Below are 144179 nucleotides of genomic sequence, written 5' to 3'. Positions count from 1 at the left end.
AAGCAGTGGAAACTAGTTCATGTATCGGGAAATATATATTTATTATTATTATTATTTATTGTTATAGCGCCATTTATTCCATGGCGCTTTACATGTAAGAAGCGGTATACATAATAAAAACAAGTACAATAATCTTAAACAATACAAGTCATAACTGGTACAGGAGGAGAGAGGACCCTGCCCGCGAGGGCTCACAATCTACAAGATCTACATTTCTTTACTTCTCCACATGCACCTTTCTTGGGTGATAATCTACTATATAATTGCCTAAGGGTCACTTCCGTCTGTCTGTCTTTCTGTCACGGATATTCATTGGCCGTGGCCTCTGTCTGTCATGGAAATCCAAGTCGCTGATTGGTCGCGGCAAAACAGCCACGACCAATCAGCGACGGGCACAGTCCGGAAGAAAATGGCTGCTCCTTCCTCCCCGAAGTCAGTGCCCGGAGCCCGCATACTCCCCTCCGGTCAGCGTTCACACAGGGTTAATGGCAGCGTTGACCGCGGTGTATCGCACTCAGTTAACGCTGCTATTAACCCTGTGTGACCAACTTTTTACTATTCATGCTGCCTATGCAGCATGAATAGTAAAAAGATCTAATGTTAAAAATAAAAAAAAAAAAAAATAGTTATATACTCACCCTCCGTTGGCCCCCGGATCGAAGCGGTTACCGACGCTCCTCGCGATGCCCCATGGATTGCGGTCTCGCGAGATGATGACGTGCAGTCTCACGAGATATACAACGTGGGCTGCACAATATACTACATGGGCTGCGCAATATACTGCGCGGGGTGCACAATATGCAACGTGGGCTGCGCAATATGCAACGTGGGCTGCGCAATATACTATGTGGGCTTGGAAATATACTACGTGGCTGGGCAATATACTACGTAGCTTAGCAATATACTATGTGAGCTGCGCAATATACAACGTGGGCTGCGCAATATACAGTGTGGGCTGCGCAATATACAACGTTGCCTGCGCAATATACTACACGGGCTGAGCAATATACTATGTGAGCTGCGCAATATACATCGTGGGCTGCGCAATATACAACGTGGGCTGCGCAATATACTACGCGGGCTGGGCAATATACTATGTGAGCTGCGCAATATACAACGTGGGCTGCGCAATATACAACGCGGGCTGCGCAATATACAACATGGGCTGCGCAATATACTACGTGGGCTGCGCAATATGCAACGTGGGCTGCACAATATACTACGTGGACTGCGCAATATACAACGTGGGCTGCGCAATATACTACGTGGGCTGCGCAATATACTACGTGGGCTGTGCAATGTACTGCATAGGCTGTGCAATGTACTGCGTGGGCTGCCCAATGTACTGCGTGGGCTGCGCAATATACAACGTGGGCTGTGCTATACACTACGCATACATATTCTAGAATACCCGATGCGTTAGAATCGGGCTACCATCTAGTCTACTATATAATTGTCTAAGGGTCACTTCCGTCTTTCTGTCTGTCCTTCTGTCTATCACGGATATTCATTGGTCGCGGCCTCTGTCTGTCATGGAATCCAAGTTGCTGATTGGTCGTGGCAAAACGCCCACGACCATTGCCATGACCAGCGACGGCCACAGTCCGGCGGCAATATGGCCGCTCTTTCATCCCCGCAGTCAGTGCTCGCTCCATACTCCCTTCCAGTCATCCAGTCAGCCCTCACACAGGGTTAATGCCAGCGTTACCGAAGCACGGTGTAACGCACTCCGGTTACGCAGTTATTAACCGTGTGTGACCAACTTTTTACTATTGATGATGCGTATGCAGCATTAATAGTAAAAAGATCTAATGTTACAAATAATAATTAAAAAAAACGTTATTCTCACCCTCCGACATGGAGGAGTCCTGTGCTCAGCAGTGCAAGCGGCAGCTTCCGGTGCTAAGGATGCTATGCGAGAAGGACCTGCCATGACGTCACGGTCATGTGACTGCGACGTCATCACAGGTCCTGCGCTCATACCAACCCTGGGACTGGAAGCTGCCACGTGCACCGCACACAGGCGACAGGACTACAAGGGGCCCTTGGATGGTGAGTTAATGTTTATTTCTTATTTTTTAACCTGTTACATACGTGGCTGGGCAATATACTATGTAGCTGGGCAATATACTACGTGACTGGCCAATATACTACGTGACTGGGCAGTATACTACGTGTCTGTGCTGTATACTACGTGGCTCTGTGCTATATACTATGTCGCTGTGCAATATACTATGTGGCTGGGCAATATACAACGTCACTGGGCAATATACTACGTGACTGGGCAATATACTACGTGACTGGGCAATATACCACGTAGCTGGTTAATATACTACGTGGCTGGGCAATATACTATGTGGCAGGGCAATATACTATGTGGCTGGGCAATATACTACATGGCTGTGCAATATACTACGTGACTGGGCAATATACTATGTGGCTGGGCAATATATTATGAACTGGGCAATATACTACGTGACTGGGCAATATACTACGTCACTGGGCAATATACTATGTAGCTGGGCAATATACTACGTAGCTGGGCAATATACTATGTAGCTGGGCAATATGCCATGTGGCTGGGCAATATACTACATGGCTGGGCAATATACTACGTGGCTGGGCAATATACTATATGGCTGGGCAATATACTACATGGCTGGGCAATATACTACGTCACTGGGCAATATACTACGTAGCTGGGCAATATACTACGCAGCTGGGCAATATACTACGTAGCTGGGCAATATACTATGTAGCTGGGCAATATACTATGTGGCTGGGCAATATACTACGTGGCTGGGCAATATACTACGTGGCTGGGCAATATACTATGTGGCTGGGCAATATACTACGTGGCTGGGCAATATACTACGTCACTGGGCAATATACTACGTAGCTGGGCAATATACTACGTAGCTGGGCAATATACTACGTAGCTGGGCAATATACTACGTAGCTGGGCAATATACTACATGGCTGGGCAATATACTACGTGGCTGGGCAATATACTACGTGGACATGCATATTCTAGAATTCCCGATGCGTTAGAATCGGGCCACCACCTAGTAAAATATAATCTTGCTTTGATCTTCATATTCATCACTGACAAACTGTCACTATTTTCAAATTAAAGTACTTTTTATCAGACTGCTAATTATAGTAAAAGGTAAATGGTATAAAAAAAATTCAGACTGGTAGCAGGAATTGATTTGTTTCTCACCACCATCAATGATTTTCACATTAAGATGTCAGGCTGGCCGCCTAATGTCAGTCTGTAATCTATGACTGTTATAAAGGAATCATTCACATCCTCTGTAATAAAAAAAAAAATCACTACTTGAAAACACTGCTAATGTTTCCTTACATGTCAATCACAAAAAGTAAGTAAAAAGAGAAGAAAACACCCCCCCCCCTCAAAAATCTTTATTTGAAAAAAAAAAAACCTCCCCAACAATTTGCCTCTGTCCCCATGTATTAAAAAATAATAATAAAAAAGAGTCCACCGTAATCCAGATTGTGAGCCCCATCGGGGACAGTGATGATGATGTGTGCAAAACTGTAAAGCGCTGCGGAATATGTTAGCGCTATATAAAAATAAAGATTATTATTATTATTAATCCATAATATGGAGGTCCCATGACTATCCCAGTCTTCTTCATCCAAATATTCATGGCCCTTCCCTCAACTGTCTGCTTTACCTTGGCTGGTTATCAAAAATGGTGGGAGAGAAACAACAATGTTTTTCTATTATATATTTCAGTAATTAAAAAATGAACGGAGTGGTGGGGCCCTCTATTTTTCATAACGAGCCAAGATAAAGCAGACAACTGAGGGCTGCAGCCCGCAGCTGCGCTTGTTATTTTTATTTCTAACATGGTGCGCTAACCAATCACAGCCACGCCAATACTTGGCATGGCTGTGATGGCGCCGAAAGTGCCTCAATGGAAAAATATGTTGATTGGCTGTTAATAAGCTGTTGGCAGACACCTCTCTCACTTACAAGCACTTCCTCCCAGGACAGTAAAAGATTTGAGCATGCTGAAATCCAGCAGTCCTAATTCTTCTTTCTTTTACTGTTTGGCTGACACAATAGACAGTAGTTTAATGGACCTTATACACTTTATATGCCACCAAAAGCATCAGGTTTGGGCTAGGGCACATTCAAAGGTTTGTGCTTAGTTCACATATCTGATAGGGGTAGATCTAGTTGAGAAGAGGAAGTGTTTCCAGAAGTGTATGAAAGGAGTAAACATCATGGAATAATTTGACATTCACTTATAATGGGTTCTCCAATATGATTCTAGAAACCTCAAATGCAGAGGTGAATAAAGTCTAGAATTTAAGTCTATGGATGTTATTGAGTCAACTTTTATTCTCATTCTGCAGCCAGCAATGTGCTGTGATACATAGAAACTTTAGCAGTCAAATGATCCAAAATATTTAATGAAACCATATTTCAAAAATGACACCCAAAAATACTGTATGAACCTTTAAGTTAAAAAACATTCTCCAAAAGAATAATTTAAACAGCATCTGTATATAGAATATATATGTGAAAGTGAAAACAGAAACATATTTTATCTGTATCCTAACTGGATTCTTACCTGTGATGGTGCACTTGCATCATGACTAGTGTTGAGCGATACCTTCCGATATCGGAAAGTATCGGTATCGGATAGGATCGGCCGATATTCAAAAAATATCGGATATCGCCGATACCGATACCCGATCCCAATGCAAGTCAATGGGACCAAAATATCGGAATTAAAATAAACCCTTTCTTGCCTTGTAGGTTCATTCTACATGAAGGAAAACAACTAAGAATAATGCCGGATGTATTTGGGGAGGTGGCGGAGACATTAAAGGCAATGAGGTTTAGCCCAATCAAATAGAATAGCATTTTTTTTTGTTTTTTTTAAGATGTTCGGAGTGACAAAGATATTGACTATGTAAATTTTTTTTTTTATTTTGTCAGATATTGATGTTTCACTATTCCACGCCCTTCCCCTTCTTTTTTTTCTTTTTTTTTTTCTTTTTCCACACTTTAATCTTCATCATCATCAGCATCTTTGACATCAACTTCTTCTTCACCTTATTCATCTTCTTCTTCATCCTTTACCTTTTTTTTTTTTTTAATTACATTCTTCATATTCATTTTATTCAACTATTATTATTCTTCCTATTCTACATATTCTTTTTATTCCACTGTTATTATTCTTCCTATTCTACTTCTTCATCATATTCTCATTTGTGACAGGCATTCCCGTAGTTGTTATCTATAAAAGTTGGAAGATTACACCTTCCGTTCTGCCAGTCACAAAAGTTACATTTGTCCGCGTTCAGTTTGGCCTGCAGCATCAGGCTTTATCCAGGGGCACCACGAGGAGGAACGGACTCACCCCCATACACTGCTTAGTCTTCTTCTGCATATAATTTAGATCAGGGGTCCCCAACTCCAGTCCTCAAGGCCCACCAACATGTCATGTTTTCAGGATTTCCTTAGTCTTGCCCAGGTAATAATTGCATCACCTGTGCAATGCAAAGGAAATCCTGAAAACATGACCTGTTGGTGGGCCTTGAGGACTGGAGTTGGGGACCTCTGATTTAGATAATATCTTTTGCTCTGATATTAAGTCTTATGCTTAATGTTCTTCTGCTCTTTCTTCTGCAGCCTCTTGTTCTTCTGCTTCTCTGTCTTCCATGTCGTCGTCTCCAGGATCGTCGTCTCCAGTGTCGTCATCTCCGCCGTCGTCGTCTCAGCCGTCGTCGTCTCCGCCGTCGTCATCTCCGTCGTCGTCGTCATCGGGGTGGTCTTCTGGGTCGTCGTCATCGGGGTGGTCTTCCGGGTCGTCGACTTTAGGGTCTTCAACTTGGAAATGTAGCAGAAGGTACAAGAAGGCTGAGAAAATGCCAAGAACCAGCTGATGGAACTGGAACTCGGATGGCTACCCGAAGGTTCAAGAGCCTATGGAACTACCGAGGACCAGCTGACGTTACTGGAACCCGGTTACTAAGCAGGAGGTACCCGTGCTAAAAAGCACTACCAAGGACCGCCTGACGTTGGCGGAACTCGGATACCCAGAAGGAGGCACCTAAGCCAAAGGCTCTGCCCGGAACCAGTTGACGGTACTGGAACCAGGATGGGGAGCATAAGGTACAAGAGCAAAAGACACTGCCGAGAACCAGCTGACGGTACTTGAACCCGGATGGGTAGCCGAAGGTCCAAGAGCCAATGGAACTACCGAGGACCAGCTGACGTTACTGGAACCCGGTTACTAAGCAGGAGGTACCCGTGCCTGAAAGCACTACCAAGGACCACCTGACGTTGGTGGAACTTGGATACCCAGAAGGAGGCACCTAAGCCAAAGGGTCTGCCCGGAACCAGCTGACGGTACTGGAACCAGGATGGGGAGCAGAAGGTACAAGAGCAAAAGACACTGCCGAGAACCAGCTGACGGTGCTGGAACCAGGTGGTGGACCTGAAGGCCCACAGGAGAGGAGAGAACAGCTAGGCCGCGAGGCAGCCGCAGTTACCGAACCCCAACAGTCCTACAGGGGGAGCTGGGCCTACTGGCACTACAGAACCAGCCTTGACTACCAGTTCACGTAGCCCACATAGGAAGCTCCTAAACTGGAGGCACCCTGGAGTTGGCTAACCCGACCGCACCACGACGGGGCAAGCATAGGCATCTCAGTGAACTTGACACAACCCGGAAACAGCTGACGGTGCTGAAACCAGGCTTGGCACGAGGGAGTACCTGTGACAAGAACACTGCCGAGAACCAGCTGGTGGTGCTGGAACCCAGATGCGTTGCCCCAGTGTGCAAGAGCCAATGGCACCGAGGACCAGCTGGCGGTGCTGGAACCCGGTTACTAAGCTGTAGGTGCCCGCTCTTAAAAGCACTACCAAGGACCGCCTGGCGTTGGCGGAACTCGGATACCCAGGAGGAGGCACCTAAGCCAAAGGCTCGGCCTGGAACCAGCTGACGGTGCTGGAACCAGGAGGTGGAGCCGAAGGCCCACAGGAGAGGAGAGAACAGCTAGGCCGCGAGGCAGCCGCAGTTACCGAACCCCAACAGTCCTACAGGGGGAGCTGGGCCTACTGGCACTACAGAACCAGCCTTGACTACCAGTTCACGCAGCCCACATAGGAAGCTCCTAAACTGGAGGCACCCTGGAGTTGGCTAACCCGACCGCACCACGACGGGGCAAGCATAGGCGTCTCAGTGAACTTGACACAACCCGGAAACAGCTGACGGTGCTGAAACCAGGCTTGGCATGAGGGAGTACCTGTGACAAGAACACTGCCGAGAACCAGCTGGCGTTGCTGGAACCCAGATGCGTTGCCCCAGTGTGCAAGAGCCAATGGCACGACCGAGGACCAGCTGACGGTGCTGGAACCCGGTTACTAAGCTGTAGGTGCCCGCGCCTAAAAGCACTACCAAGGACCGCCTGACGTTGGCGGAACTCGGATACCCAGGAGGAGGCACCTAAGCCAAAGGCTCGGCCCGGAACCAGCTGACGGTGCTGGAACCAGGAGGTGGACCCGAAGGCCCACAGGAGAGGAGAGAACAGCTAGGCCGCGAGGCAGCCACAGTTACCGAACCCCAACAGTCCTACAGGGGGAGCTGGGCCTACTGGCACTACAGAACCAGCCTTGACTACCAGTTCACGCAGCCCACATAGGAAGCTCCTAAACTGGAGGCACCCTGGAGTTGGCTAACCCGACCGCACCACGACGGGGCAACCATAGGCGTCTCAGTGAACTTGACACAACCCGGAAACAGCTGACGGTGCTGAAACCAGGTTTGGCACGAGGGAGTACCTGTGACAAAAACACTGCCGAGAACCAGCTGGCGGTGCTGGAACCCGGATGCGTTGCCTATCAAACATTGTCTTCCTACAGCCCCAACTAGCGGTGTTGGACCAAAGGGTAAGCAGGGGGAGCAGAGTGTAGGCCGAAGCCTGCACTGGAGTCAGCTTTGTGTCTGCGTTGCGTTTGCAGGACACTTTGCTGGCTACACAGTGGGGGAACAGCAGGCGGTGCTGAACCCCACTAACACATTGGCTGGTGTTTTTCTCTGTGCAGCTAGCACTTCCGGGCAAAAACTAGCGTTGTTACAGCCCAGGGTCAGCAGGAGGAAGAGAGGAGCAGAGTGTAGGCCGAAGCCTAGTTGAACCAATTTCAAAGGTAACCTTTAACCCCCCCTCAGGTGTTACAAAGTACAAGAGCCACACCTTGTGCAGCATTAATGCTGCACAAGAAAAGGTTGCTCTATTAATTTGTCTACTTGCACACGCTGAATGCAACACGTACACAATTTAGCCCATTCTACAGTCAAACTGTAGTTGAGGCGTGACTTGTATTTTTAAGGAGACGCAGCATAGGTGTCCCAAATAACGCCTTTGTGCTAGGCGCTGCTTCCTGAGCGTTGTTTTTTGCTGTACAGGAGTCTGCGCTCTTGTGTTATCCCTTGGCAATGCCCTGTTAGCGCTGCCCGTCTTATGACCTCATTTCATGTTGGCCGCTGCGGTTAACGATGGCCATAAATCCCAGACCCACACTGCCTTTTCATAAAGTCACACTGTGGTGCTGGGATTCGTGGCCTTGAGCAGTAAATATTTTCGACGCTCACACACGTCCTTACACCTGCTTCAGACTGGGCGGCCTCTGCTGATCCCTTTTCGCATGCCGCGGCCAGGAGGCCGCACAGTCTGAAGAAGGCGGAAGGAGATGAGTGACGACAGGCGAACATATGCACTGCTCGTGCCCATAAACCACACCCTCGCTGACAAAATAAATAAGACAACGAGGGGCGTTGTTTCACGCAGGGCGGATGCACAGGCGCAGCCAGCTAACCATGATGTCAAAAGACGGGAAGCGCTACCAAGGGGGGTGCTGCGTATCATTAGAAAGGAAAGTCACACCTCAGGGACAGTGGAATGGTCTCAATGAGACACATTTTGTAAGTGTTGAGTTCCACGTGGGCAAGGAGAAAAAGTCAGCCACCTTGTAAAAATGCAGCAGTACTGCTGAACAAGGTGGCTGTTATACATAGAAACACCTGGGGGTGGGGGGCAGGCTCCCTTCAATTTCAGTTCATGTGCCTGCATGGCGTTTGCAGGTCACATTGCCGGCTACACAGCTGGGGAACAGCTGGCGGTGCTGAACCCCACTGACACATTGGCTGGTGTTTTTCTCTGTGCAGCTAGCAATTCCGGGCAAAAACTAGCGTTGTTAGAGCCCAGGGTCAGCAGGAGGAGGAAAGGAGCAGAGTGTAGGCCGAAGCCTGCACTGGTGGCAGCTTTTGATCAGTTGTGCCAGCGTGGCTTGTGCTGGACACGATGCCGGCTACACAGCAGGGGAACAGCTGGCGGTGCTGAACCCCACTAACACATTGGCTGGTGTTTTTCTCTGTGCAGCTCGCATGTCCGGGCAAAAACTGGCGGTGTTAGAGCCCAGGGTCAGCAGGAGGAGGAGAGGAGCAGAGTGTAGGCCGAAGCCTAGTTGAACCAATTTCAAAGGTAACCTTTAACCCCCCTCAGGTGTTGCAAGGTACAAGAGCCACACCTCGTGCAGCATTAATGCTGCACAAGTAAAAGGTTGCTCTCTTAATTTTTCTCCTTGCACACGCTGAATAAAACACGTACACTATTTAGCCCATTATACTGTCAAACAGTAGTGGAGGCGTGACTTGTCTTTTTAAAGAGATGCAGCACAGGTGTCAAAATTTACACCTAGGTGCTGGGCGCAGATTCCTGAGCGTTGTTATTTGCTGTACAGGAGTCTGCGCTCTTGTTATTCCTTGGCCATGCGCTGTGAGCGATGCCTGTCTTCTCACCTCATTTCATGTTGGCCGGTGCGGTTAGCGATGGCCATGAAACCCAGACCCGCAGTGTCTTTTAATAAAGTCACACTGCAGAGCTGGGATTCGTGACCTTGCGCAGTAAATTTTGTCGCCTGTCCCTCATTTCCTTACACCTGCATCAGACTGGGCGGCCTCATCTGATCCCTTCTCGCATGCCGCGGCCATGAGGCCGCACATTCTGAAGAAGGCGGAAGGAGATGAGTAAAGACAGGCGAAGATATCCACTGCTCGTGCCCATCAATCACACCCTCGCAGTCAAAATAAGTAAGACAACGAGGAGCGTGGTTTCAGGCAGGGCGGACGCACAGCCGCAGCCAGCCAACCAAAGATGTCAGAAGACGGGCAGCGCTAACAAGGGGGGTGCTGCGTGTCATTAAAAAGGAAAGTCACACCTCAGGGACATTGTAATGGTCTGTAATGAGACACATTTTTTACGTGTTTAATTAAACGTGGGCAAGTAGACAAAGTCAGCCACCTTGTACAAATGCAGCAGTACTGCTGTACAAGGTGGCTGTTATACATAGAAACACCTTGGGGTGGGTGGCAGGGTCCCTTTAATTTCAGTTCATGTGCCTGCGTGGCGTTTGCAGGTCACGTTGCCGGCTACACAGCAGGGGAACAGCTGGCGTTGCTGAACCCCACTAACACATTGGCTGGTGTTTTTCTAAAACTGGCGGTGTTATGAGCCCAGGGTCAGCAGGAGGAGGAGAGGAGCAGAGTGTAGGCCGAAGCCTGCACTGGTGGCAGCTTTTGTTCTGTTGTGCCTGCGTGGCGTTTGCAGGTCACGTTGCCGGCTACACAGCTGGGGAACAGCTGGCGGTGCTGAACCCCACTAACACATTGGCTGGTGTTTTTCTCTGTGCAGCTAGCACTTCCGGGCAAAAACTAGCGGTGTTTAAGCCCAGGGTCAGCAGGAGTAGGAGAGGAGCAGAGTGTAGGCCGAAGCCTAGTTGAACCAATTTCAAAGGTAACCTTTAACCCCCCTCAGGTGTTGCAAGGTACAAGAGCCACACCTCGTGCAGCATTAATGCTGCACAAGTAAAAGGTTGCTCTCTTAATTTTTCTCCTTGCACACGCTGAATAAAACACGTACACTATTTAGCCCATTCTACTGTAAAACAGTAGTGGAGGCGTGACTTGTCTTTTTAAAGAAAAGCAGCCCAGGTGTCGAAAATAACACCTTGGTGCATGGGCGCAGCTTCCTGAGCGTTGTTATTTGCTGTACAGGAGTCTGCGCTCTTGTTATCCCTTGGCCATGCGCTGTGAGCGCTTCCTGTCTTCTGACGTCATTTCATGTCGGCCGTTGCGGTTAGCGATGGAAATGAATCCCAGACCCACAGTGTGTTTTCAAAAAATCACACTGCGTGGCTGGGATTCGTGGCCTTGTGCAGTAAATATGTTTGCCGCTCACACATGTCCTTACACCTGCTTCAGACTGGGCGGCCTCATCTGATCCCTTATCGCATGCCGCGGCCATGAGGCCGCATAGTCTGAAGAAGGCGGAAGGAGATGAGTTAAGACAGGCGAACATATGCACTGCACATGCCCATCAATAACACCCTCGCAGCCAAAATATATGAGACAACGAGGGGCGTTGTGTTGGGTAGGGCGGACGCACAGGCACAGGCAGCCAACCAATGATGTCAGAAGACGGGCAGCGCTACCAAGGGTGGTGCTGCGTATCATTAGAAAGGAAAGTCACACCTCAGGGACAGTTGAATGGTCTCAATGAGACACATTTTGTACGTGTTGAGTTCCACGTGGGCAAGGAGAAAAAGTCAGCCACCTTGTACAAATGCAGCAGTACTGCTGTACAAGGTGGCTATTATACATAGAAACACCTGGGGGTGGGGGGCAAGCTCCCTTCAATTTCAGTTCATGTGCCTGCGTGGCGTTTGCAGGTCACGTTGCAAGCTACACAGCAGGGGAACAGCTGGCGGTGCTGAACCCCACTAACACATTGGCTGGTGTTTTTCTCTGTGCAGCTAGCAATTCCGGGCAAAAACTAGCGGTGTTAGAGCCCAGGGTCAGCAGGAGGAGGAGATGAGCAGAGTGTAGGCCGAAGCCTCCACTGGTGGCAGCTTTTGGTCGGTTGTGCCAGCGTGGCTTGTGCTGGATACGATGCCGGCTACACAGCAGGGGAACAGCTGGCGGTGCTGAACCCCACTAACACATTGGCTGGTGTTTTTCTCTGTGCAGCTAGCACTTCAGGGCAAAAACTAGCGGTGTTAGAGCCCAGGGTCAGCAGGAGGAGGAGAGGAGCAAAGTGTAGGCCGAAGCCTAGTTGAACCAATTTCAAAGGTAACCTTTAACCCCCCCTCAGGTGTTGCAAGGTACAAGAGCCACACCTTGTGCAGCATTAATGCTGCACAAGTAAAAGGTTGCTCTATTTAGTTTGCTCCTTGCACACGCTGAATAAAACACGTACACTATTTAGCCCATTATACTGTCAAACAGTAGTGGAAGCGTGACTTGTCTTTTTAAGGAGACGCAGCACAGGTGTCAAAATTTACACCTAGGTGGTGGGCGCAGATTCCTGAGTGTTGTATTAGCTGTACAGGAGTCTGCGCTATTGTGATCCCTTGGCCATGCGCTCTGAGCGCTGCCTTTCTTCTCACCTCATTTCATGTTGGCCGTTGCGGTTAGCAATGGATATGAATCCCAGGCCCACAGTGTGTTTTCAAAAAATCACACTGCGTGGCTGGGATTCGTGGCCTTGTGCAGTAAATATGTTTGCCGCTCACACATGTCCTTACACCTGCTTCAGACTGGGCGGCCTCAGCTGATCCCTTATCGCCTACCACGGCCAGGAGGCCGCACAGTCTGAAGAAGGCGGAAGGAGATAAGTTAAGACAGGCGAACATATGCACTGCACATGCCCATCAATCACACCCTCGCAGCCAAAATATATGAAACGAGGGGGGTTGTGTTGGGCAGGGCGGACGCACAGGCACAGGCAGCCAACCAATGATGTCAGAAGACGGGCAGCGCTACCAAGGGGGGTGGTGCGTGTCATTAAAAAGTAAAGTCACACCTCAGGGACATTGTAATGGTCTGTAATGAGACACATATTTTACGTGTTTAATTCTACGTGGGCAAGGATAAAAAAACAGCCACCTTGTACAAATGCAGCAGTACTGCTGTACTAGGTGGCTGTTATACATAGAAACACCTGGGGGGGTGGGGCCAGGTTCCCTTTAATTTCAGTTCATGTGCCTGCGTGGCGTTTGCAGGTCATGTTGCCGGCTACACAGCAGGGGAACAGCTGGCGGTGCTGAACCCCACTAACACATTGGCTGGTGTTTTTCTCTGTGCAGCTAGCACTTCCGGGCAAAAACTAGCGGTGTTTGAGCCCAGGGTCAGCAGGAGGAGGAGAGGAGCAGAGTCTAGGCCGAAGCCTGCACTGGTGGCAGCTTTTGTTCTGTTGTGCCAGCGTGGCTTGTGCTGGACACGTTGCCGACTACACAGCAGGGGAACAGCTGGCGGTGCTGAACCCCACTGACACATCACCTAGTGTTTTTTCTGTGTAGACAACACTTCCAGGTGGCAACTGACAGTGTTGAAACCCAGGGAATCAAAGAGGAGCAGAGTGTAGGCCGAAGCCTGCAGTGGAGCAAGTTGAAAGGGAACCTTTAACCCCCCCCCAGGCATTTGTTGCTGAAAGAGCCATCTTGTACAGCAGTAATACTGCACATGGAAAATGGTGGCTCCGAAAATTATGCTCCTTGCAAACGCTGAAGTACACACTCATATAATGTGTCCCCTCACACCGTCAAACCATCCCGGAAGTGGGACTTTCCTTTGTAATGTGACACAGCACAGCCGTCATTCCAACCCCCTTGGTGCCGGGCGCCACCTCCTCAACGTTGTTTGGTTCTGTCACGGAGCCCGCGCTGTAATGTTATCCCTTGGCCATGCACAGTTAGCGGTGCCCGTCTTCTGACATCATGTAGGTGTCAGGCTGGCAGTGCCTGTGCGTCCAAGCTGCCCGAGATCCAACCTTGCAGTGTAATCTAATGTAGTCCCACTGCGGGCCAGGGATCCATGGGCATGCGCAGTGCATATCATCGCCTCTCACTCACCTCCTTCCTGCTTCTTCAGACTGTGCGGCGTCACGGCCGTGGCATGCTATTAGGGATCAGCTGACGCCGCCTAGTCTGAAGAAGCGTGAAGAAGGGGAGTGAGAGGCTAGTATATGCACTGCGCATGGCCATGGATACCAGGCCCACTGTGGGATCACATTAGACGACACTGCGAGGTGTGATTTCGGGCAGCGTGGACGCACAGGCGCAGCCAGGACGACAACAAATGATGTCAGAGGACGGGCAGCGCAAACTGTGCATGGCCAAGGGATAACATAACAGCGCAGGGTCCATGACGGAATCAAACAACGCTAAGGAGGCAGCGCACGGTGCCAAGGGGGTAGCAATGACGGCTGTGCTGCGTCACATTACAAAGGAAAGTCCCACCTCCGGGACGGTTGGACGGTGTGAGGGGACACATTACATGAGTGTGTAGTTCAGCGTTTGCAAGGAGCATAATTTCAAGAGCGACCTTTCCCTTGTGCAGTATTAGTGCTGCACATGGTGGCTCTTTCAGTAACAAACGCCTGGGGGGGGGGGGGGGACAGGTCCCCTTACATCTTAGTTGTGCCAGCGTGGCGGTCGCATGACACATTGCCGGATACACAGCTGGGGATCAGCTGACGTTACTGAACCCCAATAACAGAGGAGCGACTGTTGACTGTGCACACAGCACTTCCAGGCACCAACTGGCGGTGTTAGAGCCCAGGGACAGCAGGAGGAGGAGATTGGAGGTATTGCCGCACACACAGCTGGGGATCAGCTGACGTTACTGAACCCCAATAACAGAGGAGCGACTGTTGACTGTGCACACAGCACTTCCAGGCACCAACTGGCGGTGTTAGAGCCCAGGGACAGCAGGAGGAGCAGATTGGAGGTATTGCCGCACACACAGCTGGGGATCAGCTGACGTTACTGAACCCCAATAACAGAGGAGCGACTGTTGACTGTGCACACAGCACTTCCAGGCACCAACTGGCGGTATTAGAGCCCAGGGACGGCAGGAGGAGCAGAGGAACAGAGTGTAGGCCGAAGCCTGATTGGAGCAAGTTGAAAGGGAACCTTTAACCCCCCCCAAGACGTTTGTAGCTGAAAGAGCCATCTTGTGCAGCACTAAGGATGCAAAAGGAAAAGGTGGTTCTTTTAATTATGCTCCTTGCAAACACCGAAGTAAACACTAAAAATGTGTCCCCTTATACCGTTAAACCGTCCCGGAGGTGCGAATTTCCTTCGTAATGGGACACAGCACAGCTGTCATTCCTATCCCCCTTGGTACCGTGCGCTGCCTCCTCAGCGTTGTTTTAAGCTGTCACGGAGCCTGCGCTGTTCTGTTAGCCCTTGGCCATGCCCAATTAGCGCTGCCTGTCTTCTGACATAATTTGGTGTCAGGCTGTCAGTGCCTGTGCGTCCACGCTGCTCCAGATCCCACCTCGCAGTCTCGTCTAACGTAATCCCACTGCGGGCCTTGGAACCATGGGCATGCACAGTGCATATCCTCGACTCTCACTCCCCTCCTTCCCTCTTCTTCAGACTGTGCGGTGTCACGGCCGTGGCATGCTATTAGGGATCAGCTGACGGCGCACAGTCTAAAGAAGGCGGAGGGAAATGAGCGAGACCCCGAGGGGAAGATATGCACTGCGCATGCCCATGGATCCCAGGCCCGCAGTGTGACTCAATCAGAAGACACTGCGAGGCGGGATCTCGGGCAGCGCGGCCGCACAGGTGCAGCCAGCCTGACACCAAATTATGTCAGAAGACAGGCAGCGCAAATAGGGCATGCCCAAGGGATAACAGAACAGCGCAGGCTCCGTGACAGCTTAAAACAATGCTGAGGAGGCAGCGCATGGCACCAAGGGGGTAGGAATGACGGCTGTGCTGCGTCACATTACGAAGGAAAGTCCCAGCTCCGGGACAGTATAACGGTATCAGTGAACACATTTTATAAGTGTTAAGTTCTGCCTGTGCAAGGAGCTAAAAAAAAAGAGCTACCTTTTCCTTGTGCAGCATTACTGCTGCACAAGATGGCTCTTTCAGTAACAAACGACGGGGTGGGGGGGGACAGGTTCCCTTACATTTAGGTTGTTGTGCCAGCGTGGCGGTCGCAGGACACATTGCCGGCTACACAGCTGGGGATCAGCTGACGTTACTGAAACCCAATAACACTGGGTCGTATGTTTTTACTGTGCAGCCTGCACTTCTGAGCCGCAACTGGCGGTGTTGGAGCCCAGGAATAGCAGTTCAGGTGGTAGAAAGATGAACACAGCAGGAAACCTGGATGACACCCAATTACTTAATCAGGCAGAGGAGTGGCAAATTCCTGCGAGATCCAGGCCTGGTTCATTTTCAGGAAAGTAAGCCGGTCAACGTTATCGGAGGATAGTCGCATGCGACGGTCTGTTAGTACACCACCTGCGGCACTAAAGACACGTTCCGATAAGACACTAGCCGCAGGGCAAGCCAGCACCTCCAATGCATACTGGCTTAGCTCTGGCCATGTATCCAGCTTAGAGACCCAAAACGTGAACGGGGAAGAGCCGTCAGGGAGTACAGTAAGAGGGCAAGCCATGTAGTCTGTCACCATCTGACGGAACCGTTGCCTCCTGCTGAATGGAGCCGCCGGTGATGGTGTAGACATTTGGGGCGGGCACACAAAAGTGTGCCAGAGTTGTGCCATACTGGGCTTGCCTTGGGCAGAGGCACTGCTTCTGCTCCCTCTTTGGGCAGAGCCTCCCCCACTGCCTCGACGCACTGAGCTGCTTTGTAAAGCACTAGCAGCACTCCTCTCAGTTGGACAGGAGAAGATGATGGGATTCACCAGTGTGTCGTGGTACTCCCGCAATTTACGCTCCCGGGTCAACGCAGGGATGAGGTTTTGGACGTTGTCCCGGTAGCGAGGATCGAGGAGGGTGAACACCCAATAATCAGGCATGTTGAGAATGTGGTCGATGCGGCGGTCGTTTCTCAGGCACTGCAGCATGAAATCCACCATGTGCTGCAGAGTGCCAACTGGCCCACAAACGCTGTCCCCTGCTTGAGACATGATCTCTGCCCGCTCGTCATCACCCCACCCTCGCTGTACACACTGACCACTGGACAATTGTGTCGCTCCCTCCTCTGGACGGAGCTCTGCCTCCTCCATTGACTCCTCCTCATCCTCCTCACAAATTGGCCCCTGCGTACCCCTTTGTGAGGAACCACGTGGCGCTGACTCTCCAGAAGCTGATGGAAAAGGTGACTCCTCATCCTCCACCTCTTCCACAACATCATCCCTTAACCCTTGCAAAGTTTGCTGAAGCAGGCAGATAAGGGGGACAGTCATGCTGACTAGTGCATCATCTGCACTTGCCATCCGCGTAGAATAATCAAAAGGACGCAAAACCTGGCAGACGTCCTTCATAGTGGCCCACTCTGTGGTTGTGAAGTCTGATCGGCGCTGACTGCGACTTCTTTGCGCCTGATGCAGCTGGTACTCCATAACTGCTTGCTGCTGCTCACACAACCGCTCCAACATATGTAACGTGGAATTCCACCGGGTAGGTAGGTCACATATGATGCGGTGTTCCGGAAGGCGGAATCGGCGCTGCAGAGCAGCAATGCGGGATCTGGCCAAGCTGGAACGCCGCAAGTGAGCACACTCTAGGCGGACCTTGTGCAGCAGGGCATCAAGATCCGGATAGTCCCTCAGAAAACTCTGCACAACCAAATTGAGCACATGTGCCAGACATGGGATGTGAGTGAGGTTGCCAAGGGCCAAAGCTGCCACCAGATTTCGGCCATTGTCACACACTACCATGCCTGGCTGGAGATTCGCTGGCAGTAACCACACATCGCTCTCCTGCTTGATGGCATTCCAGAGCTCCTGCGCTGTGTGGCTTCGATGCCCCAATGAAACTAGTTTCAAGACAGCCTGCTGACGTTTGGCCACGGCTGTGCTCATGTCGGTCATAGGTAAACGTTCACGGGTCCATGTGGAGGTGGACTGTGACGGATCCTGCAGAGAGGAATCTGAGGAACTGGTGTAAGAGGAGGAGTCAATGCGTACAGACTGGATTCCTGCAATCCTTGGAGTGGGCAGGACACGTCCTGCGCCACTCGCACGATCTGTACCTGGCTCAACAACATTAACCCAATGGGCAGTGAGGGAAACATATCGCCCCTGTCCATGCTGACTGGTCCACGCATCGGTGGTGAGGTGGACCTTGCTACTGACGGCGTTCAGTAGCGCATGTTTTATGTTTGCCTCAACGTGCCTGTGCAGGGCAGGGACAGCCTGCCTGCTGAAGTAAAAGCGGCTGGGCACCTTGTACTGTGGGACTGCCAATGCCATCAAGTCACGGAAGCTGTCAGTCTCCACCAGCCTGAACGAGAGCATTTCCAGGGACAACAGTTTGGCAATGCCTGCATTCAGAGCCTGTGCTCGGGGGTGGTTGGCCGAGAATGCCCGCCTTTTCTCCCATGCCTGTACTACCGATGGCTGTAGAGTAGACTGGGAGTGTGAGGATGACTGGGAAGGTGGTGCTGTGGGTGGAATTACACTAGGTCTCTGGACAACAGTGGAGGAAGAGGCAACACGAGATGAAGAGGTGGTAGCTGCCGCTGTTGGTTGGCCTACGTCTTCACTGTGTTTCTGTAACTCCACCGCGTGCCTGGTCCGCACATGTTTCCACATATTTGTGGTATTGAGGTTGCTGACATTTTTCCCTCTTTTTACTTTCTGATGACACAGCTTGCATTTGACAAAACAAATGTCATCTGCAACTGTGTCAAAAAAGGACCAGGCACTGCAAGTCTTGGGAGCGCCCTTTTTGGCTTTGGAAAGAGACAGGCTCCTAACGGGTGCCAAAGTGGAGGCTACAGGCTCCGCAGTCTTCCCCCTCCCTCTCCCTCTTTGGCCCGTAAGGGGAAGCTCTTCCTCAGAGCTGCTCCCACCACCTTCCTGTTCCTCACGCCACGATGGGTCAAGGACCTCATCATCTCCACTACCCTCTGCCACCAACTGCTCCTCCTGGGTAGTCTCGGCAGCACAGTATGCATCAGAAAGCGGCACCTGAGTTTCATCATCAGATGCGTACTGCGCTGTGGTCACCGGAGGCACTGGCCCACCTGCCTCTTCAGAGTCAGAGAGAAAAAGCTGTTGGGCATCACTGCACACTGCCTCTTCTTCCATTTCTCCAATGCTGCTTGGCTGGCCCCCTGTTTCCAAGCCAAGAGATTCAGAGAACAGAAGTAGAGACGGCTCCTGTCCTGGGCTCTCTGACTGCCTGGCCAATTTGGCAGGTGGTGAAGAGACAGATGGCTGCTCTCCAGTGCTCTGTGCCTGAGAGGATGTGGCACTAACTGAAGTCGATGCCGAGGCGTTAGCTGCCATCCACCCGACAACGGCTTCAATTTGGTCTTCACGCAGCAGCGGTGCACGGCGCTCTCCGACAAAGCTGCGCATGAAGGACTGTTCCCTGCTGAAACTGAGTGACGACGAGTCACTGGCGCCCGCAGCAGGCACAGAATCACCACGTCCTCTCCCTGCTCCTCTCCCTGCTCCGCGCCCACGCCCACGTGCCTTACTCCCTGCCCTCTTCATCTTGGTTGACAGATAAAGATAAGCAGAAAAGTACTAAGGCCTTAGTGTGCTTATTCCTGAAATGCTCCTCCTAACAGGTGTAAGAAACACTAATGTTGTAAAGTGTGGACTAAACTTTATTATTTTTCAAATGTGGCCTACACAAGTGTTAAGTTGTGTTTGGTGAACTTTACTTTTTTTTTGTGCAGATCGGGCTACAGAGCTAGTTTAAATCACACGGAGACCGTGCAGACAGCCGTAAACGGCGCTGCAAGGCCAAAAAACCCTCCTCTAGGTTATCCTATGTAGTGTTTTTCCACTATTTAGCTGGAGACGGGTGGAAAGACACTAATAGGAATTTTTTTTTTTAAATTTTAAACAGGCTGCACTATTTGAAAAAAAGGAAATTGTTTTTCAAGGTATGAGGCAGTAACGTACCCTGAGCTGAATCCAACCGGCTATGGCTGCACACAGACTACAGGGCGAGCTGCGCTCACACAGAGACCGTGCAGACAGCCGTAAACGGCGCTGCAAGGCCCAATAAACCCCCTCTAGGTTATCCTATGTAGTGTTTTTCCACTATTTAGCTGGAGACGGGTGGAAAAACACTAATAGGGAATTTTTTTTAAAATTTTAAACAGGCTGCACTATTTGAAAAAAAGGAAAATTTTTCTCAAGGTATGAGGCAGTAACGAACCCTGAGCTGAATCCAACCGGCTATGGCTGCACACAGACTACAGGGCGAGCTGGGCTCACACGGAGACCGTGCAGACAGCCGTAAACGGCGCTGCAAGGCCCAAAAACCCCCCTCTAGGTTATCCTATGTAGTGTTTTTCCACAATTTAGCTGGAGACGGGTGGAAAAACACTAATAGGGAATTTTTTTAAAAATTTTTAAACAGACTGCACTATTTGAAAAAAAGGAAAATTTTTCTCAAGGTATGAGCCAGTAACGAACCCTGAGCTGAATCCAACCGGCTATGGCTGCACACAGACTACAGGGCGAGCTGGGCTCACACGGAGACCGTGCAGACAGCCGTAAACGGCGCTGCAAGGCCCAAAAAACCCCCTTTAGGTTATCCTATGTAGTGTTTTTCCACAATTTAGCTGGAGACGGGTGGAAAAACACTAATAGGAAATTTGAGAAAAAATGTGCAGCAGGCTGCACTATGAGCAAAAAAGGACAACTGTGTGAGGCAGTGTGAACCCCCCCTGAGCTGAATACAACCGGGTATATGGCTGCACACAGACTACAGAGTGAGCTGCCCACACACACACACACAGAGACCTTGCAGAACGCTGTTAAAACAGCGCTGCAAGGCAAGAGCAAGGTGAACAGTGAAGAACACACAGCGTTTTGCTAAATTAGCCTTTGGAAAGGAAAATAAAGCAATTAGCTAGCTCAACTGGCCCTCAGTTAGAACACAGCGTCCTGTCCCTAACTGAAATCACAGCAGAGTGAGCGCAAAATGGCGGCAGCGTTTTTTATAGTGCAGAGTGACATCATTTCAGCAGCCAATCACAGCCTTGCCAGTACTTACATGCCCACCATGCTAAACAGGATGTGCCCACACTTCCAATCATTCCTTATTGGCTGCTGCGTTCAGTTTGAATTCTGGGAACTTCCGATTCCGGTATCCGATACGCGGGAAGTATCGGAATTCGGTATCGGAATTCCGATACCGCAAATATCGGCCGATACCCGATACTTGCGGTATCGGAATGCTCAACACTAATCATGACCATACTTGCTCAACATTAATGGGAACCTGATATCTGAAAATCATGTATTGTTTAAATCAAGTGTTTGTGTTAAGTGTATTTTGTTTTGTATTTTGCAATGTTTTATTTTCTATATCACAATCTGTATTGAAAAACAGCAAATTAAAAATCTTGCAAATTTCTCACTGACCACTAGGGCTTTTTAAAAAATTGTTACTTTCTGAAACTTCAGGAAACAAAACGCACGGTAGCAGCAATGAGCAGACCGTGACCCTATCTTTTGTATCAAACTGTCTAATAAGCGTGTGCAATGGTTACCAAAAAGGTAAGGAGTGGGGTCAGCTATGACATTCCCTTTTGTGATTGGTGAATCCTATGTTATCAGATATGCATAGAGGTGCTACTTGTCATTGTAAGGTAACGTTCACATTTGCGTTGTTGGGCGCAGCATCGGCGACGCAACCAACAACGCATGTACACAACGCAGCGTTTTGCGACGCATGCGTTGTCGTAAGATCATACAGAGAAGGAATTTCGGCGCAGGGAACACGCTACAAGTAGCGTCCTCTGCGCCCTGTCTGTGCGTCAATATGACCCATGCGACGTAAAACGCAATACAACGCATACCGGCGCATGTCCATGCGCCCCCCATGTTAAAGATAGGGGCGCATGACGCATGCGTCGGTATGCGTCGACGACGCTGCGCCCAACACCGCAAATGTGAACGTAGCCTCACTCTGCCTCTGCTGATATGGAGCCTGCTGAAAACTCTTCCTGATAGGATGCGAAGTAATAGTCTCAAAAAGCCCAGTGGTCAGCTTGAAAATTGCAAGATTACTTTTAAAAAAAATAAAGATACTGATATGTAAAAAAAAATCCTTTGCAAAAAATATTTAAAAACTACATGAAACACAAAAAAGCTGTATTAAACTATAGGTCATTTTCTGCTTAAACTGCTGCAGAAAGATATTTAACCTAATTTTCCTTTCAGCATGGATTGCTATAAATACAATTTTACAAATGGTTACATGAAATTAGGCTTTATTATGAGGATTTGAATAAAGTAACAAACGTATTAAAGAAATAATTACAACTATTCTTTGTCCACGAGAAAAGTCTTCTATTCTGTTGGGACACAACATTTCCGTAGTGAACTTTGATTTTGGATTGACAGAATATATATATATATATATAGATATATATATATATCTATATATATATATATATATATACACATACACTGTATGTATATATATATATATATATATATACATATATATACATATACACACAGTATACACAGTATATATACATTTTGGAGGGTTGCAACTTTTTTTTTTTTTTTAGGACTTTTGCCATTTTCATGCCAGTTATAGCCTGCTCTGGCAAACTGGGAGGAGCAAGGGAGGAGCCGAGAAGGAAAGGCATACCTATACCGGCCCATCAAATTCTTCAAAAGTGGAGGCGTTTCTTAAGGTACCGTCCCACTAAGCGATGCTGCAGCGATACCGACAACGATGTCGATCGCTGCAGCTTCGCTGTTTGGTCGCTGGAGAGCTGTCACACAGACAGCTCTCCAGCGACCAACGATGCCGAGGTCCCCAGTAACCAGGGTAAACATTGGGTTACTAAGCGCAGGGCTGTGCTTAGTAACCCGATGTTTACCCTGGTTACCGTTGTAAATGTAAAAAAACAAACACTACATACTTACATTCCCGGTGTCTGGTCATGTCCCTCGCCTTCAGCTTCCAGCACTGACTGAGCGTCGGGCATAAAGTACAGCGGTGACGTCACCGCTGTGCTTTGCTTTACGGCTGGCCGGCGCTCACCAGTCAGTGCGGGAAGCTGAAGGCGAGGGACATGACCAGACACCGGGAATGTAAGTATGTAGTGTTTGTTTTTTTACATTTACAACGGTAACCAGGGTAAACATCGGGTTACTAAGCGCAGCCCTGCGCTTAGTAACCCGATGTTTACCCTGGTTACCAGTGAAGACATCGCTGGATCGGTGTCACACACGCCGATTCAGCGATGTCAGCGGGAGAGCCAGCGACAAAATAAAGTCCTGGACTTTCCCCAGCGACCAACGATCTCCCAGCAGGGGCCTGATCGTTGGTCGCTGTCACACATAACGATTTCGTTAACGATATCATTGCTACGTCACAAAAAGCAACGATATCGTTAACGATATCGTTATGTGTGACGGTACCCTAATACCAGGAATGTTATTCCAGTCTATGAGGTGCACACCACTGATAAGATGTGCTAAATTCATTAAATGACAAGTGATGGAATTTGGCTCATCTTATGCCTGCACGGCCATCCTTAAAAGGTAATTTGAGCAATCGCCGGATGAACAATCAAAACGCTTATTGATTGGGTGAATTGATCTTTTGTGCAGCAAAACGATGCATCCTTCTGTGTAAACAGGATTCACACTCCTGAGAATTATGGCAGCCTATGTGCACTGAGCAATCATCGTTTACTTTTGTCTGCCTGTGTAAACAGGCATTTCAATGACTGACGATCTATAAAAGTTTACAGATTGGTGGTCTTATTGTGTAGCTGATAGGTCCTTGGAAACTGAAAAAAAAAAATTAGAATAAGGAAAATGAAAGTCTCCATTTCACCAGACTAGTAGGAATGCCAGATAGGTCACAGTGCACTGATAGAACCAGGCCGGTTCCTGGGTTGAATATGAAGGAAAAAGACATATTCCTCCAGCAGCTGCTATATCAAGAGTAGGGATGAGTGAACCTGTGAATGTTCTTGTTCGTCGAGTTCGACTGAATTTTAGTCCAAAGTTTGGTTCGGGTACCAGAACTCTACCCAAACTTCAACACAAACCCCATAGAAGTCAATGGGGACCAAAACGTTGGTGCTGTAAAATGGTAAGGGCTAGGTGACTGCCAATCAGAGCTGAGTACCCGCACAGAGTCTCTCTCTCCTCCCGAAACTCTGAAAACTAAAATGCACTTTCAGGAGAAGTTCGTGTTTGGAGTTCAGCACCAAACTCTATGTCTAATACGAACCCCGAACTTTGCAGTTCAGATTCACTCATCACTAGTCAAGAGGAACAATTTAAAACTTCATATTTAATCAGTCTTGCATTAATGTCATGAGTGTGTCACATCCTCCTGGAGATCAGGGGGTAGAAGATCACTAAGTATTGTGAATTGCAGATCTTCCATTTAGCCTGTGTGTCAGATTTGTCAGGGCCTGTCTGAGAGATTTAAAGATGCACCAGTGCTTTACAAAACTCCTGAGTCGTTAGAGGTCGCAATGGCTCTGTCCATAGGCATAGATAGACGCCTCAGGGATAGACCTGTTGTGACTCCGCCCCCCCATGGTACTGCCTAACACCGAGGTTCTCTTTGTGTGCTCTGAAGAACCGGTGCAGTTAGGAGGGGCCTCCATTCGGTGTATGTCTCTTGTGGTTCGCCGCAAAATGGGATTGTGTTTTTTCTGTGGTCAAACGGAGCATATCATTGGGGTCTGTCCTTCTTTTCCTAGGTCTATATATCTCCTCCACATGTGTAGCTCAGTTTTTCGTACCTGCAGAAGTGGTTATCGGTATGAAAACTGAGAAAATATCTATCTTCTTGGATAGTGGGGCAGGAGCCAATATGGTGGATGCTCGGTTCGCACGGGACCTTGGTATTCCCTGTGGTACTCTGGCGAAGCCGTCCCCATATGTGCAGTTGACTCTGCACCTCTCGATCAGGGAAATTTTATGCAAGTAGTGCATGGTGTGAACCTGTGCATGTGGGTTCTTCACAGAAAGCTCCTTTCTTGTTTTATCTTGGAAAGTCTCCCTCCTCCTATTGTGTTAGGTCTTCCTTAAGGCCCCTTCACATTTAGCGACGCTGCAGCGATACCGACAACGATCCGGATCGCTGCAGCGTCGCTGTTTGGTCGCTGGAGAGCTGTCACACAGACCGCTCTCCAGTGACCAACGATGCCGGTAACCAGGGTAAACATCGGGTAACTAAGCGCAGGGCCGCGCTTAGTTACCCGATGTTTACCCTGGTTACCATCCTAAAAGTAAAAAAAAACAAACACTAGATACTTACCTACAGCTGTCTGTCCTCCAGCGCTGCGCTCTGCTTCTCTGCTCTCCTCCTGTACTGTCTGGGAGCCGGAAAGCAGAGCGGTGACGTCACCGCTCTGCTTTCCGGCTCACAGCCAGTACAGGAGGAGTGCAGAGCACAGCGCTGGAGGACAGACAGCGTTAGGTAAGTATCTAGTGTTTGGTTTTTTTTACTTTTAGCATGGTAACCAGGGTAAACATCGGGTTACTAAGCGCGGCCCTGCGCTTAGTTACCCGATGTTTACCCTGGTTACCAGTGAAGACATCGCTGGATCGGTGTCACACACGCCGATCCAGCGATGTCTCCAGGGAGTCCAGCGACGAAATAAAGTTCTGGACTTTATTCAGCGACCAACGATCTCCCAGCAGGGGCCTGATCGTTGGTCGCTGTCACGCATAACGATTTAATTAACGATATCGTTGCTACGTCACAAATAGCAACGATATCGTTAACAATATCGTTATGTGTGAAGGTACCTTAAGTTGACTAAGCATAATCTGGTCATAGACTGGTGAGCCAGAGAGATAATGAGTTGGAGTGATTTTTACAAAAATAATTGCCTGTCTGATTTTGAGGCGGTGTTCTCTGAAAAGTGGTGTTAAGAACTGCCTCCCCATCATGTGCATGACTGTCCTGAGATTAAGAATGTCAAAGCGGATGCTTTGTCTCAGAGTTTCTCCCTGGGTGTGGCAGTACTAACGATGCTGTCCCTATTTTACAAGAAGGGGTGGTCGTGTTCTGAACTTGAGGGTAAGATATTGAAGGCTCAGGGGTAGGCCCTGCTGGTCCTTCAAGGAAATTGTTTGTACCTGTACATCTGCATCTTAACATTTTGAAGGCACATCATAACTAGGCTCTGGCTGGTCACCCAGGTAGTAAGGCAACCTTGGACTGCCTTTCTCGTTGTTTTTGTTGCCAAGGCTGCGTAAGGATGTAGTTGACTTTGTGTCTTCGTGTTGGGTCTACGTGCTTTCCAAGACCCTGCATACTCGTCCGTCTGGGCTCTTTTACCATTAATTATTTTTGACAGACCATGGACTCATTTATCTATGGATTTCATTATAGATCTTCCTTCATCCTCTGATAAAACTGTTATCTTAGTTGTGGTGGATGAGTTTAAAAAATGGCACACTTTGTGGCTTTACCTGCTCTCCCTAATGCCAAGACACTGGCTAAGGTGTTTGTCACTGAGATTGTGAAGGTTCACTGGGTTCCCTCCGTTGTGGTGTCAGATTGGGGACCCAATTTGTATCTAAATTTTGGAGGGCGTTTTGTTCTCGTTTAGGGATGCATCGATCCTTTTCCTTTGCATTCCATACTTAAACTAATGGCCAGACTGAACTCCTAAACCAAAGTTTGGAGACCTACCACAGAGGTTTTGTGTCAGCTAACCAGAAGGATTGATCTTCTTTTCTACCAGTGGCTGAGTCCACTGGTAAGTCGGCACTTTTTGGTGCATATGGCTAGATGACTCTTCGGGGGTTACTGGAAGGATAAATTTTCTTCGCTCTCATCGGTATGGGAAGGGGTTCAGAATAATTTCAAGATCATGGGGGACAAATTTAAATGTATGCTGATAAGAAATGATTGTCAGGTCCAGACCGAGGGATGAATGATTTTGTATGGTTGTCCATCAAAAATATTAAACTGAAAGTTCCTTTTTGGAAATTAGGTCCTAGGTTTATTGGTTCTTATAAGTTGGTCACCGTAATCAACCCTGCAGCTTTTCATCTCAAGCTTCTGCCGGCTCCCAAAATCCATAATGTTTTTCACAGGTCTTTGTTCAAAAAATTTGTTGCGCCTGTGGAACGGTAACTTTTATCGCTGCCACCAGTTATTGTTGATAGCAATTTAGAACTTTACGTGCCGAAAATCATTGATTCCTGTATGGTTTGCCACTCTGTACCAGTACCAGGTACTTTGGAAGGGATAAGGTCCATAGGAGAGGATATGGGTGCCGGCATCTGAGGTTAATCCCGGTAGGTTGATACGGTTCTTTCATGTGGCCCATCCAGATAAACCCGGGCCCGAGGGTCCTGGGCCCTTCATAGAAGGAAGGTACTGTCACAAGTGTGTTACGCCCTCCTGGGAGATCTGGTGGTAGATCGCTTCATATTGTGAATCGCAGATCATCCATTTAGCTGGTGTGTTTGTGTCCCATATTATATGGATTTGGTTTCCTTTGGTGCTGAAGAGGTTAATGACCCTTTCTATGCTGGTCAGAAATGTGCAGCTCCATTTTCAGCTGCTTCTGGTGTGGTTTATTTCCCTATAAAACCTGGCCAGACCCTCTCTGTCTTGCCAGTGAAAGCTTTGCTTCCTAGCTGCTAGAGACACTGTGCTGAATAGAAGTTTGTTGTTGCTACTGGAAATTCATCTTCCTCTGCTGAACACTAAAGCTAAGCGGCTGGAGTGAAGTTGTACCTTTGATAAGTATTTGTATGTTGTTTTCTATTATCCCTGTTATGTCTTTGTGTCTTGTTTGCCTTATATTTCTCTTCCAGGCCTCATGGGGTGGGTGAGACATATCAGGAAATAACAGGAGCTCTGTAAAGTCAGAGACTCGGGCCTCTCTACCATCAAGAGTACCCCCAGGACAGGGATAGTTAGGGTCCAAGTTCCAGGGACAGTTTGATGCCCCCCTTCCTTATCGAAGACAATCACAGCGTGACAAACACTGGGAAAAAGAATTATGACAGTAGATGTCTAGACATTGGGTCTACGTGTTTCGAGTGTCTGCTGAAAACGCGTAGATCTGATGTCTAGACATGAACCTTAATTATTTTACCTTTTTTCAGTTTTTAATGCAAGACTGAATATATACGAAGTTTTACAATTTTCTTCTTTGTCTTTCTGTTTCATGTAAATGGACCTTTAGTCTGGCGTATGAAATACCTGTCTTAATAAATCGGGGCCAAGAGTTTTACATTATCTATTGAAACACATGTGCAAGACAGTTGTGACATCCAGTGTCATGTTTACAACAGTTATAATATCCAAGGTTACATGTATGAAGATGTAGTAGTCATTGGATCAGTGGATCTTTTTATGGTTAATTGAATTAGTTTATTTACAAACCAGTTCAGGAGCAAGAAAATATATATAAAGTCACTGGAGGTGGTAGTTCTGAGGGGTAAAGGGGAACACATTTTTAACAGTCAACGATTTGCTATTTGGTCAGGGAAGTCACTAGGTAAGAAGAGTGGATAAGCAGCTGATGATATGTAAAGACAATTTTCAGTGGAACCACTAATGTCTTTACCAATCCTAGGTGGTTGTGAGTGGCTGTGTATTTCCGACCCCTTTATACAGTGACTTGCTGGATTATGCTGTTAGGTTGTAAACGATTGTTCAAGTTGTGTGCAAGGTGCCGTGGTTGGTACGAAGAGCTTGACATTTCTGCATGTGGCAGAGAGTCACAAAGTGGATTAGGACTGGCTGAACTGGAATCACTTTGCAAAGAGCTTGTTCCATCAAATTGATTCATTTTCTTCTTGATGAGTTTCCTTTCCTTGGCTCTGCGATTCTGGAACCAGATTTTTATCTGCAAGAGTCATAAGAAAAATAATGTTGATTGAGCAATGAATATTCCAAAATATTGTGTTGATAACAACTATGTGTTCATACATAAAATTTCTAGTAATGGCAGTGCTGTAACTTGCGAATAGTTTTCCTGTGCCATATAAATGCTTAGTCCTTAGTACTGTATTTCAGGCTCTTGGTGCTTTTAGTATTGTTGTACAGTTAAACCAACTGTAGTCAGGAGACGGGGGAAATCCTAGAGCAGGAAAACCCCTTTAAGGTGGCCATAAACATCAGAGAGCTGTTGGCTAAATGCTTGTTCTGCTGACATTAGTCTCTCCCAACCCTCCTAATTTGCAGAGAGAACATAAGGTAAGATCCTTGTCTCCTAGAAGTTGTTAAGGGAAAAAGTTGGGTGGACCACATAGATATTACATAGTTACATAATTACAGTATATAGGTTGAAAAAAAGACACTGGTCCATCGATTTCAACGTTTCTACATTCTCTATCACTAGATTATTTATAACCCACAATATAATTTATTGTGAGAAAATCATCCAGCACTTTCTAGAAGCTGTCATATTGTCTGCCATTACTACCTCTTGTGGTCGGCATTCCACAGTCTGACTGCTCTACCTGTAAAGAACCCTTTCCTATTTAGATGTCGTAATCACTTTTCCTCTACCCATAATGAGTGCCCCCTGCTCCTTTGTAAGGTCTTTGTAACGAATAAGTCATGTGCCAGTCCTTTGCATTGACCACAGTTGTATTTATAGATACAGTCATGGCCAAAAGTATTCACACCCCTGCAATTCTGTCAGATATTACTCATTTTCTTCCTGAAAATGATTGCAAACACAAATTGTTTTGTATTATTATCTTCATTTAATTTGTCTTAAATAAAAAAAACACAAATTTGTGTAATTAACAGCACCTGTAACTTACCCGTGGCACCTAACAGGTCTTGGCAATAACTAAATCACACTTGCAGCCAGTTGACATGGATTAAAGTTGACTCAACCTCTGTCCTGTGTCCTTGTGTGTGCCACATTGAGCATGGAGAAAAGAAGACCAAAGAACTGTCTGAGGACTTGAGAAACCAAATTGTGAGGAAGCATGAGCAATCTCAAGGCTACAAGTCCATCTCCAAAGACCTGAATGTTCCTGTGTCTACTGTGCGCAGTGTCATCAAGAAGTTTAAAGCCCATGGCACTGTGGCTAACCTCCCTAGATGTGGATGGAAAAGAACAATTGACAAGAGATTTCAACGCAAGATTGTGCGGATGTTGGATAAAGAACCTCGACTAACATCCAAACAAGTTCAAGCTGTCCGAGGGTACAACAGTGTCAACCCGTACTATCCATCGGCATCTGAATGAAAAGGGACTGTATGGTAGAAGACCCAGGAAGACCCCACTTCTTACCCCGAGACATAAAAAAGCCAGGCTGGAGTTTGCCAAAACTTACCTGAAAAAGCCTAAAACGTTTTGGAAGAATGTTCTCTGGTCAGATGAGACAAAAGTAGAGCTTTTTGGGCAAAGGCATCAACATAGAGTTTACAGGAGAAAAAAAGAGGCATTCAAATAAAAGAACACGGTCCCTAAAGTCAAACATGGCGGAGGTTCCCTGATGTTTTGGGGTTGCTTTGCTGCCTCTGGCACTGGACTGCTTGACCGTGTGCATGGCATTATGAAGACTGAAGACTACCAACAAATTTTGCCGCATAATGTAGGGTCCCATGTGAGAAAGCGGGGTCTCCCTCAGAGGTCATGGGTCTTCCAGCAGGACAATGACCCAAAACACACTTCAAAAAGCACTAGAAAATGGTTTGAGAGAAAGCACTGAAGACTTCTAAGGTGGCCAGCAATGAGTCCAGACCTGAATCCCATAGAACACCTGTGGAGAGATCTAAAAATGGCAGTTTAGAGAAGGCACCCTTCAAATATCATGGACCTGGAGCAGTTTGACAAATAAGAATGGTCTAAAATTCCAACAGAGCATTTTGTAAGAAACTCATTGATGGTTACCAGAAGCGGTTGGTCGCAGTTATTTTGGCTAAAGGTTGTGCAGCCAAGTTTTGGGCTGAGGATGCCAATACTTTTGTTTGGCCCATTTTTGGAGTTTTGTGTGAAATGATCAATGTTTTGCTTTTTGCTTCATTCTCTTTTGTGTTTTCTTCATTTAAGACAAATTAAATGAAGATAATAATACCAAAGAATTTGTGTTTGCAATCATTTTCAGGAAGAAACTGAGTATTATCTGACAGAATTGCAGGGGTGTGAATACTTTTGACCATGACTGTATACATTTTATATTAGATGGTTGGCATTTCCAGCCAAAATAGTCAGGTTCAGCTTACCTAATTTTAATGTGTATAGGGATATTAAAATGCAGATTCAGTATGAAAAGCATCTTTCCAGCCTTCCATACACTTTTAGAGAAAAAACATCCAAAATTGCTGATTTCGGTGTGACTTACTGACTCCCCTGACGCTCCTGACATATGATATTTAGGAAAAAGAGTGATCCAGCATGTGGAATACTCCCAATCCTTTTCGTAAGCCATTGTTAGACTTGTCTGGCAAAGGCTCATTCCCCTCTCACCATCTCTTACCATAAGGCCTCTTTCACACTTGCGTCATGTGTCCTCCGTTGCAATGCATCGTTTTGGGAAAAAAACGCATCCTGCAAATGTGCCCGCAGGATGCGTTTTTTTTCCCAGACTTGTATTGCCGACAGATCGCGACGAATGGCCATACGTTGCGTCCGTCATGCACTGGATGCGTCGTGTTTTGGCGTACTGTCGTCACGAAAAAACGTTCAAGGGAACGGTTTTCGTATGTCGGATCCACCATTTCCTACCGCGCATGCGCGGCCGGAACTCCGCTCCCTCCTCCCCGGGACTTTACAATGGGCAGCGGATGCGTTGAAAAACTGCATCCGCTGCCCACTTTGTGCCAAATTGACACAACGTCCGTCGGTACGTCGCGCCCACGCTTTGCGACGGCCCCGTACCGACGCAAGTGTGAAAGAAGCCTTACATGGTAACCAAGCATGCATGGGGAGCCAGGGGCCAGAGAAATGGCTATCGAATGAACAAGCATGCCTCTGCAGGACTCAACAAGTCCACGCATTAAACCAACAGTCTCCACTTGAAGTGTTCATAGGAACACTTGCTGCAAGTTTCCTACCAGGTTACAGGTGATCACTTAGTCAATAGCTGATCTCTAAAGTGGTATAAACAAATCTGGAAACCTATTTAAGGCCAAGTTGACACGTTCATTATTTGTTCAGTATTTTGTAGAAACGCGTCACCACCTCTGGTTTTAGCTTACAAATACTGATGTAAAATACTGACCAAATTCTGTGTGTGTGAACGTGTCCTAATGGGTATTTACCTGTCGCTCAGAAAGACATAGGTTTGCAGCTAGTTCAGTTTTCCGTCGGATTGTGATGTATCTACTGTAATGAAACTCTTTTTCCAGTTCCAGTCTCTGATGATCGGTGTAAACAACTCGATATTTTTCCTTGGTTCTTGTCTTTCCTACAAAAATAAAATAAGTTGCAAAATGACCACATTATATTCTGATTATTATCAGGAATCTGAAAGCAACACATACACTCTACAAAACTTCTACCCAAAAGCTTGGCATTCCAAAAATGAGCAAAACCAGATTATCAACTTAATGCAGCCTAGAGTATATGCATTTCTATGAATGGTGCCAGACTACATTGGCGTAGACTCTGAAGGAAGCATTATGTCCATTATGTCTTGGATGGAACTTGCCTCCAGGTGAGTTGTACATTACTGAGACAGGATGTGAACAACTCAAGGGGGAAAAAGGCAAAGGAACAAAAGCAAAACACAACTGTGAAGATAACAAACAAATACAACACAACTTAAGTGTGCTACTGCCTTTGATCCTTCCTAATTTTCTTTGAAGTTGGCTTGGAATCATACAGAGGAACAAAGATGCTCTAAATTGGTTCTCTAAATGCTATTGAGGTGCTAATTCTAAACTGATAGCAGACAAAGAGCTACAAGGTGATCTTATCCTTTCTGACAAGCCAGGGCAGTAAACCACTGGTCAGACTCCCTTTCATGTTAGGGAAAGTACAGTGAGATTAATACTTGTTAGGAAAAAGTGAACTAAAGATATTTCCCTCAAACCTGCCAGTGGTAATAGATTCAGCCATAATCAGATAGATCGTAGCTATAATCTCTAAATAAATCTATAATCTTAAACCAAAGACAGGCAAAGATTTTAGGCTGTGATTTTTTGATCAAACGATCACGGCCATTAGATGATCACCTATCGGAGAGGTCGACTGCATTTTTATGCGCACAGAGTGATCATTACCATGATTGTTCTGTGCGAATACAGTATCGGCCTCGGCCCTTGACCTTTTTATCCAGGACATTGCTGTTTAAGCAAGCTCATTCATTGGGTGATTGGCGGCCTGTTTAGAAAGGTCATATATCGGGAAACGAGCGTTCCTAGAAATGGTTGTTTCTGATAATCACCCAGTGTAAATGCAGCCACAATCAGATCATTTCCACCCCTTCTGAAAAGACTACTTGAATTTGGATTACTATGAGAATATATATTTTTAGATGATGCAAGTGCGGTTAGCACTGACATGTCGCTATTCCATTTATGTTTTGCTGTACACATCCTGTTTATTCTAATAAGAGCAATACAGCAGGGCCCCTATATTTAAAGGGGTGGTCCGAAGCTAAAGTGATGAGCTGGCAAAAGAGCGCACTGTCAGTGTGCATTGTAAGGAGAAATCGAGTGAGCAGAGACCAGCCCTGCCCCTGTAATTGATATCACTTGCTGAGGCATCACTGATCTCTGCTTCTTGGCCTTTCTCCTTACAGTGGACACTGACAGTGCGCTCTCATGCTGGTTTATCACTTTTCATCAGAATCGGCGAGTGAGCGCATTGTCACTGTGCATATTGCACAGTGATAATCTACTGAGCATACAGTTATGGCCAGAAATATTTGGACAGTGACACAATTTTCGCGAGTTGGGCTCTGCATGCCACCACATTGGATTTGAAATGAAACCTCTACAACAGAATTCAAGTGCAGATTGTAACGTTTAATTTGAAGGGTTGAACAAAAATATCTGATAGAAAATGTAGGAATTGTACACATTTCTTTACAAACACTCCACATTTTAGGAGGTCAAAAGTAATTGGACAAATAAACATAACCCAAACAAAATATTTTTATTTTCAATATTTTGTTGCAAATCCTTTGGAGGCAATCACTGCCTTAAGTCTGGAACCCATGGACATCACCAAACGCTGGGTTTCCTCCTTTTTAATGCTTTGCCAGGCCTTTACAGCCTTCAGGTCTTGCTTGTTTGTGGGTCTTTCCGTCTTAAGTCTGGATTTGAGCAAGTGAAATGCATGCTCAATTGGGTTTAGATCTGGAGATTGACTTGGCCATTGCAGAATGTTCCACTTTTTGGCACTCATGAACTCCTGGGTAGCTTTGGCTGTATGCTTGGGGTCATTGTCCATCTGTACTATGAAGCGCCGTCCAATCAACTTTGCAGCATTTGGCTGAATCTGGGATGAAAGTATATCCCGGTACACTTCAGAATTCATCCAGCTACTCTTGTCTGCTCTTATGTCATCAATAAACACAAGTGACCCAGTGCCATTGAAAGCCATGCATGCCCATGCCATCACGTTGCCTCCACCATGTTTTACAGAGGATGTGGTGTGCCTTGGATCATGTGCCGTTCCCTTTCTTCTCCAAACTTTTTTCTTCCCATCATTCTGGTACAGGTTGATCTTTGTGTCATCTGTCCATAGAATACTTTTCCAGAACTGAGCTGGCTTCTTGAGGTGTTTTTCTGCAAATTTAACTCTGGCCTGTCTATTTTTGGTATTGATGAATGGTTTGCATCTAGATGTGAACCCTTTGTATTTACTGTCATGGAGTCTTCTCTTTACTGTTGACTTAGAGACAGATACACCTACTTCACTGAGAGTGTTCTGGACTTCAGTTGATGTTGTGAACGGGTTCTTTTTCACCAAATTAAGTATGCGGCGATCATCCACCACTGTTGTCATCCGTGGACGCCCAGGCCTTTTTGAGTTCCCAAGCTCACCAGTCAATTCCTTTTTTCTCAGAATGTACCCAACTGTTGATTTTGCTACTCCAAGCATGTCTGCTATCTCTCTGATGGATTTTTTCTTTTTTTTCAGCCTCAGGATGTTCTGCTTCACCTCAATTGAGAGTTCCTTTGACCGCATGTTGTCTGCTCACAGCAACAGCTTCCAAATGCAAAACCACACACCTGGAATCCACCCCTGACCTTTTAACTACTTCATTGATTACAGGTTAACGAGGGAGACGCCTTCAGAGTTAATTGCAGCCCTTAGAGTCCATTGTCCAATTACTTTTGGTCCCTTGAAAAAGAGGACGCTATGCATTACAGAGCTATGATTCCTAAACCCTTTCTCCGATTTGGATGTGGAAACTATCATATTGCAGCTGGGAGTGTGCACTTTCAGCACATATTATATATATAATTGTATTTCTCAACATGTTTTTGTAAACAACTAAAATAACAAAACTTGTGTCACTGTCCAAATATTTCTGGCCCTAACTGTATGTTGACATTGACAACCGACGCATGCTCAGTATAGCTGGGACTAGCCCAGACCCTGAAACAGTCGTCACTGATGACACTTTGTTTCAGGGCAGGGGCAGAGACTGTGGCAGTGAGGGAACGTAGGGACTTTTTAATTAAAGTGTATTATAAAAGAGATTAGCACATTAAATAAATGGGGATATTGGATTAAGAAGATAAATGTTCGTTTCAGACCACCCCTTTAATATAGGGAACCATACACTTTTGACCCAACATTCATTTGGCGGGCAGCTATTACTCCTGACTCCATCTTATACATTGATGCTTGGCTGAGCTGATGTGTTTCCAATGGAGAGAGAGGAATCACCTGCCATACTACACTGGCAATGGCTTACTTTATCAGAGCCCCATCTAGAAAGTTGAGGAAGTGCACGTTTGACCTGCTCTCAATTCAGTGTCTATAGGGCTGCTGTAAATGGTCAAGCACTGGACTTGGATTACTTTGACAGCGTTCTAGACAATGAATGAAGAGGAGGTCAAAATGCTCACTGCTTCTCCACTCAAGACTCCTACAGAGCCTCCTCGTCAGACTCAGTGGTCAAATCACCAACGATTAGTAAATTATCATCTATGGATAATAGATATCTTTCACTTCTGGGAATACTGATGTATTCTTTCTTAGTGCTACATATATGGATTGGAGAAGCAACATAACAATCATCTGTTACCAAAAGGAAGAGTACTAGCTGATTGTACATGACACAACATTCATTGTCTCCATTGGATTACCACGGGTTCTGCAGAGAGGCTCTGTTCTAATGGAGGATGGTCCAAACCTATAAACTATCTCCCATGGCCTCAACATGTCTCAATAACAGATATAAAAAGTGGTTGACGATACTAGAGAATCTCTTTAATGTAAAAATATGGACTCATAAGAATAAAGAATACAGGTTTATTATGCTATAGAAATAATACAAAATTCAATTCAAACCGACAGCAAGAATTACGGTAAATGTATTACCCAATGAGCATTTCTAGTTTATAGTCTAATATATGTATACTGTAAATATATATAGAATGCAGATTATTATACATTTACCTATATATAATTATGCATTACCCGATTAGCATTTCTAGTTTATAGTCTAATATATGTATACTGTATGTGTGTATACATACATATATAAATATATACTGTATATATATATATATTATATAATGCAGATTATTATATATTTACCTATACTTTGTTATGTATTACCTTATTAGCAAGTTTTGTTTAAAGTCTTATATTTAAGAAGAAGAAAAGTATGCATATCCTTTATTATTCTAAATTACCTCTTTCCTGTGGACACTATTTTTACAGAATGGCCAATTTATTCTGTTGTTTGTTTATTGCACCTTCACAAAAATTCCTTTTGTATCGTGCACAAAAAGAAGGGACTTTTGTATAGTAGTGTTCATTGTAGAGTAAAAGCCAATGTATTTATGTCCAGTTCTTCCCATGCTCAACCCCCAACTTTATGACTTTGCCAGCTGTATTTATCTATAGGTAACATCTGATGCTTGCAATGTATCCAGAGTATTCTAGAGAAATAGTTCAGCTGAAAGAACAACGAGAAGATGTAACAAAATCATATCTGTCTCTCTATCTATCTATCTATCTATCTACAATCTTTTGCCATAAAGTGTCTACACGGGTAATAAAAGCCTGTGGTCTTTTATTTTCTGTGAAAATCATCACTCTTTCCAGCAGTATAACCTTAGGAGAAAGGGGGATATGGGAAGACAAAATTGCATATCAAAGCTAAAAGGGGAAGAAGTGTGAAAAGGCTCTTGCTACCTCAATATGACAGATAGTCCTTAAACCATGGACAATGTGACCAAAAACCAGAGACCTCACAATGAGCTTACAAAACACCATCATTAGCATGTAAAGAAGAGGCAGCCTTCCGTCTGCTCTCTGGTCCAGCATATGCAGAAGTCATCATACCCCTAGAATCAGTTCTATAATATGGTAATTTGCTCATTGAGTTATCATTGCATTTATCACACGCTGTTAATCAATACTTAACACTATGTGTCATTACATATTTTACCTATTAAGAAAGAGGGCTTGAATTTCCATTAAAATCCCATTTACATGGAGCAATTATAGCTATTATACAGAGTGGTCGTCAGGATAATTAATTGTCTTCATAGCAAATAAAATGCCCGGTATCTGAATGCAGAGACACAACCAGTTTTCTGGTAGTGTTGTCTTATGCGAAACGACCATAGGTTGGTCCATTGCCAGCAAAAGATTAATACATTAAATTATGGCTTCATTCAGACATGATGGATTTGCTGCAGCTTTTTGATGTGTATTCTTCACTGCAAATCTGCAACTAAGTACAATACAATAGACATGAATTTATTTTTATATAACCTGTTCACACATCGCAGAGAAAAAAAGGAGCATATATTCATATCCACAGCCTGTCCTAGAAATTTTGGCATGGGTTTTACCCCCTTTTTTTTTTAGTATATGTAAGGAGAACAAACTTACATCCTGAAATAACTGGTGTGGTTCATGATATCATTTTAAAGGTCGGTAAAGACATTAGATTATTTCTGATTTACTATTATTATATTCTATAGGGAGACATATGACATATGCACAAATAGCAATTTAACTAATAAGATGACAATTGTTAGGAGTTTCTAAACAATCCGTTCCACTCTTTCCTTTTGCATTAATTGTATCAGATTAAATGGTTAATTTAGATTTATGCTCTGTACGCACCTCTACCAACCTACACATTATTTACTTATAATAGTCAAACAAATCATAAAATTTCATAATAACAAAAAAAAATTAAGCAATAGCCAAACCCACACTCTTCATGTTTTACTCAACCCCCTCCTCTTCATGTCTGTATAGGCACATACAATTATTGTATATTTTCTATTCTCTTTAAATGTTCTAGCTTTGTTTCAACTTTTTTTTTTTCAATGAGGGGATGATATCTTTAAAACGAGTCATAAAGTGTATAAAACCAAAAGAATTTCCCTATTGTGATAATGATGATGATAATGCAAATGATGCACCCAACAAAAGAAACAAATAGGAGTGAACGAGTATATCGCAATTAAACAGATAAAGATTATTAATAAATGTTTAGAAAAACAAAATGGGAGAGGTCAGACTAAAAGATAAACATCAGAAAGTATAGATTGTAATAATGATCCATATTTGGACCCAGAAACGGTTATGGAAGAGGCAAAAAACCCCTCTCTATGCCCTTTTGTAATAATCAAATTAATATGATGCATATAAAAACGTACAGATAAACCAAATATGGAAAAACACTATAAAAATATAGACTAGATACCCAGTAGTATGCTCAATATAAATGCATAAAGACATCAAATATTAACACAAAAAAATAAATATGGTAAGAGCAAATCCCATTGCATTATATAAGCCTAAATAATAGAGGACTCTATACTGTCTGATATTCATCTTTTATTCTGACCTGTCCCTATTACTGTGCATTTAATTTTTTGTATATATCAATAAAGTTATCTGTTTAATTGCTATATACTTGTTTGTCCCTATTTTTTTCCTTTATTGGGTACATCATTTGTATTATTGTCATTGTCCCAATTGGAAAATTCTTTTGGTTTTATATATGTAACTTTAGGGGATTAAGATAGATTGCACACGCCAACCTATATGGAATCTCCAATCGTAAAGTTTAGTCTTCTTTGTAGCCCAAACTCCTACAAGTGTAATTTTGGGGATGTTTCTATTAGAATAATGGAATAAAACGAACCTAATGTAAGCATTAAGGTTAATACTATATGTGGCCTTAAGTGAATGTGACACCTTTTCCCAAAAGTCCTTATTAAGCTTATCACAGGACCATAAACAATGGAGGAGGCCCGCTTCTTGTTCACCACATTTTGAGCATTTATTAGAAGAATTCTCCTCATTTATTCCTACAGAGTTATAAGATGAATAATGTAGTATTTTTAATAAAATGTCTCTCCATTTCCTTAACGATACACTTAATAATTATTCTACTGGAGAATCTATCTCCAGATTTTCTCTCCTTTTCACTGAGGTTTTAATGAAGATCCCCACGTTGTGGTTGAATGTTGCAGCACTATATTTTTTTCAGATGGCATGGGGTCTTACATTCCTTAGTTATTACATTTAGGTTTGAATATACTATTATCTTTTTTTATTTTGCTCGTCATTTACTGATTGACGGACGATTGCCCAGATATATGCTACCATCAAATATCTAATGTCTACTGTCTACAGGTTATAGTTCTGCAACTGTTTGATACAATCTGCCTTCAGTGATACATTTTTGCAGTGAAATATATGATTACAAGGTGTAAAATACATGTACAACTACACTTTGGATTTTTTTTTTCTTGCATGTATATGCACATAAACCCCTCGGAACTCACAAGTAGTTGCTAAGTCATATTGGTTTGACGGTTCTCATAGATTTATTACGACCGGCACGCCCTCCAATAAACACAACATTTTACTACCATTTCCCCGACTTGTGTTAATGAGTTTTTGTAGAATATTTACTTTTGTAATGTCAGTAACCCGCTGCTAAGGTGTGAATTATGGAGCTTTAAAACCGTATATTGTAACGTCAGTTCTCGTTTGCTAATATTAGCTTTACTGGTCAATAATCACGGTGTTCCATAATGTCAGGAAAATCATGTTTATCCAGATTCTGAAAACTAAATCTAGAACATCAGGACTGTAGACGTTGAAAAGTATAATTTTCGACTTCCAAGTCTTAATTCTTGCATTAATTCTTAAGCAATGGATTGAAATTTAGTTTGGGAAATTGTAGTTGTTTTGCAAATTATATTTTTTAATAAAAATATGAACTTTAAAAAAATATATATGCAAACCTATTTCTCACCTGTTGATGTAGATTGTACTGTTTTTCTCATCCAGTCATAAGAATTTTGGCTCTGGCTACCTGGAGAAATTGCGACTGTATGATTTCCCTCTGCTGAATGTAAAATCCCATGTCCTGAAGGATGCGGAGAATTGTAACCAGGAGAATTGTAAGGAAATTGGTTTGGTGATAAGTCAGATGGCTGTATGGAACTGGTGTTGGATGGTGATGCAGAATACGTATTCCAATCTTCCCGTGGCGATCCATATTGAGATCCCCATACTCCACAAGATTGTGCTTGGTTATCCATTGTCGGCCCGTGGTGATATGCCATGTAGTTAAAGTATGGTTGGTTGGCTCCATAATTTTGTCCTGTGTGGTTGTTAATACTATTTGCTGATCTTACAGAAAGTGGATACATGCTACCGTCTTTACACCCAGGATGATGACCACATGTGATGTTCAGAAGTGGACCAGTCCTAGCATTGTCATCATTAGCTGAAGTACTCCTGGAATGACCCTTGCTTCTCTCACTCTTTTGCTCTATCTATAAATGACCCCTGCAAGCCCTGGAGTCCCTTTCCTACACATGACTAACAATGGTGTGACCAGGTGCTGGCCCTAACAGTTTACTAAGGCCCTGTCTGATGTCAGAGATAACTGCCTGCCCCCAAAAACATTTGCATTCAAATGAAAGGCTGGATGTCCCAGTCTCATCACCTTGTTGCTACTTTCAGTGCTTCCTTTTTAACTGGAGCCTTAATATAAACTTTCCCATGTGTCCTGACCCCTGTCCATTCACTTTACAATTTTGCTTCACCCCATAATGGTCTAAGCAGTTTTGCATTGTCATTACTATTGCCTAATCTTCCATCCTGGCTCATAATTTCACGTTAGACATCACTACTTCATGGAACCTAAGTTCTCAAAAAAACAGTATTGGAATTGTTGTGACCATGGAAAATAATAGAAAATGCCAATAGTAGTAATTTCAGACTCCTAAGTACTGCATGACATGCCACAGATACTTAGGTGGAAAAAAAGCCATCCTCAGGCCTTCCCATTTTTTTCAGGGGTAAGCAAACATGAGGGTTTCGCTATTTCAGAATTGGAAAGTATATAGATGATGGCCCCGATTCATTAAGACCGTCAATGTTCACACCAGTCTTGATGAGGAGGTGGGTGGAGTGTGAGGCTCTCAATTCATGAGGCATAATCCTCTAAATGAACCAGGAGCATCTGATGAGTGGTGTGCACCTCTGTGTGTGCCTCGCCGCAAATCTTACTCCTGCACCTACTGGAGTAAGATCTGTGGTTTAGTAGACACCGCCACTCGTCATGAATTTGATGAGCAGTGGTTGATACAACCCTGTCTTGCCCCAACTATGCCCAATTTGTAGGAGCATGGAAAAAGTAATGTGAAAACTCCAAAAGAGTTACACCGAAAATTTGTCACTTTTCCAAACTTTTTTCAAGTCAGAATCCTCGCATAAAATCTGTGATGAATTGGACCCAATGTTTTTGTGTTTATTGTTACTTATTATAAAATTATGATCATAAAGTATCTCGTTATTCTTTAATAATATGTGACTTGGAAAGAACATTGGCATGGAAAGGGCACAATGAAGCATGTGGAACTGTTTTATAATTTGTGAGATGCATTCTCCACTTTTACATGGGAGCATGGTTCCAACAAACTTTATGGTGCCATTTGGTGGGGCTTGTGTAGCTGCGATGCATAGACATATCACACTGTACCAAAACAGCATAGACAAGATGTTCTCAAAACTTTCTTGCTTCCTATGCAATTACAAACATGACTTCATTGGATTCTCTGGGGGATCGGCGAGGAGCTGTAACACTTACAAAAACACCTCTTTATACCACTCTATAGGTGGCACTGGCAACCATTTGTGGTCATGTTCAGGCTTGATGACAGGCCACATGACTACATCCAGAAAATACATACACAGAAACACGATGATGTATTGTCTAAGCTGGTGACATTTCATGTAACTGAAGTCACTAATTGTCACCCACAGCTGGGATGTTGCCATAGGCTTCACACCACCACTGTCCTTCTGACACTGGCTCCAGACACTGATGCGGGAACCATCACGAATTATGATGTTGAGTATAACATAGGTTTTCACTTTATTACTTGTGGAACAAAGCAAACCCCCCAAAACTTAAATGGCTATAAACTTTACAAAATCAGAGTTTAGTATATTAACTCTTCATGAACTTTTTTATTCATTCATTTATCTATTTTCTTATTTTAATTATTATTTTTCTCAAGACATGTTTATAATATTGTATCATTACTGTGGCTTTCTTGGTTTGATAGGAAAAACATTAGGATGAATTTTGAGTAATGCTGTAAGATATATTAATTAATTAATTTTGCGTGCAAAAAAATGGTTCAATGTGTGGCAAATTTACTAAAATGCTGCCCAGAGAATTCTTGTTTTTGACACCTCATGGCCAGTATACTTTTTACTTTTCACCAACATTTTATGTCAAATACGGGCACATGCCAATAGGAAATAGATTGATACTTACTATTCCTGTCAGCCATGCCTTTTCTCTAATCACTTTAAACATAGTTGAGTACGATGTTAAACGAGTTCCTAAGGTTAAGTGCACACACTGTTTCTGCTGTTGTTTTACAGGATACATTATGTCAGTGTTAGGCTTGGTTCCCATTGCGTTAATGGGAAAGCGCTAACGGACAGCGTTGCACGGTGAAATTAACGCCGTGCAACGCGTCCGTTAGCGCGCCCATTCACGGCAATGGGAACGCGCAGCACTAGCGCGTGCCATGTTCGGCACGCGCTAGCGACGCGCCGGTGTTTCCTGGCGAGCCGCGGACGCTGCTCGCAGCGTCCGAGGCGCACCCACGGTCCGTTCCCCGCTCTCGCAGATCGGGGATCTGCGAGAGCGGGGACGTTACCGCGACCCCGGGACGCGGCCACATTAAAAACATTGCGTTAGCGCAACCCGCTAGTGCTAAACGGGTTGCACTAACGCAATGTGACCCTAGCCTTACGCCCAATGGTGGTGTAGTAACCAAAAAACAATACATACAGGGTATAATTTGAAGGTATAACCAGAGAACTGAAAAAACCCTTTAAAATATAACTTTTAATAAATGCTGAGTAAAAAATACCCATAAAACCAGGTCAGGAGACAGTAACACCTTAATCTATCTTACCACAGACAATGAAAGGATAGAGACTAAACGGTGGGGGGGGGGGGGGGGGCGTGATCTTTCCCTCACTCACCCTACCTCACGCGGAGGTTGGCACCCTAAAATCGATGTGGCGCCCCCACTCGTTGACGGCTCTCCCTTGTGACCCTACAGGGACGCAGCTCACTATAGTTGCCCCGGACTTGCTGAGCGGTTATTTCGGGACGCAGCATATGGATGAGTACATCCTTTATTTTTTGACCATTGTTTTATTATCATCAACAGAAGGGTTACAGTCTACATGACCCTCTTCTTGTGGAAACTATCCCACATTAGATCTTTAAAACTATCCTTTTACACCTTATAAGTATTTGTACACTTTATATTAAGTTATGGTGTGGTGGTGGTTTCATTTTGGATAGGATCCTGTAGGGTCACAAGGGAGAGCCGTCGACGAGTGGGGGCGCCACATCGATTTTAGGGTGCCAACCTCCGCGTGAGGTAGGGTGAGTGAGGGAAAGATCACCCCCCCCCCCACCGTTTAGTCTCTATCCTTTCATTGTCTGTGGTAAGATAGATTAACGTGTTACTGTCTCCTGACCTGGTTTTATGGGTATTTTTTACTCAGCATTTATTAAAAGTTATATTTTAAAGGGTTTTTTCAGTTCTCTGGTTATACGCTCAATGGTGGTGCAAGTGGATTTGTGAACTCACTGTCCACAGGGACGGGCCTATCTAGGAAGGGGCATAGCTAAGTGTGGCACCCCAGGAGTCCAGTTGCCACAATGGCATTGCCTCCCTCACACGGGGTGATGCTATGCCTGGAAGCATTAAGGAATCCCCTTAGCATGTAACACTGGCATTCAACACTTTCCTGACTCCAGACAAGAAGGGGGAGCTCTAAACCCAGTTTCAGGGGAGCTGGTCTGGTTCTGGTCTGGAGGCGGGGTTAGTTAGTCTGAGTCCGAGGGAGGGAGAGTGAGGATGCAGACAGTGAAGGAAGAGGGAGCATGAGGGGAAAGCCTAGGAGTGGCTTTGATTGAGCTCACTCCAGGACTGAGCGCAAAAGGCCAGACACCGGAGTCCGTGGTTGTATGGGTACTGCTGGCCCCGCAACTGAATCCGGAGGACAGGAGATTGCAGGTCTCCTGGCCACAACTGAGACCTGAAGGCACAGCAGCAAACTAGAGCCCGGAGTCACCACGAGAGAGAGTGACACATGGAAAAGGCTCGAGCTGCCTGCCATGCAGGTAGTGTTCCACTTAAAGGACAGAGAGAGAGAGGGACTTGAATAGAGCTTGAATAATAATAATACATAATAATAATAGAGCATAAAGCATCAAGAACCTTTAAAACGGCACCTTAAGGAAGGCCTCCAAATCCACCTGGCTAGGGGGATTCTGAATTGTTTCCAGGCTGCCTGGACCTCCAACACCACCTGTCACCAGTGCCCCGGACAGCAACTACAATTAAAGATAAAGAAACTACAGTCCCTGTGTCTTCCGATTATTCCTGCACTTCAACAACCACAACCCCTCATAGACTGTCCTGGTAGCCCTGGGGCCTCCGCACCACCTGTGGGGAGCAAAACCATCTAAGCTGTATCACCATTGGCCCAGCGGATCCCTTTAAGCAGCGTCGGTTATCCCTGGCTGAGTACCACAGGTACAGGCGTCACGAACAATCCCCTATAACTCTTTCCCTATAGACTTTATTGTCCACTACACTTCATCCCCTTTAATTGGACGCCCAGGGCCACGGACTGGGGCACTGCTTCCGTGACCACTGCCGGACCCGGCCCGAGTACCCCACGGTCCTAGCGTGCGCCCCATTTCTGGCGTCATGAACAGGATATCGCAGCCCAGAACCACCGGGTCCTGTGTGCCATAAAACTTTATTGAGTTGTGTGACAACCACCATTGCCGCACCGTGCGACGTGTGAGGAGCAGAGGAGGTGTGCCTTTGTGGGCGGAGCCAAAGGAAAGAGTGCAAAAGGAAGCTGAGCGTGGATGAAAAAGCAGGAGGCTTCGGACTGGAGAAACAGAAGGAGCACTGTCCAGATCACCGGTGGAGCAGCCACTCACTCCGGTAACCCCTCAGACTGTCTTGGTAGCCCTGGGGCCTCTGTTCCACCTGTGGGGAGCAAAACCATCTAAGCTGCATCACCATTGGCCCCAGAAGATCCCTTTAAGCAGTGGCGGCCATCTCTGGCCGAGTACCACAGGTGGTGTCACCAACAATCCCCTATAACTATTTCCCTCATCCCTTTCATTGGACACCAAGGGCCACGGACCGGGTCACTGCTGCCATGACACATCCCCTTTAAGAACCAGCCCATCACCGAGTAAACCCACGGCCCTAGCGGGCGCTCCATAGGCATCTATCATTTGTTCAATGGAGCTTCTGATGATGGAGAAAGACTGGGTGGCAAGTAGCTGCCACGTACCACTCCTAGGCAGATCCTGGTACAACAGCTGCTGACTCCATGGGTCAGGATCACTGGCACGGACTAGAGCTATGTTTAGAGGCACTGGTGCAGGATACTGGATCTGCAACTGGCCGCACACAGACCAAGGGACAATGTTGAGGCACTGGCCGCACTGGGACCAGGGGACGAGGTTCAGGAGGCTGGCTGCAATGGAACCATGGACAACGTTCAGGCACTGGTCTCACTAACACCAGGGATTGAGGCTCAGGACAATGGCCAAACCTTGACCAGGGATTTGAGTTCAGGACACTGGCCACGCTGTGATTGTGGATTCGGGTTCAGGACTATTTGACTCACCGGGACCAGGGTGTTGTGAATTCCGCTCTTGGGCTCCCTCCGGTGGTTGTAAGTGGCACTTTTGTGAGTTCTGCTCTTGGGCTCCCTCCGGTGGTTTTAAGTGGTATGGCTGCTCCTTGGATTTAGCAGTCTGCAGCTGCTTCCACTGATTGTATTTCTGCTCGGCTATTTATGCCTGGCTCTTCCCTTCAGCCAGTGTCACTTGTCAATGGTTCCTGGTTGGATTCACATCTCTCTTGGATTTCCCTGATATCCTGTCCAGTTCAGCAAAGTTAAGTCCTTGCTTTGCTCTTTTCTGTCCACATGTTGTGTACTTATTCGTTCTGTGCATTCTATGTTTTGTCCAGCTTGTTAGTATGGATTAATTCAGTTAAGCTGGAAGCTCTGGGAAGCAGATTTACCCTCCACACCTTTAGTCAGGTGTGGAGATTTTTGTAAACTCTGTGTGGATTTTTGTAGTTTTTTATACTGACCGCACAGTATTCCATCCTGTCCTATCTATCTAGCTAGACTGGCCTCCTGTGCTACATCCTGGTTTCATTCTGTGTATGTCTTTTCCCTCTCCACTCACAGTCATTACTTGTGGGGGGCTATCTATCCTTTGGGGATTTTCTCTGAGGCAAGATAGTTTTCCTGTTTCTATCTTTAGGGGTAGTTAGTTCTCAGGCTGTGACGAGGTGCCTAGGGAGTGACAGGAGCATCCCACGGCTACTTCTAGTGTTGTGTTGAGCTTAGGGACTGCGGTCAGTACAGGTACCACCTCCTTCAGAGCTCGTCCCATGTTGCTCCTAAACCACCAGTTCATAACACCAGGGGACCTCACAACTACACTGGTAGAAAACCACACTACCTAACCCATTGCTTGGCAACTCACTAAGGGAGAGGGAGTCTTTAATACATGATGACTCTAAGCAATTGGCTGGCTGGGAGCCATCTTGCTGGTGTACTAATTTTACTAAATGCCTCTCAGTAATTGGTATACTTAGGTACCACTCCAGGGCAGCCAGCGTCCATCAGTAGCAGCTGATCCTCAAGAGGATTGGACACTGTAACGACAGGTTCAGAAAGGTACTGTAGATATACTGTCTTGCTCAGCTGATACACAGGCAGATACTGGCAGCCATGGCTGGTATGTAGGCAGGCGCTGGTGGATATGGGCAATGTACAGTAATCAGGCATGACTGATATACTGACAGGCAGGCGGGCACTGCAGACGTGATCAAGCAGGAAACTGCAGACATGGTCAAGCAGAAAACAAAAGATGCAGTCAAGCAGGAAACCAAAGACGTGGTCAGGCAGGAAACCAAAGACGCAGTCAGACAGGGAACCGCAGATGCAGACCGGCAGGGAACCGCAGATGCAGACAGGCAGGGAACCACAGACGTGGAGAGGCAAGGAACAGCAGATGTGGACAGGCAGAGAGCTGTAGATGCGGACAGAGAGACAGGACACGGTTCACATGGAATAAACAGGATCAGGAAAGCAGAGGATAATTACAAGGACAAGTTTACCCAGGTCAGACAAGAAGTTCACACAAGACCAATATAAGGACAGGTACATACAGGACAGACAGGACCAGATTCACACAGGGTTATTACAATGAAGTATCGCGTGTACACACAGATCGCTAATGTTGCACAGCGACAACAGAATAGGGAGAGGTACAGGTTCAGACACTGCAGGTTTAGAGATGGGTACAGGTACAGACACAGCAGGTTTAGCGATAGGTACTGGTTCAGACACTGCAGGTTAGCAATAGGTACTGGTTCAGACACTGCAGGTTTACGTATAGCTACAAGTACAGATGCAGCGCCCCAGAGTCCTGGTCATTGCAGTAATGTCGCTCTGCCACTAAGGGCAGTGATGTTATGTCTGATTGCACTAAAGGAGTTCACCTGACCAGGTATCACAGTCACACATTACACTTCACACTCCGGCCACCAGGGGGAGCAAAGGGCACTATGTATTAGGTCACTCCTCACACTCTGGTAAAACTGGGGGTTGGATAGGAAGTTAGGTCAGAAATCAGCCTGGGAGAGCTCCAGGGAGGACCTGTCAGGGGTGGGTTCCTGGCAGGTACCTAGCAGAAAGGACAGATCGTTACGGAGCCACGCCTGCACTACCTTGCGGCGGCATCCTAAGGAAGGACACGAAGCAAAGTATTTTGTGGAGAAGTGAGAAACGAGATCGCAGCACAAAGGAGATAGAACCAGTAGGAGTCGTGCCCCGAGATCGGCAACATCCTACGGAGGCGCGTAGCCGGTGGCCGGAACGCCGAGGAAGTAACAGACTTCAAGCATTACTTCAAACAGCGGCAGGACAGTTGATTATAGGTTGGCTGTCTACCTTAAATCACCTAATGTATGAAACACAAACAAAGGCACAAGCAGCCATATGGTACCATAAAATACACTCTTTATTAGAATACATAAAAACACCAAGCAAAAACAGGTGTACAGAAAGGGGAGATAAAGTACGCACCAATGGTAATGACAGAACAGGCCAGAAAACCGATCCGCGGGCCACACTGCTGTACTAGCAAAATGCTAAGAACCAATTCCCCATATCACATAATAGATGAACAATAGTAAGATATATATAGGGCAAGTGCCCTCACATAGGGAATTCTGACATCCATCAACAGTGTACCAACGTACTTACAGCGGAGGGTCCGAGGAATGGGCAACCAGGCCTGACCCCGACGCGCGTTTCGGAGCACGCCGCTCCTTCATCAGGATGAAGTAATATCTTAGTAATATCTTTACCAATAGTAATAGTAATGTCATTACCATTGGTGCGTACTTTATCTCCCCTTCCTGTTTTTGCTTGGTGTTTTTATGTATTCTAATAAAGAGTGTATTTTATGGGACCATATGGCTGCTTGTGCCTTTGTTTGTGTTTCATATATATTGATTGGCAGCTGGCCCCTACTATTTATCCATCTATAGCATATATTATCCTTTGGATTCCATCGTATTCTAAGTATTCTATTAATATACTGGCTTTAATATTATTATCTTAAATCACCTAAGCAGACATAGGGGGCAATTGTGGGAGAGGGGCGTCTCTAGGGTCCCAGAATAACTCCAGGCCTTCCCGTCAAACGGGTGCGTCCTAGCCAGATAAACTGGGGGACGGAGATAGAGAGAGAGAACGAACGAATACGAAAGTTGTGAGGACTATCCCGTGGTGCTCAGCAGGGAAAGACTACAACACACAGGCGCTAGTTGGTAGGCACTGATTTCCACCTGCAAAGGGAACTCTGGATGTGCCTTCGGACCGGCCGGACTCAGCCAGCCCTGTTAGCAGTGCTCTGGATTGCGGATCCTGAAGTCTTCAGTAAAAAGGTAAAGAGACTGCAACCCTGTGTCCTGGTTATTAACCACGCCTCACATCGCCACCTACACTACTGGGAAGCCCTGGGGATATACTTCACCTGTGGGAAGTTATACCATCTAGCTGCCATTCCATCACCCCAGTGGACCCCTCAGCAGCGTCGGTCACCCTGACCGAACACCACAGGTGGCGTCACGAACCCTTAACAAACTTTCATCACCTTTCATTGGATGCCCCTTAGCAGGGTCACGGACCGGGTCTAGCCACCATGACAACCCCAGGACCGAGACAGAGGACTGGTACCGAGTACCCCGCGGCCCTGCGTCTGGGGGCGCTCCACAGACACAGGAGGTTTAGGGAAAGATCCAGACTTAGATACAAACAGGTTCAGGTATTGGTCCTAATTCAGACAAGGACAGACTCAGGCACAGGTTCAGGGCTGGGTATACAGACTCAGGGAAACAGGTTCAGGCAAGATCAGAAATGGGACAGGACCTGGCAACTCAGTAGTTGCACAAACACACTGAAAAAGAATGTTGCTTCGGCATCTTCCAACAGGTGGAGGGGCATTAAGTACTAAGTGCCTCTCAGCAATAGGCTGTGGATACTTCGGAGCGCATGCAATGTCTCTTTAAGGATAAGTTCACACTGGATGTCTTTGATGCGTTTTTTTTAAATTTATGCTAATTTTCAGTTGAATTTGACAGTACCAGCTATGTCTATGAGATTTCAGAAATCTCATGCACACAGCTTGTTTTTTTTTGTCATCAGCATTTTGTGCTTTGCTTGTTTTTTTAGACATAGAGCATGTCACTTCTTTCAGCGTTTTTCGCTCATTGAATTGAATGGAAAAAACACTTGAAAAAACACAGCAAAACCGTACCAAAAAATGCCGCAAACAATGCAGCAAAACCTTTTTCTTTCCTGCCAACCACTCAGGTTTTTCTGCAGAAAAGAACGCAGCAAAACGCCCAGTGTGAATTTAGCCTAAGAATCAGGAAGTTCCAGTGCGTGCGCTGTTGTGATCTGGTGGCCTAGGAGCAGCATGAGACGTACTCTGGAGAAGGTGGTACCTGTACTGACCGCAAACCCTGAACTTAGCAGCGCAACTAGAAGTAGCCGTGGGGGGTACCTAACACTCCCTGGACCCCTCGACACAGCCTAAGAACTAACTTCCCCTAAAGACAGAAACGGGAAAACTATCTTGCCTCAGAGAAAATCCCCAAAGGATAGACAGCCCCCCACAAATATTGACTGTGAGAGGAGAGGGAAATAACATACGCAGACATGAAATCAGGATTTAGCATAGGAGGCCATTCTAGCTAAAAAGAAAGAATAGGACAGAGTACTATGCGGTCAGTATTAAAACACTAGAAAATATCCACCACAGAAAATACAAATCACCACATCTGACTAAAGACATGGAGGGTATATCTGCATCTCCAGAGACACAGCTTGGCTGCAAAAAATCCTTCACAGACAAAGCTGGACAAGACAAAACATGAAAATGCACAGAACTATAAGGTCCACAGCAGGTGGACAGCAAAAACAAAGCCAGAACTTATCTTTGTTGAAATGAACAGCAAACAGGAGAGACCAGGAATGGATGTGAATCCTCCAAAAACAATGGACAACTGGCACTGACTAAAGGATAAAGCAGGACTAAATAGCCCAGCCCAAATTGCAAAAAATGGATACACCTGATAAATGCTGCGATCCAAAGACAGCAGCACTACCACTCATAACCAGCGGAGGGAGCCCAAGAGCAGAATTCACAACAGTGCGCATCCAAATCATGCAGCCAAGAGACATGCACAGCCAGCAGAAGACACAGAGCTTACAGCACACAGCAAACAGAGGACAAAGAACTCACTGCATGGCCTGGGGTAGTGAGTATGTCGGTGTTCCTGCATGGTGGGGGATGGGAAGCCATGCAGAGATGCAGGCAGTAGTGCTGCACAATTCACACAACAAATAAGTATTTTAATAACATGATTAAGACACTGTATTATCAGGAATGAGTGCACCCTTAAAAGGACTCTGTCACCTGAATTTGGAGGGAACAATTTTCAGCCATAGGGGTGGGGTTTTCGGGTGTTTGATTCACCCTTTCCTTACCCGCTGGCTGCATGCTGGCTGCAATATTGGATTGAAGTTCATTCTGTGTCCTCCGTAGTACATGCCTGCACAAGGCAATCTTGCAACCTGCAACTCCCAACAGGAAGATGGGAGTTATAAACACCCAGATTCAGGTGTGACCATTAGAGTCGGGGAAGGTGGCCATTGGGTCCTAGCGTCAGAAAGACCAGGCATAAGTCTGCAAAGTACAGTCATGGCCAAAAGTTTTGAGAATGACACCAAAATTATATTTTCACATGATCTGCTGCCCTCTGGTTTTTAATAGTGTTTGTCTGATGTTTATATCTCATACAGAAATATAATTGCAATCATATTATGAGTACCAATAGGTTATATTGACAGTTAGAATGAGTTAATGCAGCAAGTCAATATTTGCAGTGTTGACCCTTCTTCTTCAAGACCTCTGCAATTCTCCCTGGCATGCTCTCAATCAACTTCTGGACCAAATCTTGACTGATAGCAGTCCATTCTTGCATAATCAATGCTTGCATTTTTCCAGAATTTGTTGTTTTTTGTTTGTCCACCCGTCTCTTGATGATTGACCACAAGTTCTCAATGGGATTAAGATCTGGGGGAGTTTCCAGGCCATGGACCCAAAATCTCTATGTTTTGTTCCATGAGCCATTTAGTTATATCACCTTTGCTTTATGGCAAGGTGCTCCATCATGCTGGAAAAGGCATTGTTGGGCGCCAAACTGCTCTTGGACGGATGGGAGAAGTTGCTCTTGGAGGACATTCTGGTACCATTCTTTATTCATGGCTGTGTTTTTAGGCAAGACTGTGAGTGAGCCAATTCCCTTGGCTGAGAAGCAACCCCACACATGAATGGTTTCAGGATGCTTTACAGTTGGCATGAGACAAGACTGGTGGTATCTCTCACCTCTTCTCCGAATAAGCTGTTTTCCAGATGTTCCAAACAATCAAAAAGGGGATTTATCAGAGAAAATGACTTTGCCCCAGTCCTCAGCAGTCCACTCCCTGTACCTTTTGCAGAATATCAGTCGGTCCCTGATGTTTTTTCTGGAGAGAAGTGGCTTCTTTGCTGCCCTCCTTGAAACCAGGCCTTGCTCAAAGAGTCTCCACCTCACAGTGCGTGCAGAAGCACTCACACCAGCCTGCTGCCATTCCTGAGCAAGCTCGGCACTGCTGGTAGTCCGATCCCGCAGCTGAAACAGTTTTAAGATACGGTCCTGGCACTTGCTGGTCTTTCTTGGGCGCCCTAGAGCCTTTTTGACAACAATGGAAGCTCTCTCCTTGAAGTTCTTGATAATGCGATAGATTGTTGACTGAGGTGCAATCTTTGTAGCTGCGATACTCTTCCGTTAGGCCATTTTTGTGCAGTGCAATGATGGCTGCACGTGTTACTTTAGAGATAACCATGGTTAACTGAAGAGAAACAATGATACCAAGCACCAGCCTCCTTTTAAAGTGTCCAGTGATGTCATTCTTACTTAATCATGACTGATTGATCGCCAGCCCTGTCCTCATCAACACCCACACCTGTGTTAATGGATCAATCACTAAAATGATGTTAGCTGCTCCTTTTAAGGCAGGACTGCAATGATATTGAAATATGTTTTGGGGGTTAAAGTTCATTTTCTGGGCAAATATTGACTTTGCAAGTACAGTAATTGCTGTTAAGCTGATCACTCTGACATTCAGGAGTATATGCAAATTGCCATTAGAAAAAATGAAGCAGTAGACTTTGGAAAATTAATATTTGTCTCATTCTCAAAACTTTTGGCCATGACTGTAAGCTGCTGAGACCCTCTGCAGCCAGATGCAGTGCAACGGTCTGCAGCCTCTGACACATCCGTGACACTGGTTGAAATCATACACCTTGTGTCTGATACATGCTGCCCCTGAATTAGGCAGCATTTATCAGTCGTCAGGTTTACTTTAAATAATCGCCAATTGGTAAACATTTACCAGTCGGTGGTCATATTGTGCCGTTGGTTTGTCCGTGTAAACAGACCATCAGTATGCACTGTGGAACTAGACTTTGCGCAAGTAGGATGTTTGCCACTTACGGTACCATTTTCCCTAGTGACATTTAACATTTAATTGCTTTAAGTATTTTTCTTTTCAATGATAAGAATATCTTTCAGGAAACAGATGCAATTACATGTGCACAAATCTCTTTTCGGTAGGTGAACATGCATCCTAATTTTATAAACAAAACAGATATACAGTGCCATGTTGGCTGTAAAGATAGCGTATACACTGCTGATATAATGTAATTACTGAGGTTGATCAGTTCGCTTTCATAAATACCTTATCTAAAGACACTTTTCACTTAAGTTCATAGTGTATTAGCACGCCGTCACATCCCTCTGAATTGAAGATATCTTCATAAACAATGATCTTCCTCTGGTAGCTAAGTGTCTGCATATTACCAGAAACATACGGGCTAGATCAAAGTCCATGCAAATAACCTCACTTCCGATAACTTTGACCCTAATAATGAACTGCTTCATATGTCAATGAGTTAATCTTGAAGTAAATCATCCACGTAACAGGCACTAAGTGATAATAGCCAGGATAACGCAGGACAATTGTCGCATAGTTGACCCATTACCACTTAACGCTCGGGGACAGATTTTACTTTTTTTTTAAAGTGTCCTGCTAATATTTCAGGACAAAATACAGTTATTTTACCAAATTTCTCCATCTGATGTCTGAAAATGTCCTAAAGTCTGTTGAAAACTCTAATTATGGCAAGAATCTTATGTGTATGGAGACACATTTGGCTACTTGAGGAAAGGTGGATTTTAGCATGCCAGATCCTTTGCCCCTCCAAAAGGTGGTGAGGAAAGGGGAGGTGTCCGACAGTGCCTTGTCTTTCTCTCACCAAGGAAATAAACATTTGTTCTTTACTGATGTCAACGTGTGTGTTTCTGAGTTCAAAGGAACCTGTGACCTGATTCATGCTGCCCAAACCATGAGCAGCATGAATCACAATCTGGTAGCTCAATTGCAGCCAGGTATATTTTTCTCTTAAGCACTTTGACATTTACAAGCTACATACTTTAAAAATCTGGCCAGATACCATAGCCAGAAATAACACTTGTCAGGCTCTGACACCCTGCTGGGTTCTACCTGCACTGCTGCAGGTGATTGACAGGTTTCACCCATAGTCAGTGTCGGACTGGAGCACCTTTGTCCCACCAGAGAAAACCATTCTTGGGGCCCACTATGTAGCTACATAGATATAAATTCAAGATCATCAATTGTGTGGTAAAACACGCTAATATCAGGGTATAATATAAGGTAGTACACGTCTTAATTATGTAACAGGGGATGGGGTAGCCCCCTCATAGAATATAAAGTAGCTCCCCCTAATAGAATATAATGCAGCCCCCCTTATAGGGTATAATACAGCACCCCACAAAATATAATGCAACCGCTTCATAAGGTATAATGCAGCCCCCCATAGAATATAATGTAGCACCCTCATATGGCATAATGCAGCCCCTCCACAGAATATAATGTAGCCCCCTCAGAGTAGAATCCAGCTCCCCTCATATAGTATAATGTAGCCCCCTGAGAGAATAATGCCGCCCCCCACAGAATATACTGTAGCCCCCTCATAGGGCATAATGCAGCTCCCCTCATATAGTATGATGTAGCCCCCTCAGAGAATGCAGCCCCCCATAGAATTATAATGTAGCCCCCTCATAGCGTATAATGCAGCCCCCCTGAAATTGTATAATGCAGCCCCCCTCCACCACCATCATTGTTCACCCCCTCCACCTCATCATTGTACTTATCAACATCTCCATCATTGCCTTCTCACCCACCACCTCCATCATTGCCTCCTCCCCACCACCATTGTTCTTTCCACCACTACCATCTTTGTCCTTCACACCACAACCATCATTGCTTTCTCCCCACCACCCCATCATTGCCCATTCCACCACCTTCATCATTGCCTCCCCCACCACCATCATCATTGCCTCCCCCAACACCATCATTGCCTTCTCCCCCACCACCCCATCATTGACCATTCCACCACCTCCATCATTGCCTCCCCACCACCATCATCATTGCCTCCCCCACCACCATCATCATTATTGCCTCCCCACCACCATCATCATTGCCTCCCCCTACCACCATCATTGCCTTCTCCCCCACCACCCCATCATTATCCATTCCACCACCTACATCATTGCCTCCTCCCACCACCATCATTGCCTCCCCCACCACCATCAATGCCTCCACCACCATCATCATTGCCTCCCCCCACCACCATCATCATTTCCTCCCCCCACCACCATCATCATTGCCTCCACCACCATCATCATTGCCTCCCCACCACCATCATCATTGCCTCCCCCACCAGCACCATCATTGCCTCCCCCACCACCATCATTGCTCTTTCCCCCACCACCCACATCATTGCCAATCTCCAATATCTCCAATACACACACAACACCACTATCACACATACAGCACCACACACAGACAGCACCTCACCACTCTCTCTCACACACACACAACACCGCACAACATACATACACAGCCGCACACACGCAGGCAGGCAGAGACACATGCACACATACACAGCACCCACTCACCTTTCTGCATGTTCCTAGTAGCCGCAGCACATCCCGGCAGCTTCCTCTCTGAAACAGCCACGCTGAATGATGATGATGTCATCCAGCCGCTCTGAGTCAGACAGGAAGTGCCGGGCAGGCTGGCAGGAAGGAGGACGGGGTCGGATCCCTGCAGCTCCGCTCTGGTCCTAAGCTGCAGGGATCGCAATTAGGGTTCGATACCGTTTAGGGGCCCACTTCCGGGGCCCCGATTCAGCAGCACTGGCAGGCAGTGTTAGCCTCAGCCTGTGGTTTACGCTGTCTGATATTATGGTATTCACTCCTCTTCATGCCCACGGGGGCGTGGGGAAGCGTGAATATTAATTTCTCTTTAGCAGCCGTAACAGGCTCCTGTCTCCAGCTGCTGCTCTCTGGCACTGGGAAGGCCCCCTTGACTCTGGGTCCCCATAGCAGCTGGGCGTGCTGCTATTAGTGACACTGGAGCATTGAGGGCCCTAAGCAGCTGCTGGCCAATATGCCAGCAGGTGTCAGTGCCTGGGCCCACCAAAGAATCCTCCTGTTCTCTGGTGGGCCAGTACGACCCTGCCCATTGTAAGAGATCTATTAGTCACCTAGAGTAACTCTAGGAGAAGCTAGCCAGGGGGCGACACCAGACCAGTCTCATCTCCTGCCATGGTCTCTACCTGGATCTTCTAACCAAATTTTCTCTGAAACGCTGGAGCATTTTAAAAGAAAACATACACTGCTACAATTGTGCTGTGAGGCTCTCATTCATGCTGCACCTGGTGTAGGCAAATTAATGGAGTGACAGGTTCCCTTTAAGGAACATGGTTCTAGCTCAGTGTTTCAAGGAAAATGTCATTAGAACATCTGGCCAAGGACCAAGAGCCAGAGGCTAGACTAGTCTGGTGCTGCCCCTCACCAGTTTCTCCTAGAGCAGATTCAAATAATTGACAGGTCTCCTGCAATGGGAGAGACCTCCTCAATCACCTGTGGTGGTGCAAGGAGAAACTGGCTGGGGCGATGCTGGACTAGTCTTGATGTTTAAAGTATATTTTTCTCTGAAGCTTAAGAGCATTTGAGAAGACATGTACATGAGCCGCTCTAGGTGTTTGATAGGTTTCCCGCTATGGATAAGACCTGTCAATCACCTTCAGCGGTGAAGGGAGAAGCTGGCCTGTGGCAGAAACGGACTAGTCTAATCTCTGGCTCCTGATCCTTGGCCGGATCTTCTAAATATACAGTGGGGCAAAAAAGTATTTAGTCAGTCAGCAATAGTGCAAGTTCCACCACTTAAAAAGATGAGAGGCGTCTGTAATTTACATCATAGGTAGACCTCAACTATGGGAGACAAACTGAGAAAAAAAAATCCAGAAAATCACATTGTCTGTTTTTTTTATCATTTTTTTGCATATTATGGTGGAAAATAAGTATTTGTTCAGAAACAAACAATCAAGATTTCTGGCTCTCACAGACCTGTAACTTCTTCTTTAAGGTACCTTCACACATAACGATATTGTTAACGATATCGTTGCTATTTGTGACGTAGCAACGATATCGTTAATGAAATCGTTATGTGTGACAGCGACCAACGATCAGGCCCCTGCTGGGAGATCGTTGGTCGCTGAACAAAGTCCAGAACTTTATTTCGTCGCTGGAATCCTGCTAACATCGCTGGATCGGCGTGTGTGACACCGATCCAGCGATGTCTTCACTGGTAACCAGGGTAAACATCGGGTAACTAAGCGCAGGGCCGCGCTTAGTAACCCGATGTTTACCCTGGTTACCATGCTAAAAGTAAAAAAAAACAAACAGTACATACTTACCTACAGCTGTCTATCCTCCAGCGCTGCGCTCTGCACTCCTCCTGTACTGGCTGTGAGCCGGAAAGCAGAGCGGTGACGTCACCGCTCTGCTTTCCGGCTCCCAGACAGTACAGGAGGAGAGCAGAGAAGCAGAGCGCAGCGCTGGAGGACAGATGGCTGTAGGTAAGTATGTACTGTTTGTTTTTTTTTACTTTTAGCATGGTAACCAGGGTAAACATCGGGTTACTAAGCGCGGCCCTGCGCTTAGTTACCCGATGTTTACCCTGGTTACCGGCATCGTTGGTCGCTGGAGAGCTGTCTGTGTGACAGCTCTCCAGCGACCAAACAGCGACGCTGCAGCGATTCGGATCGTTGTCGGTATCGCTGCAGCGTCGCTAAATGTGAAGGGGCCTTTAAGAGTCTCCTCTTTCCTCCACTCATTACCTGTAGTAATGGCACCTGTTTAAACTTGTTATCAGTATAAAAAGACACCTGTGCACACCCTCAAACAGTCTGACTCCAAACTCCACTATGGTGAAGACCAAAGAGCTGTCAAAGGACACCAGAAACAAAATTGTAGCCCTGCACCAGGCTGGGAAGACTGAATCTGCAATAGCCAACCAGCTTGGAGTGAAGAAATCAACAGTGGGAGCAATAATTAGAAAATGGAAGACATACAAGACCACTGATAATCTCCCTCGATCTGGGGCTCCACGCAAAATCCCACCCCGTGGGGTCAGAATGATCACAAGAACGGTGAGCCAAAATCCCAGAACCACGCGGGGGGACCTAGTGAATGAACTGCAGAGAGCTGGGACCAATGTAACAAGGCCTACCATAAGTAACACACTACGCCACCATGGACTCAGATCCTGCAGTGCCAGACGTGTCCCACTGCTTAAGCCAGTACATGTCCGGGCCCGTCTGAAGTTTGCTAGAGAGCATTTGGATGATCCAGAGGAGTTTTGGGAGAATGTCCTATGGTCTGAGGAAACCAAACTGGAACTGTTTGGTAGAAACACAACTTGTCGTGTTTGGAGGAAAAAGAATACTGAGTTGCATCCATCAAACACCATACCTACTGTAAAGCATGGTGGTGGAAACATCATGCTTTGGGGCTGTTTCTCTGCAAAGGGGCCAGGACGACTGATCCGGGTACATGAAAGAATGAATGGGGCCATGTATCGTGAGATTTTGAGTGCAAACCTCCTTCCATCAGCAAGGGCATTGAAGATGAAACGTGGCTGGGTCTTTCAACATGACAATGATCCAAAGCACACCGCCAGGGCAAGGAGTGGCTTCGTAAGAAGCATTTCAAGGTCCTGGAGTGGCCTAGCCAGTCTCCAGGTCTCAACCCTATAGAAAACCTTTGGAGGGAGTTGAAAGTCCGTGTTGCCAAGCGAAAAGCCAAAAACATCACTGCTCTAGAGGAGATCTGCATGGAGGAATGGGCCAACATACCAACAACAGTGTGTGGCAACCTTGTGAAGACTTACAGAAAACGTTTGACCTCTGTCATTGCCCACAAAGGATATATTACAAAGTATTGAGATGAAATTTTGTTTCTGACCAAATACTTATTTTCCACCAAAATATGCAAATAAAATGTTAAAAAAACAGACAATGTGATTTTCTGGATTTTTTTTTCTCAGTTTGTCTCCCATAGTTGAGGTCTACCTATGATGTAAATTACAGACGCCTCTCATCTTTTTAAGTGGTGGAACTTGCACTATTGCTGACTGACTAAATACTTTTTTGCCTCACTGTATATACTCTGAAACTCTCAACTAGAACTATCTTCCTTAAAGGGAACCTGTCACTTGATCTATGCTGCATGGGGCAGCATGAATCAGAGTTTGGCTGCATGTTTGCATGTATATCTTTCTGTGAAATGCTCTAGCTTTACAAGATCCAGCTGGAGACCATAACCATAGATGTGACTACTCTTGCACTGCTCCTGGCCACTCCAGGTAATTGACAGGTCTCGCTATGGCAGAGACCTATCGATCACTTACAGCATTGCAGGTAGAAGAAAGCCAGGGACAAAACCTCCAGTTGAATCTTTGAAGTGTATGGTCTGAAACGCTACAACATCTCAGTGCAAATTATAACTAGCTGCAATAATGTAGTCAGGCTTTGACTCATGCTTCCCTGTAAGGAAGATAGCTCTAATTAGTAGAAGTTTGGGATATGTACATAGTTACATAGTTATTAAGGTTGAAGGAAGACTATATGTCCATCTAGTTCAACCCATAGCCTAACCTAACATGCCCTAACATGTTGATCTAGAGGAAGGCAAAAAACCCATGTGGCAAAGAGTAAGCTCCACATTGGGGAAAAAAATTCCTTCCCGACTCCACATACGGCAATCAGACTAGTTCCCTGGATCAACGCCCTATCAAGGAATCTAGTGTATATACCCTGTAACATTATACTTTTCCAGAAAGGTATCCAGTCCCCTCTTAAATTTAAGTAATGAATCACTCATTACAACATCATACGGCAGAGAGTTCCATAGTCTCACTGCTCTTACAGTAAAGAATCCGCGTCTGTTATTATGCTTAAACCTTTTTTCCTCCAACCGCAGAGGATGCCCCCTTGTCGCTGTTTCAGGTCTATGATTAAAAAGATCATCAGAAAGGTCTTTGTACTGTCCCCTCATATATTTATACATTAAAATAAGATCACCCCTTAGTCTTCGTTTTTCCAAACTAAATAGCCCCAAGTGTAATAACCTATCTTGGTATTGCAGACCCCCCAGTCCTCTAATAACCTTGGTCGCTCTTCTCTGCACCCGTACTGAACACTAAACTCCGAAAATGGACTTCTTTTAGAAGTCTGTTTCCGTGTTCAGAGTTTCAGGGGAAGTCTGGGAGGAGAGAGAGAGATGAGAGAGAAAGAATTTTACAGCTCCAAAGTTCGGGTCCCCATTGTTTTTAATGGGGTTTGGACTCAGATTCAAGTTCGGTACAGTTCTGGTACCTGAACAGACATTTGGACTAAAGCTCTGGTCAGGTACTAAACCTGAACTTACACAAGTCCGCCATCCCTACTAACTAGCCAACAAGTATATCCTACTATATATTTGTCTAAGGGTCACTTCCGTCTTTCTGTCTCGGATATTCATTGGTCGCGGCCTATGTCTGTCATGGAATCCAAGTCGCTGATTGGTCGTGGCAAAACGCCCACGATCATTGCTACGACCAATCAGCGACGGCCACAGTCTGGCGGCAATATGGCCGCTCTTTCCTCCCCGCAGTCAGGGCCCGCTCCATACTCTCCTCCAGTCAGCGCTCACACAGGGTTAATGGCAGCGCTAACGGAGTGCGTTATGCCACGGTGTAACGCACTCCCTTAACGCTGCTATTAACCCTGTGTGACCAACTTTTTACTATTCATGCTGCCTATGCGGCATCAATAGTAAAAAAATGTAATGTAAAAAATAATAATAATTAAAAAAATCATTATATACTCCCCGTCCTTCGGCCCCTGGATCCAGAACAGGTCTTTCCCGCTCCTCACAACACTCCGGTAACCGCTCCATGCATTTTGATCTCGCGAGATGATGACGTAGCGGTCTCGTGAGACCGCTACGTCATCATCTCGCGAGACCGCAATGCACTCTTGAGACCAGAGCGCACGAGGAGCGTCGGTAACCGCTTCGATCCGGGGGGCCAACGGAAGGTGAGTATATAACTTTTTTTTTTTATTATTCTTTTCTTTTAGCAGGGATATGATGCCCACATTGCTATATACGTGGGTTGTGCAATATACTACGTGGGCTGTGCAATATACAACGTGGGCTCTGCAACATACTATGTGGGCTGTGCAATATTCTATGTGGGCTGTGCAATATACTACGTGGGCTGCGCAATATACTACATGGGCTGCGCAATATACTATGTGGGCTGCGCAATATACTCCATGGGCTGCGCAATATACTAAGGGGGCTGTGCAATATACTACTTGGCTGCGCAATATACTATGTGGGCTGCCCAATGTACTGCGTGCGCTGGGCAATATACTACGTGGCTGTGCAATATACTACGTGGGCTGTGCTATACACTACGCATACATATTCTAGAATACCTGATGCATTCGAATCGGGCTACCATCTAGTATAATAATAATAATCCAGAGAATAAAGGTAAAATGAAGTGGCACTCACCCGATCTTGCTGAATGAAAAGTGTCCTTTATTCAGAGTGCATACTCACAGACATCTAAAGGAGAGGCGGCTTGGTAGAAGGAAGGGTGCAAGGGGAGGCAAGAGGACGACGGCCGTTTCGCGCCTGCGCGCTTCAACGGGACCTGGACCGTTGTCTGTGAGTATGCACTCTGAATAAAGGACACTTTTCATTCAGCAAGATCGGGTGAGTGCCACTTCATTTTACCTTTATTCTCTGGATCTTCATTGCTTTTTTGTTGAGCACCACCCGCCTGCTATTGATTACTGCGCGCCGCAGTGGTTCTGAATTGAGTCTCTATTTTTCCAGCGCTGTTTAAAGTTCATTTAGGCGAACTCCACGTCACATCATAGTTGTGGAGGAAACACTTGGTGCCATTCTATCTTCATTTTTACAATAATAATAATAATCTTTTTATTTACGAAGCGCCAACATATTCCGCAGCGCTTTACAGTTTTACACACATTATTACCTCTCTCTCTCTCTCTCTCTCTATATATATATATACAGTGGGGGGGAAAAGTATTTGATCCCTTGCTGATTTTGTAAGTTTGCCCACAGACAAAGACATGAACAGTCAATAATTTTAAGGGTAGGTTAATTTTAACATTGAGAGATAGAATATCAAAAATAATATCCACAAAATCACATTGTATAGGTTCTATAAATTTATTTGCATTTTGAAGTGAGAAATAAGTATTTGATCCCTCTGGCAAACAAGACTTAATACTTGGTGGCAAAATCCTTGTTGGCAAGCACAGCAGTCAGATGTTTTTTGTAGTTGATGATAAGGTTTGCACACATGTCAGAAGGAATTTTGGAGCACTCCTCTTTGCCGATCATCTCTAAATCATTAACATTTTGAGGCTGTCATTTGGCAACTCGGAGCTTCAACTCCCTCCATAAGTTTTCTATGGGATTAAGGTCTTGAGACTGGCTAGGCCACTCCATGACCTTAATGTGCTTCTTTTTGAGCCACTCCTTTGTTGCCTTGGCTGCATGTCTTGGGTCATTGTCTTGCTGGATGACCAAGCCATGACCCATTTTTAATGTCCTGGCAGAGGGAACGAGGTTGTCTCTTAGGATTTTACGGTGCATGGCTCCATCCATTCTCCCATTGATGCGGTGTAGTCCTGTGCCCTTAGCAGAGAAACACCCCAAAACATAAAATTTCCACCTCGATGCTTGACAGTGGGGACGGTGTTCTTTGGGTCATAGGCAGCATTTCTCTTCCTCCAAACACGACGAGTTGAGTTAATGCCAAACAGCTCAATTTTTGTCTCATCTGACCACAGCACCTTCTCCCAATCACTCACAGATTTATCCAGGTGTTCATTAGCAATCTTCAGACGGCCTGCACATGTACCTTCTTGAACAGGGGGACCTTGTGGGCACGGCAGTATTTTGAACCTTGTGGGCATGGCAGTATTTTAAACCTTTACGGCACAATGTGTTGCCAATGGTTTTCTTGGTGACTGTGGTTCCTGCTGCCTTGAGATTATTAACAAGTTCACCCTGTGTAGCTTTAGGCTGATCTCTCACCTTCCTCAAGATCACGGATACCCCACGAGGTGAAATTTTGCATGGTGCCCCAGATCGATGTCGATTGACAGTCATTTTGTATTTCTTCCATTTTCTTACTATTGCACCAACAGTTGTCTCCTTCTCACCCAGCGCCTTACTTATGGTTTTGTAGCCCATTCCAGCCTTGTGCAGGTCTGTGATCTTGTCCCTGGCATCCTTATAAAGCTCTTTGGTCTTGCCCATGTTGTAGAGGTTAGCGTCTGACTGATTAATTAAGTCTGTGGACAGGAGTCTTTTATAAAGGTGACTATGTAAGACAGCTGTCTTTAATGCAGGTAACGACTTGATTAGTAGCGTCTAACTGGTCTGTAGGAGCCAGAACTCTTAATGGTTTTTAGGGGATCAAATACTTATTTCTCACTGCAAAATGCAAATAAACGTATATAATTTATACAATGTGATTGTCTGGATTTTATCTTTGATATTCTATCTCTAAATGTTAAAATTAACCTACCCTTAAAATTTTAGACTTGTCATGTCTTTGTCAGTGGGCAAACTTACAAAATCAGCAAGGGATCAAATACTTAATTCCCCCACTATATAATATACATACAGTCATGGCCAAAAGTATTGACACCCCTGCAATTCTGTCAGATAATACTTAGTTTCTTCCTGAAAATGATTGCAAACACAAATTCTTTGGTATTATTATCTTCATTTAATTTGTCTTAAATGAAAAAAGACAAAAGAGAATGAAGCAAAAAGCAAAACATTGATCATTTCACACAAAACTCCAAAAATGGGCCAGACAAAAGTATTGGCATCCTCAGCCTAATACTTGGTTGCACAACCTTTAGCCAAAATAACTGCGACCAACCGCTTCCGGTAACCATCAATAAGTTTCTTACAATGCTCTGCTGGAATTTTTCTTTGGCAAACTGCTCCAGGTCCCTGATATTTGAAGGGTGCCTTCTCCAAACTGCCATTTTTAGATCTCTCCACAGGTGTTCTATGGGATTCAGGTCTGGACTCATTGCTGGCCACCTTAGAAGTCTCCAGTGCTTTCTCTCAAACCATTTTCTAGTGCTTTTTGAAGTGTGTTTTGGGTCATTGTCCTGCTGGAAGACCCATGACCTCTGAGGGAGACCCAGCTTTCTCACACTGGGCCCTACATTATGCTGCAAAATTTGTTGGTAGTCTTCAGACTTCATAATGCCATGCACACGGTCAAGCAGTCCAGTGCCAGAGGCAGCAAAGTAACCCAAAAATATCAGGGAACCTCTGCCATGTTTGACTGTAGGGACCGTGTTCTTTTCTTTGAATGCCTCTTTTTTTCTCCTGTAAACTCTATGTTGATGCCTTTGCCCAAAAAGCTCTACTTTTGTCTTATCTGACCAGAGAACATTCTTCCAAAACGTTTTAGGCTTTTTCAGGTAAGTTTTGGCAAACTCAAGCCTGGCTTTTTTATGTCTCGGGGTAAGAAGTGGGGTCTTCCTGGGTCTCCTACCATACAGTCCCTTTTCATTCAGATGCCGACGGATAGTACGGGTTGACACTGTTGTACCCTCGGACTGCAGGGCAGCTTGAACTTGTTTGGATGTTAGTTGAGGTTCTTTATCCAACATCCGCACAATCTTGCGTTGAAATCTCTTGTCAATTTTTCTTTTCCGTCCACATCTAGGGAGGTTAGCCACAGTGCCATGGGCTTTAAACTTCTTGATGACACTGCGCACGGTAGACACAGGAACATTCAGGTCTTTGGAGATGGACTTGTAGCCTTGAGATTGCTCATGCTTCCTCACAATTTGGTTTCTCAAGTCCTCAGACAGTTCTTTGATCTTCTTTCTTCTCTACATGCTCAATGTGGTACACACAAGGACACAGGCCAGAGGTTGAGTCAACTTTAATCCTTGTCAACTGGCTGCAAGTGCAATTTAGTTATTGCCAACACCTGTTAGGTGCCACAGGTAAGTTACAGGTGCTGTTAATTACACAAATTAGAGAAGCATCACATGATGTTTCGAACAGTGCCAATACTTTTGTCCACCCCCTTTTTTATGTTTGGTGTGAAATTATATCCAATTTAGCTATAGGACAATTCTTTTTGCGTTTTTTCATTTAAGACAAATTAAATTAAGATAATAATACCAAATAATTTGCGTTTGCAATCATTTTCAGGAAGAAAATTAGTGTTATCTGACAGAATTGCAGGGGTGTCAATACTTTTGGCCATGACTGTATATATATAAATATGTATATATATATATTGTAGCGTTTTCCTTACTTTGAGTCTTGGGGGACACTCGCTTGGCACGGGAATAACGCATACAGGCTCGGTTTTCTTACAAAACACAGTCTCTTAGGTTTATTTCATATCCACATAAACAACATCTTCAGGAACTTGACAACAGCATGAACACCGTCTGTACATATTCAGCTTTATCACAGTACCTCACTTATCCCGATCAGCATAACACACGGTTTTCAGACCATTAAACGTTGGCAACCTACACGGGTTCCTGGACACCTCTTGGCCTCAGAGGTGCCCCAGACACAATGTCTTTCTCTTTCTTTCACTCTGACCTCAGTCAGTACAACACGGATCTCCATCTGTTACCTGTTGGTGCCGCACAGGTTCTCGGATACCTCTCTTCCTTAGAGGCATCCCACAGACATTCTCACTCTGACCCCGGTCAGTGCAACATGGATCTCCATCCGTTCCACAGTCTGGTCTGTGCGAGGTTCAGAGCCCCCCGCCATGTGCTCTTCAGGGAGACAACACTCCCAACACATGGGCTCTCCAGGACCTTCCAGCACAGACAATTCAGGTCCACACCCAGAGACCATGTGACCAAACCTCAGTCACATTATATGCTTGTAACCACTCCCCTAAGTGGGAGTGTGTGTGACTAGTCTGACCCTCCTATCTCTCAGAACTAGCCTGCCAGCCTCCCTAGTTAAACAACACACTTCACTTGTAGGACTACAGGTCCCAGAACATCCTTACTTCAGGCTGATAGTGCAGAGTGGCTTCCTCTGCGACACACATGCCGGTCATTCACAACAATGCCGGACTTTGACTCACCACCACAGTTACATCTGCGATTGCCATCCATTCCTATGGCCACAATACGCCTCCATGCGCACTCTGGGAAGCTCATACAGCGCCCCCTACCTATAACATAGGTCACTATACTACAATATATATATATTATATATATATATATATATACACACACAAATAGCATGAACTGACTTTACTGGAGTAAAGGTAGCCATACACATTAATAACCCATAAACATTAGATACCTGTTAGATGATCATTCATCCTACAGCCTTGAGGACTGTAGTTGAGGAACACTGCTGTGTGAGAACCTCTGCCAGACTCCTTTAGTTGTATCTTGTTTTCCAGAGAACAAGAGGATCCTCTATTGAAAATGTAAAGTGTCGGATTGTTCTCTCCCCCGACATCATCTGTCAGAGTACAGTCAGAAGGACCTCATACACAGTAGACTGCCTGCTACTCCCACTGATATCAGTGAGTTTGGCCAAATTTTATTAAATGTGTATGGGCAGAGGTGTCAAACTGCATTCCTCAAGGGCCACAAACAGGTCATGTTTTCAGGATTTCCTTGTATTGCACAAGGTGCTGAAATCATTCTGTGCAGGTGATTAAATTATCACCTGTGCAATACAAGGAAATCCTGAAAACATGATCTGTTTGCGACCCTTGAGGAATGCAGTTTGTCATGATATGTACTTTTGCCCTGTCCTGTATTTGAATAATATGCCATTTGATGTATGTAACTGTTCTCTGGTTTCTATTAGCTGTAATTTATGTATTTTCTTTTGCTGGGAGTTCACCTGTAACAATATGTCTCCTTCCCCCAATACTTGCAGCCCTAAGCTCTAATGTAATTAAGCTTTGTCAACATCACTAGTGGAGGAATAGCCATTCTTCCTCACAGCAGGTGGCTAGTCAAATGTACATACTACATAGACTACGTGGAGCCCACCAGTCTAGAATCTTCTGGTGGACCCAACCATTGAATAGAAGGTGTGACCCCTACCCCCCTTCATGGGCGGATCCCAGGAGCTCCGACAATCCATTCTTATTTTGAGATCAGATGTGAGTTGATCCTTGAAGGAGAAGGAGTGGGGATTCTTAGCTGAGGCAAGACCCCATGTCCATCTGTGACTGCGGAAGCGAACGGGGCGAGACTTGAGCTGAGGACATATCTCGTCGTTCGTGGGATTGTTGATTGTTTTGGGATCCCTTGGACTCGTGTGGACTATTGCTTTGTTACCTGGCACAAGGATTATCGGGAGGTGCCCCCGAACCTGTTACGTTGGACTAATTGTGGACTCTGTAGATTTACCTGCATGTGTTGTTCCAGCGTTCTTGATAATAAATCTGTGGAATCATCCCTTGGCTTGTTGTCCCTTCTTGCTCTGCCGTACACCCCGTCACAAACTGGTTGGCAGCAGAGGGACCAGAGCAGAAGGAATGGAGGACAAAGGCCCATCAACATCGGGAACCAACACCGCAGAGTACAAGAACTGGACTTTGGGGAGCCTACAATCAAAGGCCCGTGAAGTAGGAGTCCGTTTTAAGGGACTCTCCAAGGAGCAGCTTATTGAGGCTTTGGAAGAAGTTCGCCTGCAAGATGACGCTGAGTAAGGATCCTCCCAGCAAATGGAGGAAAGACTGCACCCGGAGGTAAATACCCAAAAAAGTCAGTGGGTTATGTGGTACGAGGAGGAGTTGGCATTGCTGGGAGAAGAGGCCACCATGGACGATAAGAGGGAGGCCATTCACAGAGCTCAGGAGAGGGAGGCCATTCACAGAGCCGAGGAGAGGGAGGCCATTCACAGAGCCGAGGACAGAGCTCAGGAGATGGCATTGCTGGAGAGGCAGATCGCTTTGGAAGCAGCTAGAAGCTCCAGACAGACTCTAACCCCAGCACCCACCATGAGGGAACTCCCCAGAGTGTCCCGCAAAGACTTCAAGCCCTTTAATGAGGCTGCAGGCGACATTGAGGGCTTCTTCCAGGACTTTGAGCATCAGTGTCGATTAATGGAAGTCCCGGAAAGGGACCGAGTCCGACATCTGGTGGGGCTCTTAGAGGGTGGAGCTGCCGCAGCCTATAGAGCTATGGACCCTCAGGGGAACTGTGAGTATGCGGAGATTAAACGGACTATTCTAGAACATTATGCTGTTACCCCAGACACTTACAGGACTCAGTTCCGTACTTTAGCCTGTGATGAGGAAGTGTCTTTCAAGATGTACGCCCACAGACTCAAACAAATATGTCATCGCTGGCTGGAGGCAGAGGAGGCCTTAACCTGGGAGACCTTCCTCCAGGTTATCCTAAAAGAGCAGTTTTACTTCAAGTGCCCTGCTGAGATCCGGGAATGGGTGCGTGAGAGGAGACCAGCCACTGTGGAGGAAGCTGCAGCTCTAGCTGATGAGGCTCTCACCATCAAGCCTCAGTGGAGGATTCTGTTGGAGGATTGAGAGAGGCCTACCAGCTCCACAACACCGGTGGCCCCCTGTTCTTCTGTCCCCATTGTTCCCCGTTCCTCTAAGCCACCACCTCATGCTGATACCCGTGTAAATGTGCCTCCAGTTGCTTCTACTGCGTTTTCTGGAATACGACGAGGAGAGGAAGTAGCAGAGCGCAGGTTTTATGGTTGTGGGCATCTGCAGGCCTCATGCCCAGCCAGCCCATGGAGGAGTCGTCCTCAAAACCCTGCAGCACCTTCAGGTGGGGGCCGGCCTCCAGGTTCCCTTACTCCTCGCCCAAGAGGACGCCTTGGATGGAGTGAGACCCAGCACAGATGCTATCGATGTGGACAGCCGGGGCATCTGCAAGCCTCCTGCCCAAATTCAAATTCCTGTTCAAATGAGGATTGATCCTGTACCCAGTCGTATTATTAATTATGTACAGCCAAGTGCCATGGAGGACGACGTGTCACCACTACGGGAGGACTGGCCTTGTGTCTCACCCACCCATGTTGCACCACTAGGAGTTTATGGTGTGCGACCTGCAGCTATGACGACTTCTGCTCATCGAGGTAAGCACTTGCAGGAGGTCGTGCTGGATGGACAGAGACTTATTTGATTTTGTGACTCAGGGGCTTTCCTCACACTGGCTGATCCCCGAGTGGTTCGGCCTGAGGCAATCCATCGAGGACCTGGGATTGTCATTGAACTGGCTGGTGGACAATGGAAGACTATTCTCACAGCCACTGTGGATCTGAACTTTGGTTTTGGGGTCAGGCGATGTGTGGTTGGGGTGATGGGTGGTCTGCCTGCAGATGTTCTCCTGGGCAATGATGTGGGAGAGCTACGATGCCAATTCGTGGCTGCATGAAGCCACATGTAAGTTACGCTCTGCCTGTGTGTACTTAACCAGCGACCTGTAGAGGTCCCTGGTACGTACACAAATTGGGAGGGGAAGGGATTGTCATGATATGTACTTTTGCCCTGTCCTGTATTTGAATAATATGCCATTTGATGTATGTAACTGTTCTCTGGTTTCTATTAGCTGTAATTTATGTATTTTCTTTTGCTGGGAGTTCACCTGTAACAATATATCTCCTTCCCCCAATACTTGCAGCCCTAAGCTCTAATGTAATTAAGCTTTGTCAACATCACTAGTGGAGGAATAGCCATTCTTCCTCACAGCAGGTGGCTAGTCAAATGTACATACTACATAGACTACGTGGAGCCCACCAGTCTAGAATCTTCTGGTGGACCCAACCATTGAATAGAAGGTGTGACCCCTACCCCCCTTCATGGGCGGATCCCAGGAGCTCAGACAATCCATTCTTATTTTGAGATCAGATGTGAGTTGATCCTTGAAGGAGAAGGAGTGGGGATTCTTAGCTGAGGCAAGACCCCATGTCCATCTGTGACTGCGGAAGCGAACGGGGCGAGACTTGAGCTGAGGACATATCTCATCGTTCGTGGGATTGTTTTGGGATCCCTTGGACTCGTGTGGACTATTGCTTTGTTACCTGGCACAAGGATTATCGGGAGGTGCCCCCGAACCTGTTACGTTGGACTAATTGTGGACTCTGTAGATCTACCTGCATGTGTTGTTCCAGCGTTCTTGATAATAAATCTGTGGAATCATCCCTTGGCCTGTTGTCCCTTCTTGCTCAGCCGTACACCACGTCACACAGTTTGACACCTCTGTGTATGGGGACCTTTAGATAGCTATTGGCCGAAATGTCATTTGGCCGACTGTTGTCTTACTGGACTCCCCCATACTCTGCTTGGCTGAGTGATTTCTGTGAAAGAGCTGCTACCAGACAGCTCTGGCAGTGAGTTATCTCCTGGAGAACAATAGGATCAGCTGTTGGAAATTCAATGTGTAGGGTCATTCTCTTCCTTAACATCATCTGTCAGGGCAAAGTCGGTAGGCCCCACTACACATTAGGCTAGGTTCACATTGCGTTAATGGGTCAACGCTAGCGGACTCCATTACATGGCGAAATTGTCGCAATTAACGCCATACAATGGATCCGTTAGCGCACCCATTGACGGCAATGTGCTAACGGATCTCTAGCGCATGCCATTTTCGGCATGCGCTAGCAATGTCCCATTAGTTTCGGACGGACCACGGACGCTGCTTGCAGCGTCCGAGGTCCGTCCCTTGCTAGCGCAGATCGGGTAGCTGCGCTAGCGGGATCGCCAAACGCGATCCCTTTTGGGATATTGCGTTAGCGCAGTCCGTAGCGCTATGCGCTAAATGGACTGCCCTAATGCAATGTGAACCTAGCCTTAGACTGCTAGCCGATCCCACTAAACTCAGTGTTTTTTATCCATTGTATATGATATGCGGCCTTAAAGCATTGATTCCCTATCATAAGGCAGTGTCCACAAGTTGTGGCCAATTCTTGGCTGAGGTTTGACCACCATGCAGCTGAAAATCATGGTAACATACAGATCAGCATGGTTTTCTAATGACTGTAGCTAAAAACTTTTCAACTTGAGCAAAGAAGCAATGTGTAAATGCAGACTTAAAAAAATGTCATAATTCACCGCACACTCTTTTGATTCAGGGACTTTTATAGTCTGTTGCACCAACATTTCGCCTTTGTGACCTGAGTGCATACCAATTTTCTCATTAAATGCAGCCTTAGGCTGCTGTCACACTTGCGAGTGCAATGCGAGAAACTCGCGCATCAATACCTGGGACTGCCGCCGGCGTTTCAGCTCGAAGCGATCAGCTGCATAGAAATACATGCAGCAGCACACTCCAGTCCCGAGTGCCGACGGCAGTGCCGGGTATTGATGCGAGAGACTCGCGCGAGTGAGTTTCTCACATTGCACTCGCAAGTGTGACACCGGCCTTATAACGGTATATGATTTTTACTGTGTCTGATTCACGAGATGTCCACTGATTGTGTCTCATGAAAGGTTATATACCGTATTTTTCAGACTATAAGACACATTGGACCATATGACGCACCTAAGTTTTAGAGGAGGAAAATTGGAAAAAATTAAATCAAAAAATGTGGTCATGACGCTCTCTTATAGGGGGGAGCTGCTGCTGACACTGCTGTAAGGGTAATGTCTCCCATCCTGGTACATATATGCCCCATCCAGGTATATATGCCCCCCATCCTGATATATATGTCCCCATTCAGGTATTCATGGCCCCCGTCCAGGTATACATTCCCCTCTATCCCCATCCTGGTATACATGGCCCCCATCCAGGTATACATGGCCACCATCCCTATCCTGGTATACATGGCACCCATCCCCATCCTGGATTACATGGCCCCCTCATCCCCTTCCTGGTATACATGACCACCATCCTCATCCTGGTATACATGCCCCCCATTCTGGTATAAATGGCCCTCATCTCGGTGCACAAATAAAAAAAATAAACAATTCTACTTACTTTCCCTTCACGCCCACACAGCGGCATCCTGTTCTAATGCCGGCAGCTGTCTGTAGTGTGTAAGAAGCGCATGACGTCACTGCCATGAGTCCCCACACGCTGAAGTCAGCTGCTGGAATATTCACTGCTCTCCACGCCGAGGATTATGAACGTGGAGAATAGTGAATATTAATTTTCTTTAATAGAAGGCACACTGTTAGCAGCTGCCATTGGGCGATCACATGTGCCCGCTATTAAAGAGAATGAATAGTCACTGCTCTCCACTCCCATGGAGAACCAAGGGAAAGCCAGAAGCAATGTGAGTGATAGAGGAGAGTGAGTACATGAGTGAGTACATGTACAATGCATGAGCAGGAGAAGGAGATGAAAAGAGAGCAGGATTGTGGCAGAAACAAATACAGAGATAGAGAGCAATAAGGAATAACTTCTTGATGTTGGAGTTCTATTCTGGGACCCCAACTGATACGAAGACACGGGCCTCTGAAGCATTCCATATCAATGGAGTGGTGGTCGATAAAGTGAACTAATATGCCATTCATTCTTAATGGAACTGACTGAGCTAGCCAAGCTCAGCATTCAGCTGGTCTTCGGCACTCCCATAGAATCAATGGAGCAGCAATGAGCATGATCAACCACCACTCCATTCATACAGGGAACCCGGTTATGGGGATCAGTGGAGGTCCAAGAGGTCTGACCCCAGCAATCAGGAAGTAATCACCTATCCTATAGTACCAGGTAGTCACCAGGTACCACTCCAGGGCAGTCCCCAGGTCTGCAGCAGCTAACTGGAGGTTCAGAGAGATGGGTACAAGCTACAGGAGATAAAGGCAAAGATGTAGTCAGACAATCAGAGGTCAAGGAAGGTAGCACAGGTTCAATATATATGTAGCCGAGGTCAGAAGTGGAAAGATCAGAATAAACGGTAAACAAGATGGGTCATTATCAGGTGAGACAGGATGAACATGCACAAACAGGAACTAAAGACAAACTATTAGGAATTTATGTTCAGGCAAGAAGTAGTGGTTGGAGAAGCCTAATAAACCCCTTGCTGCCTTTGGATTAGCTAGGGCATAACTCTCAGCTGTCCCGGATTCAGAGGGACTGTGCCACTTTGAGGGCTCAGTCACGCCACGACAGAGCTTTGTCCTGGCTTCTGATACTCGACTTTCTCCAACGCCTTCCTCACTCCGTAGCTCCTGCTTGGGGCGGGAGGTCCACATCTCTGCTCAGTGCATAAACTAAATTATTTTATTCACTTCTCCCGTGATCGGGACGGGACTCACATCTCAATGTTCATAGATAGCAGCTTTATCCATGAGCCACAGTTCATAATGATAAACATATGAGAATTTGGTAATCTTGACCTGTATTGCAGTCAGTGCACCTAGAATCAGATTATGTATGGGGGACTTTAACTACCCGGATATTAACTGGGAAACAGAAACCTGTGAAACCCATAAAGGCAACAGGTTTCTGCTAATAACCAAGAAAAATTATCTTTCACAATTGGTGCAGAATCCAACCAGAGGAGCAGCACTTTTAGACCTAATACTATCTAATAGACCTGACAGAATAACAAATCTGCAGGTGGTTGGGCATTTAGGAAATAGCGACCACAATATTGTGCAGTTTCACCTGTCTTTCACTAGGGGGACTTGTCAGGGAGTCACAAAAACATTGAACTTTAGGAAGGCAAAGTTTGAACATCTTAGAGATGCCCTTAATCTGGTAGACTGGGACAATATCCTCAGAAATGAGAATACAGATAATAAATGGGAAATGTTTAAGAACATCCTAAATAGGCAGTGTAAGCGGTTTATACCTTGTGGGAATAAAAGGACTAGAAATAGGAAAAACCCAGTGTGGCTAAACAAAGAAGTAAGACAGGCAATTAACAGTAAAAAGAAAGCATTTGCACTACTAAAGCAGGATGGCACCATTGAAGCTCTAAAAAACTATAGGGAGAAAAATACTTTATCTAAAAAACTAATTAAAGCTGCCAAAAAGGAAACAGAGAAGCACATTGCTAAGGAGAGTAAAACTAATCCCAAACTGTTCTTCAACTATATCAATAGTAAAAGAATAAAAACTGAAAATGTAGGCCCCTTAAAAAATAGTGAGGAAAGAATGGTTGTAGATGACGAGGAAAAAGCTAACATATTAAACACCTTCTTCTCCACGGTATTCACGGTGGAAAATGAAATGCTAGGTGAAATCCCAAGAAACAATGAAAACCCTATATTAAGGGTCACCAATCTAACCCAAGAAGAGGTGCGAAACCGGCTAAATAAGATTAAAATAGATAAATCTCCGGGTCCGGATGGCATACACCCACGAGTACTAAGAGAACTAAGTAATGTAATAGATAAACCATTATTTCTTATTTTTAGTGACTCTATAGCGACAGGGTCTGTTCCGCAGGACTGGCGCATAGCAAATGTGGTGCCAATATTCAAAAAGGGCTCTAAAAGTGAACCTGGAAATTATAGGCCAGTAAGTCTAACCTCTATTGTTGGTAAAATATTTGAAGGGTTTCTGAGGGATGTTATTCTGGATTATCTCAATGAGAATAACTGTTTAACTCCATATCAGCATGGGTTTATGAGAAATCGCTCCTGTCAAACCAATCTAATCAGTTTTTATGAAGAGGTAAGCTATAGACTGGACCACGGTGAGTCATTGGACGTGGTATATCTCGATTTTTCCAAAGCGTTTGATACCGTGCCGCACAAGAGGTTGGTACACAAAATGAGAATGCTTGGTCTGGGGGAAAATGTGTGTAAATGGGTTAGTAACTGGCTTAGTGATAGAAAGCAGAGGGTGGTTATAAATGGTATAGTCTCTAACTGGGTCGCTGTGACCAGTGGGGTACCGCAGGGGTCAGTATTGGGACCTGTTCTCTTCAACATATTCATTAATGATCTGGTAGAAGGTTTACACAGTAAAATATCGATATTTGCAGATGATACAAAACTATGTAAAGCAGTTAATACAAGAGAAGATAGTATTCTGCTACAGAAGGATCTGGATAAGTTGGAAACTTGGGCTGAAAGGTGGCAGATGAGGTTTAACAATGATAAATGTAAGGTTATACACATGGGAAGAGGGAATCAATATCACCATTACACACTGAACGGGAAACCACTGGGTAAATCTGACAGGGAGAAGGACTTGGGGATCCTAGTTAATGATAAACTTACCTGGAGCAGCCAGTGCCAGGCAGCAGCTGCCAAGGCAAACAGGATCATGGGGTGCATTAAAAGAGGTCTGGATACACATGATGAGAGCATTATACTGCCTCTGTACAAATCCCTAGTTAGACCGCACATGGAGTACTGTGTCCAGTTTTGGGCACCGGTGCTCAGGAAGGATATAATGGAACTAGAGAGAGTACAAAGGAGGGCAACAAAATTAATAAAGGGGATGGGAGAACTACAATACCCAGATAGATTAGCGAAATTAGGATTATTTAGTCTAGAAAAAAGACGACTGAGGGGCGATCTAATAACCATGTATAAGTATATAAGGGGACAATACAAATATCTCGCTGAGGATCTGTTTATACCAAGGAAGGTGACGGGCACAAGGGGGCATTCTTTGCGTCTGGAGGAGAGAAGGTTTTTCCACCAACATAGAAGAGGATTCTTTACTGTTAGGGCAGTGAGAATCTGGAATTGCTTGCCTGAGGAGGTGGTGATGGCGAACTCAGTCGAGGGGTTCAAGAGAGGCCTGGATGTCTTCCTGGAGCAGAACAATATTGTATCATACAATTATTAGGTTCTGTAGAAGGACGTAGATCTGGGTATTTATTATGATGGAATATAGGCTGAACTGGATGGACAAATGTCTTTTTTCGGCCTTACTAACTATGTTACTATGTTACTATGTTACTATGTACACAGAAATATATTGTATAAAACAATGTATTTCTATGTTCCCTGTATACTGAGGTAAAAAAAGTCAGATTTTTTTTGTTCCTATAAAACTGCTACAAATAATAAAATGCAATTAAAATAGTTTTTTAGTGAGTTTCTCCTGTAATCAATCCCACAACCATCAACATAACAGGCAGGGGCTAAAGCAATTGAGCCACATGTTCTGGTGATGTAATAGGGAGAATTTTGTATACTTGATCTGTATTGCAGGCTCTGACTCCACAGACAGATTGTACTGATACATTGCATACAGCAGTGTATTTCTATGTTTCTATATTCTAGAGGGAGAATAAAATAGATGATTTTTTATCCTATAAAAATAACAAATAATGAACATTTTTTAAAATAATGTCATTTTAAATGCACTATTTAAAAAAATAATGAACATCACAAATCAGCAGATAATATGGACATATTTGATGTCACTGTAATCGTAACAACCCATACATCACAATGATTACGTTATTTAAGGGAATCGGTAAATGGCATAAAAAAATGGTGTGATTGATATTTTTTCTCTATAAGGCTGCCATCACACTAGCAGTATTTGGTCAGTATTTTACATCAGTATTTGTAAGCCAAAACCAGGAGTGCGTGATAAATGCAGAAGTGGTGCATATGTTTCTATTATACTTTTCCTCTGATTGTTCCACTCCTGGTTTTGGCTTACAAATACTGATGTAAAATACTGACCAAATACTGCTAGTGTGACAGCAGCCTTAAACCCATAAAAAAAGTAACAAAAATGTAACGGTTAGGCTAGGTTCACACTGCGTTATGGTGGTCAGTTAAACGGACTAGGTTACACCGTGGCATAACGCGGTGTAACGTAGTCCGTTAACGCCGCCATTGAAAGCAATGTTGGACGCATCGCTAGCGCACGCCCACAATGGGCATGCGCTAGGGATGTGCCGTCATTGAGTGACGAACCCTGAGACGCGGGCTGCAGCGTTTCCGGGTCTGTCACTGCTAGCGCAGATAGAGCTAGCAGATGCTCTATCTGCGCTTGCGCGATGCAAATGTCGGCACTTGCGTTACAGCAGCCCGTTAGCGTATGTGCTGAACGGGCTGCTGCTAACGCAGTGTGAACCTATCCTTAAGCCATGTTCACATAGAGAGTAAATGCTGCATTTTTTCTACAGCTTTTTTTTCTGCAGATGTCCTGACCGCACAATGTAGTAACAATTTTTTTTTATTATTGCGTTTGCTGTGTTTCTTCTTACCCCCATATTTGATGCGTTTTTGGTGCAAATGTGAATCCGTGATATTAATGCTTTTTTAAATACTACAGAAAAGCTTTGATTCTGCACTAAAAATGCAACAGGGTTTTTTTTCTTCATGCTTTTTTTTCCGAAGAAGCGTATACAAAAAGAAAGCACCAAAACCAGAGAGTTCAGCAGTGTTTTTAAAAACACTGAGAGTGGAGATTTCATATCCACTTTGCTTAGTTATATCCACTGTGCTTAGACATTTAGATCTTGTTCACATGTAGTGTACATGCTGCGCTTTTTGCTGCTTTGTTGGCACAGAAATTCTGCGGTGTTTAACTGTATAAGCATTGTGGATGTAATTTTATGAAAACTGCCCTGTGATCTAAAGTTGCCCCTGAACTGTGCTGGTTTTGGTGTTTTTTCTTTCTCTGTAGGCTTCTATGTCGAGCCATAAAAAACAACACATGTCGTGCATAATCAAAGGTTATCTGTACAATAAAAAGCATATTAAAAACACTGCTTCACATCTGCACCAAAAACACATCAAATGGGAAAGGCATCAAAACTAACCAGAGAAGATGATTATTGTGTAGTTTGGTGCAGACATCTGCAGAAGTAAAAAACACAGCATGTATGCTACATGTGAATATGGCCTTGAAGACATCAAAAAGCCAGATGTCGTATAGTGAAGCTACATAAAGATGAGAAAGTTCTGGCAGCTCTGACTTTGAATGAAGGAACAAAAAGTAAATCTACAGGTCCCAAGTAGAGATGAGCAGAACACACAGATGATGTCACACCATCCCTGGGTGATCAAAAGCCGTGCCGGGGACTCTGGAAGGTAAGAAATTTGTGGCCTCCCATCCAGCCATCAGGAACAACTGACCAGGATCCTGGACCGAAGTCCTGTGATTCGATCCGCTCATCTCAAGTCCCAAGTATCATGGATACAGAGTCCCGGTTTGGGTTTACGCCCTGGAGTCTTGCGCGTCTGCTGAATGTACTCTACTACCAGCGCCCCTCTGACATATCCTGCTGGCAGGTTAGTAAGAAAAAGGGAATGGGTATGCATTGGGGTGTTGCCAGGGGCATGGCCAAAATTTGTTCCTCTTTCTGTTTTTCAAGAGTTGGAAGGTATGGCCTAGGTAAACCAAATTCTGCAGGACACACGTAGGTAAATTCCTACAAAATCTGGCTGCTCCTCCATATAGGCAGGTGGAGACTCACCAGCAGCAGTTGGATACAGCAGAGCTGGAAATGCTGCACGAGTCAGCTCAGCAAGATGACCTGAGGCTGGTAGGAGCAGAGTGGTGACTGCTGTGAGTTAAGCGCAACCTACTGCCGTGCGAATTGCCGGCGTGGCAAAGTATTAGCAGTAGCAGTTGGTATCTTCAATTTTCATTAAATAGGTCCACTCTTCTGCTCCTCTGCTCATGGTGCCCAAAGATCTAGTGGTCTGGAGAGGATTTGGCCTTGAAGAGAAATAGTGGGAATCCAAAAAGAGAATATTTGTGCCCTGTCAAGGGTGACACCAGAGAGATCACGCAGAATCCCTCTGCTACCACCACATGCGACAAACCTGTACCTCACCACCCCACCTGGTGTCACTATCACATCAGCGAGATCACGTGGTATGGTCTCCTCACTTGCAACAATGTGACTGTGACTTCCCAACCCCTGGGGACACGTAAGGTCAATTTAGCACAGTTTTACACATTTACACAGACACCACCTGTCTATACAGGCCCAGGAAGGCACAGAGAAGGGGAAGAGGTGGCCCATACAGACACTGACATGGCACCACACTCGTCAACAACCCTATCAGGCTAAGAGGCCCCTTTCATGAGCCCAATTTAAAGAGAACCTTGCCAACCCGGTAGAACTGCCACCAGTTTCTTGTTCTAAATAAGCCTGGTCCGTTAATGGGAATTATATTGGGCTAGAAACCAGCCCCAGTAGCATGGAAAGTTAAACAGAGAAATGGACATGTGGATTCATGGATTGAGATAAAAGAGCAGCCCAAGGTTAAATTATATATTTAATCGCCTCAAGGGCACACTAGATAATACACTATATACACACTGGTTATACATATATAATTGTAAGGTATGCAAATAGATAGTGATAGGATAACAGATATAAACAGAATATATGGCACAGTTGCCAGTAGATGAAAGGCCTGGCTTGTGGGGGAGGAGCATGGGTGGCTTGTGGTCCCCTCTGTTCCTTGTCTTTTTCCCACACAATGCTGTTGCGACCTCCCCAGAGAAAAAGCACTAAACCATGCTTTGCATAAGCATTTAACCCCTCTAGGTCACTCTCCTCCTGCCCTCTGCGCTGAACCAAAATCCCCCCTTCCTTACCTCTGCAGATGCAAACTCCAAAACCTATGAAAGATCATATCTCCTTTCTGAATGGTCCTAAGGCGGTTCTGGTGCCATCAGATCCAGCCGGGCCCCTGCTATTTGTTAAGACCAAACACAGTTTTGCTATCTGTTTCCTACTTGCTATTCTATGTATCTCCCCACCCTATGAAGCTAGAGCAGATCGAGACCTTGGAAGGTGTTTAGTCCGGTCTGGGGATCTTGGAAATATACACGATGGACAGCTAGGACCTATAGTATCTTAAAAGCTCATTATGAAATCATAGCTGACTTAACATAGCAATTTAAATGTCATGCCGTTGCTGCCGCCGCCACCCCCCACTGCAGCTCGCTGGGTGCGCGCGCGCGTCGCATTCAGCTCTGCGCGTGCGCACATCTGATTCCTCTGTTGGCGCTCTTTCCTGTCCTCTCCGTCATCCTGGAGGACTGTAACCCAGCAGTAGCTCCCATGCTGCTATGTAAACTGCTTCCTGCTGCTTCTCTGTGCCTGATGTTCATTTGTGTTTACAAGTGCTTCTGGTCACCTGTGGTCTCTGTGCGTTCCTAGCTCTCTGACTTTGGGTCTCCCCCGCCCTCTGCAGTGCCTGCCTGTTTCCTGTGTTCCTGCCTTGTTCCTTCAGTTCCTGTTCCTCTGCGGTACCTGCCTGGCTCCTATATCTTTTCCTTGCTCCCGTCAGTCTCAGTGTCTCCATATTGTCCTGCCAGCCTCCGTGCCTCCGTAGCATTCCCATCTTCTCCCTTGTCTCAGTAGTTCCTTTCTGTTCCCTCTTTCCCTTTGTGCCTGCTGTGTAATCATCTGATCTCAGTCGACCCTCCAGCTTCCGTGGCGATAGTCCCTCACGGGCCTGCCCCTAACTCTCCCTGTATAGGGGGCGGTCCACCTGGTCAGCTCGTCCGAGAGGGGTTCGTCATCACGGTCCAGTGGGTCCACTCTCCGTTTTTCACTGTTTGAATCTTCATGCTCTATAGGACTGCACTCGGGTGACATCCGAGTGCAGCCAGATTCTTACAGCGTCACATTAAACTTCATGGTATCCACATGAAGAGCAAGCCTTTTGTTCTGCTCTGAGCTGGTCTGGTGTGAGATCTGTCACTCCCAACCCTTCGACTTTCAGCCCCTCCTGCTGCATTGTGTTCTGTTACAACTGCAAACTGAAAGAGTTTTATAATCCCATGCCAAATAGGATGCAAATGATTCAAATGGAATAATATCTCCAATATTCCTCACATGCCCCACTTCAATAGGCCATGACAGGTTGATTATGAGCAGCTGAAGAGTTGGGAGAGACGGCTACTCACCATGGCTACACCCCTGGGTGTGGTTCACTTTGTAAAATGAGTCTTAGGCTGCCCTCACACTAGCAGTATTTGGCCGTCAGTATTTTACATCAGTATATGTAAGCCAAAACCTGGAGTGGAACAATTAGAGGAAAAGTACAATAGAAACATATGCACCATTTCTGCAAGTATCACCCACTCCTAGCTTTGCTTGCAAATACTGATGTAAAATACTGACCAAATACTGCTAGTATGACGGCAGCGTCATTTGTCTCACACAAGTCAGTGTGTATGGATGTTGCAGACCTCCTGGATTGTATGGCCTTGTTAAAAGACTAAGAAGCTGGACTCTATGCCAAGTGGGAAAATCAGCACTATTGTATGGACTTTTTACTTTATGTTTCACTTTGTGCAGGACAAATGCTGTATTTGAGTTTCTTGTGATGTGGTTTATGAGGATTTCAATAAAATAGCAGGACTTTTAAATAGAAGTGGTTCCTGTGATACCTCATATTGCTCCCAAGTGAGTAGCACTGTTACATTTGGTGTTAGAAGTGCGGGCAGCGTTCCCAGGGAACACGTGTAACTATTACAGAAGTACTGCATATTGTGGGTGAAGGCAGCTATAAGCCAGAGAGCAATGTCAGACAGCATGGAGGACCTGATTAAATACCTGGAGGAAGCCCAGCAGCAGCATAAGCAGCAGCTCCATCAGCAACAGCTGGCACAACAGTAGACAAGTAAGCTGCTTATGCAACAGTTCCAGCAGCAGCAGAACCAACAACATCAGCAGCAGACTGAATTACTCACAGAGGGTTTCGTGACAGGCTGGCAGCTCCAACTCCAAGGTCAGCTGGTGATTTTTCTATCTGGAAAGCGTTGAGGAGAGCCTTGCAGAAAATAATCCTGAGAGACAACATTAAGGCCTTTTTAACCGGCTTGCAGTGTGGACTGTCCATCCAGCAAGGGGCACCAAGCTTGTCCTGTTAAAGTGAATGGTCTCCAAATGACTGGAGTACTAGACTCATTGAGTTTGGTGACAGTTGTGAGGGCTACACTCCCTCTCCAACAGATCCCTGGTAGCAAGGTGGGCGACCACTGCATCCTGAGGCACTCAGTTCCAAGAGGATGGCGTGGTCCAGGATTTATTGCACCCAATAATCATAGGCTGGGACTTTGGGTTGTTTTGGGACTTGTGGGGGAGAGTGGAGACCTTGATTGCTCAAGTAAGAGATGGGTTAGCCCTAAAGAAGTTTCACCATACCCAGAGTCTGGCGTAAAGCGGGGGCAGCAAGGGGAGACAATTTGAGGGCACTGCAATGCGTGTAAAGTATAAAAGGGGTGAAGTGTCAGGAGGAGGCACAGTATAGACACTGGGCAGTATTTGAGAGACACGGTATGACAGGATAGTGTAAAGAAGGGGCCCAACAGAGCCAAAACCAGGAGTGGGAGAAACATGTAGAAGTGGTGAGTGACGTGTTTCTATTATACTTTTCATCTCATTGTTCCACTCCTGATCTTGGCTTACAAATACTGATGTAAAATACTGACCAAATTCTGATTATGTGAACGTGGCCTAAGTGTTAGTATTGGTCTGATATTATGATTGTTTTGCTCGTGTGTGATATATCAGGCTATTTTGAATTGATTTCCCCTGCAAGCTAAATATAATACAGTGAGAACAGACTGACACCTTAGCTCTCCTTTTGCACAATTATTTTGCCAGCAAGAATTCAGTTTCTTCAGGGAAATAGTTCACCAGTGGTAATTCACCATTTACACATCTAGGAGATAGTGAGATAATGATCCATTTACACAGAGGAAAACCTCAGTATTTGTAAAAGCAACCAAAGTGTGTTTGGAACTAATAATAATAATAATCTTTATTTATATAGCGCCAACATATTCCGTACTGCTTTACAGTTTAACAGTTTCAAACACAACAGTCATAAGTAACAACGTTAACAATACAATAATTAAAGCACAATAAGACGACCCTGCTCGTGCGAGCTTACAATCTGCAATGAGGTGGGGGAAATACAAAGTACAGGTGTGTATTTACAATGATGTATGTACAATGATGGTCCAGCCATCTTCAGGGAGTGGGGGATAGATGGAGATAGCGAATGGGCTACACACACACACAAACACAAAATTACTTTGATTAGTGAACGGGGTAGGCCTCTCTGAACAAATGTGTTTTGAGTGAGCGCCTAAAACTATGCAAATTGTGGATGGTCCTAATATCTTGGGGTAGAGCATTCCAGAGGATTGGCGCAATACGGGAGAAGTCTTGGAGTCGGGAGTGGGAGGTACGGATTAGTGCAGAGGTTAGTCGAAAGTCATTTGCAGAGCGCACCGGTCAGGCTGAAAGACCGAAATGAGGGAGATGTATGGAGGTGCCGCACTGTGGAGAGCTTTGTTGGTGAGAACAAGAACTTTGAATTATATCCTGTAATGAATGGGCAGCCAGTGTAATGACTGGCTAAGAGCGGACGTGTCCGAGTAACGATTAGCTAGATAGACCACCCTGGCTGCTGCATTAAGGAGAGGGGAAAGTCGAGTAAGAGGGAGGCCAATTAATAGAGCATTGCAGTAGTCCAGGCGGGAGTGGATCAGGGCGACAGGGTTTTTGATGTTTCCATGGTGAGAAAAGGGTGGATTCTAGAGATGTTCTTTAGGTGTAAGCGGCACGAGTGGGCAAGAGATTGTATATAGGAGGTGAAGGAGAGATCGGAGTCAAACATAACACCCAGACAGCGCGCCTGCTGCCGGGGTGTTATTATGGTGCCACCCACGGAGAGGGAAATGTCAGATTTAAGGAGGTTAGTAGACGGCGGGAGCAGAAGAAGTTCAGTTTTGGAGAGGTTGAGTTTCAGATAGAGCGCGGACATGATGTTGGAGACTGCGGACAGTCAGTCAGTGGTGTTCTGTAGTACAGCAGGAGTAAGGCCAGGGGATGACGTATATAGTTGTGTGTCATCGGCATAAAGATGGTACTGAAAGCCAAATCTGCTGATGGTCTGTCTAATTGGGGCCGTGTAGAGAGAGAAGAGAAGGGTGCCAAGGACTGAGCCCTGAGGTACCCCAACAGTGAGAGGAAGAGGAGATGAAGTGGAGCCAGAGAACAGAACACTGAAGGAGTGGTCAGAAAGATAGGAGGAGAACCAGGATAGAGCAGTGTCCATAATGCCTAGTGACTGGAGCCTAGAGAGTAGGAGAGGGTGGTCAACAGTGTCGAAAGCTGCAGAGAGGTCGAGAAGAATGAGCAGAGAGTGGTCACCGTTACATTTTGCTGTCAGAAGGTCATTGGTCACCTTGATGAGTGCAGTTTCTGTTGAATGTAGGGGGCAGAAACCGGACTGTGAAGGGTCTAGGAGGGGGTGAGTGGAGCGGTAACGGGTAACGCGGGAGTAGACCAGGCGCTCCAAGAGTTTAGAGATAAAGGGGAGATTGGAGACCGGTCTCTAGCTATTTGTGCAGGATGGGTCGAGGGTGGGTTTCTTTAGTAATGGAGTAAGGATAGAGTGTTCGAAGGAGGAGGGGAAAATGCCAGAGGGGAGTGAGAGACTAAAGATTGTAGTTAAGTGAGTTGTGACGACTGGAGAGAGAGACTGGAGGTGGTGTGAGGGAATGGGGTCAGTGGTGCATGTAGTCGGACAAGAAGAAGAGAGAAGCTTGGAGACTTCTTCTGTGATGGGATCGAATGTGGAGAGTGAGCCAGGGGAGATGCAGGGACGGATGGGAGTCACTGCACTTGGTGTCTGGGAGCGGATTTCCTGATGGATATTATCTATTTTCTCTATAAAGTGGGAGGCTAGGTCATCATCACAAATGTCTGTGATAGGGTCTTGTGCTTTGGCCTGAGGAGGGAGTGAAAGGTGTCAAAAAGTTTCTTGGGGTTGTTGGATAGTGAGGAGATCAGAGTGGTGAAGTAGGTCTCTTTGGCGAGGTGAAGGGCAGAGTTATAGGTCCTTAACATAAATTTGAAGTGTATGAAGTCTTCTGGTGTGTGTGTTTTCCTCCATAAGCGTTTAGCACACCTAGAGCATCGCTGGAGAAATCGGGTTTGTGATGTGAGCCAGGGCTGTTTCACTCTGTGTTTGGAGGTTCTGAGGGTGAGGGGAGCTACTTGGTCAAGGGTGCTTCTAAGAGTGTCATTGAAGTGATGTACAGCCAGATCAGGACAGGAAAAAGAGATTGGGGACAATGATGAGTGTAGGGAGTCTGAAAGTGCTTGAGGATTAATAGCATGTAGATTTCTGAATGTGTGGTAGGTAGGAGAGTGCTGGAGTGGGCGAGGAATTGTGAGTGTGAAGGATAAAATGTTGTGGTCAGAGAGGGGAAGCGGTGAGTTATCTTGGTAGGAGATAGAACAGAGCCGGACAAAGACCAGGTCCAGGGTAACATAGTAACATAGTAACATAGTTAGTAAGGCCGAAAAAAGACATTTGTCCATCCAGTTCAGCCTATATTCCATCATAATAAATACCCAGATCTACGTCCTTCTGCAGAACCTAATAATTGTATGATACAATATTGTTCTGCTCCAGGAAGACATCCAGGCCTCTCTTGAACCCCTCGACTGAGTTCGCCATCACCACCTCCTCAGGCAAGCAATTCCAGATTCTCACTGCCCTAACAGTAAAGAATCCTCTTCTATGTTGGTGGAAAAACCTTCTCTCCTCCAGACGCAAAGAATGCCCCCTTGTGCCCGTCACCTTCCTTGGTATAAACAGATCCTCAGCGAGATATTTGTATTGTCCCCTTATATACTTATACATGGTTATTAGATCGCCCCTCAGTCGTCTTTTTTCTAGACTAAATAATCCTAATTTCGCTAATCTATCTGGGTATTGTAGTTCTCCCATCCCCTTTATTAATTTTGTTGCCCTCCTTTGTACTCTCTCTAGTTCCATTATATCCTTCCTGAGCACCGGTGCCCAAAACTGGACACAGTACTCCATGTGCGGTCTAACTAGTGATTTGTACAGAGGCAGTATAATGCTCTCATCATGTGTATCCAGACCTCTTTTAATGCACCCCATGATCCTGTTTGCCTTGGCAGCTGCTGCCTGGCACTGGCTGCTCCAGGTAAGTTTATCATTAACTAGGATCCCCAAGTCCTTCTCCCTGTCAGATTTACCCAGTGGTTTCCCGTTCAGTGTGTAATGGTGATATTGATTCCCTCTTCCCATGTGTATAACCTTACATTTATCATTGTTAAACCTCATCTGCCACCTTTCAGCCCAAGTTTCCAACTTATCCAGATCCATCTGTAGCAGAATACTATCTTCTCTTGTATTAACTGCTTTACATAGTTTTGTATCATCTGCAAATATCGATATTTTACTGTGTAAACCTTCTACCAGATCATTAATGAATATGTTGAAGAGAACAGGTCCCAATACTGACCCCTGCGGTACCCCACTGGTCACAGCGACCCAGTTAGAGACTATACCATTTATAACCACCCTCTGCTTTCTATCACTAAGCCAGTTACTAACCCATTTACACACATTTTCCCCCAGACCAAGCATTCTCATTTTGTGTACCAACCTCTTGTGCGGCACGGTATCAAACGCTTTGGAAAAATCGAGATATACCACGTCCAATGACTCACCGTGGTCCAGTCTATAGCTTACCTCTTCATAAAAACTGATTAGATTGGTTTGACAGGAGTGATTTCCCATAAACCCATGCTGATATGGAGTTAAACAGTTATTCTCATTGAGATAATCCAGAATAACATCCCTCAGAAACCCTTCAAATATTTTACCAACAATAGAGGTTAGACTTGGGTGTTACTGTCTTTGTGTGTTTCAGAGGTTGAGAGCTGTGAGAGGCCTAGAGAAGTGGTTAGCGATAGAAGCTGGGATGCAGATGTGGAAGTGGGGCTGTTAATGGGGATGTTGAAGTCTCCCAGGATAAGGGTTGGTAGTTCTGAGGACATGAAGTGTGGCAGCCAGGCAGAGAAATGGTCTACGAAGTGGATGGGTGAGCCTGGGGGCGGGTATATGACCGCTACTCTGAGGGAGAGGGGACGAAAGAACCTGATGGTGTGGACCTCAAAAGAAGGGAATGAGAGTGATGGAGCTGGAGGGATAACTTGGAACATGCATTGTGGGGACAGGAGTATGACGACTCCACCACCATGTCTGTTTGTAGGTCTCGGGGAATGTGAGAATTGTAAGCCACCATGGGAAATGGCAGAAGGGGAGACAGTGTCAGAAGCATGAATCCAGGTTTCCGTGAGGGCCAACAAATTAAGAGAGTTTTTCATAAAGTAATTGTGTAGGAAAGGAAGCTTGTTACATACAGACTGCGGATTCCAAAGGGCACAATTAAAAGAAGGAGATGAAGGAGTGTACATGGGAGAGGGAAGTATAGAGGGGCTGATGTATATGATTTGCGATGGAACATAGGAGGATAGGAATAAAGCACATGGATAGAAGGGAGAGCAGAGTGTGGGTTACCTGACTCCTTCCCTGACTAACTGCCATGGAATTACTGCTGTATCACGACGCTTAGCTTCATGATGCTTTGCTTCTGGGATGCTTGCGTGCACCCCCACATGCGTGCACCCCTAAGGATGTTTCTTAAACTGCGTATATTTGGGGGGATGTGGTTTTTCCCCATGTAAGGCAAAGTTCACACTGGGCATTTTTGCTGCGTTTTTTTTTTTCTGTAGCAAAACCTGATTGCTTGGCAGGAAAGAAGCTGCAGCAAAAACACAGGTTTTTGCTGCGTTTTTTGTGTTTTTCATGCATTTTTTAAATTCAATTCAATGAGTGAAAAACGCTGTTAAAATGCTGAAAGAAGTGACATGCTCTATGTCTAAAAAATCAAACAAAGCACAATATTCAGATGGCAAAAATAAAAAAACAATGCGAGAGCATGATATTTCTGAAATTTCATAGGCTTTGCTGACTGTGAAAAGTAGCTGAATATTAGCATAAAAAACATCAAATAAACGCAGCGAAAACGCCCAGTGTAAACTTAGTCTAACTGTGGTCCACCTGCAATGAACTGACTGTGGACACCACGATATTTAACCCCTTTCTGCCATTGGACAGAATAGTACGTCCGATGGCAGAACCCCCACTTTGATGCGGGCTCTGACGGTAAGCCCGCATCAAAGCCGGGACATGTCAGCTGTTTTGAACAGCTGACATGTGCGCGCAATAGGCGCGGGCGGAATCGCAATCCGCCCGCACCTATTAACTAGTTAAATGCCGCTGTCAAACTCTAATAGCAGCATTTAACAAGTGCTTTTGGCCATCCGGCCAGAAATGCATGCATCACTGACCCCATCACATGATCGGGGGTCATCGGTGCGTCGGCATAACAACCAGAGGTCTCCTGCAGACCTCTATGGTTGTTGGTGCCAGATTGTTGTGAGCGCCATCCTGTGATTGGCGCTCATAGCAATGCTGTAATTCAGCTACATTGGGGCGATCTGAGCATTATTATTATTTACTTATATATCGCTCCTATGTAGCAGAGGCGATCGAGTTGTGGCAGCTTCTAGCCCCCCATGGAGGCTATTGAAGCATGGCAAAAGTAAACAAAAAATGGTTTTAAAAATATGAAAAAAAAATATATATATAAAAGTTCAAATCACCCCCGTTTTGCCCATTCAAAATAAAACAATAAAAAAATCAAACCTACACATATTCGGGCGCACAGGGGGTGGGAGGGCGGGGGGAACATAGATCTTTATTTTAAACACTATTATTCATATCTTCTATGCAGCAAACGCTGCTGCAGGGAAGATATGAATCGCGGATTCAGCACGATGCAGGGGACAGCGCTAAACTTTAGCGCTGTCTCCTACACGGTGCGTGTGGTACCCAGTGGACACATGGGCGGCACATGTGTGCCGCACGTGTGCCACACTGATGTGCCACGTGAGCACACGGACACACGGATAACTCCAGTACCGATTTTATGCGGTACTAGAATTATCTGGACGTGTGAAACCGGCCTAACAGAGTGTGGGGGCCTCCTATTTAACCAAATCAGTGCCCTCAGATCTAGATTTTGTGGTCCTGATGTTTGCCATGGCAATTCATGACCAAATAGCAGCCTTAAAGTCTGACGGCTGTTGTAACCTGTTCAAACGTTAGAGGCATTTAGGTGGTAAAAATACACATTTTCATTTCTGTCATACCACTTTGCATTAATTCCTGTAAAGCACCTGAAGGGTTAATAAACTACCTGACAGCAGTTTTCAATATGTCAGGGGGTGCTGTTATTAAAATGGTATCACGTTTGGGGGTTTCCCAATATATGAGACCCCTAAAGTCACTTCAAACATGGATAAGTCCCTAAAAAAATAAATTTTGTAAATTTCCTTGAAAAAATGAAAAATTGCTGCTACAATTTTAATCCTCCTAAAATGCTAACAAAATAAAATAACATTTTACAAATGATGCTGATGTAAAGCCGATATGTGGGAAATGTTATTTATTAATGGTTTGCTGTGGAATGACTATCTGGATTAAAGGGATAATCATTCAAAGTTTGAAAATTGCAAATTTTTTAACATTTTTCTCAAATACCGTATATACTCGAGTATAAGCCGAGATTTTCAGCCCAAATTTTTGGGCTGAAAGTGCCCCCCTCGGCTTATACTCGAGTCACGGTAGCGGTGGGGTCGGCGGGTGAGGGGGTGAGGGCGCTGAGGTATACTTACCTAGTCCCAGCGATCCTCGCGCTGTCCCTGCCGTCCCACGGGCTTCGGCGCTGCAGTTTCTTCCTCTCTTCAGCGGTCACGTGGGACCGCTCATTACAGAAATGAATAAGCGGCTCCACCTCCCATAGGGGCGGAGCCGCTTATTCATTTCTCTAATCAGCGGTGCCGGTGACCGCTGATAGAGAAAGAAGCTGCGGCACCGAAGACAGGAGGGGACAGCGCGAGGATCGCCAGGACTAGGTGAGTATGTTATATTCACCTGTCCTCGTTCCAGCCGCCGGGCGCCGATCCATCTTCCCGGCCGGCGCCTCCATCTTCCCGGCGTCTCTGCTCTCTGACTGTTCAGGCAGAGGGCGCGATGACGCATATAGTGTGCGCGGCGCCCTCTGCCTGATCAGTCAGAGCAGAGACGCCGGGAAGATGGAGGCGCCGGAACGAGACGCCGGGAGCTGCAATCAAGGGAGGTGAGTATGTGGTTTTTTTTCTTTATTGCGGCAGCGGCGGCACAAATTTATGTGGAACATCTATGGGGCACAGTGAACGGTGCAGAGCACAGTATATGGCACAGCACAGCTATGGGGTACAGTGAACGGTGCAGAGCACCGTATATGGCACAGCACAGCTATGGGGCACAGTGAACGGTGCAGAGCACCGTATATGGCACAGCACAGCTATGGGGCACAGTGAACGGTGCAGAGCATCGTATATGGCACAGCACAGCTATGGGGCACAGTGAACGGTGCAGAGCACCGTATATGGCACAGCTAGGGGGCACAGTGAACGGTGCAGAGCACCGTATATGGCACAGCACAGCTATGGCGTACAGTGAACGGTGCAGAGCACCGTATATGGCACAGCACAGCTATGGGGCACAGTGAACGGTGCAGAGCACCGTATATGGCACAGCACAGCTATGGGGCACAGTGAACGGTGCAGAGCACCGTATATGGCACAGCACAGCTATGGGGCACAGTGAACGGTGCAGAGCACCGTATATGGCACAGCACAGCTATGGGGCACAGTGAACGGTGCAGAGCACCGTATATGGCACAGCACAGCTATGGGGCACAGTGAACGGTGCAGAGCACCGTATATGGCACAGCACAGCTATGGGGCACAGTGAACGGTGCAGAGCACCGTATATGGCACATCTATGGGGCACAGTGAACGGTGCAGAGCACCGTATATGGCACAGCACAGCTATGTATGGGGCACAGTGAACGGTGCAGAGCACCGTATATGGCACAGCACAGCTATGGGGCACAGTGAACGGTGCAGAGCACCGTATATGGCACAGCTATGGGGCACAGTGAACGGTGCAGAGCACCGTATATGGCACATCTATGGGGCACAATGAACGGTGCAGAGCACCGTATATGGCACAGCAATGGGGCACAATGAACGGTGCAGAGCACCGTATATGGGCACAGCAATGGGGCACAATGAACGGTGCAGAGCACTATATGGTTCACACCTATGGGGAAATATGAACGGTGCAGAGCACTATATGGCACAGCTATGGGGAAATAATGATCTATTTTTATTTTTGAAATTCACCGGTAAATGCTGCATTTCCACCCTAGGCTTATACTCGAGTCAATAAGTTTTCCCAGTTTTTTGTGGCAAAATTAGGGGGGTCGGCTTATACTCGGGTCAGCTTATACTCGAGTATATACGGTATTTTATATTTTTTATAAATAAACACAAAACATATTGACCTAAATTTACCATTATCATAAAGTATAATGTGTCACGAAAAAACAATCTCAAAATCACTGGGATTTGTTGAAGCATTGCAGAGTTATTACCACATAAAGTGACACTGGTCAGATTTCAAAATTTTGGCTCCGTCACTTAAAAAAAGAACCTGATCGCTAAACAGCGTAGCGAGAAAAATATTAAAAATGCCAGAATTACGTTTTTTTGGTCGCCGCGACATTGCATTAAAATGCAATAACCAGCGATCAAAAGAACGTATCTGCACCAAAATGGTATCATTAAAAACATCGGCTCGGCACGCAAAAAATAAGCCCTCACCCGACCCGAGATCACGAAAAATGGAGACGCTACGGGTATTGGGAAATTGCAATTTTTTTTAGCAAAGTTTTGAACTTTTTTTTACCACTTAGATAAAAAAGAACGTAGACATGTTTGGTGTCTATGAACTCGTAATGACCTGGAGAATCATATTATCAGGTCAGTTTTAGCATTTATGGAACATAGCAAAAAAGCACCCCCAAAAAAAGGATTGCACTTTTTTTGCAATTTCACCCCATTTGGAATTTTTTCCCGTTTTCTAGTACATGACATGCTAAAACCAATGATGTCGTCCAAAAGCACATCTTGTCCTGCAAAAAATAAGCCCTCACATGGCCATATTGACAGAAAATTTAAAAAAGTTATGGCTCTGAGAAGAAGGGGAGCGAAAAACAAAACCGAAAAAAGCTGCGGGGGTTAAGGGGTTGATATTATTATTAAATCAACCTCAATGAAACAGCAAACACCCACTCTAATTAATCCCTTGCAGATGTAAACTTGTGATTTATGTGCTAACTTAGACCCCAATTGTGCAACCCTTGACCCTTCATCACTTTTGTACATCCTTTCCATTCTTTTCTGTTAACACAGGACAGGTTTTTCCCACTAAGGGTATGTGCACACGTTGCGGATTCTCTGCGGATCCGCAGCGTTTTTTGAGGTGCAGAAACGCTGCAGATCCGCAATTGATTTACAGTACAATGTAAATCAATGAGAAAAAAAAATTGCTGTGCACACTTTGCGGAAAATCTGCTGCGGAAACGCTGCGGTTTAAAAGAAGTAGCATGTCACTTCTTTTTTTGTGAATCTGCAGCATTTTTGTACCCATTCCATTATAGAAAACCGCAGGGGTAAAAAAACGCAGCAAATCCGCAAGAAAACCGTAGCAAAAACGCACAAAAAATGCGACAAATCCGCAGGTGCGTTTTCTGCCAGGAGAGGCAGAATCCGCACCAGAAATTCCTAAGCCTAATCCGCAACTTGTGCACATAGCCTAAAGCTTGGTTTACACACGAGTCATCCAGTTAAGATCATATGATTTGCTTGTTTTGTTCAGAGTTTTTATTTTATTTTCGTATTGAATATTATTTTGTAATTTTAGGCAATTTGTGTAGTATAAATGGTATGCCAGCAGCAATGTGGCTCAGTGGTTAGCACTGTTGCTTTGCAGCGCTGGCGTCCTGGATTCATATCCCACCAAGGAGTTTGTATGTTCTCCCCGAGTTTGTGTGGGTTTCCTCCTCATACATTGATTTCCTTCCACACTCAAAAGACATAATGATATTAGATTTTGAGCCCCAATGGGGACAGTGATGATAATGTTTGTAAAGTGCTATATAAATGTATAATATAATATAATTAAATTGCCAGGCTTAATTGTTACTAGTGTGTAGTCTTTGGAAATTGACAAAATTAATGTGTTGATATAGCTTTTGTCATTGGGTATGTGACAATGCTAATTGTAAACCTATTTGACAGCAACAGTATGTGAAAAACATTTTTTTAAGTTGTTATATTAAAAAAAATAATTATTTTGTTTATCTATAATATTCAATGCAATTCCGTGTAGTGCAATATTATATATATGTATATATATATATATATATATATATATATATATATATATATATATATATACACACCAGACCCATAAAGATTGTTTTAGCTAATTTGTCCTTACACTGTAATGTTATTTATTGTAGAATGGTGCCATCTAGTGGCCATAGCATTTCAACAACACTAGAAAATGTTTATTCTTCCTTTATTGTGGTATTAGTATAATGCAAGAAGCTATAACATATTATGGAGTATAAAAAAATTAAATATTTGTATATTTGTCACATTATAAAGATATAGAAAACAGTGTGTTACATTGAAACAGAAACATGAAAGGCGAATAGCATAAAAACTACCTGGTCCATCCATCTTCTTGAGACCTTCCACTATTTCTGTAACTCATCATGGGAGCCATTCTATCAATGTTTCTGTGTATAGTTTGTCTCCAGAACTGAATACAGAGACTGATTTCACATATTATGTTACTTACAGTGCTGGTCCGACATACAGATTGATTTTCATCCTAAATCCTTATCTATTTAATGCCGTATTTGAAACTATGTTACAATATACCTGAATTAAAATTTCCCTATCTTTCACTAAATATACTATGTAACTGTTTTTCTTTTTTCCCTACTTCCTTTTTGATGACTCTTCATTTCAGAATCAAAGTGCATGCTGGGATACTCAAACAAAGCGTAATCGGGGGCAGAGGGTGGGGTCACCGCAGCAGCCCACAGCCCCTCAGTGAAATGAAGTGTCATCAGTGCGTCAGTGACCTTTGTTTCAGAGGCCGGATCTGTCACTGTGCAGTGTGCACAGTGTCAGTGCTCTCTCTTGCTGGCTCATTGTCAGAATACCTAATATGCAGAGACAAGCATCACCCTTGTGGCACTGTTCTCTCCACTTGGGGTATCATGACAACGTGCACAGACACCATGCTCTAATGCCAGCTCATTACTGCTAATCTGAACAGGCGAGAGAGTGCGCTGTCATTGTGCACATCTCAAAGTGCACATTGTGCAGGGACTAGTCCAGCCCCTGAAATGAACGTCACTGGTGATGCCTCATTTTAGAGGAAGAGGCAGGGGCTGTGACATTCACTGCAGCCTCTGCCCCCTGATGATGCTTTGTTTGATTATCCCAGTATACACTGGGATTCTCAAAGGAAGCGTCATCAAATAAGGGAGTAGTACAAGAAAAAAAAACAGGTAGTGTAATTAGTTAAGGCGAGGGAATTTTTAATTCAAGTATATTAGAAAATAGTTTAAATGATGGCACTAAATAGATAAGGAGTTATGATGAAAATTACTTTGGACCACCCCTGTTAGGCTACATTCACATTTGCGTTGTGCGCCGCTGCGTCGGCGACGCAACGCACAACGCAAATAAAAATGCACCAAAACGCACGCAAAAACGCTGCGTTTTGCGATGCATGCGTAATTTTTTGCCGAAATTTGGACGCAAGAAAAATGCGACTTGTTGCGTTTTCTTGGCCCGACGCTTGCGGCAAAAAAAACGCATGCGTCGCACAACGCAGCACACAAAAACGCATGCTTCCCCATGTTAAATATAGGGGCGCATGACGCATGCGTCGCCGCTGCGTCGCCCGACGCAAACCCGACGCAAACCCGACGCAAACACGCATAACGCTAATGTGAACGTAGCCTAAGCTCTCCATACACATTAAACTAAAGTTAAAGGGACCCACTAATATTGGTGAGATCGTCTTATAGTCTAAGGCTAGGTTCACATTGCGTTAGTGGGTGTCCGCTAACGGACTCCGTTACATGGCGCAATTGTCCCAATTAACGCTATGTAACGGATCTGTTAGCGCACCCGTTGACTGCAATGTGCTAACGGATCCCTAACGCATCGCAAACGTATGCCATTTTTGGCATGCGTCTGCGATATGCCGTTAGTTTCGGACGGACCTCGAACGCTGCTTGCAGCGTTCAGGGTCCGTTCCTCACTAGCGCAGATCGGGCATCTGCGCTAGCGGGATTGCCAAACGCAATCCCTTTTTGGACATTGCGTTAGCGCAATCCGTTAGTGTATCCGCTAAACGGATTGCACTAACGCAATGTGAACTTAGCCTAAGGCCACGTTCATGCGTTCAGTATTTGGTCAGTATTTCACCTCAGTATTTGTAAGCCAAAACCAGGAGTGGGTGATAAATACAGAAGTGGTGCATATGTTTCTATTATACTTTTCCTCTGATTGTTCCACTCCTGGTTTTGGCTTACAAATACTGATGTAAAATACTGACCAAATACTGCTAGTGTGAACGTGGCCTAATGTTTTCTTTGGCCTCTTGCATTCTGACACTTCCCCAAGAGATGATGTCAGGGGTGAGAAGAATCCGGCACCTAGGAATTTCCAAGACTGATTCTTTTCTTTTCTCTGTAGATAAGCCATCACCAGAGGAGTCTGACAGAGACATGGCTCTCAGGTAAATGATAGTTTGGCCCACAGTTATCTAATGTGTATAGGGTCTTTGCTAATCCTAAAGCGATGCTCTGAATCCACAATGAATCCACACCTCCATTGGCTGTGGATTGGCAGAAAGGTCTGCATCACAAAAATTCCAGCACTCGAGGGCGGCAGAGCCAGAGCTGCATTTATAATTCTGCTGGTAAGCTGGTAAAAAATAGTGCTAATAAAGAGATCTTCTAGGCCTAGAATAGCAAACCTTAGAGCATATGCTCATTGGTTATAATTAGTGATGAGTGAACGTGCTCAGATAAGGCATTATCCGGTCATGCTCGTGCGCTAGTAGAGGATCTCCAGCATCCTCGAAAAATATGTTTGAGTTCCCGCGGCTGCATGTCTCACCATTGTCTAACAAACATTCAATCCCTGCATGCGTTGCGTCTGTCGAACAGCCGTGAGACAAGCAGCCGCAGGAACTCGAACATATTAAGCGCACAAGCATGCTCCTTTATAAGCACGCATGCTCATCACTATAATCTAACAATATATAAGATACTAGTTGTTTCTGCTTGTGCTGCCTATTTTATATTCATACATCTTTGTAATTGTACTTCATCTACATAGAAAACAAATGCAAAATGACTGATTATGAGTGATCTCACTGATGTCAGAGAACATACACTCTACGTCTTTATATTTCCATATCTTAATTTTAGTTTTAGCTGCATAATAAATGATCATGCGGAGGATTTAGCCCAAAAGAAAATCAGCGTGGTGCCACAGCGCCATCTAGTGCTGATCGCTGGTCTCCATAAGGCGGCACAGCTGCCTAATACTAGTTTAGATTCCACAACCATAACTAATAAAAAGAAAAAGTTGCTGGTGTATTAATTATAGTTATGGAACCAGATCAATAATAACTAATGTAATTGCTTTACTGTAAATATACAGTGGGGCAAAAAAGTATTTAGTCAGTCAGCAATAGTGCAAGTTCCACCACTTAAAAAGATGAGAGGCGTCTGTAATTTACATCATAGGTAGACCTCAACTATGGGAGACAAACTGAGAAAAAAATCCAGAAAATCACATTGTCTGTTTTTTTAACATTTTATTTGCATATTATGGTGGAAAATAAGTATTTGGTCAGAAACAAAATTTCATCTCAATACTTTGTAATATATCCTTTGTTGGCAATGACAGAGGTCAAACATTTTCTGTAAGTCTTCACAAGGTTGCCACACACTGTTGTTGGTATGTTGGCCCATTCCTCCATGCAGATCTCCTCTAGAGCAGTGATGTTTTTGGCTTTTCGCTTGGCAACACGGACTTTCAACTCCCTCCAAAGGTTTTCTATAGGGTTGAGATCTGGAGACTGGCTAGGCCACACCAGGACCTTGAAATGCTTCTTACGAAGCCACTCCTTCGTTGCCCTGGCGGTGTGCTTTGGATCATTGTCATGTTGAAAGACCCAGCCACATTTCATCTTCAATGCCCTTGCTGATGGAAGGAGGTTTGCACTCAAAATCTCACGATACATGGCCCCATTCATTCTTTCATGTACCCGGATCAGTCGTCCTGGCCCCATTGCAGAGAAACAGCCCCAAAGCATGATGTTTCCACCACCATGCTTTACAGTAGGTATGGTGTTTGATGGATGCAACTCAGTATTCTTTTTCCTCCAAACACGACAAGTTGTGTTTCTACCAAACAGTTCCAGTTTGGTTTCATCAGACCATAGGACATTCTCCCAAAACTCCTCTGGATTATCCAAATACTCTCTAGCAAACTTCAGACGGGCCCGGACATGTACTGGCTTAAGCAGTGGGACACGTCTGGCACTGCAGGATCTGAGTCCATGGTGGCGTAGTGTGTTACTTATGGTAGGCCTTGTTACATTGGTCCCAGCTCTCTGCAGTTCATTCACTAGGTCCCCCCGCGTGGTTCTGGGATTTTTGCTCACCGTTCTTGTGATCATTCTGACCCCACGGGGTGGGATTTTGCGTGGAGCCCCAGATCGAAGGAGATTATCAGTGGTCTTGTATGTCTTCCATTTTCTAATTATTGCTCCCACTGTTGATTTCTTCACTCCAAGCTGGTTGGCTATTGCAGATTCAGTCTTCCCAGCCTGGTGCAGGGCTACAATTTTGTTTCTGGTGTCCTTTGACAGCTCTTTGGTCTTCACCATAGTGGAGTTTGGAGTCAGACTGTTTGAGGGTGTGCACAGGTGTCTTTTTATACTGATAACAAGTTTAAACAGGTGCCATTACTACAGGTAATGAGTGGAGGAAAGAGGAGACTCTTAAAGAAGAAGTTACAGGTCTGTGAGAGCCAGAAATCTTGATTGTTTGTTTCTGACCAAATACTTATTTTCCACCATAATATGCAAAAAAATGATAAAAAAACAGACAATGTGATTTTCTGGATTTTTTTTTCTCAGTTTGTCTCCCATAGTTGAGGTCTACCTATGATGTAAATTACAGATGCCTCTCATCTTTTTAAGTTGCACTATTGCTGACTGACTAAATACTTTTTTGCCCCACTGTATAATGGATGATTTAGATAAACCTAATTAGTTGGTTTACACATTTAATTAGAAATATCCACAACATACCAATTTCCATGTCTCCTTTGTTCTCGATTTGGTCATATTACAGATAAATTGCACGTTCATGGGATTTACCATCCATCTGTACATTTTCTAATGTTAAACTATCACTTCGTCCAGTCTTTTAGATTGCAAGCTCTTGGGAGCAGGGTGCTCACTCCTGTTATCTGAATTGTTGAATTACAGGGGGGAAAAAATATTTATTCAACCACCAATTGTGCAAGTTTTCCCACTTAAAAGATGAGAGAGGCCTGTAATTGGCATCATAGGTAGACTACAACTATGTGAGTCAAAATGAGAAAACAAATCCAGAAAATCACCTTGTCTGATTTGGCAAGATTTATTTTGCAAATTATGGTGGAACATAACTATTTGGTCACTAAAAACATGCAGGATTTCTGGCTCTCACAGACCTGTAACTTCTTTTTTAAGAGGCTCCTCTGTCCTCCACTCATTACCTGTAGTAATGGCACCTGTTTGAACTCGTTATCAGTATAAAAGACACCTGTCCACAACCTCAAACAGCCACACTCCAAACTCCACTCTGATGAAGACCAAAGAGCTGTTGAACAACACCAGAAAGAAAATTGTAGCCCTGCACCAGGCTGGGAAGACTGAATCTGCAATAGGCAAGCCGCTTGTGTGATGAAATCAACTGTGGGAGCAATAATAGGAAAATGGAAGACATAAAAGACCACTGATAATCTCCCTCGATCTGGGGCTCCACGCAAGCTCTCAACCCTTGGGGTCAAAATGATCACAAGAATCGTGAGCAAAAATCCAAGAACCACACGGGGGGACGTAGTGAATGTCCTGCATAGAGCTGGGACCACCGTAATAAAGGCTATCATCAGTAACACACTACACCGCCAGGGACTCAGATCCTGCAGTGCCAGACGTGTTCCCCTGCTTAAGCCAGTACATATCCGGGCCCGTCAGAAGTTTGCTAGAGAGCATTTAGATTATCCAGAAGAGTATTGGGAGAATGTCTTATGGTCTGATGAAACCAAAATAGAACTGTTTGGAAGAAACAAAACTCGTCATGTTTGGAGGAGACAGAATGCTGAGTTGCATCCAAAGAACAACATACCTACTGTGAAGCATTGTGGTGGCAACATCCTGCTTTGGGGCTGTTTCTCTGCAAAGGGACCAGGATGACTGAAAGAATGAATGGGGCCATGTATCCTGAGATGTTGAGTGCAAACCTCCTTCCATCAGCAAGGGCATTGAAGATGAAATGTGGATGGGTCTTTCAGCATGATGATCCCAAGCACATCACCAGGGCAAAAAAGGAGTGGCTTCCTAAGAAGCATATGCAGATCCTGGAGTGGCCTAGCCAGTCTCCAGATCTCAACCCCATAGAAAACCTTTGGAGGGAGTTGAATGTCCATGTTGCCCAGCGACATGCCCAAAACATCACTGCTCTAGAGGAGATCTGCATGGAGGAATGGGCCAACATACCACCAACAGTGTGTGGCAACCTTGTGAAGATTTACAGAAAATGTTTGACCACTGTCATTGCCAACAAAGGATATATAACAAAATATTGAGATGAACTTTTCTTAATGACCAAATACTTATTTTCCACCATAATTTGCAAAATAAATCTTGTCAAATCAGACAAGGTGATTTTCTGGATTTGTTTTCTCATTTTGACTCTCATAGTTGTGATCTACCTATGATGTCAATTACAGGCCTCTCTCATCTTTTTAAGTGGGAGAACTTACACAATTGGTGGCTGACGAAATACTTATTTTCCCCACTGTGTATGTTTCTCTGTAATATTTGATATTGTCTGTACAAGTTCATTTTATTTGTAAAGTGCTATGGAATAAATTGGCGCTGTGAAAATAAAATGATTCTTCTTATTTGTACGATTTTCTCACATTCCAAAAGTTGTGGCTTGGTGTCATATGAGGGAATTAGATTGTGGCTATAGGACAGGACTGAGAACCTTCTATTACAGATGTTTAGAAGATATTGATATGATTTCTCCCACCACAAATATTAAGCAGAACATAGCTAATAGCTGTAACTCTAGATGGAGCTGGTGTTCTGTCAGTGTAAGTGATCTGAAAGGCCTGCTATGTATTCTGCATGTGAGATTTAGTGATCTTCTCATGTCTAACTGTATTAAAGGGCATGATGCAATCTGTGTTGTGAGAGACATCATAGCCAATAACATTATTAGCACTGCAGAGAAGTGGAAAAACAATGACAAGACTTGCTCTTCAGCAGAAGCACATCACATTCTTTATCAATAAAGATACTTTAAAATATATAATTTTTGCTCCAATTATATGTGTATACATTTCTACTACTTTGCCACTGATTCTTTCCTGGTTCCTTATTTAATATTTATGATATTATTTAGAGGTTTTAATTGTATATATTATTATATAAATATGCTATAGTACACATTTAACATTCTAAAATCCAATTTGCTGAATTGTATCCCTTTAAAGGGAATCTCTGGCTAGGATTTTGCTATGTAGTCTGAGAGCAGCATGATGTATGGGCAGAGACCCTGATCACAGTGATGTGTCACTTACTGGTCTGTGTTTGCTGTTTTAATACAATTTAGTGTTTTATCAGCAGGAGATTAGCACTACAGGATAAGCTGCCTCATGTCTCCTTGTCTCCCAGCATGCATTTTAGTAGCTTTCTGTTAATCTACATTGTACAAGGAAAACCAAAGAATTGAGCCGTAACACCATGTTCACACTGGGACCATTTTACAAACAATGCCTAAAAAAACAAAAACAAAATGAGCATATGCCCCGTCGTACGTAAGTAAACAGTAATAGTAGATGTAAATAACATAGCGTATTTAGCTAACACCATTTTGATCAAAAAAGCATAAAATCTATTCCACTGCGACAAGTTGACCCAATAGGGACGGTCCTATCCTGTCTATATGATTAAAGCCTTACCTTGTGTCAGACGACCTCAATGTAGATAATAGCAGGGCAGAACAGGGGCCCGACTGCTTAGACACATGCCATTGATAAGTTATATAGATGAAATGCCAAGCTCAAAATAGTGGGCCACTCACTTGTTTGTACAAAGTACAAGAAACTACAGCAAAACCAAAAAAATGAGCCGGAGTATAAGATGGAAATGTGCAATATGTAAGAGCACGTTCATTCTGTGGCCATTTAACAGACTAGATCCCAAGAAAAAAAATACCGTATTTTGCGGTGTATAAGATGCACCAGATTATAAGACGCACCCCAAATTTTGAGTAGAAAAATAGAAAAAAAAAACATTTCTTTTAATAAAATAGTGGAGCTTCTTACAATCTATGCGTCTTATTGCTTACTGGGGTGGTGGCTGCGGTGAAGAGGCGTTCCATGGTCGCTGCTGGAGGAGGCAAGAGTGGAGCGTCGCTGTAAGTCGCAGGCTGGGATGAGGGGGTGTTCGGATGTGCACTGCCGCAGGTGTTTGGTGGTGCGGGGGGCTCTGCCAACATTTTGTGAAAGCCCAGAGCCCCTATGAGGCAGACTCCGGGAAAATGGCTGCCTTGGGTGGCACATGCGCAGATAGGGATCTTGGCGCTGAGAACTCATCTCCCAAGATCTTCTTCAGATACTCCAGTATAGCATCCCTTAGAATGCCCTCCAGGATTTTACCCACAGTAGAGGTTAAGCTTACTGGCCTATAATTTCCGAGTTCAGCTTTTGTCCCCTTTTTGAATATTGGCACCACATTTGCTATACGCCAGTCCTGTGGTACAGACCCTGTTATTATGGAGTCTTTAAAAATTAAAAATAATGGTCTATCAATGACTGTACATAATTCCTGCAGTACTCGGGTGTGTATCCCATCCAGGCCTGGGAGATTTGTCAATTTTAGTGATTTTTAGACGCCGCCGTACTTTCTGCTGGGTTAAGCAGGTGACACTTAATGGGGAATTTTTGTTATCACTGATTATATTGTCTGCCATGGGATTTTGTTGTGTAAATAATGTTGAAAAAAAGTCATTTAGCATATTGGCTTTTTCCTCATCCTCATCCACGACTTCACCCAGACTATTTTTGTTTAAATCAAGTTTATTGAGTGAAGCAAGAAGAATAAAAGTAAACGATGCATTCTAGTATATCAGTAAAATACCAGGTAAAATTACACGTTAGACAAGAAATGCATTACAGCAACATCATGTATCTTGCACTTAACATTCTAAAAAGTAATACTACTGATTGATATTATAATATGTTGACAATGAAGAACAATTGAAGTGAATAATAACCTATATTATTTTGATTATGACTATTCAGTAATCACAATGCGTATTCAAACTAAAGAAGGGGTGGAAAACAAACAAAGAGATTAGAGTAGAGAAGAGATAGAGGGGTAGAAGAAGAGGAGAGAATTGGGTAGGGTAACGGGGCAGGGTGGGGAAAGGCGCGGCCATCATCCCGTCCCAGTTGTCAGGACGTAAACTGATGAATGATCTAATGATAAGCGAGAGCGAGTCATGTATTACATCGGGCTTCAGAAATCCAGAGATCCAGGTCAGGGGTTTCCCCACCCAGACTATTTTTAAGGGGGCCAACACTATCATTTTTAGTTTCTTACTATTTACGTAGTTAAAATATTTTACTCTCTCTGGCAATGAGTCTCTCTGTCTCAGTTTTCGCTGCCTTGATTTGCTTTTTACAGAATTTATTTAATTTTCTGCATTTATTTAATGCCTCGTCACTACCTACTTCCTTTAATTCTCTAAATGCTTTCTTTTTGTCACTTATTGCGCCCCTTACAGCTCTATTTAGCCATATTGGTTTCCTCCTATTCCTAGTATGTTTATTCCCATACGGTATATACTGTGCACAGGTCCTATCCAGGATGCTAATAAACGTCTCCCATTTTCTTTGTGTATTTTTGTGTCTCAGGATATCGTCCCAGTTAATTGTACCAAGATCATCTCCCATCTGTTGGAAATTTGCCCTCCTGAAGTTTAGTGTCCTTGTAACCCCTCTATTACACATCTTATTAAAGGATACATGAAAACTTATTATTTTGTGATCGCTATTTCCCAAGTGACCCCCAACCCTTATATTTGATATGCGGTCTGGCCTGTTGGTTAATATTAGGTCCAGCAGTGCACCCCTTCTTGTTAGGTCCTGAACCAGTTGTGAAAGGTAATTGTCTCTCATAGTTGTCAAAAAGCGATTACCTTTGCTGGAACTGCAGATTTCTGTTCCCCAATCTATTTCAGGGTAGTTGAAGTCCCCCATAATAATGACTTCTCCTTGAGTCGCAGCTTCATCTATTTGCTTTACGAGGATATTCTCCATTGCTTCCATTATTTTTGGAGACTTTTAGCAAACCCCTCTCAATAGTTTATTATTTTTCCCCCTCCCCTTATCTCTACCCACAGGGACTCTACATTTTCATTAGATTCACATATATTATCACGCAGGATGGGAATAATAATAATAATTTTACATATAAACACCCCCCACCTCGCTTATCTGTATGATCATTTCTGAACAGACTATAGCCCTGTAAATTAACAGCCCAGTCATGGCTCTCGCCCATCTCTCAGATATCCCTACCATGTCAGCTCAAATGATTTTTATAATGTAAGATTAGCCTAATTAGGACATGATCTGATTGTGTAATCACAGCCATAGAAAGCCAATTGCTCCCTGTGTGGCATTATTATTTTGACTTTGTGCAGCCCCATAGTGAAGGATGTTAAAGGAGTTACCAGTGTTTGTGAAAATTGTGCATGTGTTTAATTTGGAGCTGCTTCCCTCCCTTTTCTCATTTCATACAAACACTTCATTAAAGATGGATCGGCATTTTAACCAGACAGCTTAGTAAAACAAACACTAAACATTTTACAGCTCACATGATATTTTATTTTTATGTATTATTTATGTTTTTTTAAAATTTTTCATTCTGTACAGTTTGCATACATAGGTTGTTGGAGTTGAAACTTTCCTTAATTCATTAGTAACGGAGCCAATGTTGACCTAAATGACCAAACCCCATTTTCAAATCTGATGTGTCACTTTATGTGGTAAGAACTCTAATGCCTTCAACTTTATGGGCACTAGATTTTGTGATAGAAGGTTGATCAAGGGAACTAGTCTGATTGTGGGGTCGGGAAGACATTTTTCTCCTAATGTGGGGAAATTAGCATCTTGCGGTTTTCCCTTCCTCTTGATCAACATGATAGGCTATAGGTTGACCTCGATAGACTTATGTCTACCTACCTGCAGCCTTAAAAACTATGAACATACCCCAGTCATAATGAGCCTATTTTTTCATGACACATTTCAATTTATGTTAGCAGCTATGATATGTTTTGCATTTTTTTATGGAAAAATCTGAAATTTGATGAAAATGTTTAAAAATTTGCAATTTACAAGCATTGAATGCTTAGTCCTACCCCACAAAGGAGATAAATAACAACATTTCCCAAATATCTACTTTACATCAGCATAATATCTCAATTTTTCTCTTTTTTATTTTGTTAGGTTGTTACAAGGGTAACATTTTTTCAGTAACAGTAAGCTTACAAATCCTATTTTTTATGGACCTATTCAAGTTTGAAGTGACTTCCAGGGTCCTATATGTTGGAAAAAACCAGATTTGATATGATTTTAAAAACTGTACATTTCAAATTATTCTAAATACTGCACAGGAGTTAAAGCAAAGTGGAATGAAAAAAATGAAAAATTACATTTTTTTCCACTAAAATATCGCTTTAGCCGGAAATTTTTCATTTTTACAAGGTGTAATAGGAGAAATTGGACCCCTAAATGTATTATGCAATTGATCCTGAACACAGCAATATCCTACAGTGGTTTGCTAAAGTACCGTATATACTCGAGTATAAGCCGACCTGAGTATAAGCCGACCCCCCTAATTTTGCCACAAAAAACTGGGAAAACTTATTGACTCGAGTATAAGCCTAGGGTAGGAAATGCAGCAGCTACCTGTGAATTTCAAAAATAAAAATAGATGCTCCGTACTGTTCATTATTGCCCCATAAGATGCTCCATATGAAGCTGTGCCACATATAATGCTCCATACTGTTCATTATTGCCCCATAGATGCTCCATATAAAGCTGTGCCATATATAATGCTCTGCACCGTTCATTATGGCCCCATAGATGCTCCATATAAAGCTGTGCCCCATATATAATGCTCTGCACCGTTCATTATGGTCCCATAGATGCTCCATATAAAGCTGTGCCATATAGAATGCTGCTGCTGCTGCTGCAATAAAAAAAAATCACATACTCACCTCTCTTCGCTCAGGATGCCGGCATTTTCATTATTTACCTGCTCCTCGTGCGGCTCCGTCTCCAGCACTGACACTCAGCAGAGGGCACGCACTGACTACGTCACAGACCCTCTGACCTGAGCGTCACAGCCAGAGGACGCTGGAGAGACTGAGCCACACCAGAACGAGGAGCAGGTAAATATTGCACAGCGCTCCTCTCCCCGTATACTTACCTGCTCCCGGCGTGGTCCCTGCAGTCCCTGCTTCCTCCACCGCTGCATCTTCTTCCTGTATTGAGAGGTCACAGTTACCGATCATTACAGTCATGAATATGCGGCTCCACCTCTATGGGAGGTGGAGCCGCATATTCATTTCTGTAATGAGCAGTACCATGTGATCGCTCACTACAGGAAGAAGATGCAGCGCTGGAAGAAGCAGAGACTGCAGGGACCGCGCCGGGAGTAGGTAAGTATAACTAGATAGCCCCCGCTCCCCCTCCCCTGCCGACCCCGGGCATGACTCGAGTATAAGCCGAGAGGGGACTTTCAGCCCCAAAAAATGGGCTGAAAATCTCGGCTTATACTCGAGTATATATATACGGTATTTGCCACCTTAGTTGCTTACTTATTATTACAATACATTATTATTTTTGTAATTCAATTTGTATGTGATGAATCAGAACTAAATAATCTAATTTGGTGAAGTGAGAAAAGTATAGGCATAAATTAAATTCATGTGATCAAACAACTAAAAATTGGCATATGCATATGTATTCACCTCTTTTGCGATAAAGCCCCTAAAAATTTCTGGTGCAAGCAGTTCCCTTCATAAGTCACATGCTTAGTGAAAGGAAGACCACCTGTGTGCAGTCTAAGTGTCTCCTGGTCTGCCAGTACATTCACACCTTTTCTAAAAGGTCAAAGAGGCTGCAACACCATTAAGCAAGAGGCACCATTAACCAATCAACACCATGAAAACCGAGAACTCTAAACAAGTCAGGGACACAGTTGTTGAGAAGTACAAGTCAGGGTTGGGCTATAAAAAAGTTATCCAATCTCCGATGATCCCCCGGAGCACCATCCATTATTGTCAAATGGAAAGAACATGGTACCACAACAAACCTGCTGAGAGAGGGCCGCCCAACAGAGTTACCAAGCAGATACTGAATTATCTGTCTGTAATGGCAATGTCGGCGTCCCTGCATGATCCCTCTTCCTCCTTCCCGACGGGACTCTGATGTCCTGGATCACTCACCAGCTCTGCTTTTGTCCCCGCCGCATCTGCTCCCTCCCAGGACCTGCTCATGGTGCGCATGTCTCCTGGGAGTGTGCTTAGGGCATGCGCGTGCACCTCACCTCTTAAAAGGGTGGCGCTCATTCAGCAAATAGCTAGGATACATTAGACATTTAAGGCACCCTTCCCTATAGGGAGGTGCCTTAGCAATGTTAGTGATCAGTGTGTATACCTTCTATTTAGTTGTAAGGTCCCTGTACCTGTGCTCCCTGAATCTGAACCTGTCCTGTCCAGTCTGAATTTGATCCTGTCCATCCTACTGAACCAGTTCCAGAACCCGTCTTGCCTTTTACCTAGTCCTGAGGCTGATCTGCCTAGTCCACACCTGTACCATTACTCTTACCTGCACAGTCTGAACCAGGACCTGTGATCTTTTATTATTATTATTATTTATTTATATAGCACCATTGATTTCATGGTGCTGTACATGAGAATAGGTTACATACAAGTTACAGATATCGCTTACAGCAAACAAACTAACAATGACCAGACTTTTACAGAGAGGCGAGGACCCTGCCCTTGCGGGCTTACATTCTACAGGATTATGGGGAAGGAGACAATAGGTTGAGGGGTGCAGGAGTTCTGGTGTTGGTGAGGCGGTAGCTCCGGTATTGGTGAGGAGGCAGCGGGGTCAGTGCAGGCTGTAGGCTTTCCTGAAGAGGTGGGTTTTCAGGTTCCGTCTGTAGGATCCGAATGTGGTTGATAGTCGGACGTGTTGGGGCAGAGAATTCCAGAGGATGGGGGATATTCTGGAGAAGTCTTGGAGGCGGTTGGATGAGGAGTGAATAAGTGTGGAGGAGAGAAGGAGGTCTTTGGAGGACCGGAGATTACGTGAGGGAAGATATTGGGAGATTAGTTCAGAGATATATGGAGGAGACAGGTTATGGATGGCTTTGTAGGTCAGTATTAGTAATTTGAACTGGATACGCTGAGGGAATGGGAGCCAGTGAAGAGATTTGCAGCGGGTGGAAGCGGAGGAGTAGCAAGGAGAGAGATGAATTAGTCGGGCAGCAGAGTTAAGGATGGACTGGAGAGGTGCAAGGGTGTTAGCAGGGAGGCCGCAGAAAAGGATGTTGCAGTAGTCTAGGCGGGAGATGATGAGGGCATGCACAAGCATTTTAGTAGATTGACGATTGAGGAAAGGACGGATTCTGGAGATATTTTTGAGCTTCATCAGAGTTTGTGCTGTGTACTGAACCAATCCTGTCCGTGTCCAATCCTGTATCCATTTTGTCTGAGAGGGTGCTAACCTCTGCTAGTAGGCAGGGAGACAGTAGTAATGTACTAGGGCAATTTTTTTCTCCTCCGCTTTTCCCCCCCCCCATAAAATATAAAACACAGACCTTCTGTTGTTTGTTGAGGTTATGATTGTATACTGTGCTATATATGTAATTCCCTTGTCTGGTTATCGAAAATGAGGAGGTGACCAACGCTGTGTTTTTAAATTTATTTAAATGAATTAAAAAAAAAACAGCATGGGGTCTACCCTTTTTAAATAACCAGCTAAGTGAAAGCAGATTGTTAACGGCTGCAGCCACCAGCTGTTTGATTTACCTTGGCTGGTTATGAAAAATGGGGGGAATCCCATGTGTTTTTTTTCCCATTATTTTTTTTTTTAGAAATACCGTATATACTCGAGTATAAGCCGACCCGAGTATAAGCCGACCCCCCCTAATTTTGCCACAAAAAACTGGGAAAACTTAATGACTCGAGTATAAGCCTAGGGTGGGAAATGCAGCAGCTACCGGTAAATGTCAAAAGTAAAAATAGATACCAATAAAAGTAAAATTAATTGAGGCATCAGTAGGTTAAGTGTTTTTGAATATCCATATTGAATCAGAAGCCCCATATAATGCTCGATAAAGTTTATGATGGCCCCATAAGATGCTCCATATTATAATATGCCCCATATAATCCTGCATAAAGGTTAATAATGGCCCCATAAGATGCTCCACAGACACATTTGCCCAATATAATGCTGCACAAATGTTGATTATGGCCCCATAAGATGCTCCATAAAGATATTTGCCCCATATAGTGCTGCACAAACGTTGATTATGGCCCCATAAGATGCTCCATATAGACACTTGCCCAATACAGTGCTTCACAAACGTTAATTATGGCCACATAAAATGCTCCATACAGATATTTGCCCAATATAGTGCTGCACAAACGTTGATTATGGCCCCATAGGATGCTCCATACAGACACTTGCCCCATATAGTACTGCACAAACGTTGATTATGGCCCCATAAGATGCTCCACACAGACACTTGCCCCATATAGTGCTGCACAAACGTTGTTTATGGCCCCATACAGACACTTGCCCCATATAGTGCTGCACAAACGTTATGGCCCAATAAGATGCTCCATACAGACACTTGCCCCATTTGCTGTTGCTGCGATTAAAAAAAAAATCACATACTCACCTCGCTCAGGCCCCCGGCACTTTCAATATTCACCTGACTTCGTTCCGGGCGCCGCTCCATCTTCAGCGTCTTCTGCACTAACGTTCAGGCAGAGGGCGCGCACTAACCACGTCATGGCGCTCTCTGAGCGTCACCGTAGAAGATGCTGAAGACGGAGTGGCAGCTGGAACGAGGAGCAGGTGAATATCGCGCAGCGCTCCCCCTCCCCATTATACTCACATGCTCCTGGCGCTGTGCAGTCCCTGGTTCCCCAGCGCTGCAGCTTCTTCCTGTACTGAGCGGTCACCGTTACTGCTCATTACAGTAATGAATATGCGGCTCCACTCCTATGGGAGGTGGAGCAGCATATTCATTACTGTAATGAGCAGTACCATGTGACCGCTCAGTACAGGAAGAAGCTGGGGCACCGGGGAGCCAGGGACCTGCAGGGACCGCGCCAGGAGCAGGTGACTATAATTGGACAGCCTCAGCACCCCCTTCCCTGCCGACCCCCCAAAAATGGGCTGAAAATCTCGGCTTATACTTGAGTTATATACAGTAATTAATTAAAAAAGGAATGTAGACCCAAATTTCTGTGGTGTAAAATGGATGTAAAATGATGTTAGTAAGTAATAGTTAACTGCAAAAAGAAGAAAATCGGGGGTAAGAGTAGGACAATTGCCCTGAAAACAAAAGGGGATAGGGAAATGACTTAATGACAACATCTGAAAGGAGTTTGTATGTTCTCCCTGTGTTTGCTACTTCGGCTTCCTCCTACACTCCAAAGACATACTGATAGGGAATTTAGATTGTGAGTCCCAATGGGGCAATGATAATGATGTCTGTAAAGCGCTGTGGAATTATTGGCACTATATAAGTGAGTAAAAAAATAAATAAAATTATAGAGACAAAAAAAATAAAATAAACAAAAATAAAGAAATGTAAGCATGAGGCAGAGGTCCAAGTGGAGGAGGGGGTGGAAGTGGACATGTTGGTGTAGGTGGAAGGGGTTAAGGGGCCAACACTTTTTTCTTTTAGGCTAATGACTTAAAACAAAAGAGACAAAAACCACAGAACAAAAATAAAAAAAATTGAACTATGAGTCAGAGGTCCAACTGGAGGAGGGGAGGAGGTGAACGTGGTAGTGTACACTTACACTTTTTTTATTTTTTGCAAATGACTTAAAATAATAGAGACAAAAAAAAAAGAAAAATTAAACCATGAGGCAGAGGTCCAACTGGAGGAGGGGGTTTAGGTGGATGTTGAAGAGTAGGCCACACTTTTTTTTGTTTAAATTTGGGGACGCACAAAAATGAAACAAATGCAAAATATAGTGTAACATTGGCTGGGTACAGCTGGTCTAATTGTCTAGTCAGCCAGAGGTATGGACAAGTCCTTTGTGATCCACGCCTTATTCATTTTAATGAATGTTAGCTTCCCCACGGTGTCTGTGGACAGGTGGATGCGCCTGTCTGTGATGACACCACCTGCGGTGATAAAAACACGCTCTGACATGACACTTGCTGCAGGGCAGGCTAGCACTGCCAAGGCATACCAGGCAAGCTGTGTCCATGTGTCCAATTTGGACACCCAATAGTTACATTGAGCATACCAACAGTTAGGATGTGGATATGTGTGGACATATACTTTTCCACAATGTTGTGGAAACACTACCTCCTGCTGATACAGGCAGAATCACATGGTGGTGCCAGATGTTGTGGCATGCTCATGAACTTTTGCAAAATTGCGGCCATGCTAACCCTGCCTTTCAAGATGGAGGCGGTGCCTCAGCTGTATTGGTAACTTCATTCTCAGCCTTTGTCTTGTTCTTCCACTGAACCACCACTGGCTGGTTGGAAAGTCGTTAGCAGCTTTTCTACCAGTGCTTGCTTGTATTGACACATTTTTCCATCCCGCTCCAGTGACGGAAGCAATGATGGCATGTTGTCCTTGTAGCGGGGATCCAACAGGGTTGCGACCCAGTAATTTACATTGGTGACAATACGGGCAATACATCTATTGTTGCACAGGCACTGCAACTTGTATTGGCTTATGTGTGCCAGGCTGCCCAGAGGCAATGACAAGCTGTCCTCGGTGGGAGGTGTATTGCCTGGGACCTCACTATCCCCCTAGCCATGCTCCAGTGATGCCTGGGAGCAGGTACAGACTGGGGCTGAAATTCAGTCCTGGCATTTGAAATCACACAGGCCCATGTTGTCCCTGTCCCCAAAAACCAGATGGGATATATTACTAATATTACCCTGGATGGAGGAAAGGAAGATTTACTACAAGACCAATATTTCTAATAATACCTGTGACCTGCTGGAGTAAGTGACGGAGTCAGCGACTTTGTGCTCCGTCACAACTCTCAACAGTATGGGTGTCTTGAGAACACTAATTATGTTAATAACCTAGCAGACAAGGTAGCCGAACGACCTGACAGGCCCTTCTGGCAGTTGCCAGAATTGCCAGATGGGCAGTCCGGCCCTACCTGGGAGCCACTCTGAGAGCCACCCTGCTATAAACACGGCTGTTTCTCCTGCCCCTCCTCCTCCAGAACTCTCACCTGGCTGGGCACTTCAGTACCTGGCCATTGTTGGTACAACAACCCACCATCCTAGCCATGTGTGGATGACAGGCCTGATAACGTTGAAAATGGTCCCTCTTCCTTCTGCTCCATTTCCTCCTGTGCCACTACCTAATGCATCATTGCTTGACGTGTTGTTTCCTGAAGGCATACAAGTGGAGGCCCACTCATTGGTGGTGAAGTGGGGTTGTTCAGCAGAGCAACTCACCCATGGAACTCCACCTCCCCAGCATATGGAGGGAGGAGTTACACATTGCTGGTACATCGCATGTTAGGCCATGAGCAGAAAAATCGAAGTGATGTTGCAACACAGACAAGGAAGCAGCAACAGGGTGAGAACGCAGAAAGTGCGCACACACTGCACGCACTTTCACCAGCAGACCGGACATATCATTCAGGACCATGGCTTGTGGGTGGATGGGGGGTTATTTCCACTTTCTGTCGAGGGTTTGGGGGATGGAAAGCTGAACACTTCCATGGGATGGTGTGGAGATGCTCAGTGACACTAGTGGTGGTGATGGTGTTGCTGTCACATCCTCATTTTGCGGGGAGGCGGTTAGCTCTGTTGATGGTGAGTTGAAGGAAGAGGCCAAGACTGCAGCAGAAGAGGGAGCAGGAGGATTCTCTGATCTGTCATGCCTTTTAACATATGCACTTCTCTGCAGCTTGTGCTTAGGTTTCAGATGCCTCATCATGCAGGTGGTGCTCAGGTTCTGAAGGCTCTGACGGCACAGCGTGCAAACCATCCATGTCTTGTTTTCAGCACATTGGCTGAAGAAATGACATGCCAGGGAGCTCTATTGAGCTTTATTTGGTGTACTCATTTGCTTGGCACAGTGGGCAGTAGCAGCCGACATACTGGCTATGCGCTGGTTGCTGTGTTTTTTCACCCTGCTCCCTCATTTGCAGTGGTGTTGGGGCAGCATGACCACCTCCTCTTATTCTGAACCAAGCATGTTACTATGAGGCCCTTTGATCCATGTGGAGATTAAGAACTCATCATCATCTGCATCATCTTCCACCTATTTCGCACCCTTGCCCTCCTTGCCAGTCAGAACACTGCAGACATACGCAGCAGTTGGCACCTGTGTTTCCTCATCCTCAGAGATGTGCTGCAGTGGTCCACTGACCATGTGCACTGGCTGTGCCACACATTCATCCTCTGACATAACAAGTGCTTGTGCATCAGGGCACTCAGTCTCTTACACTTGTGGGGCAAGGTGGATAAGCCATGGAACCCCAGCCAGCCAAGAGCAGAAGAGACCGTTGCATGACTTGGGGCTCAGACAACTTAGCTGTATTGGTAAGGTGGAAGAATGATGACCATGGTCAAATGATGACCATGGTCCTCAGGTGCCAAATCTGTGCTTTCTGCATGGGAATGGGTGGGAGACAATGCCAAGAACTGTAGCCACTGTCAACCATCCAGTCTACCACCTTTTCGACATCTTGTGGCCATGTCCTCTCCTAGCAACAGCGCCAGCATCACCACCAGCAACACCACAACCACATCCCTTACTTGTCACCGCTCAGCAATGCAACCAGATGTAGCAGAGTTGGAGCTTGTTGTGGGACTTATGGATTATCAGCGGGGAAGTGAGTATAACTTTTATTATTTTTATTTTGATCTTAATTAATGGGTAAAAGAGGGTCGAGGAGTGTTTATTTCAATTAAAGGACTTTTGTCTCTGTGTATATCTTTAGTTATTTAGTAATGGGGGAGTTTGATAATGCCTCTCCATTATTAACCCTGTGGGCTAGATGTCAGCTGACATTACACAGCTGACATCAACCCCAAAAATATTACTCCAATTGCCACAGCACCAGGGCAAGTGGGAGGAGTTGGGAAAATTGGAGTATCTAATGGATACGCCTTTTCTGGGGCAGCTGCTGGCTGCTATTTTTAGGCTGGGGAGTGCCAATATCCATGTCCCCTTCCCAGTCTCAGAATACTAGCCCCCAGCTGTCTGCTTTAGCTTGGCTTGTTATAAAAAATGGTGGGGGGACACCACATCGTTTTTTAAATGATTTAGTTAAATAATTGAAATAAACAGTGTGGGAGCTCTGTATTTGTGATAACCATCCAAGATAAGCTGACAGCTGAGGGCTGCAACCCATAGCTGTCAGCTTTACCTGCGCTGGTTATCAAGAATAGAGGAGACCCCTTGTGTTTTTTTATTATTATTTATTTTTTTGTCATATTATTCTCTGGCCAATCACAGCCATGCCAATACTTGACATGACTGTGATGAAGCAGAAAGTGCCCACACAAGAAAGGTTCATTGATTGGCTGCACTTCAGTCTTTCAACAAACTTTGTTCAGGCTGCCAAACACGAACAGTCACAGACTTTATGGAGAAGTCCATGTTCAGAGTCCGTACCCGAAAAGTAGGTGTCTGATACGGACCCCAAACTTTTTTGTTCGGGTTCATCAATCTCTACTCCTTATTGTGTTCTCAGTACAAAAATGAATCCCACACTGTCCATTTAATGGTACATGGCCCACACACTTTGTTTTCGTATACAATATTCCCATCTCCCTCCTAATAAATTATGACCACCACACTATTCCTTTAATATAGTTTGACCACCATACTATCCTATTTATAAACTACAACCTTCCTAATGAATTATAACCACCACACTTTCCCCACATGTTACCCCTCTTTACACTTGCCCCACTCCCTACTGAACCTTCTGTTCACATTTCCCCCAACACAGCCCCCTGTCTATACTGAATACTCTTTTCACACTGTGCCCATTATGTCACCATTCCATACTAAGCCCTCTCTTCAGATTACCCCCTTACATTTCCACTGCTTTTTACTGAACCCCTCTTCACTGTCCTCCCTCATGTTGCCCACTCTACATACTAAGCCCTCCATGCTGTACTACTCTCCCTACTGAGCTCCCATGCTGCCCTACTGTCCTTACTTAGCCCCCATGCTGCTCTACTCTCCTTCCTGAGACCCGTTGCTGCCCTACTGTCCATACTGACCCCACCATACTGCCTCTTCTCCATAATGAGCTCTCCATGCTACTCATTCTCTGTACTGAGCCCGCCATCCCGCCTTTACTTCATACTTAGCCCTCTACACTGTCCCCCTGCCCACACTGTCTACAGTTAAAGCTCTCTGCTTATTATCACTTACCTGTTTCTGGCTCTGATACTTTCTCTTTCCCTTTGGTGCTCTGCAGCTATTGAAGTGATCTAATTGCACTGAAGTGGCATCTAACACAATGCACACACCACTGCACATCAGGGTAGGGAGCTGATTATATCTCTTAAGGCCCCTTCACATTTAGCGACGCTGCAGCGATACCGACAACGATCCGAATCGCTGCAGCGTCGCTGTTTGGTCGCTGGAGAGCTGTCACACAGACCGCTCTCCAGCGACCAACGATGCCGGTAACCAGGGTAAACATCGGGTAACTAAGCGCAGGGCCGCGCTTAGTAACCCGATGTTTACCCTGGTTACCATGCTAAAAGTAAAAAAAAACAAACAGTACATACTTACCTACAGCCGTCTGTCCTCCAGCGCTGCGCTCTGCTTCTCTGCTCTCCTCCTGTACTGTCTGGGAGCCGGAAAGCAGAGCGGTGACGTCACCGCTCTGCTTTCCGGCTCACAGCCAGTACAGGAGGAGTGCAGAGCACAGCGCTGGAGGACAGACAGCGGTAGGTAAGTATCTAGTGTTTGTTTTTTTTTACTTTTAGCATGGTAACCAGGGTAAACATCGGGTTACTAAGCGCGGCCCTGCGCTTAGTTACCCGATGTTTACCCTGGTTACCAGTGAAGACATCGCTGGATCGGTGTCACACACGCCGATCCAGCGATGTCTCCAGGGAGTCCAGCGACGAAATAAAGTTCTGGACTTTCTTCAGCGACCAACGATCTCCCAGCAGGGGCCTGATCGTTGGTCGCTGTCACACATAACGATTTCATTAACGATATCGTTGCTACGTCACAAATAGCAACGATATCGTTAACAATATCGTTATGTGTGAAGGTACCTTTAAGGTATAAATGCTGTAAAGGTGTGATGGGCCCAAGTTATGCCATGCATCCCTTCTTGGTAAAGCGGGTATGTGTTACGTATAGGATGGTGTATTATGTGATAATGCTTTACTTAGTAGTAAGATGCTTTATAATGTTATGATGTTTATGTAATGTGTAAGTTATGCATCTTTATGGATTAGGGATAGGAAGATACAGTATAAGACTAAGGTCTAGTGATAGTAATAGTAATGAGTAGTATAGGGTTTAGGACAGTGGTGGGCACTGTGGATTAGGAGATTGGATGGAGAACAGTACGTTTTTTTCCGGAACAAGTTTAAGAAGAAGAGTCCAGCTGTTCAGGGCCTCAGGGCTGGAAGTCACACGAGTACTAGGAGCAGCATAAGAGCGGCAGCGACTCGGTTCAGTGGGAAATCCCGAAACATCTGAGACCTACGGTCTGGAAAAGATTTGGAAGAGCCAAACAAATTGGACCTTGTGTTTTCTTTGCGGGGTGCCAGGGTGTGCTAGAACAACAACCACTCACCATGACTACCACGCTGGCCACCTCACAATGCAACCTCACCCTCAGCAAAGATGGTGGTTTGTCGGGGAGGAGGGGCGATTAAAAAATATATTTAGTCTTGATTCTGGCACCTAACCTACTGCAAATGCCAGCCCTAGGCACCGTACCTCCGTAGCCTTGTGGCCAATATGGCCCTGACCAAAACTGTATATATATCGTATAAGCATACATTGCACCACTGACGGGGGGATTCTAGAGAAAATGGCCCAGCCTTGGTTGATCACAAGCCCTCTGTTATTAGGTGGTGAGAACTACAAATCAGGTGCATTTGTAGCAAGCAAGGGATTAGAAAATTGGTCAAAGGGTAATAAAGAAGGGATAATGGAAGTAGAAGACAGCTCTTCTGTCAAAACTGGTATTAAAAAGAGAGAATCAATTCTGCCTATGGTATGTGGTCCTCTTATGTGCCCCTCCTATAATAAGGATATGAAAAAATGAACTGTCACAGAAATTAAAGGGTACAAATGCCAGCCAAATTATTACACCGATACAACTGCTCATATTTGTAAAACATTGTTTGTGCCTATTTTATTTGCTAATTTGTGCTATATAATTAACATTCACGGTATATGTACAAAGAATGCTGCAGTTGTTTGCTCAGCACTTTCCTATCGTGTTCTCCTGCAGAGACTTACAAGCACTGCTTCTCAGGTGTAGGTGTGTTGGAATTAATTTCAAGATGTTTTCTTCCTTGTTGACAAAATCCCAGTTACATGCTGATCGGCACGTCTCACAACGGCCATGTGTAATAACATAGGTAATGCTATTTGATTCTAAGTACAGTCAATAAAGGAACTTAGGCTACATTCTTGTCTCTGTTACTACTCTCATGTTGAAAGGTAGTACATTCCACAAAACAAAACAACCAGATTTATTCATGTTATTTTGCTGTAGTTTGACTTAGAATTTTTCTGCAGATATGACTGCAATTACTTTGCTGCAACAGTGAATGGCTGAATTATCATTCTGCTGACAGCTCTTGGCCATCCTATCCATACACAGAAACACTCTACTTCCGAGTGCTCCTGTGTTCCCCACTAAAGAGCCGCTGCTTGACATCTCTTGCAACAGGCCAGGTTCTTCGCTTCCCTGACATCCTCTATCAGGGACGATTTGGGAGGCACCAATGTACATTAGACTGTGTGGCCAATCCCATCTAATATTGGCGAGTTTGGAAAATTTTAGCCTAATGCGCATGAGTGGATCTTAATACTGCACATTATAGCAAACAATCAGGAGTGAGCAGGGGCATCATAGGAATGATGACAACCCAAAGCAAAAGTCCTAATTGGGCCCCCTTCCCTCATCCTCCCCAAAAATGGGGTGGGTAATGACACACAGGCACAGTCACATGAGGGCATACCACCAAACTTTTAAACACAGGGAAGAAGAAACATACTGTCTCCACAGCTCCCCAGCCACACTGTATCATGACCTTGACAGCACTTCTACAACACAGTATTATGGCCCCATATCCCTCCACCAGACATTATGATGACCCCATAACTCCTCAGCCACACAGCATCATGGCCTCCACAACAAAGTATACTGCCCCCACCACACAGTATGAAGACCCCCACAGTACCTTAGTTTTCATGGCCCCACAGCTTCTCACACTGTATGATGGCCCCAGATCCCACCATTACATAGTATTATAGCCCCAGCAGCACCCCACAAAAAGTATGATGGCTCCTACAATACCCCTCACAGTACGATGGCCCCAATGCACAATGTATCATGTCCTCCTGGTGCCAATAACATATCATGTCCTCACCATTTCTTCCAATAAGTACTGACAACATTGAAATAAAAAAAAAAATACTCCCCAAGCCCTATTCCCCCGGTGCTCTGCTCTGTGCACTGTGTGGATTGAGGCTCTGCACAGCAGATTTGAGACACAGGTGAATGGTGGAACAAACATATTGAGGATGTAGATACTGTTGAAATTGAGATGCCAGGCGAGGGGATAAGGGAGCCCAAACCACGGGCTCCATAACAGCCGCTTGATTGGCCGCACAACAGTGGTACTCCACTGGGAGGGAGATTTGTGTTTTGACTACCTTTCAATAGATCTAATTGTATCCACCTTTCAGCTGAGAAAAGGACTAAGTTTGTACAAAGTTTTTAGCTCTTGGTTTTTACCTCCTAATGACTGTGCTTTCATTTTTTACTCCCCTTTTTCCAAGAGCAATTGCCTTTTTACTTTTCCATCAGCTTAGCCATTTCAGGGGACAAATTGTAGTTTTGAATGACATTATTCACGTTACCATATTATTTATATAAAAACTGGAAAAAATCCAAGTTGATTCAAATAGTGATAAACCTCAATTCCACCTGTGTTTCACTTTTACAGCATTCATTGTATGATTATGGCACCATCAAAGGTGTAAAGGTTTACTTATATTTCAGAACTTTTTAAAAGAAAATTTGGTTTGTGTCACCATTTTCTGAGATCTGTATGAGGCCTTATTTTTGCATGGTAAGATTACATTTTTATTAATAGCATTCTGATTGCTTCTTATTGTATTTTTTTGGGTGAGGTGCATTTACTGAAAAAATGGTGCTTCTGGCATTTCTCCTTTTTACCTCTTTATAGTGTTTACCATATGGGTTAATTTTGTGATCAGTTGGATTTTGAAAACAAAAATCTAATAATCTAATGTCTGTCCCCAAAAAATAGAACTAGAGGTTTATACACAAAAAACGATAAAAACTAATAACTCAGTGCATCTAAAGTTCAAAAATAATACGTGTCTACATCAACAACGACTTGTCTTCTCAAAACTGTTGCAATGCAATATTTGGATTGCATTCAAGAATGTGTAAAAACCATTCGTGCACGCCCCAATCAGCTACCATGCTTCTAAAATACAAAATTTTCTGACTCAATGTATTTTATGCAATGTGTAAACAAACATACAACTTTACAAATCATTTTGAAATTTAATTTTGATATTTGATATTTTATAAAGTTTGATTACCGTATATACTCGAGTATAAGCCGACCAGAGTATAAGCCGACCCCCCTAATTTTGCATCAAAAAGCTGGGAAAACTTATTGACTCGAGTATAAGCCTAGGGTGGAAAATGCAGCAGCAACCGGTAAATGTAAAAAATAAAAATAGATACCAATAAAAGTAAAATTAATTGAGACATCAGTAGGTTAAGTGTTTTTGAGTATCCATATTGAATCAGGAGCCTTATATAATGCTCCATACAGTTCATGATGGGCCCCATAAGATACTCTATACAAAATACGCCCCATATAATGCTACATAAAATTTATGATGGGGCCCATAAGATGCTCCATATTAAAATATGCCCCATATAATGCTGCACAAATGCTGATTATGGCCCCATAAGATGCTCCATATAAAAATGTGCCACATATAATGCTCCATGCAGTTCATTATGGCCCCATAAGATGCTCCATATAACAATGTGCCACATATAATGCTCCATACAGTTCTTTATGGCCCCATAAGATGCTGCATATAACAATGTGCCACATATAATGCTCTATACAGTTCATTATGGCCCCATAAGATGCTCCATATAACAATGTGCCACATATAATGCTCCATACAGTCCATTATTGCCCCATAGATACTCCATATAAAAATGTGTCACATATAGTGCTCCATACAGTTCATTATGGCCCCATAAGATGCTCCATATAACAATGTGCCACATATAATGCTCCATGCAGTTAATTATGGCCCCATAAGATGCTCCATATAACAATGTGCCACATATAGTGCTCCATACAGTTCATTATGGCCCCATAAGATGCTCCATATAACAATGTGCCACATATAATGCTCCATGCAGTTCATTATGGTCCCATAAGATGCTCCATATAACAATGTGCCACATACAGTATAATGCTCCATACAATTCATTATGGCCCCATAGATGCTCCATATAACAATGTGCCCCATATAATGCTCCATATAGTTCATTATGGCCCCATAGATGCTTCATATAACAATGTGCCACATGTAATGCTCCATACCGTTCATTATTGCCCCATAGATGCTCCATATAATACTGTGCCACATATAATGCTCCATGCAGTTCATTATGGCCCCATAGATGCTAAATATAACAATGTGCCCCATATAATGCTCCATGCAGTTCATTATGGCCCCATAGATGCTCCATATAACAATGTGCCCCATATAATGCTCCATGTAGTTCATTATGGCCCCATAGATGCTCCATATAACAATGTGCCACATACAGTATAATGCTGCAATAAAAAAAATGACATACTCACCTGTCGTCACTGCCCGCTGCTCTTTAGAGTCCTGTCTCTCTGCAGTGACTGTTCAGGTAGAGGGCGGCGCGCACACTAATACATCATCGTGCCCTCTGACCTGAACAGTCACTGCAGAGGACGCGGAAGACAGGGCATCGGTGGAACGTGGAAAGGTGAATATGAAAGACTCACCTGCTCCTGGCGCGGTCCCTGGCAGCTTCTCCCGGACAGATGGTCTCCGGCGCCTGCAGCTTCTTCCTCTGTTCAGCGGTCACTGGTACCGCTCATTACAGTAATGAATATGCGGCTCCACCCCTATGGGAGTGGAGTCCATATTCATTACTTTAATGAGCGGTACCACATGACCGCTGAACAGGGGAAGAAGCTGCCGGCGCCGGAGACCATGGGAAATGCAGGGACCGCGTCAGGAGCGCCAGGAGCAGGTGAGTATGTGACTGTCGTCGCTCTCCCTCACCCACCGATCCCCTCGCCGACCATGACTCGAGTATAAGCCGAGAGGGGCACTTTCAGCCCATTTTTTTGGGCTGAAAATCTCGGCTTATACTCGAGTATATGCGGTACATTTTTTTTGCTTACTGCTTGCCCTAATCTCTGAGTTTTTCACCTAATGGTGCCTTTAACAACATTTGCCCTGTCAAGGATTTTGTGCATGTGACGTTTTTTCAGGTAGGTCCGCCCTGAAACCTGCCTTTAAAAAACACTCAGAAAACATTTAAAAGATTGAACATATGCATTACTATGTAAAAACAACTTTCTGACTAAGTGTTCAGGCTTTTGAGTGTCTTTTAACCGCCTTAGGTTTCAAAAGTGGCCAAGTGGCTAAAAAAAGTGACCTGACTATTCTGCAGGAGTTTTTTTGCCCAGAAGATGCTTTATACTTTACAGTACTAGTCAGTTGGAAGGCTCAAAAGATGTCTGGAAGCTTTTTGAGCATTTTCATAGCATTTTTGCTTTAGAAAACGATAACTGTTTCTTCATTGTTCAATAAAGGAAAGAAAGGACTGGAAAATGCCAGTGAAAAAGACCAAAAGATGGTGGAAAAATAGCCGACAAAAAACCCCACCATTGGTCAAAAATGACAAAGCACCCACTCAAGAAATGACCAAAATGTTTGAAAAAAAGACACTTCATGTTGCAATTTATTTGCACAACACTGAGTTGTGCAAAAATTCTGTGACTTTTGGTGTTTCCACATTTCGCCATAGGGAAGGATGGGGGCATAATGTGTCCTTATGATGCCACAGCTTGTCTAACTTATGATGAGCTGTGGTGTTCCTCACACCAGAAATCTTGCTTTAGTCTCTGACTGGAGTAGGATTTATGGCAAGGTGTATACAGGCGCACACCACTTGTCAGACACTCTTGATTCATAAGAGGTGTGTGCCTCCTAATGAATTAGGCACTTCTGTCTCGAACATGACCCCTCATGAAGACTGGCATGAACATTGCTCGTCTTGATAAATTGGTTCTAAGACTTATGACTTGATATTATGATACACACTAGGTGTAAAGACATTGGGGTTTCATGTAGGAAAGTCTGTAAGCCCTTGCTGAGGTTTAGACTGGGAAGCTCAGAATCCCCTTAGAATCAACAGAATGCTGCTTACAAGAATAGACTGAAAAATGACATAGTGACCAATTCATCACTGCGTTTCCGTAATGTTTTTGGTGTGAATACCTTTCAATAATTGACTTTGTGATTTAGCACAAATTCATCAAATGATTTATTAAAGTTGTCTTTTGATGGTTAGTTATTTTTTTTTACATTTTTCTTATGTCAAGGTGGCTTTTCCTGATGGTTAACACTGAATCATGGAATGTGACTTTAAAAAGTTGTAAAATTTGCTGCAACTCTACTACAGTTCACCCTTAAAATTATTATTATTATTTATTGTTATAATGCCATTTATTCCATGGCGCTTTACATGTGAGGAGGGGTATACATAGTAAAAAAAAGTACAATAATCTTAAACAATACAAGTCATAACTGGTACATGAGGAGTGAGGGCCCTGCCCGCGACGGCTCACAATCTACAAGGGATGGGTGAGGACAAAGTAGGCGAGGGTAGAGCTGGTTGTGTAGTGGTTTGGTCGATCAGTGGTTACTGCAGGTTGTAGGCTTGTCGGAAGAGGTGGGTCTTCAGGTTCTTTTTGAAGGTTTCGATGGTAGGCGAGAGTCTGATGTATTGTGGTAGAGGGTTCCAGAGTAGGGGTGATACGCAAGAGAAATCTTGTATACGATTGTGGGAAGAGGAGATAAGAGGGGAGTAGGGAAGGAGATCTTGTGAGGATCGGAGGTTGCGTGTAGGTAAGTACCGGGAGACGAGGTCACAGATGTATGGAGGAGACAGGTTGTGAATGGCTTTGTACGTCATGGTTAGGGTTTTATACTGGAGTCTCTGGGCAATGGGGAGCCAGTGAAGGGATTGACAGAGGGGAGGGGCCAGGGAACAGCGGGAGACAAGTGGATTAGTCAGGCAGCAGAGTTTAGAATAGATTGGAGGGGTGTAAGAGTGTTAGAGGGGAGGCCACAGAGCAGGAGGTTGCAGTAGTCAAGGCGAGAGATGATGAGGGCATGGACTAGGGTTTTTGCAGATTCTTGGTTGAGGAATGAACGGATTCGTGAAATATTTTTGAGTTGAAGTCGGCAGGAAGTGGAAAGGGCTTGGATATGTGGTTTGAAGAAGAGATCAGCGTCAAGGATTACCCCGAGGCAGCGAGCTTCTGGGACTGGGGAGAGTGGGCAGCCATTTATGAAATAGTGGACAGACGTTGAGGGATTCTGGTTAGAAGGGAGGTGATATCTGGTCCAGAGATGTAGATCTGTGTGTCATCAGCATAGAGGTGATACTGAAAGCCATGAGATTCTATAAGCTGTCCCAGGCCAAAGGTGTAAATGGAGAAGAGCAGGGGCCCAAGGACTGAACCGTAAAATGATGTATGCCAGTCAAAACGTTTATTTTTTTGTGTCATTTTGTTAACTGTTTGACTATTTACAATAAAAACTAGCACAAACATTTCAAAATTCAAGAATCGCTTGCTCCATTATCATGAATGTGGCACAAAAACCATCAACAAAAGCCACCATTCAAAAAGAAAAGTGACTTAAATCCCCCCCAACAAATGATGAATCAATCTCATAGCCTCCAACCTTCCGTTAAATGTAGGGTCCAGAGATAGGACTAACACTTTTTAGACTTTTATGACATATCTATTCATTATCTTTAGGCTCTGTTATTATCCATAACTTCTCATTGCACAATTATAATTTAGTATTTCACTCTAGATGTATCCTTTGATATAATTTTATGAGAGAAAGAAATCGGATAATTTATGCGCTCTATTATCAATTGACAACTTGGGTCACATAATAATTAAATCTGAAAGTAGTTTAGATACATAAACTGATAGATCTATATACAGTTACAATCCAGTGGGCAATTTAGATAGTCCTGTTATGTCATTTCTGCTATCATCTTCTTTTTCTAAATCAACAAAACTACAGCTCAGACAAGTACTACCAACAAAATGATTTGTCTAAGATCTCTCACACAGAAATACATACCAGGGGACTCATCTAAAGTTTCTGTAGTGTGAAGCAAGACTAACCTAATCCAACCTAAACCTGATATAACAATAACCGCAGCCAATCACAGCATGATAGTTCTGGCATGCCGATTCGGCATGAGAAAATAATCGCAGATATGAGCTATGACATAGGGTAACACTGTTTTATCGCATATCACTTGGCCGTATTGTACAGTAGTGTTACTCTGGCCTTACACATCAAGTAAGCATGCGAGGATTGCCTGCCAGTCACTGTAATGACGTAGCCATCTTGGTAGTGGCATTACTGTGATTGGCTGGCCACATTACCTCATCAGAGGGTACAAAAGGACAGGCCACACTCGGCTCACTGATGTTATTGCACAGCTCAGGGACAGTTCTGATTGAAGGGAGAAAGCAGTTATCGAGGTCTGTTTCTGCACAGTTTAAAGGAATCTGTCAGCAGGATTGTGCTCAAAAACCTACAGACACTGTCAGGTTGGTGCTGTTATACTGATTAAAATGACACCTTGGTTGATAAAATCTGTCTTGTGGTTGTTGTTTAAGCTTTATTTTTTTAGAGAAAATAAAATTGCCTCCTCCAAGGTGGCGCAAGCGGCACCTGCGCAGTAGCATATATCGGATCGCTGATAGATGCTATTGCGCAGCTGTGGCCGGCATCATCTTAGTGGAGACAATTTATTTTTGTATAGCAAGATGGCATTGCCGATGCAGTAGCATCTATCGGATCACCGATAGCTGCTACTGCGCAGGCGCGGCCGGCGTCATTTTGATGCTGACTTATTTTTAAAATGAATTTATGTATACTACTAAATAAAATAATTAAATACACATTATACATGCAATTATGCTGTAGCGCAGGTGCCGCCACCAGCGCCTACCTGCAGAAGGTGATTTTTTTTTCCAAAAATAGGGGGCAGATCAGTGAGGGATCAGTGACCTCTCAGACGCCATACAGATGAATACCTAATCAGAGCACCACATAAAGATTCCCCCACAGGCCACCCCGAAGCACGAGCATATCATTAGCTTAAAACTGAAAATAAATATTAAACAATAACCACAAGACAGATTTCAAGGTGGAATTTTAATCAGAATAACAGTGCCAACCTGACACTGCCTGTAGGTTACTTTGCACAATCCTGCTGAAAGGTTCCCTTTAACTAATCAGAGTCTTCTAGTGTTGATACCAGTGCTGATGCTGAACCATCATGCTAACAGTCATTCTAAGGGCTAATCTTGTGCTTTGCTGTTTGTCTCAGATATATTCTGCATTTAGCCAAGGGAAAATTGCAGGAGCAGGGAGAGTGGCAGAATATAGCCTAAAGCAGGGCTTCGTTGCTAAATATATAGCTGGTGCACGTGACCACATTCTTTTTTTGGGAGGTGAAAAAAATGGACTATATTGTCATCCATAGAGTATTACGTGCTGTGTGTTATAGTAAGGTGGTATATAACAGTCCAAAAAAGAGGTAAAAAATGTTTCTGGATTCAATTAGTCATTCATAGGGTATTACATGGTTGTGCTACATTTCGGTGGTATATAGCAATCCAAAAAAGCGTTACAATTTTTTTGGATTGAATTTGTCATCCATAGAGTATTACATGGTTTGTGTTATATTTCGCTGGTATATAACACTTGAATAAAGCATTAAAAATTTTATTCTGGTGAATCCAAATTGAATATTTGTCATCCATACAGTATTCCATGGTTTGTGTTACATTTTGGTGGTATACAATACTTCAAAAAAGCGTTCAAAATTTTTTTGGGATACAAATAGTCATTAGAAATGAAAAAGCACTAAAATGCTCTGAAGCTCGTTACTCGAACTGAGCAATTTCTAATGCTTGGATGCTCATTTCAAGTAACGAGAATAATGGGAGTCAACGGGAAATCCGAGCATTTTTCCAGCAGACCCTATAAGAAGGTCTGGGCGACAGTGAAAATAAAAAAATGGATTGAAAAAGCACTGAATTGAAAGAGAACACCATGGGGAAGACCCGTGGAAGCTATTCTGACTCCCAGATCACTGCTGGGAACAATGGTTTCACACTTTTACTCCATTTAAGGACAATAAAACTGTAAGCGACCTAGCTTTGGGTAGTGCCAGAGCCCCCGACATGTAGAAATGGGCAACAGCCCCCTGTGACACCTGCACCATCGTCTGCTCTCGCATTGGAGGTGGGCAACCCATTGACAGTCCAATCTCTTGAGGGTAGTAGTAGCCCCATCTCGAGGTATGTCTTCCAGGCCCATTCATTCCTCAAGAAGGGTGTATCCTGCTCCCTTCCTTCTCGGATCACACCCACCACATACCAGTAATGTTGCCCTCTCCATTTTTAGGAAAGTGACCCTGGTTCTAGCTGTCAGCTCTTGCTGCCGGTCGTACATAAAAACCTCCCCTGGGATGCCAACCGTCAGTAACTTAGGGCTAGAAGGCCCACTTGCATTTCTTCAGCTCTCGTCCTGGCTCACCTGGGGGTTCTAAGTGCTCACTATGCATCTAGATAAGCTCCTTGGGGGGTCTAGTTTCCAAAATGGGGTCACTTGTGGGGAAGCTCCAATGTTTAGGCACACAGGGGCTCTCCAATAGCGACATGGTGTCCGCTAAAGATTGGAGCCAATTTTTCATTGAAAAAGTCAAATGGCGCTCCTTCCCTTCAGAGCCCTGTCGTGTGCCCAGACAGTGGTTCCCCCCCACATATGAGGTTTCGGCGTACTCAGGACAAATTGTACAATAACGTTTGGGGTCCAGTTTCTCTTTTTACCCTTGGGAAAATAAAAAAAATTGTTGCTAAAACATCATTTTTGCGACTAAAAAGTTAAATGTTCATTTTTTCCTTCCATGATGCTTCTGCTGCTGTGAAGTACCTGAAGGGTTAATAAACTTCTTGAATGTGGTTTTGACTACCTTGAGGGGTGCAGTTTTTAGAATGATGTCACTTTTGGGTATTTTCAGCCATATAGACCCCTCAAACTGACTTCAAATCTGAGGTGGTCCCTAAAAAAAATGGTTTTGTAAATTTAGTTGTAAAAATGAGAAATCGCTGGTCAAATTTTAACCCTTATAACTTCCTAGCAAAAAAAAATTTTGTTTCCAAAATTGTGCTGATGTAAAGTAGACATGTGGGAAGTGTTATTTATTTACTATTTTGTGTCACATAACTCTCTGGTTTAACAGAATAAAAATTCAAAATTTGAAAATTGCAAAATTTTCAAAATTTTAGCCAAATTTCCATTTTTTTCACAATAAGTGCAAAAATTATTGACCTAAATTTACCATTAACATGAAGCACAATATGTCACGAAAAAACAATCTCAGAACCGTTAGGATCCGTTGAAGAGTTCCTGAGTTATTACCTCATAAAGGGACACTGGTCAGAATTACAAAAAACGGCCAGGTCATTAAGGTCAAAATAGGCTGGGTCATGAAGAGGTTAAGGTGGCTTGAGACGGGGCTACCACCCCTGAGAGATCAGACTGTCCTTGGTGTTTCCCACCTCCTATTCAGGAGCAGGCGATGGAGCAGTTGACACAGGGGGCTGTTGCCCATTTCTACACATCAGGAACTCTGGCACTACCCAAAGTTGGGTCACTTTCAGCCTAGGCACCTTGGAATCGGGCTCCAGGAACTAGGTGGAGGCAGTCCCAGCAGTCTCCCTAGGAAGTCCAAGAAGAAAAGGACACCTGAATAGGATTACTGTATTACCCTCCTTATTATTTTCTCCTGAGTGTAGAAGTGCAAACATTTTCAAAATATTTGAATGAGGCCAGCAAGTTGTTGACTTCAAGGGTCTATGGATGACTGGATGACCCTCCTTACATTTTTTCCTGGCTTTGAACTTTGTGCAAAGCCTTTATGAGTGTTGGAGTACATAAACCAAACTTTCAAAATATTTTTATGAGGCCCGCCAATTGTTGCCTTCAAGGGTCTATGGATGACTGGATGACCCTCCTTATAATTTTTTCCTGACTTTGTGAATATATGAGTATATCAACTATACTTTCAAAATATATCAATGAGGCCCACTAGTTGTTGCCTTAAAGAATCTATGGATGACACTCCTTATAATTTTTTCTTGACTTTGTACTTTGTGCAAAGTCTTTATGAGAGCAGGGGTACATCAACTACGCTTTCAAAATATTTGAATGAGGCCATTAGTTGTTGCCTTCAAGGTTGTGGGGATGACCTGCCTTATATTTTTTCTTGCTTTCTGCTGTGTGCAAAGCCTTTAAAATGTAGAAGTGCCACAACTACACTTAATTTTTTATGAGGTCCTCCATTTGGTGCCTTCAAGGGTGTATGGATGACCCTCATAATTTTTTCTTCCCTTGCACTGTGCGCAGAGCTTTTATGAGTGTAAGAGTACCACAACTACACTTTGTTCACAATATTTCAATGAGTCACTCGGGTTGGTGCCTTCAAGGGTGTATGGATGTCACTGCTTGCAATTTTTGGCAGGCTTTGTACTTAAGTTCATAACCTTAATGAGCTTAGTAGTACCACTACATGACAATTTGAACATAATGTGTATGAGGCCCTCCTATATGTCTAATACAGGAAGTATCTGAGTCTCTCTTCAATCTAATTTTTGGCTGTTCTGGCTTCCTTCATAAATTACACTGAAATGTTAATTTAAAAATAAATTAAACATTTATAAAAAATTAAATTTTGGTTTATTTAAATTTTTTTTAACATTTTGCCTTATATACAAGTTATTATACAGGAAAGAATGTTTCTTAACAGTTTTTTTCCCTGTATCTTCAAATTTCTTGTCGATTTTGAATGTTTTTTGTCAGTCCTTAAAGTGGAGTAAAAGTGTGACACTATTGTTCTCAGCAGCGATCTGGGAGTCAGAGATGCTTCAAGGGGTCTTCCCTATGCCTTCTCCTTCCATTTAGAACTTTTTCCATCCATTTCAACATGCCCCCCATCCCTCTTGGTAGGGTCTGGCAGAAAAATGCTCGGATTTCCCATAGACTCATATTATAATTGTCACTCGAAACAAGCGTCCGAGCATTCTTGTGCTCACTAATCACAAGTTATTCATACTGACATTTCTTTATTACATTTTACATTATAATCAGAAAGTTGTATAGATCACCTTAGGGTGGATTTACACTGATCAACAGTGGCTGTTAAATGACCAATTGGCTGTGTCTAAGCTGATCAGTAGTTGATTAATAGGCTGTTTAGACAGTCCGACTGTATTTTTATGCACACAGAGCGATTGTTGATACAATTGTTCTATTCACATACAATATTATTGTTCTCCCCAGCACATGTTCTGTTACCCAGCATAATGTGCTGCCAAGTACGATGATTCTTTAAAAAAACATTAAAATAATTTTCTTCGATTAACAATCATTTTGATCATTTTTTGGTTGATTTTTAGCCTGTTTACACTGGCCGATAATCAAGAAACAAGCTTTCCATGGACCTTGGACTGGTTCCTGATAATCAGTCTTGCTCCCTATTATGGTCCAGTGGAAATGTATCCTTAGTGCAGGTACAGATGAAAATATTTATTGTCATCCAAGAAAATTGGATCACTTATGCAAATGACACTGAGATGACACTGTGATCACACTCTGACCACAGTTTGATGAAAGTGTCAGCATAATGTGCTGTGACTCTCTCAGATGACGAGAGGATGAGGAGAAAAAGTACCTCAGTACTGCACCGAGACCCGCCCACTTCTGGTTGGTGCGACCTGCCCCCTTCCTGCCGCTTATTAGCGCTCAAATACGAGCGGTTTCACATGGGACGCCAGATAAGCGGTGGACACCGCGTCTGCAGCATCACCCAGCAGGTAAGAACCCACCAGACCCGCACCCCGAATCACCACTCGGCACATGCACTGAACCACCAATGTATTTTCACCTATACAGGCTGCTATACCAGTTATCCAAAGATATAAGTAAAAGAGAAAAATGTTCCAGCTTCTTGATAAAATGTAAAACTTTAATCCATCATATAAAATAGTAGAAGACACACTCCTGGGACAATGCCATGTCACAAGTGAAGAAAGCTACGCGTTTCGACCATACGGTCTTTGTCACAGCTGCTGCGTGTCAAACACAATGATATCGATATCCAGGACGCTGCAACGTCACGGATCGCTAGCGATATCGTTGTGAAGTTGGTCAGTGTGAAGGTACCTTAAGTCTAAGTTTATACTGATGCTAGTCCTCCAGTTGTATCTGATTGTATCACCACACACATATTTCTCTATCATGCCATCAGCGTGTTGCTGTCCATGTGGTGGTGACAATGCATTGGCATTGGTCATGGCATAAAGGAGGCAGAGATGCAAAGAGCAGATGTTGCATCTGGCCTCATGAAAATCGTTGTTGTGCAGTCGTTGTCTAAAGCATAGGATTGAAAAAAAAACAACAAACAATATGACCCATTAAGTATTAATCAGAAGCCTCTTGCCATAGTCAGGGTTACTCCTTTTGTTTCCCCTTTATGGTTGTGTGGTTTAATACTTAAAAAACAATGAGAAGAACATCTTGAGGACATGCTTTGGTTACGTAGAGATTTTTGTTCAGGCTGAATCCATCGGGCTTCATGTATTCTGAATCATAGCCTCAAGTTATTTGTCTCCATTGCTCCAACATTGAACCTCAGTCTAGAGGTTTTTACCAACTACAAGTACTTATTCACTACCGATGTGTAGAACTTTGCTGCATTCCTATTGATTGCCCAGAATTTACCATTTATTTTGTCTACTTTGTATGAAACTTTTGCAGAATGAATAGAGTTAAGATTCTTGAAGTGTTTTCCGAGCCTCAGTTCTGATGAGCCATGCCCGGCTTCATTTCCAATGAAAAGAAGCAGAAAAACACATTTAATACGACATGACACACAGCTGAATCACGTCAAGAACAATTAGAGCAGCAATAGTAGTCTGACTGTGATACGCCTTGTGTTCAAACACAAGTGACCCCTGAAAGGTTCTACGCGTTGTGCTGTAAATCCCAACACTCACATGTAAATTCATTTAGGTCCCATTGTCAGGTTTCTGGTGGCTTCTGTTAATCTGTAATATTTATTTAGTAATTTTGATGAATTTTACAAACATTTTAATTAACGCTAGACTTTGGCTAGGATATGTTATATTGCAGAATTTACTAATGTATGTTGTAATGCTTCTCTTAAAGGGGTTGTCCAAGACTACAAAACATGGCTGCTTCTTTCAAAAAACAATGTCACAGGTTGTGTGTGATATTACAGTTCAACGTCATTTAGTACAATGCAACTAATGCAGCTGAGCAGCAATACGTGCCACAGATGGGGTAATCGGCCCTGGAAGCTCTGAATTCACCGCTCTCTTATCCTTGTGAGTCAGCAGAAGGGTGAGACTCTGTAATGTGCACCATCTTGGGTATTTTGTTGGGACTGTTCTATGTGTTACGTTTGACAGTGGCATTTAACTAGTTAATAGCGGCGAGTGGATCGCGATTCCACCAGTCGCTATTGCGGGCACATGTCAGCTGTTCAAAACAGCTGACATGTCCCGGCTTTGATGTGGGCTCCGGCAGTGAGGGGGTTCTGACCTCGGATGTACTATCCCGTCCGAGGTCAGAAAGGGGTTAAAGAATTATATTTATTTTGTAGTATTAATAAGACAGTAGTGAAAAACTTTATAAATTTGGTATCATCATAATCGAATTGACCTGCAGAGAAAAGTTAAGATTTTATTTATACCACATGCTGAATGCAATAAACAAGGAAACAAAATTTGGAATTGGTATTCATTTTCATTGACCCACCCTCCTCTAAAAAAAATAAAATAACAGTTTAACTAAAATGAATAGCAAATTATAAATACCCCAAAATGGTGCAATTAAAAACATAACTTGTTCCGTAGATGTAGCCTCATATCGCTAAATCAGAGAAATAAAGAAAGTTATGGTTCTTACGAATCGGGAGAAGAAAACAAAAGTGAATTATAAAGTTCAAAACTGGCTGCGGTGATAAGGAGTTAAGCCTAAATTTTTTAAGTGGTAAATGTTCCATCTGGCATTTGGCAGATGAAGATGTCGCGCCTCCCTCCTGTCATCATTCTCTACAATTGATGGAAATGTTAAACTTTTAAACCTAGAATAATGAATCTTTTTGAAAACCTATTGTAGATAAACTGATGAGTTAGAAATTTCTCTACACCTCTCTTGGCAACGCTATGATTAATGTCACCTCCTCCTTGGCTACAAGATATGCTGGAGTAATGAATTTCCTTAGTGTTGGAATGAATCAACCCCACTTTATAAACCCCATATTACATTAATTTCTGTGAAGTTCTCTGTCAGATGATAAATGATACAAACTCAAATGAAGATGAGTTGATCTCTACGCAAAGCATATTAGAAACTGAGTGGGACGTCTTCTCAACGGCAATTTATAAGGAATCTCTTATGTTTTTCATTGTTTAAAAAAATGTCCGGGGGTCTTCGTTAACTTTGAGGTGAACATCATCTGTCTGATCAAAACTCATCTGCTTCATATCTCTGCCTATGTCATCTCCTTGAAAAAATTAATTATTAATATTTTATATTAATAATATAAATGTGTATTAACATTTTTTTGTAATTTTCTCATTTGAAGTTTTTGGAATTCTCTCTACACATATAATGTAGAAGCAAATGTATTATGAAATATATAATGCAATATAAAGAGAAATAAGTGGCGCTTACGGATTATGCGAACACAATTATGACTAAACCACTACACGACCAGCTCTACCCTCACCTACTGTATCCTCACCCATCCCTTGTAGATTGTGAGCCCTCGCGGGCAGGGTCCTCTCTCCTCCTGTACCAGTTATGACTTGTATTGTTTAAGATTATTGTACTTGTTTTTATTATGCACACCCCTCCTCACATGTAAAGCGCCATGGAAAAAATGGCGCTATAATAATAAATAATAATAATACTATAGAAGAAGTGATCCCAGTTTTATTTTCCATCCTGGAGAAAAGAGTTATTTATAAATTGCCATTAATTGGCCATTCACACATAACTTTCTTCTACATATTCCAGTGCCCACAGATACAATTAAATAATGTATTATAGTCTCTTAGGACGTGAGCCAATAGCCATTGTGCTACCACCTCTTCAGTGACAGCTATTTTTTAAGACCCCCTTATCTCCAGAAATATTCAGGATAGTCAATGAGGGCATGCTCCACACATGAGGACATGCTCAACACATTACAGCTGCAGTCTTAATGGGAGGGGTGACCTGGCTGAAGGCCGGTGGACTGCAAAGCATCTCAAACCCTGGCTCACTTCAGCCCCTGTCATTCTTCATTTTAATAAAGGCAACACAGTCAGGGTTGCAGAGTGCTTACTGCTTCTCCTTTCTTTGTATAAATGGCCACAGCTGCAGCAGGGGATGTGGAACTAGTAGCCCCTAGCTTAGTCTTCTCTGTCAGTTCTTCCATTTAATAGTGCACTGAGCTCTTGTGTTTTTCATTGATGTTTAAAGCAGTTGCTATTATTTGCTGAACCCACTATTCCTCATCCTTCACTGACTACAGAGGTGCCCGCACAGGTCCCTCTTTCCCCAGTTATACCTCCATTCATTCAGTGGTGACTGTAAATGAAGTGTTGCTGTAGCTTTCCCTGATCCTCAATGTGCAAGTGGAGTATCCCAAGTTCTCCATTTTGAGTGGTTACCTGTTCTTTATCTACCATCAGTCTTTTCCCATGGGATCCACTCCTATAATCATATATGCTTATCATCTTCATTCTCTCTTCGTGACATGGCCACTGATGCTCTACTGGATGTTAGCCCTTGACATCACAGAATCTCCATGTATTATTGTTACTCTAGATCTTCTAGATAGAACATTTTGTTTTCCTCAAATGAGTCTTTAGGCACATGTGACAGGTAGAAGCTGCACTGTTGATTTTGAATCATCCAGCAAGTAGAGGGGTTAAATGGTTATTGGAGACATTGAGTAGTTGGCTCAGCCCCAGGGGATACTGGGAAAGTTGTTATTGTGCCCAGCAACTCCCAGAGAAAGCAAAGTTATAGAGAGCTTACTGTCAGACTGAACTCAGATAAGCTGTATAGACCAATTCTTCCAGGGAAGCGATTGCTGTAATCATAGAAGCAGTCAGGACAGCCAGGAGCATCTTTATTACCTCAAGATAGAAGTGAGAGAGCTACAGCACTGGACTCATCTCCCTCTCCTCCACCTCACTGCATGATAAAGGTACAGTGCTGCCATAGGTTAAGACACTGTAAGTGATTTTGTGTGATGGAAAGAAATTTGAATAAAACCCTTGTGATCAACTTCAGCTCAGAACCGTTTCATAGCTGTGTGCCTGTAAGCTGTTACCTCACTGCTACTGGGAAGGATTTTAATTAATGGTCGCCCTTACTAAGATTTCCCCAGAATTCCAAATAACTTGTGTTAGTTTCTATTGCCTTCATATACTGAGTGGCGTGCATGCAACACACATCTTGGATGTCTGGTGGTTCTTCAAGATCTACACACAAGACAAGAGTCTGACTTTCGTCTGACGTTTCCTTAGAGGGGAGCTGGTCTGGCATTTGGATGTTCCTAGAGGGTTCTAAATTTAGCGCTTGCATGGCGTGAAGTAGGGTTACCTTCAGGATCAGGTAAGTTTTCTTACACTGGGGCTTAGAGTGCATTCACATTGCATTTTGTATGGGGTTCGGGCGCAAGCACCAACTCGACTACTGAACGTGGGCAAGAACGTAATGTGAAAGCAGAGTCCAAGGCCTGAGCTACTTTCTACAATTAAAATATTGGTGTGAAATTTTCTTATCATGCCTTTCTGGCATTAAATCTAGTAGTCTCTAAAGTATCAGGGGCTACCTGTCAGTCCCAGTGTACCTCTATTTTGGATGCTTTTTGTTAGTGAACCTATTGACGGCTCATCTTAATGGAGAAACTAGGACCAAAATCTTGAGTAATTCTTATGTAGATTTCTGATTGTTAATTTTGATCATCCAGCATACATTTGACAAGGAAAGATGAGTTGCAGGCATAACATTTCATATAAAGCCACATATTGCCAAAACTATGAATAATAAAAAAATTACCATAGGCCTAGAAAATGGCACTTCCAATAATATATAATCCTACAAGAAAGGGAAGTCACTGCCAAGTATTAAAAAATGAATCAATGTTATTTGCAATACATACCGTAATCTAAAATCCTATTCCAATGGAGATACAGGTCCAAAAATAGACTACAGAATTATAATGTTTTATCCCTTTAGGTATTTCTTCAAACTCGTTGGTTAACAATTTAACGAACAATTCCACATTCGGGTACAAATTAAGAGGAGGGAATCTTTTGGGGGTAGGGGGTAAGAACTTACTAGTAGTGGTTGGTATTTCCTGTTCATTACCAGTTCTTCCAAGATTGCTATTGCTTCCAATTCCCTCTCGTTCCAATGTTCACCCATCTTGGGTTTGTCATGGAGTTTCTTTAGGATTATTTTGCGTGCAAATAAATGGAGATCTTTTACAGCTGAGAAGAAGTGAAAAGGAGAAGCAGGAGAGAAGGTTAAACCTCTATCTGTTGATCACTTAATTTGACTTCTGACAAATTGATCACATGTAGCCTATATATATATTAGTTGTGCAAGTTCTCACACTTAAAAATATGAGAGATGCAATTGACATCATAGGTAGACCACAACTATGAGAATCAAAATGAGAAATCAAATCTAGTAAATCACCTTGTCTGATTTGGCAAGATTTATTTTGCAAATTACGGTGTAAAATAATTATTTGGTCATTAACAAAAGTTCATCTCAATATTTTGTTATATATCCTTTGTTGGCAATGACAGAGGTCAAACGTTTTCTGTAAGTCTTCACAAGGTTGGCACACACTGTTGGTGGTATGTTGGCCAATGCCTCCATGCACATCTCCTCTAGAGCAGTGATGTCTTGGGCCTGTTGCTGGGCAACAAGGACTTTCAACTCCCTCCAAAGGTTATCTATGGGGTTGAGATCTGGAGACTGGCTAGGCCACTCCCGGACCTTCATATGCTTCTTACTCCTTCATTGCCCTGGCAGTGTGCTTTGGATGATTATTATGCTGAAAGACCCATCCACGTTTCATCTTCAATGCCATTTCTGCTGGAAGGAGGTTTTCACTCAAAATCTCCCAATACATGGCCCCATTCATTCTTTCATGTACATGGATCAGTCGTCCTGGTCCCGTTGTAGAGAAACAGCCCCAAAGCATGATGTTGCCACCCCTATGCTTTATAGTAGGTATGGTGTTCTTTGGGTTCAACTCTGTCTCTGTCTCCTCCAAACATGATGAGCTTGTTTCTACTAAACAGTTCTACTTTGATTTCATCAAACCATATGACATTCTTCCAATACTCTTCTGGATAATCTAAATGCTCTCGAGCAAACATCATATGGGCCCAGAAATGTACTGGCTTAAGCAGGGGGACATGTCTGGCACTGCAGGATCTGAGTCCCTGGCAGCGTAGTGTGTTACTGATGGTAGCCTTTGTTACGGTGGTCCCACCTCTATGCAGGTCATTCACTAGGTCCCCCGTGTGGCTCTGGGATTTTTGCTCACCATTCTTGTGATCATTTTGACCCCACGGGGTGAAATCTTGCGTGGAGCCCCAGATCGAGGGAGATTATCACTGGTCTTGTATGTCTTCCATTTTCTCATTATTGCTCCCACAGTAGATTTAATCATACCAAGCTGCTTGCCTATTGCAAATTCAGGCTTCTCACCCTGGTGCAGGGCTACAATATTGTTTCTGGTGTCCTTCGACAGCTCTTTTGTCTTCACCATAATGGAGTTTGGAGTGTGAGGGTATGTGGACACGTTCAGGTGATAAACTGCAGACATATGCATCCCATCATTTAAAATGCATTCTGCAATTTTTGTGCACATGATGCGTATTATTAATTTGGCTTAATGTCACCTTACAATAGCAAGGTGGCATTAACCCTTCATTACCCCATATCCCACCGCTACACGGGGATGGGAAGAGAGTGGCCAAGTGCCAGAATAGGCGCATCTTCCAGATATGCCTTTTCTGGGGTGGCTGGGGGCAGATGTTTTTAGCCGGGGGGGGGGGGGGGGCAATAACCATGGACCCTCTCCAGGCTATTAATATCTGCCCTCAGTCACTGGCTTTACTACTCTGGCGGAGAAAATTGCGCGGGAGCCCACGCCAATTTTTTCCGCCATTTAACCCTTTAATTTAATAGCTAGAACGGCCAAATTTTGCATATACACACTACTAACATTAGTAGTGTGGAATATGCAAGAAAAATGGGGATATGAGATGGTTTACTGTATGTAAACCATGTCTCATATCATGTCGGGTTTAGGAAGGAGATAGCAAAAGCCGGCAATTGAATTACCGGCTTTAAAGCTACCTCGCACTGTATGAAATATTAATATATATACATATGTGTCTACTGACATATATATATATATATATATATATATATATATATATAGACAGTATATATGTTTTTATGTTTTTTTTTTACACATGGATCCCTTGTATATCCGTATGTTGGTTTTGCAAGCCTGTGAGAAAAACACGCAGTACGGATGCCATACGGATTACATACGGAGGATGCCATGCGCAAAATACGCTGACACACCCTGCCTACGGAGGAGCTACGGACCACTATTTTGGGGACTATTCTGCGTATTACGGCCGTAATATACGGACCGTATTGTCTTACGCCGAATGTGACGCCGGCCTTAGGCAAGGTACATTAACCCCCAAACCACTTGTGCTGTAGCGATTTCCACTGTCCAACACCACCTTTTGTTTGCAGGGACAGTGGAGGCTACATTTTTTTCCCTCAGCGCTGTAGCTCATTGGGCTGCCCTAGAAGGCTCCCTGATAGCTGCATTGCTGTTTGTACACCGCTGTGCAAACCAACTGCTTTTTTCAAAGCACAAATCCTGTTGCTCCTTCCTTTCGGCACAGCTATCTTGTTTGTTTGTCCACACTTTTGACTTTTTTGTGCAGCAAAATGGCTGCCTGCCATACTTTGCTGAGATTACTGCAGGGAGATAGTAATTGTAGGACAGTCCCTTTTTTTTTTGTTTCGTTATATCTCTTCAAGCCACTTTCTGCCACAGAAAATATACTCTAATACAGTGTTAGGACTGGCGGAACGCACCAAGAAAGGTGATATAGATGCGTTCGCAGTCCGGGGTCCACCGTGCAGGTGAAAACCTGCTGCTAGTAAATTGCAGACTATATGGCGGTACACTAAAGTATATACACGTGGGTTCAACCTCACCCAGCGTGAAGGGAGCAATCCTGTTGCGTCACAGGACCGCGGTACCGCACCTAAAGCGCGAGCGAGTAGTCAGCGTACTTAACCCCAACTGGGATTGAAGTCCGATTAGAACCTCGCTGGCACTACACCGCAACTGGGTGTGTAAGGAAACTAAATATAAATATATAAATGCACAGGAGTGCGAGCAATGCCGCACTGACGGACACCACCAACCACACAGGCTTGGGTATGGAAAGCGCTAGGCAAGCGCACGGCGCCATACAGGCGGACACAGCAAGAGGACGCTGTAATGTGTGTATCGTGCAGATGATTAGTCGGGCGCTAGATAGCTACCAACATCTGCGAGCAGACAACTCTAGGGAGGGATACTTAGGAGCTTTCATCCATCGACATACATTCATCTACACACACACATATATCAATATAAGACAATACTAGCGCATGGCCGTGCGGTCATGCGCAGTTTATATAGTTGCAGCACAGGAAGTGGCCACAGAACTTTTGCCCTTCCAAGACCTGCCAAGAGGACCAATGGAATGTGCCGCAGAGCCTGAGCACATGACCCTCGATCTCCAATGGGAGATCTTACCCTGGGCATGCTCAGTATGTGCAGACAAGGACTTAGTCCCAGAGACGTCCGCTCGCTGCTGACCAGTACTGGCTTTAATGGCAGAGACTAGAGAAGCAGCCGTAACTCTCAGAACAGAGTGAGAATGAGCAAGACGCTGGGACCAACGTCTTTGCTGAGCAGACTCCACTGCGGCTGGATAGGAATGGGAGACCGCAGCGGAGGTGGCTCGAGATTCCCCCTGTGCAGAAGCGGGAACTCGACCCCTAACATTACCCCCCTCCTAGGGCCCCCCCCCTCCCTGGGCCTCGCTATGTTCAAAGGCAGCAATGAGCTGCGGAGCCCGGATGTGCTCAACAGGCTCCCAGGATCTATCCTCAGGGCCGCAACCCCTCCAGTCCACCAAATAAAATTTTTTGCCACGAACCACCTTGAAGCCCAAGATAGCGTTCACCTCATAATCATCCGTAGACGAACCCGACGTCCCAGTAGAAGACTCAGAAAACCGGGACATGTAGACGGGCTTAAGGAGGGACACATGAAAGGTGTCAGTGATACCAAGGCGTGGAGGAAGGGCCAGACGGTAAAACACAGGATTAACCTGTTCGAGGACCTTGAAAGGACCCAAGTAGCGAGGCGCAAACTTGGTAGACTCAACTCGCAACCTGATGTTACGGGCGGAGAGCCACACCAAATTGCCAGGAGCAAAGGTTGGAGCGGGGCGCCGATGTGCATCGGCGGAGGACCTCATTCTCTCCTTGGAAGCCTGAATGGCATCCTGAGTGCGATCCCAAATGTCCCGTGCCTCCACAGCCCAGTCTGCCACCCTGGAATCAGTGGAAGACACGGGCATGGGCACAGGTACCCGCGGATGCTGACCATAGTTAAGGAGGAATGGAGTCTGTCCAGTGGAATCAGCGACAGCGTTGTTAAGAGCAAACTCCGCCCACGGTAGCAAAGATGCCCAGTCATCCTGCTTAGCAGAGACAAAATGTTGCAGATATGTGACCAAGGTCTGGTTGGCTCTCTCTACCAACCCATTCGTCTCAGGATGATAAGCCGAAGAGAGATTCAACTCGATACTGAGAAGACGACAAAGCTCTCTCCAGAACCGAGACGCAAACTGGGGACCTCGGTCACTGACAATCTTGTCTGGCATACCGTGAAGACGAAAGATGTGTTTAACAAACAACGCTGCCAAAGCCCGTGCAGAAGGTAACCGGGGAAGCGGCACCAAATGCACCATTTTAGAAAAATGGTCGGTGATTACCCAAATAATGGTACAGCCACGAGACTTGGGCAGACCCACTACAAAATCCATCCCGACCATCTCCCAGGGCCTGTCTGCCACCGGCAGAGGGTATAACAAACCAGCTGGCCGTTGATGGGTAGACTTATTCTTGGCACAAAAGACACATGCCCGAACGTAGTCTCCGACGTCACGAACCATATGTGGCCACCAGTACTTTCTCGCCAGTAACTCAGATGTCCTCTTTGCCCCAAAGTGTCCACCCACTCTGGACGAATGAGCCCAAGAGAGAACCTCCGGTCACAAATTGATGGGAACAAAAGTCTTGCCCGGGGGCACAGACTCTAGCGAAAGCGGAGCTACGGTTCTCAGACTCTCCGTAGGGACAATGAGCCGAGGCTCGTCCTCCTCCTCCTCAGCTGACACAAAGGAGTGAGAGAGAGCGTCAGCACGAATGTTCTTCTCCCTGGCGAGATAATGTAGGGTAAAGTGGAACCGGGAGAAAAACAAGGACCATCTGGCCTGACGAGAATTCAGCCGCTGGGCTGTTTGTAAATAGACCAAATTCTTGTGATCCGTGAAAACTTGGAATGGGAACCGAGCTCCCTCCAAGAGGTGTCTCCACTCCGAAAAGGCCAACTTCATCGCCAGCAACTCCCTATCCCCGATGGAGTAATTTCTCTCTGCTGGTGTGAAGGTCTTTGAGAAGAAGAAGCAGGGATGCTTCCGACCCTGAGCATCCTTTTGATAGAGGACTGCTCCAGCACCAACGGATGAGGCATCCACCTCCATAAGGAATGGCTTATCCACATCGGGGCGATGTAAGATGGGAGCGCTAGCAAAATGGGACTTTATAGAAGTGAAGGCCTTGGAGACCCCTTCGGACCACAATTTGGGATTCGCTCCCTTCTTGGTGAGGGATACCAAGGGAGCTACCAAAGTTGAGAAGTGGGGAATGAACTGGCGATAGTAATTTATGAACCCCATAAAGCGCTGCACCGCTTTAAGAGAATGGGGTTCCTGCCAGTCCATCACTGCTTGTAGTTTGGCAGGATCCATAGCCAATCCCTGGGCCGAGATGATATAGCCCAGGAAAGGCAAGGACTCCTGCTCAAACACACACTTCTTCAACTTTGCATATAAGGAATTCGCCCGTAGGAGTTCGAAGACTCTGCCAATATCTCTCCGGTGGGAGTCAATATCTGGAGAAAAGATGAGAATATCATCCAGATAGACTACGACCGAGGTGGAAAGCATATCCCGCAAGATATCGTTGACAAAGTCCTGAAAAACGGCTGGGGCATTACAGAGCCCGAAAGGCATCACCAGGTACTCATAGTGCCCATCCCTGGTATTGAAAGCCGTTTTCCATTCGTCCCCCTCACGGATGCGAATCAGATTGTAGGCACCCCGCAGATCTAATTTGGTGAAAATTTTAGCTCCCCTTAATCTGTCAAAGAGCTCCGATATCAGGGGCAACGGGTATTTGTTCTTAATAGTGATAGCATTGAGACCCCTGTAATCGATGCAAGGACGTAACTCCTCGTTCTTCTTCTGCACGAAGAAGAATCCCGCCCCTGCCGGAGACACCAACTTCCTTATAAACCCTCTTGCCAAATTCTCCTGAATGTATTGAGACATAGCCTCCGTCTCTGGGAGAGAGAGGGGATATACCCTTCCCCGAGGAGGTTCGGCTCCAGGCAAGAGGTCAATAGGACAGTCGTAAGGGCGATGAGGCGGTAGGGTCTCAGCAGCCTTTTTAGAGAATACGTCTGCATAACACCAATAATACCTTGGAAGTGATGAGAGGTCTGCGGGTACCTCGGTAGTAGAAACCTGTACACACTCACTCACACACCTGCCCATGCAAGATTTACTCCAACCCAATATTCTCCCTGAGGACCACTCAATATGTGGGGAGTGGAAACGGAGCCAGGGTATTCACAGCAAAATCTCATCCATTCCCTCGGGTAGGACAAGAAGGGAAATAATTTCCTGGTGGGAAGGGGACATGGACAGCGAGAACGGAACTGTCTGGTGTGTGATTTGCAGAGGGAGTGTCGCCCCATTCACAACTCTAACCGTTACTGGTTTGGCGAGCATGACTAGTGGTATAGCATGGCGTGAAGCAAAAGCAGAGGACATGAAGTTTCCCTCTGCTCCTGAATCCACACAAAGCTCGACTGTTAGAGTGGAGGAGCCTAACAGGATTGTCCCTTTAAAGGACAGTTTGGAGGAGAAAGCAGCTGTGTCTAGTGAACCTCCCCCAATAGTTACTAGACGCGATCGTTTCCCGACCGCCGCGGACATTTATTGGCGTAATGTCCATGTTGTTGACAGTTTTTACAAACCACGGGTACTCGAGCGGCCAGAGACTTAAGGTACCGTCACACTAGACGATATCGCTAGCGATCCGTGACGTTGCAGCGTCCTCGCTAGCGATATCGTCCAGTGTGACAGGCAGCAGCGATCAGGCCCCTGCTGTGCTGTCGCTGGTCGGGGAAGAAAGTCCAGAACTTTATTTCATCGCTGGACTCCCCGCAGACATCGCTGAATCGGCGTGTGTGACACCGATTCAGCGATGTCTTCACTGGTAACAAGGGTAAACATCGGGTAACTAAGCGCAGGGCCGCGCTTAGTAACCCGATGTTTACCCTGGTTACCATCCTAAAAGTAAAAAAAACAAACACTACATACTTACCTACAGCTGTCTGTCCTCCAGCGCTGTGCTCTGCACTCCTCCTGTACTGGCTGTGAGCGTCGGTCAGCCGGAAAGCAGAGCGGTGACGTCACCGCTCTGCTTTCCGGCCGCTGTGCTCACACAGACAGTACAGGAGGAGTGCAGAGCACAGCGCTGGAGGACAGACGGCTGTAGGTAAGTATGTAGTGTTTGTTTTTTTTACTTTTAGGATGGTAACCAGGGTAAACATCGGGTTACTAAGCGCGGCCCTGCGCTTAGTAACCCGATGTTTACCCTGGTTACCGGGGACCTCGGGATCGTTGGTCGCTGGAGAGCGGTCTGTGTGACAGCTCTCCAGCGACGCTGCAGCGATCCGGATCGTTGTCGGTATCGCTGCAGCGTCGCTTAGTGTGACGGTACCTTTAGGTCCCGCTCGAGAAACCTCCATGGCCTCATGGGAATCTGA

General features: G+C 44.7%; 1 pseudogene; it reads right to left on the bottom strand.

Moving 5' to 3' along the window:
* Positions 1–28310: 28310 nt before the first annotated feature.
* On the bottom strand, positions 28311–137837 carry LOC138666271 (homeobox protein CHOX-CAD-like; annotated as a pseudogene).
* Positions 137838–144179: the final 6342 nt, after the last annotated feature.

The sequence above is a fragment of the Ranitomeya imitator genome, chromosome 2 (genome assembly GCF_032444005.1).
Source record: "Ranitomeya imitator isolate aRanImi1 chromosome 2, aRanImi1.pri, whole genome shotgun sequence".
Taxonomy (NCBI): Eukaryota; Metazoa; Chordata; class Amphibia; order Anura; family Dendrobatidae; genus Ranitomeya; species Ranitomeya imitator.
This window is presented reverse-complemented; position numbering and strand designations above follow the sequence as displayed.